Source organism: Phaenicophaeus curvirostris, chromosome 1 (genome assembly GCF_032191515.1).
Source record: "Phaenicophaeus curvirostris isolate KB17595 chromosome 1, BPBGC_Pcur_1.0, whole genome shotgun sequence".
NCBI lineage: Eukaryota > Metazoa > Chordata > Aves > Cuculiformes > Cuculidae > Phaenicophaeus > Phaenicophaeus curvirostris.
Window position 1 is genome coordinate 22,264,666 of NC_091392.1, and position 144,179 is coordinate 22,408,844.

A 144,179-nucleotide genomic window follows, 5' to 3' on the forward strand; every position below is an offset into this window, starting at 1 on the left:
AACTGGTACCAGTTGTACACCAGATAGTAAGATCAATGATACCTTTAACAGGACTGAAGTTGAACATTTGTGATTTTGAATTTTAGCTCGAATTCTCTGCATTTTGGGGACAATATTTGTAATACAGTAACTGAGGCTGCCGATGTATCACTTCCAAAGATTGCTGAGATTTCATTAAATACTGTTTTATCGGTATTCTGCACAGTAAAAGTGCTAATAGATAAATGAGGCAAAACCCACAGAAGTAGAAAGAAAGAAGATAAAAGAGAGTGCAATAAGCATGAAAACATTTCCTAAGTCTGTGCTGCAAATTCTGTCTCAGTCTCTGATGTATTCCTTTTCTCAGCTCACCCTAGGGCAACTGGAATTTATACTAGCTCTGTAATCTACAGTCCTGTGCATTTTCCTGCACCTATCTGACACAGAAATGTTAAATCAGGTATTTTCTGTTTAGCCAGAAGTAAGAATTTGAGGAATTAATGCCAAAAAAAGCACAGAACAAATAATACAGAAAAAAATGACTGCATTTGTATCTAGTATTAATTTTCCAGTATTATACTCTAATTGTCTAGATAGCATTTAAATATGCAAGTATTGTAAGATGCCTTAAAATAAAAACAATAAAGCCACCCACAGAAATACAGCTTAGTGTTAGAATAAAATTAAAGAGAATACTTCAGGCCAAATTATCTCTATGAGAATGAGAGCTCATGACTTCTGAAGCAAATGGAAACTCAGCTTCCAGAATGAAAGTCGTTTGAGAGTCACAATTGTCAAGACTTACTTCTATGTAACATGTGTAGGTGAAAATATTGCTCTGACAGGGACAGTGCATACTAAGACATAAAGGAACTGTATAAAATTGTAAAAACAATCTGCAAAACAGCTTAGAGACAAGAATGCAGTATAGTAAAACCCCAATTAGTCAACTATAATTTACTGACAGTGTCTGTTCTACAAAATAGAAGTATTACGTCTCAGCCTGCACTGTGTATATGAAGATTTTTTATTTGTCTCTGTCTCCTATAGATATTAGCTGTTAAAAAAATTCTGAGATCTTTAGTCTTAGTATTGCAAAGACACAATCAGTCAATGCATAACCATTTTGCTGAGAGTACTATCATCTCAGCTAACAGGGGAATAAATGGCTCTCCAGGACAATAGCTGCATCTAAGTAGTAAAAGAAAAAAAGATGAAATAAGAACAATAATTAAAATGGCTGGCTAGATAGATGGATGGATAGATTTTAAATGCTAAATGTTAATGGGATTACTTTTTTAAAATTCTATTATCAACTAATTTGTTCTATTCCATGTTATGTTTGGACAACAAAGTTTTTTATCTTGAAATATATATTTTAATTGCTTAAAACAATAACAATTAGTTCTGTTTAAATTCACAAGCAGTCTCTGTCTGCTGTTCATTGTCATATCATAATATTCTGAAAGGTAAAGAAATGAGAAGCTTGGCATAATATGTCCAGTTATTAATTTTTCAATTCTATGCAACTGTACTTGAACAGTCTTATTTCCTATCCATTGTAAAAAAGGAAAACTTTTACAGGACAATGTTATGAAAGTATTTCTCAGGTTTATAAATTCATTAATTAATCACCTTTTCCCTGAAACCACTCTGTAAAGCAATTTATTGGACTTTCTGTGACTGTCACATATGCTAAACTCAGCTGTCAGTGATGCTTTCACTACCTACTCTGATAACTGGGTTGTGTCACAACACACCTTCTTTCTCTAAAGAATGAAAGCATGTTAGTTAGACCTATGAAAGGGAGAGAAATCCTTACTTTAAAAGCACATATTTTTCTTTCTGACTGCGAACTTAACACAACATATGTGTGTGTGTATTCTTGTTAACCATGTTGCATACATGTCATCATTTTCTTAAAAATTATTGTTTAGCCATCAGTAAAAATATACAGGTATTTTGCTTTGTTTTGTTTTAAGGCTGCATTGCATGCATGTTAGTTCACTCATGATTCAATACCTCACTTTTTGAACTTGATGTATTCGTCTTTTTACACTAAAATCTCTGAAATGGTTAATATTTATGAATTTGCAATAAACTAGCTTGAAATGACACCTTAATAGGTTGTAATTGGCATGTACAAATGACTTCTGCAGGAGCTGAAAATTCTACAAGACTGAGATATTGATCATTAGCACAATGATCCATGTCACAAGCACCTCAGTTTATCATAATCTCATTTCCTTAATGACATAAGCAAGCATTTTAATTCAGGAGTCACTCCAATATATCAGCATGACATTGCATCTGAGTGCTACCAGAAAGAATATTACTTTATTGGATTAAAAGGTAAAATATTTTCAGCAAACACTATGAAAACAGTAGAGAACTGTATCATGATCCTGATAACATGGTTACTAAGTTAACCCGTAAGTTACCTGCCCTGTCCAAAGACTTCAGTAAATTTCCATGGTGATGTAACCCAAAGTTTGTGGCTTTTTTTTTATCTTGTTTACGTTTTCAGTCTGTAGAGAACTTAAAGTTGTATAAATTTGTGTACCTAAATGATTATAGTAAAGCTTTGTGTACCAGCTTTGTATATTTCGTGGGGAAAAAAAAAAAGAGCTGGGTGAAAACAAGCTATAGCTAAGCATCAAGAGCACTGAAGAAATAACAGCTACAGAAAGAAAAGTCCCTCACTCTGAGTTACTATACGTTTTCACTGTAATATGAGGTAAGTTGTACTGTGTTCAGATGCTGAGAAAAGAAGGGGAAATCAAACTCTGACAACATAGAGGAGCGTACATAGAGGTGTATGACAAGCATCCATCGTCCAAGAGATGTGAAACATTAGCCCTGCCAACAAGGAATACTCAGGCTGAAATAAGACAAGAGAGGTAAGAGATGGTATGATAGAATGAAAACAATTGTGAGCATGATAGGCATATCTGGGGTAAGAAAGACCTAAAGAGCAGATCAGATATAATTCTTTTCCTGTCAAAAAGAAGTGATCCTCTGAATACAGTCATTTTCAGGTAGGTGAATAGATTTTTCTCTCCTTCAAGCAAACTTTGCACTTAGGCTGGAAAGATGCCTGAGCAATGACTGTTTAATACTTAGAAACTGCAGTTTTAATAACAGAACTCAAACAATACATGTTTTCCTTGCTATTGATCTCTGCGCACTTGGATATTCAGACTTAGAGAGGATCCTCAGATGGTTGTCATCCAACGTTATTTTTATAATGTTGATGTTTTGCTAAAAGACCCTGTACAAAAGAAAACCAAGAACTTCTGTGGGTAATAATTTTTCAAAAACTTGTTAACCTGAAAGGAGACTTAGTTATTTCTCAAAATATATGAAAAATAAAGTGTAGTTCAAGTACATACTTTAAGTGCCTGGGAAAGACTTGGAGCACAATTCAAGTTGCAATTGTGTTATAAAATGAACATATAAATGAGACACTTCTATTTTCAATAATTTAAAGATTAAATATTTAAAGATTTGTCATTTTCTTTGTGTAGGTGATATTTATCTGATTTCATTAAATAGTATTTCACTTTACTGGAGGCTGGTTGATGTTGTGCCCATCTACAGGAAGGGTCGCAGGGAGGATCCAGGGAACTACAGGCCTGTCAGTCTGACCTCAGTGCCTGGAAAAGTCATGGAACATGTGACCTTGAGTGCTATCATGAAGCACAGGCAAGAGAACCGGGTGATCAGGCCATGTCAACACAGGATCATGAAAGGCAGGACTTGCCAAATTAATATGATCACTTCCTATGACAAAGTGACCCACCTACTGGTCGAGGGAAAGCCTGTGGATGTGGTCTTCCTGGACTTCAGTAAAGCCTTTGACACAGTTTCTTATAGCATTCTGCTCAGGAAACTGTCAGCCTCTGGACTGGAAAGGGACACACTCTCCTGGGTGGGAAACTGGTTGGATGGCTGGGCCCAGACAGTGGTGGGAAATGGTGTGAAATCCAGCTGGAGGCCAGTGACAAGTGGGGTTTCCCAGGGCTCAGGGCTGGGTCCAGCCCTGTTCAATGTCTTTATCAATGACCTGGATGAAGGCATTGAGTGCACCCTTAGCAAGTTTGCAGATGACACTAAGCTGGGTGGAAGTGTTGATCTGCTGGAGGGTAGGGAGGCTCTGCAAAGGGATCCGAACAAGCTGGACTACTGGGCAGAGTCCAATGGCATGGGGTTTAAAAAGGCCAAATGCTGGGTCCTGCACTTGGGGCAAAACAACCCTCTGCAGTGCTACAGACTGGAAGACTGGCTAGAAAGCTGCCTGGAGGAGAGGGACCTGGGGGTGTTGGTTGACAGTCGACTGAACATGAGGCAACAGTGTGCCCAGGTGGCCAAGAAGGCCAATGGCATCTTGGCTTGTATCAGAAACGGTGTGACCAGCAGGTCCAGGGAGGTCTGTACTCGGCACTGGTGAGACCGCACTTCGAATATTATGTTCAGTTCTGGGCTCCTCACCACAAGAAGGATGTTGAGGCTCTGAAGTGTGTCCAGAGAAGGGCAATGAAGTTGGTGAACGGGCTGGAGAACAAATCTTACAAGGAGCGGCTGAGAGAGCTGGGGTTGTTTAGCCTGGAGAAGAGGAGGCTGAGGGGAGACCTCATTGCTTTCTATAACTACCTGAAAGGAGGTTGTGGAGAGGAGGGTGCTGGCCTCTTCTCCCAAGTGACAGGGGACAGGACAAGAGGGAATGGACTCAAGCACCACCAGAGGATGTTCAGGCTTGATATCAGGAAAAAATTTTTCACAGAAAGGGTCATTTGGCACTGGAACAGGCTGCCCAGGGAGGTGGTTGAATCGCCATCCTTGGAGGTGTTTAAAAGACAGATGAATGGGATGTTGAGAAGCATGGTTTAGTGATTGATAGGAATAGCTGGACTCGATGATCTAGTGAGTCTTTTCCAACCTAGTGATTCTTTGATTCTGTGATTCTGTGAAATGTCAATTCGCATACCTTTTTCTCTAAGCATGTGAAAAACAGCAATTTATATTTGGCAGCATTGTTTTTCAACTTCCCATTCATTTCATCTCTACTTTTTAAATGCATTTGATACATTGTTTCTATCAAAGGCCAATTTTTAATTTCTTGAGGCAGGTATTGCTTACATCATTCTTCTTGCTCAGCACATTTAATAAAAATTTATCCAAAGGCTGTTGGAAATGGAGTACAAATCATAGAATCATAGAATCACCAGGTTGGAAGAGACCCACCGGATCATCAAGTCCAACCATTCCTATCAAACACTAAACCATGCCCCCCAGCACCTCGTCCACCCATGCCTTAAATACCTCCAGGGAAGGTGACTCAACCACTTCCCTGGGTAGCCTCTGCCAGTGCCCAATGACCCTTTCTGTGAGAAATTTTTTCCTAATGTCCAGTCTAAACCTCCCCTGGTGGAGCTTGAGGCCATTCCCTCTTGTCCTGTCCCCTGGCACTTGGGAGAAGAAGCCAGAACCCTCCTCTCTGCAACTTCCTTTTGGGTAGTTGTAGAGAGCAATGAGGTCTCCCCTCAGCCTCCTCTTCTCCAGGCTAAACAACCCCAGCTCCCTCAGCCGTTCCTCATAAGGCCTGTTCTCCAGCCCCTTCACCTGCTTTGTTGCTCTTCTCTGGACTCGCTCCAGAGCCTCAACATCCTTCTTGTGGTGAGGGGCCCAGAGAACAAAAGCAGTAGAGACTAAGTTACTGCAATGAAGTATTGAGGAAAAATGTTCCATTTTTAAAGCTTTTTTAGATCTTGGGAAACATAACAATTTCCTTTTATTCTACTAATGTTGGATGAACAGACATGAAACAAGTCATGGTCTAACAATTGAAGCATTTGTCTCCACAGTGCAAGGCAGATCAATGCATTCAGTGACAAGATTTTCATGCAAAGCAGAGGATGCCTCAAAACTGAAGGTCCAAAAGTTCAGCTTATATGTGGGAAGGTAGAGTTGGATATTGGCAAAAAGAAAATCCTATGACGTTGAGATAGGATTGTATGCTCAAAACTCAAAATCTACAGTATTATTCTGCTGGTGTGTGTGCATATTTTTGTTTCAAAAGTGAAGCAAAGGTCACTGTTTTCTTACAAATAAGCTTTATTCTATACATTTTTTCTAAATATAAATGTGTTTAAACCACTGCTCCACAGCCCAGTAAACCAAGGCACTCAGTAGTTCACCGCCCTCCCTGGTGGGTCTAAGCTATAGAAGTTAGTTCTTGCAGATTATAAAAATGTTCAGTTCACATCCTTTCATCCTTTCTGACTCAATGGATGTATTGATTTATCAAGAGTCTATAATTAACAGATAACAATCAGAGTACTATATACTTCCAAGAAAAACAATTAAAAAAAAATATAAACCAAAATACTGTACCCTTGAAATGTTGATACAAACCTGCAAATTTCTAAACATCCTTTGCTAAGCAATCCCTAGAAGTTCTTGTACTCGTATGCATCCACAAATACACAAACACACACTTTGGTCTGTGTTGCAGCTGACAGAAACCACCTGGCCTGTCCAGTGTGTTTCCTCCCTGAGGTCCCCAAGATTTCTATGGACGGCTTTACTTGCAACTTACTTACTTGCAACACTTATTTCACAGGAACAAGGCTTTAGAGCTAGCCCCAGCTCTCAGGATTATTATATATTTTATATTAATCACTGAGAGAGCAGAATAAAGAGAGTAGCAGCAAGAAAAATTATTGAGAGTGCATGCACTTAGAATGACTCTTGGGGTGAGCGTTTAGCCTGGACATTTCTGTAAAATAAAAACACATTGTTTCAACGGTCCTAACACAGAGGAAGGATTTGAATTTGAGTTTCCAACATCCTGGCTAGTCTCTCTAAGATTTGAGCTACTGAGGAAGAAAAGCTTACTTAATTCCTTGCAGAGCCAAATTTCATAGGCATACCCATAGAATGTCTGCACAGATTACTCCTCTCAGGGTGCACAGCAGTAGCACTTAGTGACTGCAATATGAAAAGGTACTGTTCCTGTGGAATTTATCTCCATCATGAATTAGACAGCATATGGAGTACTTTAACCGTTCAATGAAATTCTTCTTAAAATTAATTTTACAGTAGATATTAGGAGTTTTCTTTGTTTTCTGTTTTACAAATCTGGTCTTCAGCCTCTATGTCTCTTAGATCACTGTATTGAAAATGTCATGTATTTAGAAAATCTAAATAATTTTGAGTTCTGTTAGCACAGAACTCAAAAAAAAAACCTCAAAAAAGCAACATCCCTATGCTTTGGGCAGTTATTTCAAGGTAAAAACAAAGAAATTAATAAAATTTTAAGAACTGCTACATTTTTTCTATTAATTAACTATAGACCACTTGCTGAGACTGTAATTTGAGTGAATTGTACTTAAAAATGTTATAGCTATCTATTGCATTGCCTTGATTAGTATTATAACTGAGATAAGCAGTAATATTCTACATTGATATTTAATCATATTTGAGAGCTAAATTAGATAATTATTTTATTTAATTTGTCAGACTTTCTATCATGCAAGGTTATTTCACTTTGTTTAAATGGTAGTGCAGATTATCCTATGCTTGTCTGGATTTATTTTTTTCTGAAGTCAGCCATTGGTGAAACTGCCAGCTTTCAATGTGCATTTTCAATGTGTGTTGCTGTTTATTCTTAATAAGACTACTGAAATCATGAAATAACAGTAGCAGTATAAAACGATCTGAAATGAAATAAAAACCTTTTGCAAAGACAAATCATACTGTACTCACAAACTGCTTCTCCCATAAATTAAAAAATGTACTGAAGATCAAAGAATTGAAGTTTAACTGATGGTCCTCTCTATGCATCTATTTATCCTCTATGCTTTAGACCAACTGGCAGCACAGAGCTGAATTCACTCTATCTGGTTTTAGAAGTTAAGAGGCTAGTCAGCCTGCAAAAGAGGCAATCTAAAGGAGATTTAGGTCACCTTAAGTTTGAGGCATGTTGCCTCTTCCCCTTGATGACTAGACTCTTTGATCATTTGTTGCAGTTAACTGTCTACATTTAGATAAGGTGAATTTAGGCTAAAGAGCGCTCTTAGTAGTTATGGAATAACTAGTTATGAATACATCTTCCCTGGGAAATCTGCCTGCGGTTCTTCAAGAAGTAACATCAAATACTACATTGACTACGGAAGGTGTCCCTTTGAATTTTCCTTGGAAAGAACCTTTCCTGCCTTAGAGTCCTCTGTAGTCCAAAAAGTTATAAAATAAAATCACATGGTTAAAATCAATGGTTAATCAGTGCAAATACCTGGTTTAGACCACATAATGTTATTTGAATCCTTGCATCTTCTTTCTATTCTCTCTTGTAATTTCTGACAGAAAAAAAAATTAAATTGTTTTGAACCAGAACTGACCATCTCCTACAAACAATATCAAAAATTCATTGAGTTTTTTCTTCCTCCTTTTATAAATTTTTTCTGAGACTACTGGCTTTCGTAACTTTTCTTTCCTAATTTTCTATATATTTTCATATTTATTTCTGAACTCTTGTCATGATGATCAGTTCATATTTAGTGTTTGTTTGCTAAGCAAACATCAGTCTTTAAAATCTCTCCAGAATTATCAGGTCTTCTTAAAAAAAGAGGAAAACTACTCTTGTGACCACCAATAGGTTCAACCTCTTTTTGTGCAAAAATCCTGAAAGAGATTATATATATGCTTTTATATTATTCACATATTGCTAGAAATACGATCTTTCCTTTGGACTGCTTCTTCTGAGAACCAAGGGTAGATGTTTGTTTTGGTTTGGTTTGAAGTATTTTGTTTTTCTAAGATGCTATTAGGGACACAAACACCAAACGGATAAAATGAAAGGAAATCCAAAAAACATCCTCTAAAGACTTGCTAAAACCTATGTAGTAGGTTTCAAAAAATATTTTCTTTTTTATAGGTAAATAGGTGCTTCATATGGTTAAATTTCTCTATTGTCCCTTAAAGTCTAAATTATATACTATCCTAAAGTCAGAAAATATATAAATAAATGTGTTTTTCTAGTAAATAGAATTGCTATTTTGCATTTGTTGAATGGCTATTTTGTTTGCTTCTTTGTTTCTTTAAAGGAAACTAATCTACACAATTTATAAAGATTAAAATTCTCCTCAACAGACAAGATTTAGAGTTGATATCAGTCAATGCAGTCTAAAATGGTTTAGCCATTTGGACCTGGTGAAAGCATCCCCTTACAACAACATTAAGAAAATCTTCATTCTCTTACTCCATGCCTAAAATTCCCTCTAACAGCACTAAGGATATCACAAGTCTGCTGTACTTCTGGCTTACTCTTGACTGGCAAGAGTCTGAAACTGTATTTGGAGGCCAGTAAACATTTTTTATTTCCTCTTCAAAGAGGAGAAAATAAGAATGTCATACAGCATGGCCTATCCTTGGAAATTTTCTTTCCTGTCTACTTAAATCCTTTTATATTATTTAAAAGAGTACCCCTCATATGACTACACAATATAAGTGTTATAAAGTACAGTATTGTTAGGATGTTTTCTTTTGAGTTAATGACACATGTCTGCATAGTTGAGATAATAAAACTCTCCGTATTAGCAGCCAAATCAGTTTATGGCTGACAGTCTAGTATTATCTACTTTTTTTTCTTACCAAGTGGAACCATTTCTTCCAGGGCTGCAGCAATACTGTTCCTGTATGGGTAGTTAAGCAAACCTGCCTTTGTGCTATTAACATTATGCAAATTGGGTTAAAATTCTTAATGCAATGACATTTTGGCTATAAAATGTGCTGTAGAGGGGAAAAAAGTTGATAATGAAACAAACATATTCACAGAGAAGAGAGAGAAACAGCTAACTTCCAATTTATTTTTTGTGTACTTCTTAAGCGTTCTACATAAACTTCCAAACAGGCCTTTGAAGTCATGCATTAGTTTAATTACATTATAATAAGTTTCCATGTTGTTTTTGGTTTTCATTAATTTCTCATTGTCTTACACAAAGTTGAACTACACTGGCAGAATGCATTTTGCTTAGGGCTAGTCCTCCTCGCTCCCCACACTCACATCAAAATAATTTAGTTCAAAGGATGGTACTAAGTACTAAAGAATCCTTCCTTCCTTCCCCCTTCCCTTCTTCCTCTCCTTCCTCCCTCCCTCCCTTCCTTCCTTCCATGCTTGGCTGCAGGATTGAATGTGCCTGTTGTACCAGCAACCTGACTCCCTGCAGATCCTGCTGCAGCTCTGGCGCTGAGGGAGAGGTACACTTCCAAGGGTGCTAAGCCTGTATGAGTGTGTCACATGTCTCAGTCAAGTCTTTGTCTTCTGCTAGAAACAGAAAGACAAAGAGCTTCTCACAAAAATTTCCATCATTAGTCCTGTTAGTGATGTTTCCTAGACAAAGTGAGCTTTTCCAGTAGGATAATTTCTATGGAACAATTTTACCCCTATTAATTTAGGGCCTTGCACTCTCACTATAAAGCCGTGATTATGGAATAGTAGAACAAGTTAGGTGCAGTATTATCCTTGATGCTGACTGACTGGCTGTGTAGTGCAGGTTGGCCCTTTCTTAAAATTTATCAGACAAAAGCCATTAGGATTTTGCTCTACTTTTGAACTTCTTCCTCTTTAACAATATCCTGCCAGACTGGGCTGTTTAAAACTGGATGCTATCCCTCCAGCTACTGGCTCTTCTCCTGTTAATGCATCCCAGGAGGCTGTTGACTCTCCTTGCTGCTAGAGAACTGTTGGCTAATGCTCAACTTGCTGTCTGCCAGAGCCACAGAATCTTTCCTGCAGAGGTGCTCCCCAGCCCTCAGTCCTCTGTCTGTGTCATTGCAAGGTCTTCCTTCCCAGGCTCAGAGATATTAATTTGTCCTTGTAATTTGCTGGGAACCCGGTGTCCCATCCTTCCTGTCTAGGTCCCTCTGCCCTACCCTCTAGCATAGTGGCTCTTACCCTACTTTGGTGTCATCTGCAAATTTAATGAGGGTGCATTCCATCTACCCACCAATTATGAAGTTCTTAAATAAGACTGGTCCTGTGGGGTAGACCCCTGCATTACTCAGAGCGTAGTAGAGTTGAGCAAAACTCATGAACCTCTATTATCTAAGTCAAATCATCCAAACAGATGGATCATGTAACCTATCTGGTCCATCCATGCAGACTTTGAATGGGCCATCCTAACTTGGATACATATTGTAAGAGCCAGTGTTGAAAGACTTATAAAGCTGAGGTAAATTACATCTGCTTTCCCTTCAATCACAGTTCCTGTCAGGTGCAATTTACTGTTAGAAAAACTATGATTTTCCAAGACACTGAAATAAAACTGATCCACTTCTGTTTTTCCAGATTAGTTAGTTTGCCTTTTCTGAAGCTGGATGAAACGTTCCTTTCTTCAGTCAGCAGAGAACTAACCAGTCTCCACACCCATCTAATTAAAAAACTATAGAGTGGCTTTGCAAGGCTCTTCTTCAATTTTCTGTTTACTTGGATGCAGCCCATCAGATGCCATGTCAGTCCCATCAGATCCATGGAAATCTTGACACCAAAAGCGGAAATATCCTTCTCAATATTTTCTCAGAAATGTTAAATTTTATCATTTTTCTAGGTAACGATGCACGTAAGTACTGACCTGTGAAGCTTTGCCAGGGTTTTTTTTTTGCATTAAAGCTGGAAGCAAACCCCAAAATGAAGCATTATTCCAGGGCAGTCCCTTTTGTACTTCAGTTCCCTAACAGACTATATTAAGAGCCTGTGATCTGAAATTCATAGTTTATGTTCTATACTCACGTTCTGATATTTTCTCGTTCTTTGTTGTAGGTGTGGAAATACAGATAATTCTGTGTGTCAGGAGACAACCTATAGCATAAAAGGCTGAGTATTATGGAAATGACAGTTCTCAGTAAAATGATCAGATGCAGTAGGCAGCTTTGCAGAGAAAAAAGCTTCCAAAACTTTAGACTATTTCTGTTCCACGTTGGAATGCCCAGAAATGTTCTTTTGAGAATGGAATTTTGTCAAAAAGCACTGAGGTTTTTCATTCATCTCTTTTTCTCTATCTTTCTCATTAGAGGTGACCAGAGAGCCTTGAACTGCAGAAAACTTTCCTTTGAAAAATTCATTGAAACCAACCAGGAAACATTTTGTCTTCTATAAAACCACATTCAGTCACAGTTATTCCAGCCAGGTTTAATATAGTAATAATAATACAGAAAAGCTGCCTAGAACTTCTAGCGTAATGATGGAGCCCTTATTTATAGAAAGTGGAACTTCCTAGAACAACGAAAGAGATAGAAGTTATGATAGCAAGAAAAGTAGGTGAACTGAAACAAATAACTCTATATAAGATTTCTAAAGCTAGATAAAAAGAAAAAAAGTATTAATTGATTGGGTTTTTGTGTATTTTTTCTAGGGATAACATGGATAGGTTATTTCAACAAATCAGATTCTGGGCTGCAACCACAGGAGCATTACTAGCGAGAGATAAAGACGTGATCCTCCCACTCTACTCAGCATTTATCAGGCCTCACCTGGAGTACTGTGTCCAATCTGGGTCCTCACAATTCAAGAAAGATAAAGACAGACTGGAGAGGATGCAAAGGAAGGCCATGGTGCTGATCAAAGCTCAGGAGAACCTGCCCTATGAGGAAAGACTGAAGGAGTTAGGAGTTTTAATCTCCCTGAAGAAGAGAAGGCTTGGGGGTAGGTGTCGTCACACTATTCTAGTACTTAAAGAGCAGATACAAAGATGAGCCTCTCTTCACAAGGAGCCATGCAGAGAAGACAAGGACAATGGGTACAAATTGTACTGGGTGAGGTTTCATGTCAATGTAATAAAAATATGTTTTACAGTAAGAACAATCATTCATGGGAAAAACCTCTCTAGGGACATAGTAGAGACCCATCATTGGAGGTTTTACAGATACAATTGGACTGGGTATTAAATAATCTTATCTAGGCCCCCTTTCCCACAAAAGGCTGGACCAGATGATGTTCCAAAGAGCCTTTCAACCTGGGCTATTCTATGATTCTACCAATAACTTTATATAAGCTATGTTGCTTTTTCCCCTGAAATATTCCAAGTGTGAAGCTTTTTCAGCACTGAATATTTTTCTTTATTTTAAAAATTAAATAAAATTGAAAAGGTAAGGAAGAAAGACATTACAAATTTATTCATATAACTGATAATAGCATTTGAACCATTGGTGAACCTGTTGCATATTGATAGATCTGTACACAAAAATACTGGTACTCTTCGTGATTGCATGTGTAAAAGCTGTAGGAAAACTCACTTGAGAATCCTTATCACATGGCATAGCATCAAATTATGCTGATTGCATTGTGTTGGAATACAAGTTCATGCATTTGAATGCAATAAAAAAAACATGTTTTCTTTTCGTTTTGGGTCATCACAATTCAAGGAACACACAGACAGACTGGAGAAGATGCAAAGGATTATTTCCTATAGCCACAAAAGAAATCAAACACAGCCCATCTCCAGGGTAATGTTTTGTGAAGAATAATTTTGATATGGAGCTTTCTTGGTTTTGTGGATTCCTCCCCCTGCCTCCTGTTATAATCCTAGCAGAACATTACAGTGATTGGAAACAGTGTGTTTTGACAATATTCTCCTTGGATAATAAGCACACCAATCATACCGCGTCCAAGGAGCAGAAATGTTAGCTACTAGTATTCCAAGTTATATTCTTCCCTCCATGGAATATTGGTCTTTATCTCCAACAGATCAGAAAATGGATATAGGATACCCCATGATCACACCAGTTCCTAGAGAATGCAAAGCACTGCCACAGACTTAAGAAAACATCTGTAAAATATAGCCGAATTACTTTTACTATATCTTGCAGAAATTGTACTGGATATTTTACACATCTCCAAGCACATATTCTCTGGCCTAATTACTCCTGAATCAGTGTTAGCTCTTCCTCTTGGTAGAAATCCTAGAGAAATAGATTGTCCTGCTTGAATATGTAACATTACTGTTCACCTGTCGTTGGACCTGTGTATATTTAGAATGAGTTTCTTCTATTCCTGCTGTTTTCCTCTCAGTTGGGGATACATTAGTGAAGTAGTAGTAGCATTTCAACATAAATATAGAATTAAATAATGTTTTGAGAAATGGTTTTGGACACTTCAAAACTTTCAAAACACTAAGTAAAATACTACTGTAACCTAGGGTTATTTAAAGTAAGCAATCAGCATTTCTAACATGCCTTCACAGGTGATAAAATAAGCTGTCTAACTTATTCTGCTTGAATAAATCCCCTTTTTCTTTCACCATATTTCTGAAATCTCACTTTGACATAAATATGCTGTTTTATGTGTATAGCACTTCTTTGTCAGAGAGAGGCAGGAAGCAATACATTTTTTATGAAGTCTGAAATCTACCAGTAGAGATTGGCTATAAGGAGTGTGTAAAGGGAGAACTATGTACTGTGGCTATACTCCTTTCCCAGATATGATAACAAGACTTTGGTGCAGCTGCATGCAAGAAGCGAGGCGTGCTCTATCATAACTGTAGCATAATCCACTGTAACAGTTAGCCCCAGGTAATATGTTGTGTGTCAGAAGAAATTAGTATTAGATTTCTCAGCTGCCAGAACTGGATGTTAACCAATGTGCTTTGAAGAATTACTATAGATTATTGTGATGATTTACCGGCATAATAAGGAGGAACAACTGATACCTTAGAGAGCACATGGTTAAATTCCAATAATTACCCATTGGCTTAATGCTATTTAAATACAATGAAGTATATTTTTCATTTAGTTTACTTTTAGAATGATATGGAATTTCAGAAATTTTGTGAGTTTCCTCTATACTACTACAAAAAAAAAAAAAATCCCACAAACATCCAACACCACTATTGTCCGCCTTTGCACACCTGAAAAAAAAAAAGCAGGGAGAGACTAACCCCTGTGTCACTGAATTTATAATGTGTTGGTGAAATAACATGATAGGACTGATTTGAATAATAAGATTGCAAGGTTCATGGTGTGAGAAAAACTCTTGCTGTGAGTATTCTGCCTTAATATTTTCCATGAAAGATTTTGTTGCAAGAATCATTTCCAATCATAAAAAAGTAAAATGGCAGACTATATAGAGGCAAAAAGATTTTTCCATATATCTGTTACTAATTTAATGATAGACTGTGTATTTGACAAAAGTTTCTGAGTAGTACATGAAATTGTTAATGATTTATTTATGTGATTGTTCTTAATTTCTGGTTTATTTAATTGCCAATATGTTACTTGCATAGAGGAAAAGAGATCTATAAGATGAAAGCAGAAAACCCACTGTGTTTTAAAGGTCTTTGTGTAACTTAGTTTTCAGGAGAGTGTTGAAAGTGGTGGTTACATTTCCCACCCAAGGAATACCATCCTTTTAAATTATTAATTAATGTTTCAGTTGTTCAGTGTAAATGTTACACATTTTACCCATCAAGGAGTTATAAAAAGCCTTTGGTAGACATTAAATCAACTGTACTGTCTGGTCCTGAGTTTCAAAATAGGGGTTTTTTTGTCTTTATTTCTTTTACTCTGCAAGTGTCCAATACACAATAATGCCATACACATTCTGTGCTTTTCTTACAAATAGCCTTAAAATTTTAATGCCCTCCAAAAGCCATTAGAGGACTTTTTTATTAAGCAACATTTAAATAAAATATTAATTCTTATTCTGAGGATGTTTCAAGGGAAAATTTGGTCTCGAATCACTTCTACCTCTCTGAGATATAGTTTGTCAAAATCTAGAATAGACTGGTTCACAATTTCTAGACTGCAGACACATTAGAGAAGGGTGGGTGAGTGGATCAGATTTCAAGGTCAAATAAAAAGAAATAGTCTTAAAAACATGAAGAAAATCTTTCTCCCCTTCAAGGCATCCCCCCCTCATGCTTGTTCAAGAATGACCCTGTGTAGCCAGTGGTTTCTCTAGTAAGGTCAATGAGGCACCCTGTACCCTGCAAGGCCCGTCTTGTTCTCAATACAGGGTAAAATGTATCACAAGTATGTAGTCATGCTCAGTTTGTATGCAGAACTGGAGTACAACCTCAGCACTTATTCTTTGTTTATATCACAGCAGCTTTAAGGGACAATGCTGCTTACCTTATTTGAGGAAGGGGAAAAAATAACATTGAATGTAAGTTATGACATTATTGATTTGCTAGATAATTGATCCTGATGAAAAATGTTCAGTAAAAAAAAGAGTTGTTAAACAAATATTTCATTAGACATAGCTTTGTGAAACAACTGTACCTTTTTCTGAGTGATAGTACATAGATGAATAAGGTACTTAGTGCAACAAAATTTCCAAAATATCGTATATGTATAGCTGTGTTACGTGGAAAATCCCTTCCAAGAAAATTCAGTGTGAAGAAAGTTGGTGCAAGATCTACTTTTCACTGAACTGATAGAAAAGCATCTATTTGACTTGAGATTTGTAGTTCAAATGTCAGCTGATTGCTTGGGGAAATAAACAAGTAACTGATAACCTTTACTTAAGTTTAACACTTGCTTGATATAAAACCTTTCTCACTGTGTTCTGTACTCATCCACAGTGGTACATGCAGAGAACTTAAAATCAGGGAAGCCTAGATTAAAAAGAAAAGATGGTTAATGTAAGAAAGCTTATTAAATTGTGAGTTATAGTACAAGCAGGCATGACATTTGGAAAAGGTAGCAGAAAATGCACTAACATTTTATGGGAAAGAGGGTTATAAATAGAGAATTTTTGTAATTGTCTGATTATTAATCCTTTATATGAAGTAGCAAAAAATAGAAAACTATATGGATAAAACAATGATCAAGTCAGTGGCTTGACACCAGTGACAGGGTCAGAATACACACGGTATGCCCTTGCTCTCATGAGACTGCCTCCTTAATTACAATAATGTCTACTTTACCAAGCTCTAACAAGTCCAAATATAAAATGTGACTTTGCATTTGTATCTGACTTTGTATTTCAAATTAGCTATCTAATCTCACAAATTACCAATTTACTGTAATTTCCTGATGTGGAGGATACTGAGTCAGCCTGTCACTTTACAGACACCTTGAATACCTAAAATCATAGAATCATAGAATAACCAGGTTGGAAGAGACCCACCGGATCACTGAGTCCAACCATTCCTATCAAACACTAAACCATGCCCCTTAGGACCTCGTACACGCGTGCCTTAAATACCTCCAGGGAAGGTGACTCAACCACTTCCCTGGGCAGCCTGTTCCAGTGTCCAATGACCCTTTCTGTGAAAAATCTTTTCCTAATGTCCAGCCTAAACCTCCCCTGGCAGAGCTTGAGGCCATTCCCTCTTGTCCTGTCCCCTGGCACTTGGGAGAAGAGGCCAGCTCCCTCCTCTCTACAACCTCCTTTCAGGTAGTTGCAGAGAACAATGAGGTCTCCCCTCAGCCTCCTCTTCTCCAAGCTAAACAACCCCAGCTCTCTCAGCCGTTCCTCATAAGGCCTGTTCTCCAGCCCCTTCACCAGCTTTGTTGCTCTTGTCTGGACTTGCTCCAGAGCCTCAACATCCTTCTTGTGGTGAGGGGCCCAGAACTGAACACAGGATTCGAGGAGCGGTCTCACCAGTGCCGAGTACAGAGGGAGAATAACCTCCCTGGACCTGCTGGTTACACCGTTTCTGATACAAGCCAAGATGCCGTTGGCCTTCTTGGCCACCTGGGCACACTGCTGGCTCATATTCAGTCGGCTGTCAACCAACACCTCCAGGTCCCTCTCCTCCAGGCAGCTTTCTAGCCACTCTTCTCCTAGTCTGTAGCACTGCACAGGGTTGTTGTGCCCCAAGTGCAGGACCCGGCATTTGGCCTTGTTAAACCTCAGCCCATTGGTCTCAGCCCAGCGGTCCAGCCTGTTCAGATCCCTTTGCAGAGCCTCCCTACCCTCCAGCAGATCGACACTTCCACACAGCTTAGTGTCATCCGCAAACTTGCTCAGGGTGCACTCAATGCCGTCATCCAGGTCATTGATAAAGACATTGAACAGGGCTGGACCCAGCACTGAGCCCTGGGGAACCCCACTTGTCACTGGCCTCCAGCTGGATTTCACACCATTTCCCACCACTCTCTGGGCCCGGCCATCCAACCAGTTTTCCACCCAGGAGAGAGGGCGCCTGTCCAGGCCAGAGGCTGACAGTTTCTCAAGCAGAATGCTGTGAGAAACTGTGTCAAAGGCTTTACGGAAGTCCAGGAAGACCACATCCACAGCCTTTCCCTCATCCAGCAGCCCAGTCACTTTGTCATAGAAGGCGATCCGGTTAGTTTGGCAAGACCTGCCTTTTGTGAACCCTTGTTGACTGGGCCTGATCACCCGGTTCTCTTCCATGTGCTTCATGATAGCACTCAAGATCACCTGCTCCATGACTTTCCCTGGCACTGAGGTCAGACTGACAGGCCTGTAGTTCCCTGGGTCCTCCCTGCGACCCTTCTTTTAGATGGGCACAACATCAACCAGCCTCCAGTCCAGTGAAACTTCCCCAGTCTTCCAGGACTGTTAGCCCATGTGTAGCAGTTCTTGTTTGTTTGAAGAGAAAAAAATTATCAAAAACAATGGTGAGAAAAGTCAAATTCTGGCATCCACAAGTGTTCAACATCTGAAAAAAAGTTAATCCATCTGTCTAAAGAAAATGGAAACAATTCTTGGAACAATCGTTGTCATAGTTTGCTGTCAACTACGTCTAGGAAGACAATTACTAGGCACGTGCTAAGTTGCTGAACAGATGAATTTGCAGAAAATGCCTTACAGAAAAATTAATACGATTTAATTCTGAGCATAGTACAATTGGTAGTATTTTCTGCATAACTTTGTATCCATGAAAAATGCTGTGGGTATAATGAAGACCTACATACAATGGGTTTTGATATCATTAAAGCTTCACTCAGTTAAAATATTTCAAAGGTACTGCTTTCTAAATTGGGCTATAATAACCATGGCAAGTTCATTCCTTCTTTTCACAAAGGAATGAAGGATTCTATTTTCAATCACTGAGATGTTTTTCAAGAACTTTCTCTTTGACAAATTAAATTAAAGTTGGTATATACTGACACCGTTCATTTTTCCACTGGCACTTATTAGTATTTTTAAAGATATTGATTGTGATATCTACACAGAAATGCGAAGTAGGCAGAATTTAAACTTTCAATAAGTAGAAAAATAAATAAAATAGAAAGAAAAGTAACACTGATTCCCAGGTCAGGCTATAAGAAATTTGCTCAGCCCTTTGAAATTTTTGAAAATATTGGACTGGACAAGGCTGGAAGAAAGGCTTTGCTCTTTAGGTCAGCGAGGATGGGGAAGAACTATCTTTTCTTGTCTACCAGCAGGAAAACTTTGTATGTTAACAACCTGAGTAGTTAAAGACCAAAGGAGTTACTTTATTCCAGTGTGTTATCTTATCTTAGTAAAAAGTTAGCCTTTGAAATAGGATGCATTTGCTGTCTTCTGTTCACACTTGAATGCTCAGTTCACTACGTTTGAGCTGAGTGCAGGTTATTTTTGGATGTTGTATTTTTCTTGAAATGAATTGATTTCAAATGTAGTAACGTGATGAGCAGTGATTATAGTACTGTATATGAAGGGTTATAGGTTGAGTGAGCAAGCAAGATTGCTATTTACCACAGAGTTATGGACATCACTTACCTTTATGCTCTCAAGACTGGGACCATGTATTTTCAATATAATAAAGATTACAATCCACATTTTTTAGGAACTCAATAGTCAATGGAAAGATATAATATTTAACATTGAAATACTACAGTGTTATCTGTCATGACAACAGAAGAAAAGACTGGATTGCAAGATTTTGTAACTGATAAGTCTTGAAACAGAAATCTGGTTGGAAGTAGTTAGAGAGTAGTAAAAATAAAGCAGGAACACGTTTAAAGGCTAAGAACCTGGATATAAGAAGAGCAAAGATTTTGCTTGCTGTAGCCAAAAATATTAAACAACAGAGATTTGGAATAATTTTTTTTTAATTATAAGAAATTCAAAATTGAAATACAGACAGTACTTAACCAGGAGAGATTAAGAATTTTTTAAAAATAGTTTTTATCCTGGTATACAATCTTATTTTACTTATAGTATATATGTCATATGTTATATAACTTATGCTAGTCTCTGCTCTTATCTTAAAGTTCATCTGCTCTGCTCCATTGAGGAGTAAGTGTACAGGTATTAGAAAAAGTTCTCATATATTGGAATTATCATCAGCCTACACCTCCCTGAAACAGTATTTAGTGTCATGGACTGTAAAACTGAAAGGCCTTCTGGACCACTTATTTGGTTTTTATTCTTACTTTTAACACTATATTGCATAACTTCTCTTCTAAAGGACTGATTCTCTGTCTTAAAATAAATATATATTTTTTTCGTGCTGAAACACTGGTATATATCCTCTCTGCTTTAGTAATTAAAAGCCTTTTTCACTGCCCATGTTTATATATAATTAGTCATTCTATATACTTCTGCTCTTCTGCAGATATTTATTTTAAACTACATTTAATTATAATGCTAATATTTAAATATAAACATAATCCTCGTTTTACTTCTTAAGGTACATGCTGAAATCATGCTTATTTTTCCAGCATTCCTATTTCTTCTCATCATTCACTTTTGTAGATCAGGAAGATCCAAGTCTCCTATGTTGCAAAAAGCTCTTCATTGTCCATATCACTCAAAAAGAATGTATGCCTGCTTGAGTGAATGATTGTGATGACCAGGAAAACAGATAATGCCTCAGATGACATCTTATAATACTTTGTTCAAGAACAAAGACATTGACATTTCCTTATCTATATTGGAGATCCTTGTAGAACATCCTGTGTTTGTTAATTGCGTAATTACCACACTTTGGCAACAGATAAATATCTTCCAATGAGATTGTAGCTGCACATGCTTCTCCTTATTACTTTCCATCTCAAGGATTTCTCATCTTACAGTCTCTGGAACTAATACAAGGACAGGGGAAAAGTCTGAGTCAGTTCATTCCTAGCTTTTACTTATTAACAAATCTGCTCCCAGGAAAATGACAGTTGTCCTCCTAATTCCCTTGGCATTTGCCAGGGAACTGGGAGAGTGCTGAACTCTCTTCTGTTCTGAGGACAGACATGCATTTTTTAATTGCCTATTTGAACATTCATTTTACATGTAATAGAATTATCAAAGAATTGTGAAGGAAACAGGGAAAAAGTAATCATTGATGGATCTATCTAAACATGCATTCGCTGTACTGCTGAGTGCATAACAATGAGTAGGAAAGCTTGTCATGTATTTAACAAGGCTTCGTATACATCTATATTTGCAGGTTAGATTGTGAGAATTATAGTATCCTAATTTAAATTTAAAGTTTATAAAGTAAGTTTTATAAATTTGAATTAGTAACATAAAAAAATGATGAAACTTTATTTTAACTCTTCATAATTTTGGAGCAAGTGATCAATAGTTCAGTGATTCAGAAAAAAAATGTAGTTACAACATCCTTGGAGGGATAAAAATGACTACAAAGTGAAGTCAATAGACTTTTGCAGATTATTCAATTAGAATTTAATCATATGGTAGCATGGTTGGACTCGATGATCTGATGGGTCTCTTCCAACCTGGTTATTCTACGATTCTATGATTCTATGAATGACAAAGGCTAGCTGGGCTTTGATTTAACTAAACCTGTCCTGAATGTACAGCATTATAGAAGGCAATGGTTGATGAGAACCACTGTCTTTCTGTTCCTTTGCTTCATGGCAATGACAATAAACTTGTCTGCAAATCTGATTTAGAGCAAGTTTTTTGCTTCATTTGAGACAGCAGAGAGACCAAAAGGCATCATAATTGATCACAACTTAATTTAAGAAACCACAGTAACACTCACTAGTTGTGCAGAAAAATTTTTTGAAAGACAGAAAATACAGTAACAGTACAAACCTCTCACGGCAATATTTACGCAGAGCTGGTAATAAGAATCAGATTGACGTGGACAGAATTGGAAGCAGGGACAGATGGGGGACCAAATGCATTTCAGTAAAAGGAAATTCTGATCTCCTGATCATGAGCCTGGAAATGAGGCTGGGGAAACCTTATTTAGAACAGTTTAAAAAAGCCATTAAAAGAACGGAATTAAATTAAAATAAATTTGAAAACAGCACATCTGACTCCAGCTCTAAATCCACACTTACTGGATTTAATCCATATAACTGTATATGGAGGTGATTCCTCATTTTTGCTGTTTAGTGATGATCATGAAAATACATCTGTCTGGGTAATAATGACAACTCAAAAGGTATTTCTCAGCCTGGAGATAATTCTGATGCATTTAATAGCGTGCAAAGCTACCTTATGAAAGCCCTTGCTGAAGGAAAAAGGGAGGTATTAAAAACTTGTAACTTTCGGCCATTGCTTGCTCAGATTATAATTTAAAAAAGAAAATAAACAGCACAAAAAAAAGGTGTTGATTGATCACAGAATCATTGGACTAGAACAGATGCCTAAAGATTAACTAGTCCAACCAGTTTGCCATGGGCCCACACATCTTTCACTAGATCAGATCCTGTTCAACCTCCTCATTTCCAGTCATGGGGCACCCATAGCTTCTCTGGGCAACCTGTTCCAGTGTTTCACCACATTCATTGTAAAAGCTCAACATAAGCTGGCAAAATGCACTTGCAGCCAAGAAAGCTAACCATATCCTGGGTTGCACCAAACTAAGCGTAGCCAGCAAGTTGAGGGAGGTGATTCTGCCCCTCTACACTACTCTTGTAAGACTCTATCTGCTCCTTGTCCTGTTCCTACAGGCCTCAGTAGAAAGTCTCTCTCTGTCTTTCTTATAAGCACCCCTTAAGTACTGAAAAGACGAAATAAGGTCTCCCCAAAACCTTTTCTTCTCCAGGCTGAAAAACACTAACTATCCCAGCCTTTCCTTATTGGAGGTGTTCCAGATTATTTTTGAAGGCTTTCTTTGGACCTGTTCCTACAGACCAATGTCTTTCTTGTACTGGACACACTAAAGCTGGACTCAGTACTCCAGGTGGGATCTCCAAGAGCAGAACAGAGGGGAGAATCATTCCCTCAACCTGCTGGCCACAGTGGTTTTTTATGCAGCCTGGGATAGGATTGGCTTTCTAAGCTGCAAGCAGATGTTATCAGCTTGTATCCAATTTTTCATCCGCCAGGATCCCCAACTCCCTAATTTTTACCCATAAACTCTTAACTTGTTCATTGCTGTTTTTCGAGGCATCTCTGTGTAGTCAATTCATGTTTTTTACGTAGTAGGCATGCCCACACACCCCTTTCCTGTCCCTTCTGCACAGTTTATAGACAGATTGCAGTGCTCTAGTTGTGTGATTTCTCCCAGCACCTTTCAGTAATAGTGATTACATCATAGTTTCCTAGCCACACAGTGGCTTCCAGTTCCTCCTGTTTGTTACCCATGCTGCATGCATTGGTACAGAGGCCCTTCATCTGGGCCTTTGACCAAGTCACCTTTTTAAAGGAACACACACTAATTCCTTTGAGGCATTTCACAGGTGTTTCCCTGTTGGGGAAATATCAGCAAAATACTTGCTCTTATCTGTTGCTTGAAAGTCCATCCCTTTCCTTCACTAAATTTAGTTTAAATGTCTTCTTCTGAGTCGGCCAGCTTGTTGGTAAAGACCCTCTTTCCCCACTAAAACTTCCTATTTAATTTTTTGTACAATTTACAGATTTTTCAGAGAATTTTGTCAATGCTCAATCTAACCATTTCAGAAACATGACAGAATCAGTTGCACTCCTCTTAGAAAGGCTTAATCTTTCCAATAAAATCCTACACACTCAAGTAACACGTGCCAAGGGGAGGGGTGCATCTCTTTTTTACAATGAAAGACTGAGAAACCTCGGCCTGTTTAGCCTGGAGAAGTGAAGACTGAGGGGACCCTATCAATGCTTATCAATATCTAAAGGGTGGGTGTCAAGAGAATTGGGCAAAGCTCTTTTCAATGGTACCCAGTGACAGGACAAGGGACAATGAGCACACACTGGGGCACAGGAAGTTGCAGCTGGACGTGAGGAAAAAATTCTTTGCATTGAGGGTAATGAAACATTGGAACAGGGTGCCCAAAGAGATTGTGGAGTCTCCTTCTTTGGAGATATTCAAAATCGACCTGAAAAATTCCTGTCCATTCTGATGCAGGTGAACGTGCTGTAGCAGAAGGGTTGGACTAGATACCTCCGTAGACCCCTTCCAGTTTCATCCATTGTGTGATTTTGTGATGCCTAACCACACATTATGAGACAACCTGTATGGTTTTGTAGCCTCCTTTGTCACACCAAGACTTTTAATTTAATTAGAAAGTCACAAAATTTTTAAATTTAATTTCTTGCTTGGTTTTCAATCTGTCTTCTTCCATTTGCTTTAGATAAAAACCAAGAGCTTTATTTTCCCATTTTTGCTAATGTGTACTTTTTTCTTTATAGCATTTTCCCTGTTTTCTAATTTGACTGAAAGTATGCGTCTATTATCAAGAAATGCAGTTTGATAATGTCAGACGCAGTTTATCTCTTTCATGTAGCAGAAAAAATAACAAGTCACACTACCATGCCTTCAAAGTCACTGCATGTAGTGAGATGTTTAGCAGCATTAATTGACCCAGAAAGATAGCCATTACAGGGAAGCTATTTTTGCTATTCCACTTGAATCATTCAGGGATTGCTTTGGCCTCTTTCAGCAGCATTGATTGAAGGTACATTAAATCTACCTTAGGATATTCTGCAGTCCAGCAAACCAGAGGCACCAAAAGTGATTTGTTTAGATGTGCCTGAATTATATTTGTGCAGCAACGTGATTAAGATACAAAAACTGGTTTCAAGCTGTTTTGACTCCACAATTAACTTCTGTAATTGTATGTGTCCAGTTCAGACTCATCTCATTGGATGTTGTCTTCCATTGGCAGGTAAGATCGAACATCCTTTCCATTTGCCAGCTGCGGTCATTATTTACATAAAATAGACTAGGAGAATCTTATTCTTTAGTAACTATCGTTAAATAACAGACTAATTACTGCATACCTACTACAGAGCAAGGGAATGGTTAGATGTGGTCAGAAGCAGCCTATCTTTTTGAGCAGGCAGCTGTGTTTTCAATGCTATTAGTAACTTAATTATGCATTTATATTTTGTTAATGTATTGAACATAAAAGCAGTAATGATTTCTTCCAAAACAGCCTTTCGTATCCTTTGTTTTTAATTTTCTTCTAAGCCAATTATTGATTACTACAAGCAATTAGAAAGTTATAAAATCATTTAGAAAATTTATTTGGAACTTTTTTTGTTGTTAAGGAGGAAAGAGGAAATGCAATTACAAAACATCAAACATCACCTTTGCAGCTAACAGATACTATATACTACAGCTAGCAAGAAAAACAAGTCTATAAACTGATTATAAATTCTAATGACCTAATTCATATCTGAGTTATCTTTAGCCAAACCCCCTTCAGTCACATGTTATTTCTGAAGAACATGACTGTGTGAATTTTTTGTGACTAGTTCTTCTCAGCAGGAAGTTTAACCTGAAATTCATAGTGACCTGACACTGATGCAGTTGGTACATCAAACACACAGCCTTTAATTCTAAAAGTACGACTGTGGTAGTTATGAACAGTAAGTCAGAAAGGAATTCTTTTCTACTATGCTTTCTTCTTTTCTTCTATGTTTTCTTTCCCTCTGGCAGAAAAGCAATTGAAAATAATTAGAATGGTGAGGAATTCAGACTATATTTTCTAGAATTTTCTTAAAGAGCGATGACTATTTCACTAGCTTTATTTAAAAAATTATCTGTGAATGAGTGTGAATGATGGATAACACTATTTTTCCTATATTTTATAAAACAAATGTCCATCAAATAACACTTGCTCCTTTGGATTCTAGGTTGCTTCCTGTTTCTCTAGAGTAATTTCTATGTGAAAAAAATCCATAAATAGAAAATGTTGTCATATCCTTATCAAAATTGCAAGAGTTGACACACTAAAAAGTAATTAGTTGGCATCTACATGACCAGTAAAGACAAATAGTTGTCAGATAATGATCAAAATTTAACTTGAACACTGACCCCTAATGTTAAAGTAAAAACTGCAGCTGAGTGAACAAAAAAACCCAACACAAGATTTATTGTTCAGTAAGATTTATTTGTTCAGTAGACAAGACAAAGCAATGCATCTTATTTTTCTTTACAAAATTATTTTGATCCCTTTTATAAACGTTTGTAGGACTAGGCTCCCACTTCAAACTCCTTATTTAAAAACATTGACATCATATACACTAAACATCATATTTACATTATACTTCTTATATTAGCATACTTTAAACTTAATATTTCATATCTAAAACCAGTTTTATTTATAATGTTCTTATTTAGTGGTTTAGGTTTCTTTTTTTTTAAAAAATGTGAATAGATATTTTTCTAGAAACAAGTAAACTACTTTCTCAGTTAATCGTAATTTAAATCTGAAGCAGTTTTACACAACCCAAATGCATCACTCTGAAATCACAGTGGTACAATTTTAAAGTGTATTACATTTCATTTGATGTTTTTCAAGGATTTTGAGATTTTAATAATATATTCTTCACTACTGCACAGAAATAACAGATTTTCTCCACAATTAAAAGTAATAACAAACCAGAAAGTAAGTACAAATGGACATGTTTCCCATTGTTCAGATGTATGCATAGAGCAGGAATAGCGCTATAAGTTTGGATTCTTTTGTTAGTTATATTTTTCTCAACAGATTTATTTCATTACTTCATGTGTAAGCACAGATTACATAGCAGTTTCTTTTCCTACTCTTATGTAAGGGATTATGTTTTACCTTTATGTTTTTATTTAATTTAAGGGTAAAAATATATTTTACCCACTCTTCTTTTGCTTTCACAAGTAGCTTTCTGAAATGTGTGTCATACAGACAGATACTATTCATCTTTTCTCTCTTCCAAACAAAGAGAAATTTAGCTCTTAGTGGCTATATACCACAAGAAATATTTCACTAGGAATTCTTTGTATGGAAAATACTGATTAATGTGAGGAAAACTCTTTTATTTTCTAAGAATCTATCAACTCTGGTAAATTTACTGATGTAGGAATTAATCTTTGAGTGAATCAGAGTAACAAAATGTTGAGCATGTCAACATAGCTGCAAGGCCTTTCTGTATTTGACTGACACCTTGATGTGGAATGAAGAATTCTCACTTCCTTCTGAGTACCAGCAGAGGTAAACAAAAAGATAAAGAATTAAACACAACTTTAAAAAAAATATGAAAATAACCTAAGGATATGTAAAAATAAAAAATTTTATGGAACCAAAAAATCATCTTTGAACCCACAAATAAAAGTATTCTGAGTGTCTATACAATCAGAAGATAAGCAAAATGAAGGCTTGGTTTCCACCAATTTAGTGTCAACTTGCCAGTATGAGCAAACAAATAATCTTCATCTGAATAGACATGCAGTCACACTATGAAAACACACATCAGTAAGTTCAGTAATGGGAATTTTAAAAAATCAAGAAATTTTCAGTAGATTTTTTTTCAAAATATCAATTGACATTTTGAAAAATGTCAGTTTATCAAACCCAAAATAATTTGTCAGGGAACTGTGAATTTTCTATTTCAAATTTTTTCTTAAATTAGTTTTGACACCCTGGAACATCACATCTTATCTATTTGGTGAAGCGTGATATAGAAATAGTCTTGATTCCTGGTTATATGACTATTTAAAAATACGTTATTTTTAGTGACAATGAAAAAAAATAAATCAATTACTTTTATTTGAAATTAATAAAATACCTCTGAGGAAGTGGAAGAGGCTGATCTACAAAAAAGCAGAATTGAATCATTAATTGAATCATAATAAAAAAAATTTTACATGAGATGCAAGCCAGCTTTCATTTAGCCTGTGATGAACAAGATTCTGATTCTCAGAACTGCCACTTGATGTGATTGCAGTCCTAGCTTTGGATTAGACATGCAGAGTGGAGAATGAACACAATTTGTAATTCAATTAGTTGATTTATTTGTACATTGATATACTGATTTTTTTTTTTTTTTTAAAGAGGAGAATGAGTGAAGGTTACAGTTTGGTACATCAAATAAATCCATGAGCCTTTTAAATAATGAATGAGATGTACGCAGACAATCATTCTTTGTGTGGCTGCTTGACATGTTCTAATAATTACTTTTAAACACCTTTTCCATGTAGATCTGTGCAGCTCATATACATGTTTCCAGGACTTATGCTTACTATCATATGGATAAATCATTGCCACTGACAACAAGAGTAGGAGAAAAATAGCAATGAACTTCTCTGTCTTTGGCAGCAGCAGAGAATCCAAAAAAGAATCCAGAAATTGTATGGGAAAGCATTGGGAACAGCATATTAAAAACACTTTGTCATGCTCAGCTCTACAATGTTCAGGATTGTTAATTTCACTCTTCTGCTTATAAGAAATGAAGGGTGTGTTCATTTCCTATTTCAAATCCTCATGTTGAATTTTAAACCAAATAAAATGTTGACGTAGCACATATGAATATTTGTGCATCTTTATGTAAAAATTCCCATATTTTATTTACATTCAATCAGAGAAGTGTAACACCAGTCACCCAACAATGTTGAAAGCCAAGGCATACAATAGAAGAGCAAAACTTAGCATCAAAACTATAATGGAGGACAAGATATAAAGCCTCATCAAACGTTTTGTAAGATCCTTATGAACATCTATGGAGCGCCCACAAATCTACAAAAGCAATTCCAGAAGTCTAAGAGCAATAAAAAGCTAGGAGTAGACTTATTGTGGAATAGTGCAGCACCCCTACAAAACAGTTCTCAACACTTGAAAAAAAAAAAAATTCTGTTGTGGGTTAGATTCCCACCCAACTGTTCCCACCCAGGCAGCCACTCCTTCACTACCCTGTTGGGTGCAGGAAAGGAGACAGGAAGATCAGAAGTATGAAAGCTCATGGATAAAGATAAAGACAAAGACAGGGAGATTACTTACTGATTGCCATAATAGGCAAAGCAAACTTAGTTTGGGGAAAACTAGTTTAGTATATTGTCAATTAAAATACATACTGATTCGAGTGGTGAGAAATAAAAACATTAAAGCAACACATTTCCTCCCACGTTTACCCATCTCAACTATTCTTCTTCACTCCAGACTCCTCCACCTACCCTCCCCTTCTCCCCTAGAGTATTGCAGCAAGGGATTGTAGTGTAAAATCAGAGCATAGAGTCAGTACACAGCTGCAGCAGTTTGTCCTCCAAGAACTGCAGTAATTATCTGCTGTGGCACCTGGAGTGACTCTTCCTTTGCTGACCTTGGTGTTCCTCCTGGGCTTTATCACTCTTTTTGTTCCCTCCTTCTCTCTCCCTCTCTCTCTCTCTGCCGTGTTTTTTTCCCTTTCTCAAATATGCTTTTCCAGAGGCGCTTTCATGTTTGCTGAGGGGCTCAGCCATGCACTGCAGTGGGTCAGCTGGAGTCGACTGGAACCAGTTGTGTCCAGCACGGGACGGCCTTGACCCCTCCTCACAGAGGTCATCCTGCAGCCCCCCTTGCCAGCACCTGGGCACAAACATGCAATGCAATGTCTAATAATCAGATTGATTATCATTAATTAAAAACATGCCATACTGCAAATATACTATAATACACATCTATCCTAAAAATCACACTGACAGTCACATCTAATTCCCTGCAGAAAATTACAGAGAGCTCTGCTCTCAAGAACACTTCAACCTTGTTTTCTAAATAACGTTCTGTTGGGACAAGAGGAGCCACTTGCCCTATTGAAAACTCCTCAGTTGTAAATGGCTTGTAAATATGCCACAGAAGAAAAATTGTGGTTTTAAACCTTTAGATACAAACATTGTAGATATAATTTTTTCCAGGTTTACGAAAGTTTCAATGTCTTCAGCAGGGAGCTTCGTGATAAATCTTTCATAACTCCTGTCCATTGACATTCTCTGTCTAATCTGGTACAAGAATCTGCAGACAAGATGATCTATTGATTTTTCAGCAGAATCAGAGAGTTTTTCCAGAAATGCCACGCCGTCATGGTAATACTAAGGGCAAGTTTGTGTGGATTTTTTCAGGTAAAGCATATTATTTTTCAATTAAATTAACTTTTCTGTTAAGAAACTTTTCTTTTTGGTGGAAAATTAAAGTCTTTCATGAAACTAGAATGCTTCCAATCACAAAACAATTAAGTTGCAACTAAGCCTAAAATGATTATTTATGAAATAGTCTTATTGCTGGAATCACTAGAGTGCTGGTTATTTTGAGGCAGCACTGTAAATTCTCTCCCTTTTGGTTTTTACAAGGTAAATTTTAGCTAAATATTAACTGGTGTACACATGTGTATGATGCATTTGGACTGACATCAGTGCAAGGTGCAACTATCTCAAAGCTGTCCACCATATTTGAAAGCAGAGATGTTATTTTTGTTGCCCTGACATTTTGATTTCACTTACAAGGAGTTTAATAGCAATGTTTATTTAAATTTTTTACACCTTTGTGGTATCACCTGTTACTGTACTTGCCACAGTGTACCAGGGGACTATAAAAGGGAAACAACTATAGAATCAAAGAATAGTTCGGGTTGGAAGGGACCCTAAAGATAACCTAGCTCCAACCCCCCTGTGATGGGCAGGGACGCTATACTTCAGGTCATTATTGTTTTAGCATTATTTCAAATATGTCGTAATGATTTAAGACATAGTTTTTTGGCCACATGAAGATGAACTTATAAACCATGGTTTTTTTTTCTGATGGAGATGGATAAGTCATTTGCCTTTTTAAGGTTAATTCTCAACCTAAAAATATTTCCAATACAGATCTAAGAGTATCTTTTATTGAGAGGAAAAAAATGATGAAGTTTGATGCTATATTTTTCTTTATTTCCTAAGCATAACCAAAGTACAGTTTTATATAGGAAAAAGTGCCAAAATATATTCTTTATTAGAGACTATTTGTTGACTACTAGAGTAAAGGAGACAAATCGTTTTTAACCACACCTATAGAGTCTTACTGTGGAATCTAGAATGAGAGCATAGCAGACAAAAAGTAAATTTAATAGTCATCACAAATGTTTAGAAAAAATAGATGTTGTTGCAAACCCATGATCCATCCTTTCTTTTTTTGTTATTTCCTATTATGCCTGTAATCAGAAGTAATCAACTTGTTCAGCTGAAGAACACAACATACTACATAGCCAGGACTGTAATTTGTTTTCAATCAGTGGTTTTTAACTGCTGCTAATAAAGGATTGTTACTAAAATCATTCTGAGAAATGATGAGCACTCAACCAGGTTTTTTAATATTCATGGATAATGTTGTAATTACAATTATAGAGACTAGTACTCCCCTTTTATTCTACAGAGAGAACGACGACATGGATTGTACCAGTTATGATTGTTTAAAACTCTGAAACATCTTAGTGAGGGACTCAGAAATTGTGCTTTCAGTAGGTTTATCTATGACCTGAATTATCTGACACCCCAGCTGAAACCTCGTTGAAATGCTATGAAGCCCCCACTGATTAATGCCAACAGCAACAATTCTGCAGGGCTTTGTGTGATATGGACATGTAATACAGTCACTCATGTTTTAAGATTACTAAGTCATTACAAAATTAGTTAACAGTAGCATTTTAAGTGACAGAGTATTCTAAGTAGGTAGCTGGAGAGAGCAGCATTGGGATAAATTCGCTAAAATGTACATGTTTACATCTGAGTTAGTCATCCAAGCTTCAACAGAAAGAAAAGTAAATCCTTCTTCAAGGTGGTTATTCTCACCAAGATGAAAGAGGTTCAGTAAATTATGCCCTAAAGTTACCTATTTGTTTCAATTGATTGTAGTTAGATAGAGTGTCTTCAATTAAGTGAGATGACCTTTACTATTGCTATCCCATATCCTGTTACAGTTCAACACTTTTCCAGCAAAACTGATTTATTTATTTATTTTCACTGCTTAGAAATGTCACACATTTTGTGAGTGCTCCTGATGGGGAGGAACCACTGCTGGGCAGAGTCAAATGGCATGAGGTTTAACAAGGCCAAATGCCGGGTCCTGCACTTGGGGCAAAACAAACCTATGCAGTGCTACAGACTAGGAGAAGTCTGGGGGTGTTGGTTGACAGACGACTGAACATGAGCCAGCAGTGTGCCCAGGTGGCCAAGAAGGCCAATGGCATCTTGGCTTGTATCAGAAACAGTGTGACCAGCAGGTCCAGGGAGGTTATTCTCCCTCTGTACTCGGCACTGGTGATACTGCACCTTGAATCCTGTGTTCAGTTCTGGGCCCATCACCACAAGAAGGATGTTGAGGCTCTGGAGCAAGTCCAGAGAAGAGCAACGCAGCTGTTGAAGGGACTGGAGAACAAATCTTACAAGGAGCGGCTGAGAGAGCTGGGGTTGTTTAGCCTGGAGAAGAGGAGGCTGAGGGGAGACCTCATTGCTCTCTACAACTACCTGAAAGGAGGTTGTAGAGAGGAGGATGCTGGCCTCTTCTCCCAGGTGACAGGGGACAGGACAAGAGGGAATGGCCTCAAGCTCCGCCAGGGGAGATTTAGGCTGGACATTAGGAAAAAAATCTTCACAGAAAGGGTCATTGGGCACTGGAACAGGCTGCCCAGGGAGGTGGTTGAGTCAGCTTCCCTGGAGGTGTTTAAGGCATGGGTGGACGAGGTGCTAAGGGGCATGGTTTAGTGTTTGATAGGAATGGTTGGACTTAATGATCCGGTGGGTCTCTTCCAACCTGGTTATTCTATGATTCTATGAAATGGCAAAGAGCTCAATGCAGGATCTCTTTTAGTCTTCAAAGCTTGGAACTGCAGGGGAGTTCAGCACATAAAGGCTGGTTACCACCTCTCCAAAGGAGTGACAACTTGGCCTGCAGAGCCTCAGCAGGAGCTGGGGGGTAGTTGTCTATGCCCCTTACCTGATAAGCAGTGCTTTTTATCATTGTCATAAAATAAGTACCTGGTTCATTGTCCCTGCAAGACTTCTGTCTGTGCTTTCCCAGTGTGATAAGCAATAGTTACCAGTGGTTCCTGCATGTTTGTCTGAGGTATTGTATGTAGCATTATACTACAAATAAAATGCAGCAGTATGAAAAATCATATTATTCAGCTGTAGTTACTGATGGACCCTGTTGAGACTGATAGGTTTCTCTCTCTTTTTAGTTAAGTTTAATGTGCTTTCTATCAACTGTAGTCAACAGCCAGTTTGTACAGGAAATCAATTGAGGTCTAGAAGAGGTAGGAAAAGGTAGTCAACAGAGCACATTGCGCTCGTATATCCAGGAAGCAATCATTTTGTATCTTCCTGGTTTTTGGCAAAGGTAAGATCAATGCATGTGACTCATCAGTGTTTTAATCTAATTTGTATCTGTATCATCCTAATGAAACTGAGTAATTTACAACAGTGCAGAACTGGAGCATTGCTGTAATGAATCACCCTCATTACAGTAACCCGTTAAGAATCAGCTCATTGTTATACCAGCCAGTGGACAAATGCAAACTAAAAAGGAAGTTTCTGCATTAAAAGAAGTAAAAGGATGCATCTGTGTTAATTAATCATTGATTTTATCTTTTTTTTTTTTAAGATCTAATTAGTACTTCGTCTGAAGAGGCAACAATTTCGTCATGAAAAATGTACAGCAGTTTGGGAGAGATATCTGTCTTAGAATATTTGTTCTCTTCTAATTTCATATTTATTAATTGGTTCATTATGAAATAAAATAATGTGCTAGAGATGATCACTTGTCCCTTATCATTATGAATAGAGCTCGGTTTACTCTCAAGTTGGACCTTTCTTCTCTACTCTCCATTTGACTGCAGGAGAAACACTCAAACTCTAAAGTCACTGAGATGGGAAGCCATGAAGTCTGGGCCATCTTGGTAGCTTCAGATAAAATATTCATCCAAGTCACTTTAAAGTTTGAAGCTGAATTTATAAGTAAAAGTAAAGTTTTTCGGGAAATGTTTGTGTCATAAATATCTAAAGAAATGCAATGCACATGTAGAAAGCAATGAAATTAATTTTAGCAGAGCAGATAGTGATGTTACTGCCTTTGACATCATACATAAGCAAAGAGTCTGTTGCTCAGTTCCTTACAGAACTCAGTTCTTTTGACAATGTGCATAATGCATTGTCTGTCCCCTTCTCAAATATATATTTTATTTAGCATTATCTACTATGCAAGTTCTGTGTATTATGCAAGTACCATATAATACTGTCTTTTGAATGGAGTATTTCGGTTTAATTATGTCAGCTTATTTTCAGTTTTTTCTTATTATTCATTCTTGCTTTGCTTTCATGCATTATTAATCTCGATTTTTAATACTGATCTTTGACTCATCTCAGACTATCAACGTTTAATTCTTCTGCCAAATTGTGAAAAGATTCGATGACTAGGTAACATGCTGTGATGTTCTTATTCAAAAGACAGATTAAAGGTCAGCTTGTTTGCCTTTTGGCCAAGTGGAAATGCCATAAAAATAAACAAATTTTTGGCTAATGGATAGTGCCTTCATCTCTAAACTTAAAATATCATTGCTTTCATTGTAATTTTTTTTTCCTTTTTTTCAATTTTCCATTACTTGAAAGGGAAGAAATATTTAAATATTATAGATAGAAATATTGTTCCTAAGCATTTTCTAATGACATAGTATTTTTTAATACGAATGTATGAATTTTAAGTGTGAATGTTAGAGAGTGCTAAGAAGCATCATTATATGTATTATATACATTTGTCATATATAATATCATATATATTTATAAAATCGCACATAACCAATCATTGCCAACACTTGTCATAAATGACCGGTTATAATGAATAGCTTTGGGTCTAAAATCTTTAAGTTAGGTTACTGTAATTGTGACAAAGATGTTTTAACAGACTTATTTTAAATTAATTAAAACCCCTGCCTTCTAATCATATTGCTGCTATATTTATGTTTGATTTTCGTCATTGGGGATAGTTAAGAAATTGAGGCAAGATTTTCCTCTTTCTTTTCTACATTTATTCAAAAAACCCAAAAGACTTTATAGTAAGAAACAAAATAAAGACCCACAGCTGTTTCTGATTTGAGGCACATCACCAGGTGCCTAGCAGGTACAGGTAAAGAAGAAACACCAGAAAGGATTTTAATCAAAGCAGTGTGTGTAGGCATTTACCACTGTGTTCTTCATTGATTGTTTCAAATATTTGTCTCAGATCAGCAAAGGATTGCAAGGTGCACATCACTTAACAAAAACTCTGAGGTAGGTATCCAACTCTATTTCCCAAGTCTCAGACCATTTCTTACTGCTAGAAGCTGCTGAATCCAGAAGCCCAATAAATGTGGAGTTATGGCTGGTCCATGTTCGCAGGAGTGAGGCTGAGCATGCATTCTCAGCAAGCGCACACATCCACACACAATATGTAACATATACCCTGCCAGCCACACAGGGTAGGCACTCAGCCTATCTGGTCACTGAATCATAGAATCATAGAATCACCAGGTTGGAAGAGACCCACCAGATCATCGAGTCTAATCATTCCTATCAAACAGCAAACCATGTCCCTCAGCACCTCGTCCACCCGTGCCTTAAACACCTCCAGGGAAGGTGACTCAACCACCTCCCTGGGCAGCCTGTTCCAGTGCCCAATGACCCTTCCCCTGAAAAATTTTTTCCTAATGTCCAGCCTAAATCTCCCCTGGTGGAGCTTGAGGCCATTTCCTTTTGTCCTGTCTCCTGTCACTTGGGAGAAGAGGCCAGCACCCTCCTCTCCACAACCTCCTTTCAGGTAGTTGTAGAGAGCAATGAGGTCTCCCCTCAGCCTCCTCTTCTCCAGGCTAAACAACCCCAGCTCTCTCAGCCGCTCCTTGTAAGATTTGTTCTCCAGTCCCTTCAACAGCTGCGTTGCTCTTCTCTGGACTCGCTCCAGAGCCTCAACATCCTTCTTGTGGTGATGGGCCCAGAACTGAACACAGGATTCAAGGTGCAGTATCACCAGTGCCGAGTACAGAGGCAGAATAACCTCCCTGGACCTGCTGGTCACACCGTTTCTGATACAAGCCAAGATGCCATTGGCCTTCTTGGCCACCTGGGCACACTGCTGGCTCATGTTCAGTCGCTGTCAACCAACACCCCCAGGTCCCTCTCCTCCAGGCAGCTTTCTAGCCACTCTTCTCCTAGTCTGTAGCACTGCACAGGGTTGTTGTGCCCCAAGTGCAGGACCCGGCATTTGGCCTTGTTAAACCTCATGCCATTGGACTCAGCCCAGCGGTCCAGGTCCTGCTGGACCTGTCCCCTGTCTCATGCACAGATACATACATACAAGTAACTGTTTCTAAAGCTGATCCCAACCTCTGGCCTTACTAGTAGCCAACTCCCAGACTATGTGGTCCCTCCAGGAACTGGCTTGAACCTCCAAGTGCCTCCAGTAGCCAGCTCGACTCTTCCTGTATCTCCAGTATCCTATTCAGACTTACAGCTGCTTCCAAACTTGGCTCTCAAGCGTTTTGTACTACTTGAAGGCTAGTCTGGCCTCATGTTTGCTAGCTGTTACATGATGATATGCACATCCACGTGGTAGGGACACAGTTCAGTCTCTCCAGGTGCTGACATCCCATACCCATGGGCCCCTGTGTCCTACTCAAGTTGTGAGTACTGAGACCTCTATGTGCAAACATGCACACAGAATAGCAAGTCGCTTACCCAAGAAAATAGAAATAGAGTTTAAACAGGACAAACAACAGAACAAGGAGCAAGGAAATGTGATACAGGTACATTGTCTAGCAACCTGTTCACACATGACCTAGTACTTTACCCCCCACCCCCCCCCATCCCCCCATCCCTTTTTTTCTCTCTATTTGCCACCCTTTCTCTATTTGCCTCCTGTAAAAGTCCTGACCTCCCCCCTCAGTCTCCTGTTAGCTCACATTTCTGAATGGCTCAGGCCATGAGCTGAGATTCCTCTGGGATCACCTGGGGAGGAGCCAGCTCAAGGTTATTTTGCTCTGATGAGGTTGTTGGGGTTCCTCTGCCTGTCATTGTTTGTCTAGGCTCCTTTGGATTCATGCAGATGGGCATTAAAACATGGATCCTGACACTCAGACTTTCTATTTGCAGAGGGGCAGTAGAAACAGAACTTGTTGAGTCACCCTGTCTGCAGGATATCAGGATTTTTTTTCAGGGATTTATTTGTGTAGTCATAATCCTATGTGGTGTTTGCTTACACCTTCTGTTTGCTTACAGAAGACACATGGTCTTCCTTGACCTTGATATAAACTGCAAGCTGCTGCAAAGACTTATTCTTTCACTACTTTATCTTGCAGCTACTTGTAGGGGCATAGATGCGCATCTGTATCTACAAACCTATTGTGCATATAGACATATATTTATACAAATTTCATTATTTTAGTAGTAAATGATTATGATAGTTGAGCAAATACATATTTCCATATAATTTACAGTATTAACATGCTATAATGTCCTACTATGCTATTAAGCCATTAAATAATGTTAAAATAATAATACAACATAAATGAAAAGTAACAATTCAGTTCAACTACAATACAAAGGGATCTGAACAGGCTGGACCACTGGGCAGAGTCCAAGGGCATGAGGTTTAGCAAGGCCAAATGCCAGGTCCTGCACTAGGGACAAAACAACCCTATGCAGTGCTACAGACTAGGAGAAGTCTGTCTAGAAAGCTGCCTGGAGGAGAGAGACCTTGGGGAGCTGGTTGACAGCGACTGAACATGAGCCAGCAGTGTGCCCAGGTGGCCAAGAAGGCCAATGGCATCTTGGCTTGTATCAGAAACGGTGTGACCAGCAGGTCCAGGGAGGTTATTCTCCCTCTGTACTAGGCACTGGTGAGACTGCACCTTGAATACTGTGTTCAGTTCTGGGCCCCTCACCACAAGAAGGATGTTGAGGCTCTGGAGCGAGTCAAGAGAAGAGTGACGAAGCTGGTGAAGGGGCTGGAGAACAGGTCTTATGAGGAACAGCTGAGAGAGCTGGGGTTGTTTAGCCTGGAGAAGAGGAGGCTGAGGGGAGATCTCATTGCTCTCTACAACTACCTGAAAGGAGGTTGTGGAGAGGAAGGAGCTGGCCTGTTCTCCCAGGTGACAGGGGACAGGACAAGAGGGAATGGCCTCAAGATCCGCCAGGGGAGGTTCAGGCTGGACATTAGGAAAATATTTTTCATGGGAAGGGTCATTGGGCACTGGAACAGGCTGCCCAGGGAGGTGGTTGAGTCACCTTCCCTGGAGGTGTTTAAGGCACGGGTGGACGAGGTGCTGAGGGGCATGGTTTAGTGTTTGATAGGAACGGTTGGACTTGATGATCTGGTGGGTCTCTTCCAACCTGGTGATTCTATGATTCTATGAAAATCATATTTTATTATTACCCTTGGACAGGAGAAAAGTAAATTTTGAAGTATTAAATTTTTCCATGAATTGAAAATCTTTAGTGTTAACATGCTCCACTTTCTGATAGTATGCATAACTTAGAAACACTTCAGAGTTTTCATCAGTAAGAAGAAGTGAGTTAAATATGTGATGGAAGCCACCTCTGTAGTGATTAATCCACAACAGTCTTTCACTCTTGTTAGGGTTTTTCCACAAATTTTGAAAATTATTCAATATTATTCACTAGTAGTCCCGTAATATGTTGTCAGAATGGTATTTTGCATCTAAATTTTTAACATGGTGTTAATTGAAAACTGAGTTTCCATACTGGTTGTGTCAGCCTCATGGGAAAGTGGGAAGTATAATTTCATTTTCAGCAAGAAAGATGACAGGGAACAGTTTTACTCTGGTCTGTTCCATTAGCTTATCTAAAGAGCTAATTTTAGTGGCACAGTGACTCAGGATTTCCATTTCTTGGTTAAGAAATGGGTGTGGCTTGTTGTTTACTAGTTGAATCATTCTTTGGAGAGGCTGGCTTTTTTACACAAGCTCACTAAGTACCAAAGGGTTGACCTAACATCTAGGAACTTTCATCGTTCTACATTGCCTTTTGTCATAAAATAACTGACAATTAAACATTAAAAAATCCTTCCACATTCTTCATATCTTTTTTCTATAGGAAGAACTAATCATTATGGACCTGCATGACAGAAGGGGAATGATTAACAGATAGTACGAGAATTACTAGAACAGTTAGAAGCATCAGTGTAACATCCATTCTTGCTCGGTTATGTAAATTGGGTGTCACCCACTATTGAATAAAGCCTGAGCCAAGCAGTGACAATTTGGAGGATCATATCCATAATCTATGACTGGGGCATTATCACTGAGCTAAGAGATATTGAATTTACTCCCAATCAAATGGCCAATGGTGACTCGTTCTTTCTCTAAGTGAAGAAGAAATAGATTCGTGTATAAAATGACATATCTCCAAAGTTTCTCTTTCCCAGTGGACATAACAAGATAATAGAATCAAGAAGCCTTACACATGTTCCCCAATGATTTGCAGAAGGAAGACATTTTACCAGAAGAACATTTGAATGCTTGCCAAAAAAGTCAGCAGCTTTTTGTTTTGACATCCTTCACAAAGTATGATAAGCAATGTCTTTAAAGGATTTTATCAACATGTGTCTGCATCAAATGCATTAACTACAGTAATAAAATAAAACAAGCACACAGCACAAAGCATAAACCAGGCATTTACAGATTTTTAAATACTAATAAATAAAACTAGTTTTGCATTAGTGTCCAATTAGCTGAAAAAGTATGCATAATATAAAATTTGAATCTGAGCATTAATTAGAACTGAATCTAATCACTTAAGATGAAAGACATTATTGTGGCCATCATGATTTATTTACATGTTCTAATGGCCACACAGAGTAAAACAGTAATTTAATTGCAATAGCAGCTATGCCTGTAAAAGATATCAGAAATTACAGTTGTCTGCATTTATAAGACCTAGTATGATGCATCTTATTGTACTTGTTAGGAACATGGACACAGTTTAATTTCTATGGGTATCATGAAGGAAAGTTGTAGTCTTCAGGAGTCACTATGTTTGTTTACTGCATAATTTCTGAAAAGATTTGTAAATTTTATTACTCATCTGAACTTCTCCTGAGCCCTACTTGTCGAGTGAAGACTGACAGGATCTTTACAGTGTTAGTTTTGGTAAAATATTATTATCTTCATATCACATTATTATCCTGATGGTAATATTATTAGCATTAAAATACAACCAGTGGAAATGTTTTCCACAGCAGGGAAAATATACCTAAAAGAACTTCTTTGTCAAATCATACTAACAATGTAATTCTCAAAAGGTTATATAATAACTGTAAATAGTCCAGAAAACAGATTTTGTATGATTTCGTGTTGACCACGTGAGATCTTTCCCGTTCCTTCATTCCTGAAATTTTAAATGGAGACTTGAAGAGAAAAAACAATATGGAGGCAATGCTACAACTGAGAAAAATCTTAAACTACTAAAGCTTCCTTTTTAAAAGGAGACCTTTTCTGCTTTACAATCATCTCTCCCTAGATACACATAAAAGGCATGGTCACAGGGTGAGCAACAGTGAAGTCCATTTTATAGGCTACTCTTCCAGAGTACTGTTTTACTACTTGGTCAATAAGATAATCAAAATACACTTTGTATACTTCAAAATACAATGACTGAATCAAACAATTTATTTAGAAGATCATTCGTTCAAATAAGTTTGTAGAACACCAAAAGTAGATAATAAGAATTCTGCTCCTCCTACAGGATATGGAGGAACATGGCTTTATCTGTACCATGGAGAAGAAACACCTTTATTTTGTAAATTAAAAAGTTTTATTTTAAAGGGTGAAAAAAAGCTAATCTGTGATTAATTAGGACTGTTTTAAAATGCTGCATATGTCAGAGCGCTTATCTGTTGCAGCGTGGATATGTTTTCTTTGAGAAGTGAGGAAGAACTGGGTAACATTTTGTTACGTCTATAATGTACTGTGCATCTGGGGAGTTGTTTTGAAGCAACAATATTGTTGTTGCCTAAAACACTGCAGTGAAAACACTGCACAAAACATGAACTGCACCCAAGCAATGATGAGAATCACATACGTAAACACAAATAGCCCAAGAGGAAAAGAACAGGCAGCACAATGGTTTTCAAAAGAACTTTAACTGGCTTCCTAAGGAATTCCAAATATATTCTAACATGAACTTCCCTCCCAGGCGCTTTGTTTTACCTCTGCATGTATTAGCTGTATATTACCAAGGAGTTCTCCTTAAAAGGTGGAGCTACTGGGTGACATGAGACTCTTTGCTAGCTGGATTGAACGAGGGGATTAGCAAGCAGTGCTGGAAATGAGCAACGTTCTTAGATTTCTGATTTTAAGGTCAACTTTCTTGCAGATAATCAAATCCTAAATCAGACTTAGATTCCAAATATTAACGTTTCTTCCTGGTCAAAAAGGACAGATGAATGTTGGAGTTTTTTTCTCTCTTTCTTTTTTCTTTTAAGAACAGCTGAGATGTTCATTGTTATATGAGGGTTATACGAAGCCATTAAATATCCTATTGTAGAAAATGAAAACCTGTGCCCATATATTGCTGTATTTAAGATATATAAATTTTAAACACATTTTTAATTCTGATTTCTCTGGGCAAATAGAACCTCGTCTGTTCTTCTTGTTCTCCTTTTCTTAGGTATAGTAAAAGATAGATGAAGATCAGAGTTTAGGTTTATTTTAGTTTCTGTAACAGCTTTCTGAAAAGTTGTACAGTAGAAACTGTGACTTGCTGTTCAAGTAGTTAGCTTATTTTCCATTTATTATCATAATTATGCAAGCCACCTAGTACAGAGTTAGCATTTGCATGAAAAGTTGACAGTGTGGAAGTCAGAAATCTTGCTTTTATACTTGTGGAGGAAGGAGCAAAAAAAAGGAGGCAGACATACATTTGTTCAAGATGACACCATCATTTCTTTTTGAGCTCCATTCACTGGGGAACCACAGTAGTATGACACTGCTATAGTAGCAGCTGATTAAAGTGTGTTTCCTCTTCTCCCCTCTGCCTCCGATTCCTGTTGCAAATGAATTATGCTTGTGAGGGTGGAGATTCAGATTTGAATCAAGATCTTTGTTTGCATATATTTGAATCTTCAGTCAAATGGCCTATTATGTTTTTATTACTAAAATGCTCTTGTAAGTTATACAACCCTTATTTATTTTTCCATAAATGCTTTCCCAGATCGGGGCAGGGAATCCACCCAGGTAGAAGGGAGATGTTGCTTTAAGCATAATACAAATAAGCCAAGAGCTTGCTTCTTAAGTCTCTCTGGGTTGAAAGTATCTATTACTGTGGCAAAGGTTTTCTAGATCAAGATATTTCAGGTGAAGTAGGAACCATACAGAATGATTTACTGCCGTGTGAAAAGTCAGTTTTTGGATCTCAGCCTCTCTGCTGTGAGTTCCTTTGAGAGATGAAGGGAAAATGTGTTTCTAAACCTATTTTGCCTACTGAAAGAAAACAAAATCTGCAGCATCATAATCAGCACAGCTTTGTGTTCAACAATGGTGAGGCCTGCAGTTTATCAGCTCTGCTCACATGAATAAGTATCACTTCAGTAAATGGGAATTCTTATAAAGGCAATCTGCAAGTCTGGAAATAAATCAAGCAGCTAAAGAGGTATTAAAAATGTGCAAGGATGGCAGAAGGATACAAGCAGTTTAGAATACATTTAGCTGGTATATAAAAGAACAGATCTTGAAGCTGGCATGGTTTTAATGTAATGAATGCTACAAGCATCCCTCATACCATGATCTCAGTGATACAGACAGGGAGATTTAAAAAATGGTGTTGAAAATAAAAAACTTTAGGGTTTTTTATTTGTTTTTTTAAGTCTGCTGTTGTCATTTATGAGATGGCAGGTAAGCACAGGGAGTTATTAAAAAAAAGTAAGACTTTTGTCCTTTTGAAATGGAGCCTAGTTTTGACAGCAGTTGCAAAATAAGAAATGTAATTTTTTTACAGGTATAAGCAGTAAAATTAAAACCCCAAAATAAAATCAGTGAGTTCCTGTGAATTCCAGTGAAAACATACTAAAGGGTATTTAATAATAATGTATGGTATGAGTACCAAAACTGCACCATTTTTACACACACAGCTATTGGTATATATACTTTTTACTGTATTTAATGTTATCATTTCTTGCTTGCTTAGGAAAACAAAGAGCTAATCAAAGGAGTTATTGGTCCTTTGTTCCCAGGATGTTTTTACAGTTCAACTGGAAAGGAGTATAAATTTTGAAGAAGAGGGGGAATTTATTTTCACGTAAAAGTACATCCCTTTGGGAACTGTGATCAGATTTTAAGACTGGAGCAGACCCCAGAGCACTGCATGGAGGGGGTCTTTTCAAACTTTGATGGTGGAAATCTCCCAACTAACTAAAGATATTACAGAATGCTAGAATGAAAGGTAGTTAACACAAGTTATTGTTTAGTCTTGATTTTTCCACAGTTGATAATGTCATATACTGCTCCATGTTGAACCATAAAAAAAAACCCCAAAAAAACACCCAAAACAAAACACAATTCTCATTATAATACACACCTGACAGCATTGTTAAATGTCATAGAGGAATAAAAATAGGTTAGTAAGTAAAATAAATTCTCAGTGCAGCTGTACAGCCTTTGACAGTTAAACCAGTACTATATTCTCCAAATTAACATCTAGAAAAAGACTTTTACTTGAAGTAAGCACAAATGAGGTTTAGCTTTAGTCAAATATCTCAGATTTTTCTGGAGGTTTAGCTGTGATCTACACCGGTAGTCCATGCCTAAGAAAATCATAGAAGTGGTATCAAAACAGAAATGCAAAAAAATCCACTGCAGTTTAAATAGTTGAGCCTCTCACTGTGTGAGCAGTGAATGTTGTTCATTTTGATCTTAGTGAGGCTTTTGACACCATCTTCCATATCATCATCGTGGACAAGCTGATGTAAAGACTAGGGAATTGAAAAGTGGGGTTGACTGAAAACTGAGGAATAGCCAGGTTTTAGAGGTCTGTGATCAGTGGCCAAAGTCCAGTGTGAGGTCAGTCACTAGTTGCATAACCAGGGGTCTATAGTGGGTCCAATACAGTTTAACAGCTCTGTTAATGACTTGGATGATGGGACATGGTGCACCTTCAGCAATTTTTGCAAATTATATGGAAAACTGGAAGGAGCGATTAATACATTAGAAGTTCCAGAGGGACCTCAACAAGCTGGAGAAATAGTATAACAGGAAGTTCAGCAAGTCAAAAAGCCAAGTCCTGCACATGGGGAGAAGTAATCCCAAGCACTAGTACAGGTTGGAACTGTAAAGTAGCTCTGCAGCAAAGGACCTGTGAGTCCTGGTAAAAAACAGGTTGAACATGAGGCAAACTGATGCTGTTGAGGCAAAGAAAGCCAACAGTTTTCTCAGGTATACTGTTTGCCAGCCATTCGAAGGAGATGACACTTTCCATCCACTCAGTACTGATAAGGCCACACCTAGAGTAAGAGACCTAGTGCTGCGCTCCCCAGTACAAGAAAGAAATGCATATACTGGAGAGTCATGAATAAGAGATTGGAGCATCTGAGATGCATGAAGGGAGTAAGAGCTCTGGGATTGTTCAATATGGTAAACAGGAGTCTCAGGATGAGCTTATCCATGTGTATAAGCATATGATGGCAGATATTAAAAAAGGCAGAGCCAGCCTCTTCTCAGTGGCAGCCAGTGACAGGACAGTAGGCAATGGGCACAATCTGAGACATAGGAAATTCCTTTTAAAAAGTAATGAAAAAATACATCTGAGGATGGTTGAATACTGGAAGAGTTTGTCCAAAGAAGTTCCTGAGTCTGCATCTTGGAAGCTGTTCAAAACCTGATCTGACAGCTTTAGCTGGCCTTGTTTTAAACAGGCTGTTGAAGCTGATAATCTCCAGAGGTCCCAGCTGACCTCAGCTTTTCCATGCATTTGTGTCCATTGTCAGAGGAATCCTTTCTTCTAGCACACTTTTTTCCTGTGACCAACATTCCTTTGAATATGCTTTCCAATTCGTACAAGCCAGTAGGGGTTTTTTTTGCAGTTATTATGGATTGTTTTTCAACCACAATGGCTCAGTCTCCACCACGACTTTTGAAGAATAATAAACACCTTAAAATTGTCCTGCAGAAGGGGTGGATGAGTACTTCCTTCTGGTATTACCAATAAGTCTTTTCTAGAAGTTGGAAACATCACTCTTCTACACCTGTGTGGGAGAGCTAGGGATAACAGAAGTACCTGCAGTCTCAGAAGTGCAGAGGCTGTTCTTTCACTTGACACTGGGAAAAATCACATTGACTAGCACGATAAAGAGGTGAGATTTCTCACTGTTGCGGTCATACAGGCAAATTTCAGAAACAGCAATTTCTAGATGTTCTCTAAGAAATCAGTTCAGATAAGGTTTTCAGAGAGCAAGTTCCAGATAGGTGGTGGAAATCAGTGAACATTGATAAGTGAAGAATCAAGAGCCTGAAGAGATGCTGAGATGTACTTAGGAAGTACTACTCTAAGGTAAATGGACTTATATGAAAGGATGTAAAGTTTTCTGTTCCTACAACCATTAAATAAAATCAAACCTGAAGAAAATATATGATCCATTTCAGAATGTTATGCTACTTTAAATTACTTTTCTCTTTGGTTCTTGTGCTTGGGAAAGCAAACTAAATTCCCTCATAAAAAGCAAATTACAAAAAAAAAGCAACTTAAACACCTTTACTCTTTTAGATCATTTAGTTTCTCCGTGAATGGACAGCAGTTGAATAATGTCTACTGATGTGCATATTATCCTGCAATAAAGCCAATCACAAAGGAAATCAAGTTATAAATCATAAATGAGTTACAAACCTACTCTAAAAGCATGTTCCTGGATTTTTTTATTTTTTTTATGCATGGACAAATAGGGTGGTTATCAGGTGTTTCTGGCTCACGTATGCATTATTTCAGCTTTAGTATGCCTGCCTGACAGAAAAAGAAATATATGTTAATACAGACTAAATCTCCTGAATAAATTGTTGTTGCATTCAAAGATTGATAGACTCCATTAGAGTGCTACAGTATTTTTACTTTCAAAATATTTCTTCTTTCTATTATAAAGCAGAGTTATCACAAACCCCCCAAAAGTCCTGCAGAAAAAAAGATCAGTCTCCAGTTGGTGGAATTCTATGCAATAACCACAGCATCTTACTAACTTTTGCCCATTACAAACTGAAGTTATGTTTATCCCACCTCTGACATTTTGTCATATTCCATGTTTTTAAACTTCTTTTTAAAATGTCGCTTAGCGTAGCACAAGATAAATTATTATCATCGTGTTTTAAAAATACTATAAAATAATCCATTGTTGAAAATTTAAACTACTAAAACAGTAGGGAAAAAAGAAGTTTTCCTTTATAATGGAAAATATTTAATTGTTCTATGCAACTTTGAAAAAATTATTGGATTCTATCACACTCCATTGTTATGTCCGGGACCTTTACATTAACTGAGAAAATAAGGGGATTCAGAACTTTAGGCAGAATAAGTACAAACAAAACTTGTCAACAATATGTGTAACCTGAGTGGCTGCTTCAGGAATTTAATGAACTATTGAGATGATCATTAGTTCCTTTAGCTTATAAATTATGTTAAAGATAAAATTGAAAGACCTTATGCTATCTTCTTGAGGGACTGACAGAGAAAAGAAATTTGCTGATGGAATTCCTTACACAATACAGAGTTTTGATTCAGTGGACATTAACAAGTGGCTGATAAAAGATGATACAAGCAGTCAGATGCATATGACAAAAAACTATATAAATAAGTGGCTAGACATCTATTTGGCCTACATTTTCTTCCTTTTCCCCTTTGTTGTGTTTTGAGTTAAAGCAGGATCAATTTCTCACTTCAGCTAAGTCTCATTAAGTGACTTCATTTTCTGAAAGCTAACTGCATGTTTTTCAGACTGTTTCTCTCTAGAATGGATAACATGGGACATTGGTATGCAGAAAGGCCAATGCTTATAATTATTCCTATAGTAACCAAGGCCATCCTTGAGCCAGCAAAAAAGACCACACCTGCAGGAAGGAGAGGGTAGAACAGGTGACCCCAAAGTGACCAACAGAGTATTCCATTCCATTCCATTCCATTCCATTCCATTCCATTCCATATATGTATATATATGTGTCATAGCCCACAAGAGTTTCACTCTCTTCTGCAATGGATGATGCCTAGTAAGGACCTCATCTTTCTGTTTGCTCCTGATCCTGGATCCATGCATTTCTGACACCAGCTCACTCATAGCCATGGACCCATTCCTTCGTGTCTGCTGTACAGTATTTACATATAGTGACATATAGTCATTGAGGGGTGGGATGGGATGGGAGAGCAATCTCATATATTTGCATATATATTTTTTTTTATTATTATTATTTCATTAAAACTGTAGCTTTAGTTTCCAACCCACAAGTTTTTTTTTCCTCTCATTTTCCTTTCCCCTTTCCCTAGGTGGGGGATCTGGGAGCCCAACTGCTCAGTTTTAGCTGCTGAAATTGTTCCTGGCCGGGGCTAAACCACAATACCCTTTAAGCTGAATTAAGACATGTAATGGAGATATCCTGTTATTTATGTGGGCTGCTTGTCTTGTGTGATGTAGGATGAGTATAAATAAAATATGTCTCTTTCATTTCTCCCCCTATCATTTTGGTTCAGTTAGGGGTTGTTGAAGTAACATGTTTGTGCCACCAAAAGAACTGAAATGTTCAGTCCAAAAAGGCAGTTTCAGAAGTGCAGCTGTTCTTTATTATCTTTCATCTATTGTCTTACCTCTTCCAATTCCCAAAGTTCGTACTCTTCTTCCATTGCATCCACAGTTTCCCTCTTGTAACTAAAGGCTCTGCCAAGTCCCATGATCATATTAAACGTCAGCAACAGCATACACGAGGTATGTGATATTATACTGTTAAAAGATTAAACAGTTGCCTATGTTTATACATTCTGTTCTACTTGGGCTCTTCTTCCCCATGGCTTTATATGCTTATTGATGTCTTTGTACAACTATTTGTATTTCCTTCTCTCAGAGAAGAGATATTAGTGATGCCAGTTACGATTTTGATCATTCATAATAGAGAGGGTGGATCATATCAACAACCTTATAATACTATTTTTGTCAGAATAGCTCTGGAGGTCTAAGTAGCAGGTCCCAGGAACCCTACTTCTTCCCAGCTGTGTTGTTCTCCCTGCAAAACATAAATCCCCCTGGGAGACCTCATTTCATACTGTAGATAACATTGTAAGTTTGTGCCAAGGCTTTCACTTTCTCCTCAGTCATCTTTGGATGCTGCAGTCTTTAAGCTGTACAAATACCCTCTTTACTTCTCTGTTTCTTGGGACATAGTACAACAAGGAGATTAGCGCACAGAGGAGTGGCAGGAACAGACAGAGGAGACATACCCTAAATTTTCACCAATATTCAGGAAAGCCTGTACTCCACTGAGTAAGATGACATCTAAGGAATATCCTCTTCTCCTCTCCACAGCTGCTTCTGGCCATCAGGGAATGGCATGTCAGCCTCTTGCAGGCTCCTTTCCAGCAGTCACTCAGCTGCCACTTCCCCTGCTCCCTAATGAACATCTTTCTCAGTTTCTACAGTAGCCAATTCAGCCTCATCCCTGAACAGCTGAGGGAAAGTCACAACAGGGAAAAGCTGAAGCCAGATGCTGCTGGCACCAAGGCCATCCAGGCAACAGAACATGGAGAAAGATGGAAAATACTATCTTGGTTTATGGCAGCTGCTACTTGCTGGCATGCACTCTAGCAGGACCAGGGCATGTTGTACAATCCATGATGACTCTGGGAAACTAAGCCAAACTAGTCCTTTTACAGCTGTTAACACTGTTGATTTTTTTTTTTTTTTTAGTCTGTGAATAAAGGCAAAATACATTGGCTTTACTCCACTACCCTAATCTACATTTCACTATCATCTGGGAACAAAAATCTGATCCTTTTACAATGAAAAAACAGGTAAGCATTTTTCAATGAACTCCCAACCCTACCACATCCCCATTCCCATATTCTAACTTGTTTGTTGCATTTATTCCAAGTATTGTGCTAAGCGTCTTAAAACCTTCCCCTTGAACAGGGCTGGCCTATAAAGCTCTCATGTTTTTGTTAGAGCTGAGTGTTCTAACCTGAAAATTGTTATTGGAGGTTGTTATACCCCGGAAGTTTCTGAGTTACCCTTATATGTTGTTTTCATACACTTTTGTACATCTCTGTGGGACTGAAAAATATTTCAATGTAATCACTTGGTCAAAATGGATAACAATTTCAAACGCAAAGTTAAACCTTGTTTTTATGTACAGCTATTCAATATTAATTCAGCAAACAATGTTAAATAATGTAAAAGAAATACAGAAGAGCAGAGAACATAACCATCCTATTCTTTTGATTAAGCGATCAGTGATTTAGAATGTCTTATTTGAGATAATAATAGTAAATGGGGAAATTCACATACAAAGTCTAAACTTGAAATATATGATATGCTACATTAGTTTTTGCTATTCAGTGCCTGTAATGGTTAAATCCTGTAGTTCATGTTCCAAACTGCCATTCTTTGATTTTATGAGTCTGAAAGAGAATGGTGCTGAGCATAAATAAAACAGATTGAAATCCTGTTAGAACCACAATTTTTCTCTTACCCTTTGATACCTTCTTCTACATGAAATTTAACTTAATGACTTACGGCTAAGCTTCAAAAAAATGCAAATGCCTCCACATCTAAACTGGGAATTTCCACAAATGATAATAAATGGCCATAAATATCCTTGCTTCACTTAAAGTCTATGAGCTACTTTGGATAAGCACTGTTATAGTGATGCATTTCCTGTCTGTGCTCTCACGAACTGGAAGAAAGGAGAGAAAATACAACAAACAAACAAGTAAGGATCTGGCTGATGTTAAGAAAAAAAATATAATACTTGCCAACACATATATGTGAAAAAATAATAAACAAATGGGTGTTCTACTGCCGCACATTAAGTACGCTTCTCTGAAAATAAAATGTATTGCAGTATTTTAACATGCAGTACATTATTTTTAGAAAATGCTGAATTGTGCATGAGCTTACTGTCGCATGAAGTCTTAGCTGAAAAGTTCTGTTCCACAAAGGCTGCTGTCCTGGATACTAAAAAGCTCAAGAGAGACTGTGAGGCAATAGTCAACTGTAGCATATGTGGTGAGAGGCTCCTGTGTACGGGAGCAGCTCTGAGGAGCCCTGTTTGACATCTCCATCAATGACTGAAGGAAGAAGTAAATGGAATATTAATGAACTAGCAAACAACATTGAATTAGAAGGAATTTTGAATACTAATGAAGAGTGAAAGTCACACAACAGAAATGTAGAAGTTTTGTGTGTTGTGGATTCTGCTGGATCTGAGGCAAAATGTGACTCACTGGGTCTTGGTATTTGCTGCAAAAAAAGTTGTCCAGAGAAAGACTAAGAGAAGCCAAAAATCCTACAAGAAGATCTAGAAAAAGCAAGAGGTATGGAATAAAACAGTGCAAAATACATGAGAGGTAAACTATTTATGGAGAAAATCACAAAAGGTATGATATGCCCTGAACAACTTGTGTGGGAGAAGCCTGGATTGAATACGGCAGGGGGGTGAAAAGTGAAATAACCTCTAGTTTTACACTAATACATTGTGCCCTTTCCCTCTCCCTCTTGACTATTATCCATCAGGTGAAGCAGCGAGCACTGAATGTTAAAGTGTCTGCCATGAAACATAAATAGATAATAACTAGATTTCCTGCATTGTTGTTTATGGATAGAACAGGAGGATGGAGGACTATAAAGGGATGGCCACATAATGGTAATGCAAGAGACCTTAGATATCTACATCATATAGGAGTAAGAACTACACCAGCAGGAACTTAAATCAGAAAAATATATTGACTCTGAGTCATCAATGTAGTCACTGCAATTTAGCACACTGGCTTCTTTTCTCCATGCCCCAGCTAAATACAGCAAGGGCAACTACCATCTGATTTATTCAGGGCTTAATCAATTCCTGTAAAGTCAGAAGGAGTCATCGGCTTCCGTGATCTTTGGCAGAAGAAATCTAATGAAGTCACAGGCAGAGGAAACTGAGGCTCCAGACAAAATTTTTTCACCCGTTGATTACTGTGCAACCTCCACTTGTACTCAACTAATTTCTCTCAGGCTTGTTCTGAGGGGTGTTTCACATGTATTAGCCAGCACACTGTGTCTTTGCATGGCAATATCATAATCTCAACTCCTTTATCATTCTGTTAGATGTGAAGTTTTCTTCTTCCAAAATGATTACACTAAGGCAGCTGAGAAATGAATCAGTTTTAATTATGTGGTAATTTTGGCCATATCCATACTAATCACTCCTCATTACTTTTAATATAATAAGTTTTGGCATTTGTAATAACTTAATTTTATAAAAGACAATATATTATAAGAACAAATTCCTAGAATCATATTTTTCTCTCAATGCCTAATTTAGTTTCTCATCTCCAGCTTAACATTTCTTCTCAAAACTTTTCCATTAAAGAAAGAATAACTCCTGCAAACTGCATCCCAATTGCGAGTAAAATTGAAACAATTTAGAGCACTTGATGCTTACAGGTTCTAAATACAAAGAATAGGATACTAATAAGATAGAAAATGGTCTGAGGATCTCAATTAATCATGTCTGAGCAAAAAGTGTGAAACTTGGCCTTTACAGTGATGACCACTCTGATGCTGGTAAAAGCAATTATTGTTGCATCTCCCAAAGGAACATAAACATCTTTCTCCTGAACATCCTCAAAAAAAGCCTACTAATCATGCAGCTGAGCTTTTTGCATTCTCCCTCAAGAAGACTTAGACATTCAGATAAATCACTTGGCTCTGTAGAAGAGAGAATTCCGCTCACCTATGTACGGTTTCATAGTTTATGGTTTAATACATATGTGGCTGATTCATGGTTTGCTAGTTTATCAGGAAAGTAAAATAAATTTTCTGGGGTTTCCAACATGAGATGTTTTAACATGAGGGAATTGCAATGACACACAAAGACAGCTAAAAAATTAGAGGAATTCTAAATGATACAGAGAAGAGCTGAAATAAAGCTCAGTGGATTTTTGGCTGAGCATACTCTATCTTATAAAAAAGTACATTTTTTGAAAACTCTGACTTTTGTGCAGTGCAGGAAAGCATTGACTTTTCAACACAGGAAAGAAAATACAAAAACTGATTTTACACAGTAAACAATCAACATGACTTCTCTGAGACTACTTTCCAGGAAGGCAGTCAGCTAAGAAAATCCTACACCCTTAGAAGGTGTCTCCCAAATCTTGCAGCTAAAGAATAATTCTGGCCCTGTTTTAAGTCAAGCAGAAATAGCTACAATCTGCAGGATATCAAACAGACCAAATCACTCTCACCAAGGCCATTATTCTTAAAGAAAGGTCTATTTATTATTTTTTTTAAAAAAACTCCTTCCAAGGAAAAAATGTCAAGTTTATTATTTTATTTTCCTGATTAATGACGTAAATAATGTTTTAGTGGCTTAGGAAAGTAAATAAGATTTCTTACTGCCTCCTTTGGCTCTAAATTTTTAAATATTTTCAAATTAAGCTGCTAATTTAATATCATTGATTTTTTTTTACTTTAAACAAAATAAGAAATGCAATGAAGGAGCAAATAACAAAATTAATACACAATCCTTTTATTTTGGCTCTAAATTTTCAGCTGAGCTTTCATGAGCTAATGGATTTTTAGCTGAATTTTGCAAAACACTTAGATTTTTATTGAGCAGAAAATCTGTTTCAGAGAAAAGCCATTGTCTAGGGTAAGACTAATGTTTCAGACTGTGAGAACCAAATCACACTAACTAGGTCAAATTTAATTCTTCTATGCAAAAAATTCACCTGCAAATTTATCATTGCTGAAATCTAAGTATATCCATTTAATGATAAATATCCTTCTTCTATGGTAGTGAACCTAGAAAAGAATACTTTTATAATATCAAATTATTCCATTCACTGAAAACCCAGCTCATAGTGCATTGAATTTCAAAGTACTAACATACAAATGAATGTACTTGTCTGTTTTATTTTATAAACATGTTCCAACTATTTAAATCAGCAAAATGATAAGCTGTAAATTTACCCTACAAAAAAGATGATAAGTCCCTAAACAAATAAAAAATTAACTTTTTTGTTTTTGCTTTTGGGAGAATTAAAAACTTCATATTCTTTGGAGGCCATCCAAAATTCTAGAACAAGATTAATCATGTTCAAGTTATAAAGAAATAAAGCTTTATTGTTATTGAAAATTATGTGGATACAATAATAATAGTAAAAGTAGGAAGAAAAGAAACAGTGGACTTTAATTTTATTCTTTCTTAAACTTAATCTGTTGAAGAAAGAAAATACAGTAGATTTTTCTTGGAATAATAATAATTCTCTACTTTCAAACAAGTCCAATTTTAGATGTTTTGAGTGGCAGATTTATAATTTCAATTTCTAAACCAATTTCCTTTCAATTTTGAATAATATGAAATACATCAAAAAAAGTAAAGACTTTCTCTAAGACCACATTGGATTAAAATGCAGCATTTGTCAAAAAATGGATCATCAACGAACAACAGACAGCCAGAGCTTACATGTAAAAAAAAAAAGGAATAACAAATCCTGTGCTCTGTGGTTTAAACCAGTCTCTAGTCAATAGATCCAAAGGCTTATGCCTTTCAGCACGATCTGATAATAACTGTTGTCACTATCAAAATTAGTATTCTGAACTAGAAAGATTTGGGATTTTATCCTTACTGTAGCCCCTGGGGTTTATTTTTTCAGTTCCATGTGCATGTATGTTTTTCCCTCTGCAGCCAAGACCTTTGCACATAGATACTAAATGAGATAATTCTTTTCAAAACAGTCAATTATTCCCACAAAGAGAGATTCAGAGCTCTGTGAAGAGAATGAATCTATAATATATATCACATCACTGTCATTTGTTCATAAAATATCTATACTTATTCAGAGTTTCAGAGCTTCTGCCTATCTTCCATGATGACAGGTGAATGGAGGGTTGGTGACAGAAAGGAAAGTGATTAGTATGGACTAGTGCTTATTGTGTCATTATCCTTCACTAATGCTGCTTCTCACAGAATCACAGAATCACTAGGTTCGAAAAGACCCACTGGGTGATCGACTTCAACCATTCCTATTGATCACTAAACCATGCCCCTCGGCGCCTCATCCAACTGTCTTTTATACATCTCCAGGGATGGTGACTCAACCACCTCCCTGGGCAGTCTGTTCCAGTGCACAATGAGTCTTTACATGAAATATTTTTTTCTGATGTTCAGCCTGAACTTCCCCTGGCAGAGCTTGAGGCGAGTCCAGAGAAGAGTGACGAATCTGGTGAAGGGGGCTGGAGAACAGGCCTTATGAGGAATAGCTGAGGGAGCCTGGAGAAGAGGAGGCTGAGGGGAGACCTTATTGCTCTCTACTACTACCTGAAAGGAATTTGTAGAGAGGAGGTAGCTGACCTATTCTTCCAAGTGACAGGAGGCAGGACAAGGGTGAATTGTCTCAAGCTTCATCAGGGGAGGTTCAGACTGGATATCAGAAAAAAAAATTCACAGAAAGGCTTATCGGGCACTGGAACAAGCTGCCCAGGGAGGTGGTTGAGTCACCATTCCTGGAGGTGTTTAAAAGATGGGTAGACGAGGTGCTCAGGGACATGGTTTAGTAGCAGATTTAGTGGAATGGTTCAACTCGACGATCCAGGAGGTCTTTTCCAACGTAGTGATTCTATGATTCTATGATTCCATGAACAATATCCATTCAAGTTTTAGGGGACTAGCTGAAAAGCCATGCTGAAGCTTTTCCTCAATGTGAGAACAAGTGCTGTTCCTTATACTACACAGGAAATAAGCCACATTCCTGTGGCACTCTCCATTCTCTTTCTCCATCTCAGAACAGATATATGAGCACCTGAAGACAATACCCATGGAAACAACATAAGGCAAGATCATTTATTTTATCTTTGATTTTTTATTTTTTTTTTAATCTACTTGGATTTTTAACTTTTATTTAGATACAGTGATATTTTAAAATTATGTGGTAGGTTTGTTTTCTTTCAGAAAGAAATACTTTGAGGCTTACAAATGTGCTACACTATTGTAAAGGAGTAAGGTTTTTTAATACCCTACACATAAAAATGAATTTAAGATTCCGTTTCAGAAAGTTTATTCAAACTCATATATTTACTCTTCTAAATCAACTTCTAACCAAAGTACTTTTTTTTTGGTGTTTAGAAGAAAATCAGTTAAGTATTTAGAGGACAAATATTCAAAGTCCATAGAAGTAGAATGTCTTTTGTTACAGTGAAGCTGAGCAGAAATATTTTCCACGTGAAGTCTCAGATTGCTTCTTTACAAAGTACTTTTTACTTCAATTCCTAAAGAACGGTCCAGCAGAAAAAAAAATAAAAAAAATCTGCTAACCCTGGTAGGCCTTAGGCATTCCTCAAGCCAAATAGTCTGGACAGAGGAGATTAAAAATGGTTTGTTATTAGAAAGTTCACATGGAACAAGAATTGCTGAAATAAAAGTTGCCCAAAGCACTATTGAGCTTTAACGCTTTGTGTGTGCATGCCACCTAAGACAAGATTAAAAATCCTGAGACTAACTTTTAGAGAACCAGTACAGACTGCCTACTGCAGCAGACCTTGGGTTCAAAGCCAGGATTACAAGCTGGGTAAACAGCTCTGTCTTGTGCCATGTTAATATAGCTATTAGTAATTCACGCAAATGGTAAACCCTATTTCATATATACACCTAGACAAGATATAATCAAATCTTTAGTATATCATAAATAAACTACTAATGACAAACAATGTCTCACAGGATAGGCAAAATATTATCTAACTGAAATGCCTATACTTTAAATCTCTGCATTTGAACTAGCTACCTGATGCTGTCTTTCTAGTCAGATGTAGACAAATATGCTGCAATTATCCCAGATTATTTTAGAAGTCTTCTTTAGAATGAAATGAATCACTACCCTGAAGTGCAAAGTGCCCATTCCTTTCTTTTTGTCAGGGATACCTGCAGGGTTCACATCCTCATAGGATATACCTGTATGTAGTTCAATGACTCTCACCTACAATATCTAGCAGCTGAGAAGAGGCAGACAGTAGGAGAGAATACATAAAAGTAATAAAATATAGGTCTTGACATATTTTTGTCCCTGGAGATAACCATGTATTTCAGGAATACTTTTTGACTGACACATTTTGCTTTCTTTCCTGAGGCAGTATAAAATCAAAGGAATCTGCACCAAAATTTATTTATGGTGCAATCTGACATAATTATCTTTCTGAGTGGTATTTGTATATTCATTTGCAAGTTCAATGCCTAACCCAACCTAGCCATTTTGATGTCCTTTTTAATCAAAGGAAAAAAAAATAGGTGCATTTGGAAAACTCCTACAAATTATGAGACATGCTTCCAAATGTTTCTGTTGTCTGTAGAGATCTTAGTCAAATAACTCACATTAGACTATCAATTTAATTGTCCTTCTCTTTTTTAAACTATTCATATATATTCTCTTTTCTAATTTTTTTTTTTATTTTGGACTGTGCAATTTCCTTAAGCACAAAGACTGACAGAGAGAGTGACAGCTTTACTTATTTATAGCATTCCTTCAAGAGCTTTGCAAGTTCTTGAAAACCTCTTATTTAAATATGTGGACATTATGATTTACCTGTAAAATTTTGTTTCTGTTGTTGGTAATCCTGTTGTTCCTTTAGAACAGTATATTACCAACTGAGAAATGAAAAAAGAGGACCTGATCATTCACACTCCAGTGTTCAGGGACCTAGGAAACATGTGGAGAGCTCTGATTATGCTTTTATCAATTTTTTTTTAATGCTGATCAAGACCTATGCTTAAAGATAAAAAAGTACAAAAGGATTTCAAGACCTTAAGCAGAGGGGATGAAAAGATTTATTACTCTGCCTATTTGCATCAAATTTATTTCCCACCCAAGAACTCTGAAGAGCAAAGGAAATTAAATATATATTAAAAGAGTGTATTGAAGCTATCATCTTAAACTTCTTACAAGAATATCGGTGATTCAGTCTCTAGCAGTAACACATCTAATGGCTAAAATATCTGAGGTGATCTATTTAGGACATCATGCAAGATCTTTACAAATTACTATTCATGCCATAAGGCACAACAACAAAGAAATCAGCTCTGCTGCTTCCTTACATTAATTTTGAATAAAAGTACATTATTTAGAAGAAGGCAGTTAGAAACAGCATGATTCTGTTTTAGAACATTATGCATATGAGAAACAACAGAGAGGATTGGAAAGTTTATATCAAAATTGTTTTCTCGAAAGATATGCCAACTATTAGACAAATCGATTTATTCTAATAGAAATTCATTTGACTAAACCCATCAGATTAAATACTGTAAAAATGTCAAAATATTCTGCCTTGTTATTTAGGTAATGAAATGTTTCTGTGTGATAGAGAGATAATTAAGAACTTTAGGAATACAGAGTTATTATGGCTTATTTTAAATGCTTACTTTAGAACAAGATGAGGGAAGCCTCAGAGAAGCCTACTTTTACCCATTGATTACAAAAGCAAGGTAAATGAAAAAGTCAGATGCATGCCTTTATAGCTGGCTACGTAAATCACTCTTTTATTATGGGGACACTATTGTTGTGTGTGTGTTACTTGAGGTAGCATCCAAACATAACTTTGTCTTCAAAAAAATCAAAACCTTGAAGCACTCCAATGATAAAAGTTAAAAACTGAAAACTGAAAAATATAGAATTGGTCATTTTCACGTTGTTCTAATTCTTAATTCTGCTTGTACAGAAAGAACTCAGATATATTAGGGGGATATTTTTAGTATCTTGTCAAACCTGTACCTTATATTTCAGTTTCTATACTTTGGACAAATCTTACCCTTCAGTCATATCTGAAAATTCCTCTAGACAGTCCTATGTATTTCTTCTAATGCATTTCCATTGCTCACTGAAAACAACAAGTAAAATAGAGTCTGATGTTATTTGCATGTGCATTAACAGTTCTTGAGAGTATGAAACCATTAATTAATGCCCAATTGTGGGAAATATAAACTGGAAATTTTGAAAAGCAGCTGTAGAATCCTTGCATGAACTAGTCAATGTAGATTCACAAAAGCATTTATATCAAAAAAAATCTCCAAGTGAAAGTACAAAGGCAGTAAGTTAAGAGAGTGATTGCAACCGAAAGCCCCAGCAAGAGTGTATTCAAGAAAGCAGTTTGCAAATGTTAAACTGTATATCAACATCAATTAGTCTCCTTATTCCAATTTATCTAGGACCACTTGGTGGACCTCTTGATCTTAAATATTTGTCTCATAACTTTTCATTTAATATCATCTGCATGCTTTATTAACATTTTCATATCACTTCTAGTCTATCAATGAGCATACTAAATGGAGGTCAGAACTCTGGCCTCTAGAGTCAGTACAAGACACCTCCCATCTACCTATTTAATTGTTAATTTTTATTACTCTTTATTACAGTGTTTTAGTTAGGTTTCAGTTCATTGACTGTGTTCTCTGCAGGATAATTTATATGAATTTTTTAAGCAAAATGTGATAGAGCCTGTCTTTCTTTTATCATGTGCATTTATATCCATGAAAGCTCTTTTAAGATCAATATATACTAGGGAATGAAATCTAACTCAGTGTGTCAAACTGTTCATCAATTAAATAAAATAATACAAGTATATGTTATAAATAATAACAGAATTAAAATTATTCATAAAGTAGGATGCCTAATTCCTCTGAGTTCATTGCTTTCCAGGTATTGGTCCTGCATATACTGAGTTTATTCAGGCTGAATTAACCTCCATAGAAATGAAAGTGCTAAGTACCATACATTATTGAGCTTTCCATATTTAATGATTTTTCTTTTGGATTTTAATGTAGGAAATCACTCAGTCATGTGTGAAATAAAAGAACCATCCAAGAAATTAAAGAACCATCCAATCACCCTAACTAAAATTAAGATTCCCTCTTACAAGTATTAAGTTACACTTATGGGTTGAAATCCTGATTTTCACCTGAAGTAAATCAGTGTGGCTTCATTTATTTCATTAGAACTAGGTTAGTTCACTTCATCTAACAACCTGCCAGCTTAGTCGTTTACTAAGAATATAAGCTAGACCTAAGAGGTTCTATTTTAAGAATCCTTCCATTCTTCTTTTGCAAAAAAAATGATGGATTTTTTCATACTTTTCAAAATTTTCGTTAGTTTTTTGATTCTTTGAATTATGGATTTTTTCATTTTTTTTATGTCTTGCAAATACAGTGTCATGAATTAAATGTTTACTTGCAAAAAGCCACCCCATTTTCATAGCATTATCTTAGAGTGTTTTTCTTAACACTCTGCATGTCATTTAGGCCAAAATAGAGATCTTTGATGTGGATAGAACATCATAAAAGATACTGAAAAAATGATATAAAAATAGTCTGGATTAGACTGATGTCTAATAAGATGCACCTGTCTCCTGCTAAGTGAGACTATGATTTAACTTGTTAATACATACAAGGTTCAAGAAATTAATGCTTGAGATGACAAAGTAATGCTGACATTTAATGACATTTATTTATTTATTTATTTGAATAAATCAACCTACTTCATAGTTTTATCAAATTGTCTGGCCTAGACATCTCATAATGCCCTCATATAGCTTGACTAGAGCATATTTACATCACTAACAGGAAGAAAACCTGCTCAGACTAATAACTTCATGACCACCATTTGTAACCACTCAAAGCATGGGATCAAATCAAGAAGTGAATTATAAATGGGATATTTCTTAAGTAACAACAGAATTAAGGAGTCAAAAATGCTATAATGTGATAAATGTTTCATAGAACCACAGAATCACAATCTGGTTTGGCTCAGAAGGGGCTCTTAAACATCATCTAGTTCAACTACCCTGCCGTGGGTAGGCATTTCTTCTTCTAGGTTACATTGCTCAGAGACCCATTCAAACAAACCTTTGAACTCTGCCAGGAATGGTGCATCCACAACTTCTTTGGGAAACCTATTTCAGTGTTTCACCAGTCTTACTGAAAATAATATCTTCTTTATGTCCAATCTAAACCCTTCTCTTTCTGTCTAAAACTGTTACTCCTGTTTGGCTGAATCCCATTTCTGATGGACATGTGTGGGAAGATTGAAAGACTATTGAAAGACAAAAGGTCTTCTGGAACTTCCTACAGTGTTAGTATCATGCATCTGACTGTTTTTTAGGGAAATCAACACTTTCCTCCTGCATCCTTTTTGATATGTGTGGAAGAGTAGGTATTTTATTCTAGATGTCTTCTCATTGAAGGGTGACATTCATTTTACTGATCACAGAGCTTCCTTTGTCCTTATTGAATTCTGAGGAGGTTATTGGCTGTTTGAGTAAACTATTTAGGACACAAGCATTAGTAATTTGTTCTCACTACAGACTACAGAAGGGTAGAGGGCTTGACAAACTGCCAAGCAATGGAGAATCAAACACCTTTCCTTTCAATATATAAAGTTCTTTTCTTTTTTTCTCCTCCTTCTCCTAGGGATCTTCAGATCATTGGTCCCAGACCAATGCAGCAATTTGTAGAAAATGGTTAAAAGTTATTTAGAAAAAAAACATTTCCAAATTCTCCCTTGTGTTCTTAAAAGAGAAACATATGGTTACATTTACACAAGCATTGAGAACATTAATCCAAAATCTAGAACGTCAGGAGAAAGTAAGTAAATCATAGGGAATTGGTTTGATTTATTCTGTGCTGAGAAGTGAACAACAAACTTCACAGAACTAGAACTAACTCAGACAGAAGAGTTTCTTTGGTATATGAAGCTGATGGATGCTGATCACTTTGTATGTTATGATTTATATACAGCTAGTATACATATATTTTGAAAGTTGAATTTACATTGTCGAAAAATAATCTTAAACTATTGTATCTGTGAATGGAAATGAAATAAGATCACAATTTAAGAAGAAGAAGAAGCCGATGAGCTCTTCTATAAACAGCTGGGGACAGTCTCTAGATCGATGCCTCTTGTCCTTGTGGGAGACTTCAATCTTCCAGATGTCTGCTTGAAGTACTATACAGCAGAAAGGAAGCAGTCCAGGAGGTTCCTGGAGTGCGTGGAAGACAACATCCTCGCACGACTGGTGAGCAAACCAACAAGGGAAGGTACCCTCCTGGTCCTACTGTTTGTGAACAGAGAAGGCCTTGTGGAGGATGTGGTGGTAGGAGGACACCTGGAACAAAGTGATCATAAGATGATAGGGTTTTCAGTTCTAGGTGAGATGAAGAGGGGGGTTAGGACAGTCACATTAAATTTGCCGTTTTACTCTTCGTACATATTTTAAAAGCACCTAGACAAACCACCTTTTTGCACATGAGAGGAAGAAAGGAGATACTTCCGAAGCTCAATTTTGACATCAAATACTTATCCTGCCTTTTATGCATTGCCATATTTTACACCTGATTTTTTTCTCAGTTTGCATGACAACAAGCATTTGTGCATATGTAATTCCATGGCACATTTAACCATCAATAAGGCTTATTTTGATCTGTTTACAGAGATGTGATATTGCTGTAAGAGTACTGAAGGCACTGTGGAATACTTTACGTGAAAATTGTGCTTCAGAAGCCATGAAAACTTCTCACTGGCATCCAGTAGATTTTATGAGTCCTTGCAAATCAGCAGCAGGACTGTTAACAGATCATGATGAAGTGAGAAACATATTGTATAATACAATTACTTTATGTTAAAACAATGATACAGTTAATTTTAATAATGAAACACGATACACCGAGTGCATTAACTTTTGTGGGCTATTGAATATGGAGCTGATGAAAACAAATCAAGGATATGTAATTCTGCTGTATGCTAACTTCTGCATAGCATATAGGGAAGTGTGAAAATAAAGGCTTTCAATTGCAGCATCAATATTGCTTCCAGAAAGGCTGTGAAGAGTAAAAGAGCCATTCAGTCAATCTGTTTTAATCATATTAACAAAAATACTGACTTCATTCTGAAGTTCTTGAAAAACTTTTATAGTTATTACAAATAACTATTCTTTTTTTTTTTTCTTGTACTGGTAAAGTATATACTGTTAACAAGGGCATGTGCTCAAAAGGAGGACTTCACAGTAAATCAGGCTGATATTATGACTAAAACCTTCTTAAGCTGAAGTTTATGGCATCAATTCTCTTGAAGCAGTCTAAAGCCTAGTAAAATGACTCATTGGTTTGAAATAACCCCTTCGGAAATACCAACTTATCTATCACATTTTGGTTTTAATAACCAAGTACAACATTTATGTACCAAATCAGATAAATTAATGTTTTTAAAAGCATATCATGGAACTAAAACTACACCTGCCATTATAGCTAAATGACCAAGCCTTGCAGATCTTTAAAGGTAATTTTTTAAAATCTGTGACCTCATGTCTTCCCTTTATTCAGGACTGAAAAAGGTGTGAGCACTGGGAAATGAATGTTCCCTTGTTCTGTAACAACTCATCCATGTCTCGAGTTATCAGAATGTACATGTGTTTTTTATGTTATACACTCTCTTCAACTTAACCTACTTGTTGATTTTAAGACACCTTGCTTCTTCTCATTTAACTTACAACCGTGGAATCTGAACACACTCTATTTTGAATACATTTAGCATGCTTTCCTGAGCAAAGCAGAGAAATGACATAATAGCATTTTATAATGCAGGGAAACTCAGCTGAGAGAGAACGGTTAAGGAAGGACTTTTAGCACAGCTTTTCCAAGCAGAAGTGACTTGTATGATTCAATAAACATCTTTTCACTGCAATCCTCCTAGCTCCTTTTTCAGGGATTGTTATGGACAAACCTACTTAATTCCCTCTGCACCCACCACTGGAGAGACATGCATCTAATGTGGGAAGGAAGCAGATAGAATTGTAGATATTTGACTGTATCATACAATTTTGTAAATATACTATCATCAAGGCCACCTATACCTGAAAAAGCATATGCTGGTTAACTTCTCCCTTCACCTTCTGAGGGGTACAGGTCCCTCCTCACTGTTACTCTACCATACCATCTTTTTTCTTCATGAACTAAACTGCATTTCTCCTCTTCCCATCTTTTACACCCATTGTTAGAGCTATTGCTTGGATCAATGAGTGAAGCGGCAGAGTTTTGAATGTGTCAGAACCCAGAACCCAGTTTGAAGTGGCTGCATCATATAGTGCCTTATTGAATAGGAAGGTAAACAGGTTCATGGATACTTAGGTCCATAGGAATAAAAAGCCAGTGGCACAGTTCAGCACAGAACAGACCTCTTGCTCAAGTCTAAATGTATTAGCTATGTTGCCCTGCCAGTAGCATGACACTCCTTTCCAATTAAAAAGTCCTGAATTTCAGTTTATTACCTTGAATGCAGTAAAGCATTGATACGGCTAAGCTGCAACGGTAGTTGAGGTGTCAAAATCCGTATGCTACAGTCAGAAGGATTACTCTGGAAATGCTTTTTCCCCTGATGTGTCTGGCTCCTGGAAATACAGAAGCAATTTTATGGGCTAAGAAGATCACAGAATCACGGAATCACAAAATCACTAGGTTGGAAAAGACGCACAGGATCATCAAGTCCAACCATTCCTATCAATCACTAAACCATGCCCCTAAGCCCCCTCACCAGCTTCGTTGCTCTTCTTTGGACTTGCTCCAGAGCATCAACATCCTTCTTGTGGTGAGGGGCCCAGAAGTGAACACAGTATTCAAGGTGCAAAAATAAGATGTCTATATGATGGTGACATAACAGCTAAACTGAGATTTTCAGGGTTACATCTTCTGATTTAAGCACTTAATATCCCTCTAAATGTCAATTCATTGGCTTGAATTGTTGTTTTGTTTTGTTTTGTTTTCTTTTGTTTTAAATCTGGTCCTAGGAGACATTATAATGTACTGCTTGTAAGGAAATTAGTGTAATTATTGTTGCTAATTTTCCCTGACATAAGCCAGTTGCAGAACATCAAAGACAACAAACAAGTGAAAAAGTTGGAAAAAAAAAAAAAGAGACAAATGAGGATGTCACTGCATCAATCTTGTTTGCAGCCAACTGAGCTTCACAAAGACAGGAAAACTAATTGTAGTATTTGTCTTACGTGACCCATGTATTCATCTGGATCCCAAATAAGAACCTGTAATTTGCTGCTTCATCTGGTCCTGACTTTTTGTGAAATGATTATATATTCCCGACCCTTCCTGAAAAATCTTAATTGTGCGATAATTAGAGGGATAAATGTTAATTATCAATGCTGTGTGTTGTCCTCATTTCCTGCTTCCCCTCCTCTTCTGGTTTAATTATTTCATTGCCCATTTTGGCACTATTTCACTATGAAAAAACCCAAACACACCTTTCTAAAATAAAACATATATTTATCCTGCTTTAGTAAAGTTATACTATCAATTCAAAATGTAGTCAGCTTGAAAATGACATGCTGTTGTGTTCATATTTGTTAGCTTTTGAAGTACTACAGTCATAGTTTTCTATTTTGCTTTTCTTACTTCTGTGGCAGAACCCTGAGCTTGAGTGTATTCCCACACTCAATACACCAAGTCTAGCTCAGCCATCAGTATGTACCAGCAGATGTAGCCAGTTGTAAGACTGGCATAAACGATCTACCTTAATGAAACATCCATGCCATTGTTGCAACTGAATCCTTGCAAGTCGAGATGTTAATATGCAGTACTTGCAAGAAATGAATAGATAAGAATAACATGGATATTGAAAGAGATAGACATTTTAGTGGTAGTATATGTTTCACCAGACATTGGTGACAAATCCTGTTGTTAAACGAGGAGTGAAATGTTCAGCAAAAAGTATGTTGTATGCATGTTTGCCTCAGTCACTACAGAATCATAAAATGCTCATTAAGATTTTGCGATTACTAGCCCTCTGACAGCATTGTAAAACCCTTTGTTTCATGTTTTAATGAAGTTAATTAGCAATGTGATTGTACAGTAAGAGTGGTTGTGAGCTCTGTTTTCAAAATTAAGCCATACCAGAGAAAAAGGCTCAATAAAAGTTCCAGCTAGGTTGGGGAGACTATGACTTTTCGCAAAAAAAACATGGAAGACCTGACAGGCATCAAGGAACAGTTTTCTAAACCACACCTCATCAGTAAGTGATGTGAGCATTCTGAAGAAAATGAACTGGTAGCGTTAAAACCAAATTTATTTATTTGAAGTCTGAATTCACATGCTTGTCTGGGTTCTAAAATGAAGTCTCTCACACTGACTCCTGTCCAGCAAATCCTTTTATGCTGCTTCATAGCTGTCAAATGTCTTCTAAGGCCCAGTGCTCTCCAGCATCAGTGTTTTATCCTTTCCAGAATATCAGCTATGTGAGCTGAGGCAGAGCACCACCTAAACTCCTATTTATCAGTGGCTCACTTGGCTCACTTTTTCCTACCTGAGACTCTGGTATAAACAAGATACTTTCCTTCATGCCATTGTAATCTATATATAGTGGTGACAAGCGCTTCCCTATATATGTAATCTTAACAGGGGTGAGGCAACACAGTAGCGGTGATATTTGCCCACTCCTACTGCTTTGTATCTGGGATTAACGTCTAACTTCATTTTTTATGCTGGAAAAGAACATACACATACTGCTAGGATTTCTGAACCAGTGACTTAAAAACCATAACTATTTTTGAACATGCTTTCTACCACCCCTCTGCTGTTAGTGACCGGACAGCATCTTGTAGGAGAGGTTTGCTGTGTGTTACCTTGTTGAATGTAGGGGAAATTTGACAACTCAGAAACTGTGTTAAAGCATCAGTTCACTATCTAAATGTCAGAACTGTCTGTATTCTAATCGTGAAGAAGATGTCTTGAATGCTCCCATGCCCTGCAGGTAATAATTAATAAATAACTTGCAACATTAATCTTGTAATTGACATTGGTCATTATAACTTGGTGTATACACTAAGCATCATTTTATTGAGTAAAGTTTATATGAGAAAGAAACACAAAAGAAAAATCTGATGCATAGATGTATGAGACCTTGAAATAATAGATAAACAAATTCATCATCTCTATCCTGATACACATATAATGCACTTCCTCTGTGGTGTTAAAATTTGTTTAAACTCCACAGAGTTCTGTGATTTTGCATTGAGGTTAGCCTTATGTATAATCTCATATGTTTGCTTGCAATCATCTCAGTGGCACAAGCCAGCTTTCTGTATCCTGTCAAAGAACCCCTCATTAACCTCTCCTCATTGTAGACTGACATGATGCATGACATAATGTAACTACTGAGATGATATGATGAAGTGTTTGAATCTATTTCACAGTTCAAGATAAAAATGCTGACTGATCTCAATTAGGCATGTCTAGAGATAGTTTGTTCAATTTTACACTGATGTCAAGGAACTCATGACCATGTATAAACAACTGTTTTGATGAGGCAAAGCTAGTGGCATAGCTTGGGCCATTTAATCACCAAGGACTCTATATCAGACAAATGTATCAATACACTCAAATCCTGCAAGTATGTGTGCTTGGGCTTTTCCATTGGCTTCCATGTGTGGAACAGAGAGTGATAATGATGAACCAATTTCTGAGGAAAGAAGTATTCAGTCAGAAGTATTTAAAAACAAATACACATGCATTGAGCAGAATTAACAAATATTTAGTGAACTATTTATGGAATTTTCCTAGAAAACTGTGAAAATATTCTTCCTTGGTGGCAGGTAGTGTCTAGGTTTGAAATTACACAGTCTATTTTATTTCTAGTTTTGTCCTATTCTAATCCTGTAATACTTTAAAATAATATCCGTATTGTGCCTTTGCATTATGTAAACTTGAATTTAAACACATATCTTATACAATCTTCAACTTCTCTGTAGTTCTTCTTCTTCCTTGTCCTTTGGCACCTTTTATTCAGCTTTCCAACTGAGCATTTTTCTGTCTCCTTTACTGACAAATCCTGACTTCTCTGCCCTTGTCAAATGAAACCAGTATTTTTCCTCCATTTCTTCATGCCCTTTTCCTTTATTGTTCCTCTTCTTCCACTGCAGATGGACAGTTTTATAGTTCCTCAATTAGAGACTATCTGTAAAAAGTAGGTAAAGCACATTTTAAGAGTGCATAGCAAAATACACTACCACTTAAATTTGTAAATGGTTCTGAGATATTTCAGAGACAAAGGATTGCTGATGAACTGAAAACAAAGTACTTTTGTCATAAAATTGTAAAAACTTTTCCCCTGTCACTCTGAAATCTTAAAAATAACAGTTCCATAAGTAGGTACAATTTCACATGTATATGAATGTGTATTTTAACTAGCATTAATGAAGACGAAACTCCAAATCTCAGTATGAAATGATGAACGAAAAAGAGTGACTACAAGTTATGGTTTTAAGACTAGAAGCAGATGGACAGCCATCTGCTGTATATGCCAGGTATATGTCACATTGTTCATTGCAACACATTTTCTACCAGCATTTATTTTGGAAACAGCATAGATGACACTCTAATAATATTTGGAATATTTCACAAGATATGCAAGCAAAGACGTCACTTGATTGTAAGGACAAAAACATCCTTCACAAGTTTTCATAGAGATCTTAGTCTTTCTGTCCTAAATATCTCAGGACATCTAAGAGTAGACATCCTTATTTTCTTCTCACTTACCTTGATGTCTACTCTGCACATAATTAATTTATGAAGTTCTTCAGGGATATTGTCTAAACCATAGTTTCAAAGCTTGAAGGAAAAAATTAAGAGAAGCTGCTTCTATGCATCTTCCCAGTAGCGTTTCCTGATCTGACCAGCTGAATCAACTGTCTTAGTTATATAAAATATATCTTTTGTTTTGCTCTAAACTCTTTAGTCTAGATATGACAGAATAAATGGGTTCTATATGCTGCTTACTCAGGAGGGTAAAGTAGAAGTGGGAAATCAAAAGCCAGAGAACTGACAAACTGAGGTGAACTAGGATCTAAGGGTAAGAATTTGCCACTTGTGGTTGTCATGTTCCCTGCTAAAGAGAGGCAGAGGGAGATAGAGAAAGGATGCACCATGCATTACATTTTTTGTTATCTATAAGTTGATGTATCTGAAGTCTTCAGTTTGACATGTTTTATGCATTAAGAAGTCATTAACTTTGTTATGGAATTAAACCTACTGGGAAGCACAGCTCTGGTAAAACAAATTCTATATATGCCCAGATGATTATAGTATGCACTGGAAAGCCAAAGCAGCACAGATAATTATGAGGGAGGCTTACCTGAAGGCACTGCTGAACGAGACCTGAGCTACATCTGCCCTCCTGCAATGGTTAAGCCGTACACTGGAAAAAATCAGAGATAAGTTAACCGCACTGCATCCTGGTAAAACATTTTGGGCAGGGCATTAGAAGGCACTGCTGCCCCAGGCAACCACTGCTATTAGACTTCAGACAGGGCGCAAGTAAAACAGATTAAGTATATGTGATCAGCAAGGTTATTGGTAGGTGCTGCTGACAATTTAACTTGAAAAAAGAGTAGTATAAACAGCACTAGTTCTTCAGTGGGGACACATCCACAGAGATCCATCAGCCTGCAGCAGGCTGAGGACACCAGTCCCAGAGTGTGAATGTTGTACATGGCAGTGAGACCCCCATCACAGCTCAGACACTGAAATGATTGGATGCTGGCCCATTCTCAAACCTCCTGGTGAAGGGTTCAACCCAAATCCATGGCAGGAGTCTTAACTGGTGTACGTCCATAACTGGTATGTGTGTGTGTAGTAGGACACATCTCCAGACAGAAATCAATACCCACCTACTACACATATCTCCCTTAGAAAATTAACATTACATTTTATGTCACTAACTTGACTGATTTTTCTCTGGCAATTAGCCTTATACCACTCCCACCCTATCAAAGACAAGCCTAAATAATAACAACTTGCCACTGATAAATACAATTTTTGTTGTTGTTGTTTTTTAAAATGTCCTTCAATTCTTATCTGGAAAGGAAGGAGGACAAAGAAAAGATAATCCAGATGGAGTTTTTAATGCACTGCCATCCTGACTGAAAGCTCAGTGCTGGAAACAGAGCCAGCACTCTCTCTTATGACTTAACACTCAGTGTCATATCCCACACATTTCCATACAGTAGAGAGGGCACAGGAATTAGTGAAGCTTCTACAAAATCTGTTCAGTAAAATTCCATAAAAATATTTCACTCATCTTCAGTGACAGAAGTTGCTTTGAAGTGGAAGGGTGACTCAGCTTTCAGGCTTAATTTGTTTTAGTTCCCCTGGATTCCTAAAGCTTCAGAGATGAGTCTTGACATTTGGGTGTTTACAGAGATACATGGATACATATGTCTTTCTTGTTCTGAGCCTCCAGATGTTGGCTCTTGCTAGCCACAGCTTGGGGAGTGGGTGTGGTACATGCAGGGTACAATAAATTGAGGAGAAAGAATTTTTTTTTTCCCCAAAAATGTGCACATAAGAGCAACAAAATCATGAAAAAGTTCAAAAAAAATCCAAATTAAACAAGCAGTTGGACTTCAGACAAAATATTAAGAAATACTCACTTCAGGTAGAAGCTCTGCATTACAGTCATAATATTATGTCAAATATATTCTTTTCCTGTATTCATGAAACAAGAATTTTCTCACTGTTATGCAAGCCTCAGTGATTGAAAAAATTATTAACCATTCCAGATATGAGAAGACAGCATTGGTGCAGCCAAGATATGGAGAGATATTGATACCCACAGAAGAAGAAAGAAAATCTGAGAATATTTCTATGATGCACACAGAGAAAGGGACTGACATGTCTGTACTCTTTCTAGAACTGAAAGCAAATAGTTTGGTGCTGTATTTGAGCTTATCTGTGGGTGCTGTATTGTGCTAGTAGAGACTTTTTTCTTGTAGGACTGCACAATGATCTCAATACAGAATTAGTTCAGCTAAAACAGAGCTTGAACAGTTCTTAATTTCTTGGTATAAGCATATCCTCAGAAACATTACTGAAACAGGAAAGAAGTTATTTCACAGAACAAATTTATAATGTAACAGGCATAATTGTTATATGCAATCTTTTTTACCATATTATAAAACTGCATGAAGGAAAGACATAAAGCAGCATTTAGAGGATACAACATGGCACTTATGACAATACTTCACACATTTCCGCCTATACAGTTTTTTTGTAATCTATGACCAGTTTAGTTCTATAACACCCAAAAGACATAATTAAATATTACCTCCAGACTTAAAATCTCTGACCAGTCAGTAATTAAAGGGTAGACATCCCTTCCATCCTGTAGGCAGAGTGGTCTTTGGTTATAGTAATAGAGGATTCTTTCATTTCTCTGCACCACTTACCTGACACTCTAGAAAAGGTAGATTTATTCATATTTCTTCCACCTTGACCGAAACTCTGACCCCATGGATCCCACTCTCTGCTCTCTTTCTCCTCCTTGACTCTACGGGTTGACTAAATTTGTCTTGATCTATGGTGTCATAAATGCAGTTACAGTCCTTATTGCAGGTCCAGGTTTCTCTGCCCTGATTTAAGAAGGAAATATGAGTGTTAGTGACTCCATGATAGGAGAGAGACGGACACTACAGTAGGCAGTTCATCCTGCCTAAAATAATAAACACACTCAATAAGTACTGAAACAGGACCTCAGATGAATACATTTCCAGCTTAGGCACTGAAATTTCATGTCTAAAATTAAATTTGATCAATTTCAGCCTTAAAGTGAAGATGTCAAAAGTCTAAAAGAAAAATTATTTTGGAGCTAAAGGAAAGACCCCAGCTAAAACAACCTGAAGGCTGAACCTTATATTCTAAGGGAAAATTTACAGTTTTAAAACTTTTTTTGGTGGTATATTGGAAAAACAAAAAAAATAAGACTACCTCTTCTAATTTAATTACATGCAAATAATTATCTAATTTTTTTCAGTCCAGGTTCCCATGTTCACATTTTTTTCTCCTTCTTCAGCTGCACTACAAGCAGCTAATGTCCATACTATGTTTTATATTATTTGTTGAATTATCAAATTGAGATAATAAACTCTCTGGGATACAAGCTTTTTTATTTTATGTTTTAGGAAGCAGATGGTGGACCTATCAGATTGTCACTTCCTCCAAGTCACTGATGATGTCTCTACAATGAGGACCATTTAAAGTGTAAATTTGCTGCTTACGGGAGGTGGTACCTTTACTGCGACTGTGTGGCATTTTCCATTTGTATATTGTGGAAAAAAACCAAACAGACAATGGCATCTCAGAAAGTGATATTTAACTTTTTTTTTATTATTTTTTTAAGGGTGCCCACTGAAAGAGCAATCATGTAGAATCCAAATTAAAATTGTACAAGTAAGAGTATTCAGTTTATTTGAAGCTCATTTTCTTGCTACTGATCACCCTGGCACATGATATGCAGTCTATATACCTTATGTCTAGTCTCATTTAACAAGTGATTAACGTTGTTGATAATTTTATTTGTAAATTTTTTCAGAACTATACCACTGTCATCTACAAGTCCCGTGAACAAGTCGAATAAATGCAACATGATGCTGAAACTGTGAAAGTAATTATCAACACTTTGATCTTACCCCATTACACTGTAACATATTAGCGTATTAAATCTAAACTTAAATTAGATGTCAATATAACTCCAAATCTAATCATCATGAGGGCTTCATCTGATTTCATTGATAGCATTCTACTGCTGTTTCTGATTAACATAAACAAATTAAATTCAGCTTTCAGAAAACATTCTTATCATTTAGATTATAGAGAAAAGCCATAAAAATTTTAATCTAATAACATTGACTTCCAAAACAAAACCTACTATTGTTTGAAATCTAAATATTAAAAAAATGTTTATGATGCCTTGCATATGTATAATATGATGTAGACATATTTTGAATACACTGTTGCTCTTATCCTTCACTTTATTACTGACTGAGACAAAATTTGTAGCATGAATATATATTTGACTTGACTTAAGCAAACATTTTTATTTGCTTATGTATGTATTTGTTGGGGCTTTTTAAATTGCAAAACAATTTGGTTTTATGATCAGCTTTCAAATCAGCTGCTGTAGGAAGGAATCAAAAATGTATCACAAGATGTACCCCATTTAAACATCTAATAAATGTGTAAAGAGGGAAGGTTTCAAAACATGTACTTTAAAATTCTCTTCCATTCTCTTCCATACTTTAATATTCTCTTGCATTCTCCATTCGGTATGTCTGACAGGAACTTGAATGCTGTTTGCTACTTGTTATGGTTATTATAGTTCATCCTATTGTTAGGAACAACAACAACAACAATAACAAAATAAACAAAAAAAAAAAACCACATGAAAACCCAAACACAGGCTGTAAGAATAGAATAGTTGAAGGAAAAACATTACTCCCTTTCATATCTCGATCTTGAAAATATGTTTGGATAAATTATCTTTAAAAAGACAAATTACAAGACAGTGGTGATGGTGGGGAAATTTCGAAGAAACATATGTTTATATGCACTTAATTTCAATTCCTCAGTAGTTAGTTCTATAAGTAAGGAGACCTTGAGTAATTTTCCTTGCTAAGATTACAATTTAGCACACTACTCTGCTTTAATATGCAAGAAACCAAAGTCCAGTGATGTAATTCTGTAGTAATGAAAGAAATCTCATGGTTGTGAAAGTTTCCATTAGGGCTGGAGGAGCTGGAGGAGCTGGAGGAGCTGGAGGAGCTGGAGGAGCTGAAGGGAGCAGCCAAGATAGTTTTTTGGAGGGAAGACATCCATGTGTGATTATAGTTTCTGCTACCAAAATGCTGTTTGGAGATAGTAGAAACTTTAAACACACCTCAACAGTTACGTGAAAGTATCATCCCCAAGGTAGAGCAAAATAAAATGTAAACCACCTGAAGTAGTATTTAAGCATGAAGTCCTATTAACTGAATTAGGGTCGTTCAACTGTGGATAAGATCTACCATCTGCCTTCTGGAAAGTTAAAAAACAGTAATTCTGCAATGTACTCAAAACCAATTCTGTCGTCAGTTCTCAGTTACTTAGATTTACAACAACCATGTATGATCAGATTTCTTACTCAGCTTGCCCAGATATCGCTAGTAGGATACATAACATAAAAAAAAAAGTAAATATCAACAATGTAGGCATGTTGACCTAAGAAGTTTACTAAGGAGTCTACTTGATGTTAATATATTCAGTCTCTTTTTTAATGTTTGGCTTTCTAAACATCCTGTGGTCCTAAACATCCTGTGGTAATGAATATACAGTGCAGATATATGCATCTGAACTAGCTAACCAGGCTCTTGTAACATAAGTTAGGATGCAATTTACCTCAGTTTGAACCAGATTTCTAAAAGACATTCCTATTTTTCTCCACAGGTAGTGGAGGATGGTAAAGGAAGCCTAGGAGATATCCATAAATTCAGGGTTATTTTGTGAGATCCTGATACATCTCAGTTGGCAAAACATACTTCTGAGGTTCCTGTCACCATGTGATAGAGGAGGACTGCAGTGCTGAGAAGTTCATCAAGATGGGATTAGATGAAACTATCCTGCATGAAAATCTGTCACCCCTTTCTGATCTTTTGGTTTCCACAGCAGACTACAACAATCCATGAATTAATTAGGAAAAAAATTCCAGATAATAAAACAAACAAAATCAAACCCCCTCACTTAAATATTCTTTCCCCTTTTCTGACAGCTTGTGACCTAATTATTTCCCTTGATGCCCTCATTCCCTGAATAGGGAGTTACAACATATATATATTGTAATTGGTTTTAAATAGAGTGACCAGAACTGCATGCCATTATGTTAGTTGTAAGTGCTTCAAGGTTTTATGCAGTAAAATAAAACAAGCTGTTTTGTTTCAATTTCTTTTCTAGTACTTTGAAATATCTCCACCATTTTCAACTGTTAACATTCAGAGAACAGATGTTTTCAGGGAGACATTCTCAGTGGCTGAAAGTCCTTGTTCCCATGAGATAAGAGTTAATTTAGAGTATGTAGTTAATGTTGGCTTTCCCTCCTGTTCATTATTTTGCATTGCTGACAGTATTAGGCCCATCATTTTATTGCTAGTCATTCTGTATTAGAAATTTAAGGTGTGACTGTCCTGAACATTTTATATCATCTACAGATTCTTTACAATCCACTGCTATTTTCAAACTTATTAAGGAGAACAGGAAGAAAACTACTTTAAGAAAACCCTGACTTTCCTTGCAGCTGTTAAATAGCAATCAATTCACTGACAATAATAATTTTGAAAGAAACCAACCATTCTACCTCTTCATTGCTGTTTTACGAAGTTCCTGCAAGCCTTGCTGCACAGACACTTTTTATGGTCTGTTTTTCCTTCCTCTCCAAAAGAGAATATTATTTCTCTGCAGGTCAAAGACTGTCCATACGAGAACTGATTCAACACGTGACATATATTTAGCCTGACTTCAATCCTGTATTTCTATATCTCAAGAATTCTTGGAGGGATTTGACTGTATTTGGACTCTTGTAAGGAGTTGTCTACAGCCCAGTGAGGTAATATAACATTACTCCCTGTATACATTTTTTTTACCTGCTTCTTTATCTTAGCATGCACAGCTCCATTAAACATATTCTAGGGTTTCCAAATCAGTGTTGCTTTAGTACTGACTTGACTTTCTTTTTCCTACATCATAGGTAAATTTCAAGAGCATTTTTATTCCTAAATTCTAATATTAATATTCATGGAAAGTGATAACTTAATGCCTGTTTACATGTACTTCTTTCTACTGGTACTAGTGAGGTAGATAAACCCAAATTAAAGTGCATGCTTTTTCCCCAAAAGTGATAGAACACATAAAAACTCTGTATTCTCTACCTTAAATAAAACATACTATAAAGTATCAGTTTCAATATATTTTGAGTTTATATTAGAAAAAGTCTTCACTAGCTTTGAAGAGAATCCAATAGCAAAATGGCCTGTCCTGCAGGAAGTTTGCAATACAATGCTTTCTGTGAGTCGATAAAGTCATACCAAGAAAGAGAGTGTTTTTTTATTAGATATGTTTATATTCCCAGGGGATCGAAGATTTTAGATGATTTTCATTCAGAGATTTAGGAGATTCTGGAATGTCCTAGACATCTAAATTAAGAGATTATATGAGTCATTAAGGGATGGTACACCTGTTTTAAATCATGTGAATCATCAAATTAATAATAATAAGGCATGCAGAAGGAAATTTTTTTAAAAAAATCTACATTCTGTATTTGAAAAAGCCATTATGTACTCTCACCATGTCAAAATCATTAAATACCCATCCTAAAAAGGATATTGGACAGCACTTACTAAGTGAAAATATTTTTAAATCAGTAGACTTGGAGAACTTCTACCTAAGTCCACAAAATATGTATTTTTAAAAACTGGGGTTTTTTTAGAAGTTGATATATATCACTAAAAAATCGCTTCTACTCTTATTCTCTTTATGGCCGAAGAGACATTTGAGACTATTCTGGGACACTTCAGATCTTAAGGCCTTCTTTGCCAGGCACCTTTCTTTAACATCTCAAAATATCCTGATATGTTCCTTCATGCAGCCCGTGTTGCAGAATGTATCACTCTCTTTCTGAGGCTGCTTCTTGAAATCCTGACTATTATTCACCTTCCTAGATATATCACATGTATTCTAATAAGTTGACTTCTATTTCATCCCAGATTGACATGAGTCAATCACGATTCATTTCCTGTTTCTTTATCAAGTAAGGAAAAATACAATAAATAATTCCACTGCTGGAATTTAATGTTATGATTTTACTTCCTGTTATCTTCAAACTGCCTTACAGAAGGCTGCTGACTCATGGGATTTTCTCATATTCATCTACAGGAGCTAATCCTCCCCTAACCTTAATCATATCTTCTTACACCTACTAGGTGTCAGACCTCTCCCTTTCCAAGACTCCCGTCTTCTCTTTCAGACTCCTTCCTAGCTTCCCTGCTTCCTTCAGATATTTATTTTGACATGGTAGCTTTAGTGACCCTGTCTTCTTTCCTCCCATAACATATTTTTTCAATTCCTTTTTCAAATCTGATCATTCTTACCAACTCCACCTGCATTTTTCTGGTGGACCTTTAAAAAATCATGGAGGAAATATCTTTTCATTCCAAATGTGAATTTAACACCTTGTTTTCCCATGAAGAATCTTGTTTATGTGCCTGTACATTCAGACATTCTGAAAGGCATACAAGAGAGAGAGCAAGAAATATGAAAATGGAGATGTGAGGTAAAATAAAATTAATTTTTTTGTATTTGAATTACAGACACAAAGACTACTTAGACCAGTTAGGTCCTTGCTCATAATCAGAATATCACACTTTTAATATGTTACCTAAAGAGATGATCATTCCTACTGAGTATTTATGCTTTTAATGCATAGAAAATTCTCTTCAAATAAATGAAAAATGCTTCAGGGATATTTTGGTCTGTTTCTGCAGATAATAGCTGACATATAATTGCTGTGCCAGATGGTATCACTGGTGTAAATTTACAAGGAGTTGAGAAATATCCCAAGGAATTCAAGACAGCACATTATTAGAATATAAACTGCATAAATGAAGTAAGCACACAACTTCTGGGTCTCAAAAAACCTTCTGTTCTTCATACTGTCACATTTAAAATTTGGTAATCAAACAAGATTATATTTTTGCTTCAAGATCATTATTGTTATTGCTATGGTAATGCAAAACATAAGAGAATTTTAACCACTGAAAAAGGAAGTTTTTTCAAGTGCTTTCATGCATAAATGGACTGGGCTTTCTGGGCGTATGTAATGTGCAATATTCTTCAATTGCTCACATATGCCAAACAGTGGCAATAAGCTATTCAGTTAGGAAAAACCCATACTTTCTTTCAAACGGTGTATAAAACAACTAGAAATGGGTTTAGTTTGGAAGTCTGGCAAGAAAAAGACAACTTTTCAATACAGCCTTCACAGGATAATCATTGAAGAGAGACTTGTAGAGCAACAGATGTTCCAGAGATGATGAAGAGAACGTTTTATCAAGCCAGAAAGAATAAAAATCAAAGGATCCTGGGGAGGCCAAGCCTACCTCCTTTCACTCCTGAAGGGGAATTCAAAGGGGAATTGAATCTTATATTAGGTGAACAATAGTTCATACTTGATTTAAGTTATTTTGTTTGAGGTCAATTCATTCAATTGTCATTGAGCACAGTTGAGTATGCAATATTTTGTAGAGAGTTCAGAGGATGGGTTAGGTATTATATTTTCTTCTTTCTATATTCTACAAATATACTCTCATGTGTCTAGATCTGAATCCTTTCCCTTGGTAGATCTGACAGAAAAGAATCTGCTCTTACAAAAAACATTAGTAAGATAAACTCTACTCAGCTGCCAACGGATTTTTCTTAGAATTGCATGGCAACATATTTCCCAGTGTCACAAACACTTTCTGCGTTCTAAGCCCTGGAGTGAGCACATCAAATCAATAATTGCTTAAACATATGCTTAATTAGGCTAAAAAGCATAAGCATTTTGAAGCTGCTACATGAATTCTTCAAATAATGGCTTAGTGATTTTTTTTTTTGAGCATTACCTCCCTCCTGTCTCTCCCCTACATTGTTTTCTGAAGCACAAAAAATGTTTATCTTAACATTAAGCCATGCATCTGAGTCTAAACAGATGAATTATTTGAATTGCAGCATATTTTTCTTGTAGTAAGCATGGCGGCAGTGGGGTGGAGGGAGTGGGGAAGGGAAGTTCTGTGCTTATAGAACACCTGATATAACAGTAGATGAAAACTGCTGCGTTATGTCTTTCAAGTCCATCACAGTAAGTTGTGAAAGAGATTAAAAGAATGTATAGGGATTATCTGCTGACCACTTCATCCACTACAAGAAAAAGCCATCAAATGAACTCACCACATTCTGCATAGGAACAGGAAATGGGAATGTGGATCCTCACAGAAGGATTTTCATGGACTGGTTCTGATCTGATTTCAGAATATTTCAGGCATTTCAGACACTACGGAAAAAATTATTAAAAAAAAAGAAAATACAGTTATTCGTATCTACCAATATATACCAGAATTTGCCTAAAAGAAATCACCATAGAAACACTATTTCTAAAACATGATCTGAATTACTTTGGTTGACTGTTGTTTCTTCTTTTGCCCCAGGGTCTGAAAATCATAGAAACTAATCTGAGTTTCTCTCTAACTTTGTATTATTTTTTAATGTAAGGGAGATTTCAGCTTCTCGTAACTTGCTTCACTATGTCACTTCAGATTTTCTCTAGGGTATATGTCTTATTCAAGGAGGTTCTAAGAGTAACAATTTGATATTTTTTTCTTTCAGCTCCTGTTGTTTTAAGATTGCTACTTTCATTTACTTGGTCCTATGTTGTGATCTAAAGTTTATGGCTACCATAGCTTTATTGGCCAGACTATCAGTAAGCAGGAAGATGCTAGGGAATATTGACTGGAATAAACTGCATACTACCTATCAGCTTGAAATAATTCTCATTGTTTTAGAAAAATTTATAATTTCTAAATTGTGTCCATCATACCATGTTTTTGGAGTCAAATATGAAGTACAAGCAACTTATGATCTTACTTTTACTCTCTTAGCCTAGTTTGCGGTCTGCCCTAGATGCTGGATGTTCTACACTGTTCCTTTGCAGATCATTCCTCAAGTAATTGTGTCACATCTAGTAACAAAATACACTTATATTGTTAAAGTAAATTGTCGATTCTTCCAATTGCTCTGTATATGTAATATATATTAATGTCTTCATGCTTGTCCTTGAACTTAGAAATATGTGTGTTGATAAGAATGAAGTTGTATAATAACCCAGGCTCAGATGGAGATCCTAGAAGTAGGGACATCCATTATTGATATTCATATCATTATGTTGGATCTGCTTTGAATCTGGACCTAATTTGAGCAGGGATTTACCCAGATGGCCTCCAGAGCTCTCTTCCAATTTAAAATAGTCTGTGATTCTACGTTGTCTTTATAAATCTTCTGGACAAGCATATCATTAATCAGTATTGTAACTAAAGTGTCATAGAAGGTATAAGTTGTCTTCTGCTATTCATGGTAGAGATATGAAAGTGGAAATAAAAGCCTCCAGCAAAAAACTCTTGATAACAATAAATATCAAAACAGTCAACAGCCTGAATCTTGTAAGCTTTTCAGGACATTACATGGACTTTTTTCCTCCTTTTAAAAGCTTTTTCATCAGGCGTAAAATGGTTCTGGTTGGGTCTTGTGAATAGGGTTACTCACTTGATTCTTCATGTTAAAACCTTTGAGAAAAAGTCTAGCCTGGTATTTTTTTGAGTCGGAGGAACCAAATTGTAATAGCTCTCAAGAAACTGTAGAGTGTCTTTGAAGAAGATTTAGCAATAATTTATAATCATAATTGACATTCCTCTCTCCACTGCCTCAATGAAGTGGAACACAAGGAATTTCACAGGATGTGGAGCATCTTAAACCAGGAGATTCAATTAATGCAACACCACACTAATTGGAATGGGGCAATTTTTAAATTATTTTTTTTTATCTGAAAATGCCAATTCAACAAGCGGGAAACATTTTTAGAAACTTATCAGTTTTTGAAGAAATCTTATTTGAGAATGGGAAATCCTTTCTTCTGAAACAAGTAAAATTTAAAAAATAGATGTATCTCTTTATTCTTTCCTTTTTATACAAACTTAGTTTTTTTAAAATCTTCTAGTAAACCCTAGATGTCTGTTTGAACATGACTTCAGTTGTGGTTGTAGGATGAATTAAAATGAAAACTTTCTCTGTTAACCAAAGCAAATTTTACCTAATTTCTGCTCATAAAGACTATATAGAAAACTGTCAGATGTGACTGTCACGCAATTGACCCGTTCATCCAGAAACAAGTCCAAAAGTTAATTTCTTTTTCCTCTTGCTAAGATGCAAAAGCTGAATTTTATCTCCCTCAGACCTAGCTGTCTCTTGTCCTGAGAGACATCAGGCTTGGCTTGCACTTGCACGTGCACACAAACAGCACACATGCTGCAGAAGCAATGACAATATATTCATTAGGATTTTTTGTAATATAGTAACAATGTTTGAGCTAAACACTGTAACATTTATCAGTCAAATATTTTGTTTTAACCAAAATGAAAGAGAGACGGAAACCACATTAGAACCTTTTTAAGCTTCTAAGAATATGTTTTTCCTTAACTTCAGATATCTGGGTTGGGTTGTTTTTATTATTATCTGAAGTATTAATTGCCCTACTGCTGATTAGTCATGGCATCTCTTTTGCTGTCAGCCTTTCTATATACAATGAATTAGAAACACCTTGACAACAAACCTAGGAGGAATCTCTTTCTCCTTCCTGTTTGATGAAAAGGTCTAATCATTGCTTTCATGTCTTGCAAAATTATCACTCAGCTCCTGCAGCCGGGAGCGGGTCTTTGCCATTTCTTTAAGATGACATCAGACCACACATTTTTCTGAGGAATGGCAAATCTCAGAGTGGTGGAAATAGGTAAAGTAGTTATTGCTTGAAGCTTTCAAATTTGTATTGAACAGAGAAATAATTTCATATTTAATACTTTCTATACTGAAACCCTTTTCAGATAAGGACTGAGTCTGAACAAGTAACCGATTATAATTTGGACATCGCTTCTTTAGCTAAATATGAGAAGAAAGGTTAAGTGAGTTACTTCATATGTAAAACTACTGATATGCTAAAGGTTTTGAAAACAATGTTTCTGTCTCCAGTGTTTCATACATGAAATAACAGAATTAAGGTGAAGATAAATTTTGGTTTTCACTATTTATTTTTCATCCAGTAAGACTGTGGATGAGAAGGAACATCATCAAAATAATTAAAATAGAAAGAAATCAATGGGAAGCCCTTAATGTTAATTATTTTATAAAATAGCATTGGATGTGTGGTACAGAAGATCTTTAATGATTTAAAGGATATGTTATCTGTAAATTTTGTAAAGCTGTCACGTTAATAATGAAGTGGATTTTTACCTGATGAATATGTAAATATGAATATGTAAAAATAATATTTTTTTTATGAGGTAAATCACTATTTTACCTCTTTACCTCAAGAACTGAAGGTAATCATGTGTTTAATCAATATTACCAAAAGCTACCCTATAAATGTGTTAGTAATGACATGCCTGACAATTTTCTGGTATCCCTTGCACTGCATGCAATTTTCTGTTCATAGTTAGTTTTGTCTGTATCATAATCCTGTTTCAGCTGTTTCTCTCTCCTATTCTCTCATCTCTTCTGGTATTACCTTCTTTTCCAGAAGAGAGTTATTTCTTTTTTTCTTTTCTTTTTTCCCCCTCCCCTGATAGTTTCTTCTTGAGAAAAATGAGGTAAGGCACAAGAAAGGGGAAAGAGAAATTATAGTAGTACTAAAGAATAAGAATTATTAATAAAATATTATTTACAGACTAAGACATGATAATTTTGTCACTCGTTTATGTTTATGAACATTGATACAATGCAGAGGCAGTCAAAATTCCTGCAGAAAACTTTAGGGAGGATCTGTGAGCAGTGTAAAAAGGAGAGATAATCTGGCACAATACAGTTTTAGGAGAAGATCTTTAGAACTGAAACACTTAAAGAGCAACAGGAGATAAGTCTGAGCAGAGACTAACCTAGTTTCAAAAGTCTAAAAATTAATCATGAGAGAGCGACCCTTAAGCAATCTGTAGAAGCAAAGAAGGAAAATAGGCATTTCCAGACAGCAGCTCGTCTGCCTAAGCACCTATTCCAAGATAACAATAGCTTATTTCCTGTTTGTATCTTCTGTTAAATTCTTGGTGAATTACAATAGACCCTAGCTGAGGAGCAGAATTCTGAAGTTTTAGACATCTAAGTTACAGGAGGTGAATCCTTCTGTATGCCTCAATCAATGAATAGAAGCAGAATGAACTTACCTAAACTTGTCAGCCAGTTGCTCACCCATCACATTGTGTGTTTATCTGCATGCATGGTGGATGTTTTGTTTGGGAGAATACTGTGAGAAACAAAGTATCAAAGGCTTTAACTAAATCCAGAAAGATTACATCAATTACAGAGTTTTTCTTTTTAATTATGCTTTTAAACTTGGGAAGTGGTTGAAAAAATGAGACATTTTTACACTTATAAATATTGCCATGTATGACTAACACTGTACTCAAGGAAAAAAAGTCTCCATTGTGTTTAAGACAGTATATAACCTTAAAGAACATAGGATGGGAAATATGATACCTCACAAGGGAAAGACAACAAAATTTCTCCCTCTCTGCACTTGGATAAAACTGAAATTGATATTGCAGGTGGCAAGTTCCTTTACAAAATGCCAGCGCTTATGTCATTTCAGCATCAAACATTATATTTCATTGTCTTCATGATGTAACAGTGATCACCACTGAAACTAGAGGAGCCGAGGAAGTCATAACTTGTTCAGAAAAACAATTTCCAACTTGATTTGGCCTCTGACCCTAATGTAAAAATTAAGTCTTCAGAATAATGTGTAATATAAGTGTGGTGGATTGACCTCGGCTGGCTGGCAAATGTTCGCTGAGCTGCTCTATCACTCCTCCTCCTCAGCAGGACAGGAGGAGAAAATGCAATTGAAAAGTTAATGAGTCAAGAAAAGAACAGAGAGATTACTCCCTAGTTCTCACCATGGACAAACCAGAATTGATTTGTGAAAATTAATTAAATTTATTGCCAATTAATGAGAGGCTGCTAGAGTCATGCATGAAATGGAGAAGAGTTTCTCCATCGCTTCTGTCAAAAAGTCTGTCCTCAATTTTTTTACATTTTTTGTATGTAATTTTATTTCACTATTCCATTCCCCATGGATTACCATGTAGTTATATTCCTTTTCTGTCACCAAGTCATAGAATCATAGAATCATCGAATCATAGAACCATAGAATCATAGAATCATAGAATAGTCTGGGTTGGAAGGAAGCTTAAAGATTATCTAGTTCCAACCCCTGTGTCATGAGCAGGGACATCCCACTAGGTCAGACTGCCCAAGGCCCCATCCCACCTGGCCTTGAACACCTCCAGGGATGGGGCATCCACAGCTTCCCTGGGCAACCTGTTTCAGAGCCTCACCACTCTTCATTGCCATGAAATTCCTCCTTATGCCTACTCTAAATCTGCCCCTCTCCAGTTTACACCCATTGCCCCTAGTACTACTACAAGCCTTTGTAAAAAGTCCCCCTTCAGGTACTGGAAGGTTGCTATAAGGTTAAAATGTAAGAAGTCTTAAAAGCTTGCCTTTTGATGTTTCCATTTACTTAAAACATACAAAGGAATTTTTGTTTCCTATGGAGCGCTTGCCAAACTTTCAATGTATCAGTTAAATACAAACATGACTATATGTAGAAGTTTTATCATATGACTTTATAATTTATTTTATACAAGTTAAAAAAGGCAGGAAGTAAGCAAGACATCTTAAGTAATATATAAAATAACACAAATTTAAGTGGATGCCAATACTGGAAAATAGAAGTTTTTAAATTTAAAAGAATTCAGAGTGCAGAAATAAATTAAATACTGCCATTATGTACACCAGAAACACTTTCTACATATTAACAAATACATTCATATGTCTATCAGCTCCTAATTATCTTTAAGAAAGTAATGAGAGGACACAGAGAATCCTGGAGAGACGATTGTGATCAGTGAGTTGCGATAATTGAGATGGTATTAAGACAAGGCTTCCTGAAATTACTCATTAGGAACCTGTATTTGCAAAGCAAGTTCTTCCAAAATTTCAGCAAATAAATGGAAGTCCTTGATAATTTGTGAAATATTAGACATTGACATAAATCTGATTTGAGGAGTAAAGACACTTAATAATTCCTTCAATATTAGAAGCATTTCCAATATAAGTAGACTTTTTTATGGTATATATTGATTAAATTATAATAATGTTTCTCATTACATAATTTTTCATTGTCTTCAGCTCTCCAAGAAATTTAAACAGATTAAGAAATTAATATACAATGCAAATCTTATAAATATTGTACAATGAATCTGAATCTCAGTCAAGAAGAGAAGCTTTCATAAAATCTGTGCTTTCATATCATTATATAACAGCTCCAAAATGCTCAGTCAAAATCTTGAATAAGAGAAACAAGGAAATAAATGTGAGTTAAAATTATTTTTATACTTTCTTCAAAATGAAACCTCTTACCTACCTAAAAGCACTGTTCTTTTTGGTTGGTGTCTGGTGGGTGTAAGGAGGTTGTTTAAAAAGTTAACTTAACCTTGAATATAAATGAATAATTTAAAAATCTTCCTTTGATGTTTTAATACAAATCTGTTGGAAAGAAAAATAGAATTTCAGTTTAAAAGGCTGATGGTATGAATTTGACCATTTGTTGTAAAAGCTGACAATTATTGACGGGTATTGAATAGTAGCTAGTTCTTCAAAAATAGAGAGATAAACTTTTCTGAAACAGTCTGCATTATTTCCTAGAGAATTAAACAATTTGTTTCATGTTTTTAACAAATCTTTGGAATTGAGCTTCTGAGGACATCGTTTATAAAGTTCTATAAGTTCCTAAGGCATCCACAGGAAATAATTAGCTTTGAAAAAATCCGTATGAGATTCCTGCAGAACTATAATTTATCACACTTTTATTGCTTTTTATATTTTTTAAATAAAGTACGTGTTCTATTGCAGTCTTTTATGAGTATAGAAATAAAACATTTAGTGAAATGGCTGTTCTGGAATACATTTTCTGAATCATTTGATATTTGAAGTTTTCCTTCCTCCTAGACTTTTTAATCCATAATTCTGTTGCTTCTGTTAAAAGATGCAAAAAGCAATGAAGGGGTTTTTTTTCCCCCCCTATCTTAATATATAATTATTTTTCTTCTTTTCAGATTTTTTTTACCTTATTTTAAAGGAGAGTTCTGAATAAAGACTGGCCACAAAGAGTATTTGGCTACTGAGCAAAGGCCAAAGAGGGAAATAGACCATTGTTGTAGGTAATGATTCCTTCAGATCAGAGTTATCTTATAAGGAGATGGATTTTAAGCATCTGAGTATGCTAATTTTTTTATAATACTAATAAAAGATCCTAAATTACTTATTTGTACTAAATTTAATTTTTAACCAACTGAAGTTAAATGACATAACACATAGTAAATGAGATATTTAAAGTGGTGTATAGAAAAGACAAAAAACAATGAGAGAACATAAAAGGATCTTTACTGGAACATTCTAGTGTTCTTTCAAATTATGTTATTGGTGGATACCTAAGAAGGGAGGCTGCTTTTTTATTTGAGGGACAGACAAATTGTGGAATGCTGCAATTCTAGCAGGAAATAGGGTTATAATTAAAACAATATTATAAATCAAACAAGTATTTGGGGGAAAAGGTTTCAGATCAGTAACAGGAAATGCAAATTTCTCCTAATCTTGTAGAAATAATCAATAGACTGAAGATATAGAATGACGAGCCAGTCTGTGTTATGCATAAAACCACCTAAAGAACATGACTTATGAACTTATCAAGAGTCAGTGCCACAACACAACCTTGAGAAAGGTCCCTTTAAGACATATAAACAGAACAATTTCTGTAAGACTTTTGCAGTCATACTTCTTTGCTGCTTGAATTGATAAAGTCTCCAGATTCCAGGTTTTTTAAGCCTAGTAACCCAAGGCATTTAAAGTAACTGAAGAAAGTCCAGGGAAAGTAGGGATAGTGAAAGCCTGGCATATGAGGAAATATTCAGATAATTCATTTTGCTTAAAATGGAGAACAAAAATCTCAGGGGTGATCTTATAATAAACAACAAATTTGCAAAATGTAGTTTTGTGGTATGAACAGAGAAAGCAAAATTCCTGTCATTGTCAATGGGAAGAATAGAAAGGTAACTGGCAAGGAGAACTATTAAAGCAATAGAGATTTGTACCAAATTTATCAAAGAAAAAACTGTGTAGCACTAGGACACACTGATTTGGGTATTAAAAAAAAGATATTTCCATCATCACAGATTTTCAAGAACAAATTGAGCAAATTAAAGTGTTTCTTTGGTTTGTACATTGTCAGTAAACCACCAGGCCTCCTGTTGTCCCTGCCAGGTCTGCACACATTAGCTGCTTCCCTCTGCTTTGTAGGTGTCACCAACAGTTACGGGAGGAAACTTGTTCATTGTGGTGGGAACTATCTTACACCAAGCCCTGGTTAAAAGTCATGAGAGAGATTCACAGCTGCAATAAATTAAAATACTTCCCCTTGAGCAACCAAACCTAAAGTCTTCTCTGATGAAAGACTATGTTACACAAATAAGACTGAAGTCAAAATGAATGTGCTGAAATTTGGGGTAGTTTTGGTCTAATGAAGACCCAGCTAACAAGTCCCTGTTCTACATGTATGCTTGTTCCCATACTATTTCTTGCCTGAAGTGAAAGAAAGGGTTATATTTAACAAAAAAAAATATTATTTTAAATGATTACATTTAGAATATCTATAAATAATTATGCTTCCTAATTAGACAAACCTTTTTCCTCCCACCCTTTCTATAAAAAAAGAAAAAGTCATAGTACACTTTTACTCATTTCTTTTATGCATATTTCTTTCTTTTATTTTTCTACACCTATGGCATATGTGTGGCATCAAACAATATGGTAACAGTACGGGTCTTCAAAATAATGCAAAAACTAAACCTAGCACCATGTAGAAGCTAGTAGAAAGATTCTAGCTTTGCATTACCATAGTTGAAATAAGAATTTCTTTCATCATATGTGTTTTTCCCAAGTATGCGAATATGATTTTGACCATAAACTAAAACTGGAGACAAAATCTGAGCAATGTGGAAGAAGTGTTAATTTTATTTTATTTTAAGTCCTAACAGAGCCAAGAAGTCGCATAGCTAAAAAACATTCAAATATCTTGCTGTTTTTATAGCAAAACAATTAAACTTTATTTAGGAATGTTTCCTCTCCCCTCACCCTAAGGCACTCGGGGATAAAGAGAATCTGAAAACCTGGTTCTGCCTGTTCTGTTGTAAAGACTTCACAACTGTTGTTTATTATTTATTTTTTTTTTGTCTGAAACTCTAGAATTCAAATGAGCACAAGGAATATCACAAAATGCCAGATTCTCGTTCCTGAGTAGAAGTGTTAAAAATTTTATTGGGTTTGAACATCTAGGTTTCGGTAGTGGGAGGAGCTACAGAGGTGGCTTCTGTGAGAAGCTGTAGTAGCTCCCTCACATGCTCTAGAACCAATGCTAGCCTGCTCCTTTGCTGGCCAAGGCTGAGTGAACAAGTGATGGTGGTAGTGTCTCTGTGACTACATATTTAAGAAGAGGAAAAAAATGGAATGACAGCTGGAAGAGAGGAGTGGGAATTATGAGAGAAACAACTATGCAAGACACCATGGGCACCCCAACAGAGTACATATCCACTTGCAGCCTGTGGAGACCTGCACCCTGGAGCAGGTGGATGTGTTTAATGAGGCTCTGACCACATGGGAGGACCATGGCTGGAGCACGCTTCTGGCTGGACCAGTGAATCCATGGAGAAAGGAGCCCACGTTGGAGCAGATTTGCTGGCAGGACATGTGATCCTGTGGAGGATCCACATTGGAGCAACTGTTCCTGAAGGACTACACCCCATGGAAAGACAAGGACCCACACAGGAGCAGTTCATGAAGAACTGCAGCATTTGGGAAGGACTCACATCGTAGAAGTTCATGGAGGACTGTCTCTTGCAGGCAGGAACCTGTGCAGAAGCAGAGGAAGGGTGTGGGAAGGAAGGAATGGCAGCGGAAACATGTGATGAACTGACTGTAACCCCCATTCCCCATCCTCCTGTGCCACTCAGGGGGAGGAGACAGAGAAATCAGGAATGAAGTTAACCACTGGAAAAAGAGAGGGGTGAAGGGAAGATCTTGTAAGATTTGATTTTACATCTCATTATGCTCCTTTGATTTGATTGGTAATAAATTAAATTAAATTCCCCAATTTGAGGCTGGTTTGCATGTGACAGTAACTGGTGAGTGATTTCTTCCTGTCCTTATCTCAACCCAGGAGCCATTCCACTGTACTTTCCTCTCTCTGTTCAGATGAGGATGGGGAGTGATCGAATAGCTCAGTGGTCACCTGGCAATCAGCCAGGGTCAACCCATCAAATGTTTATTTTGTTCTAAGTGAATTGTATTCAGAGGGGCCTGGTCTCCTGCTGAGTTTTTTAATTTCTCAGGGGGTCTGCATACTTTGCGGTGATAAAGAAGGGAGAAGATGTTAGATTTAGAAGCCCAGAAAGTATTTTAGCTTCTGGAATAGGATAATGGAAAAAGTTGGTCTAGCTACAGAAAATTAATTTCTTTCCACTCCAGGTCTGTGATTAAAATTTAGAACAAATGCTGTATTTCTTACAAGTATTAAGTGGGAAAATCTTGGTATATTTATCTACAATTTTCTTACAATAATAATCTCCTGAACATTATTTTAATGTTTTCCATTAAATGGAATGCAATAGGAATATATTTTAGCTCTTTTTTTCTCCCTTACAATATGTGATTTCAGTAATGAATATCAGATTATTGAATACAAAGATATAAAGTATCAGTTACCTTCAGTTAAAAGCTACTATCAGCTGAAAGAAGACTTCTATATCAACCGAACAATGTAGTTCTTTTCTCCTCATTTTCCCAAGGAATCTTTTTACACGGTGAAGACAGTAGACTTTTGTGTCATGTACGGTGTCCTGAGATTTATTTGAACATTACTATCTTTATTATGCTTTCCTACTCTTGTTTTTCATTTTTGACAGTATCATCTTCTCTGCTTTTTCACCATCTTTGTAGCTATCCTTGAGAGACAATTAGTAAAATCTAATTATTTCTTGATTCTCCTTCATTAGATTAGTTTCATTGTTCTTTCATTTATCAGTTCCTCTCTCCTTAGCATTTGCAGCATTTATGTGAGAAATTTCACAACCATGAATAGTGATTATCAAAATTCATGTTTGTACCTGCCTTTTGTGGTAACTGAAATATTTTTTCTTTCCAAAACACATTCAATTTCAGAACATATAAAATATAATATAAAATAAAACCAAGGGTATTTTTTTAATTAATCTGTCTCCATCATGTTTTTAACTGTCTCCAGGTCAGTCAACAATGACTTATTCTCAAATATCCACTACTTTACTACCCTGGGGTTTTAAAATTGTGTTCAGATTCCAGGAATATACTGGTCACCTGCTTCAATATCTCTGAAACTTATGTCTCAAGGTTTCTGTTAAAATTGAATCATCACTACAATATTTTTGGTGTCTCTTTCCATTTAATATGACCTCTACTGTTTATAACATTCCTTAGTATTGATCCTTTTGTCTTTTCAGTGTAACACATGGTAACTTTGGTTAAATATGTTTTCATTATCATGTCCTGCAAATAATATTTATTTTGACCATATTCCTTCATGATGAGCTTATTTCTTCAATTCTCTTTCATGGAATATACCCAAAGACTGCCTAGGCAATTACATTTAGAGAAAATAATGCTAGTAAGGCATCTAATTCTAAAAATTTAATGGAGAAAAAGGCATGATCATTCAGGAAATATACACTCCTATTTAAATCACAGAATGGCCTGAGTTGAAATGGACCTTAAAGATCATTTAATTCAGCACACACCTTCCCTGCTTCTCCCCCTCCTAACCCCGCTGCCATGTGCAGGGACACCTCCTACTAGGTCAGGCTGCCCAAGGTACCATCCAACCTGACCTTGAACACCTCCAGGGATAGAGGATCCACAACTTTCCTGGGCAACCTGTTCCGGTGCCTTACCACCCTCATTGTGAAGAAATTCTTCCTAACATCTAGTCTAAATCTGCTCTTTCCCAATTAATAGCCATACCCCCTTGTCCTGTCACTACATGCCTTTTTACAAAGTCCCTCCCCAGCTTTCTTGTACACCCCCTTCAGATTCTGGAAGGTTGCTACAAGATCTTCTCAGAGCCTTCTCCAAACTGGACAACCCCAACTTTCTCAGCCTGTCCTTATATGGAAGGTGTTCCAGCCCTCTGATCGTATTTGTAGCCCTCGTCTGTATCTATTCCAACAGTTCCATATTCTTCTCTAAAATCTGAAACTCTTCTTATGTTGAGGATTCCAGAAATGGACACAATACTCCATGTGGGGTGTCACAAAAGAGGAATAGAGGGGCAGAATCACCTCCCTTGTCCTACAGGCTACACTTCTTTTGGTGCAGCCCAGGATATGGTTGGCCTTCTGGGCTGCGAGCCTGCATTGCAAGTCCGTGTTGAGCTTCTCATCAATCAGCATCCCGAAGTCCTTCTCTGCAGGGCTGCTCTCAATCACATCATTCCCTATTCTGTAACAAAATCACAGATTGCCCTGACCCTGATGTAGGACCTTGCGCTTGGCCTTTTTGAACCTCATGAGGTTCACACAGGCCCACTTTTCCAGCTTGTCCAGGTCCCTCTGGATGACATCCTTCTGACTGTAGCAAGGTAATTATTTGGACCCATTTTTATCCTTGTGTTAGAAGTAAGCCCTTTGTGAACACTGTCAGATGAATAATTAATAAGGTCAATGACTTTCAGAGCGAAGACTGGAATTCTAAGTTTCCTTGCAGTCTGTACTTTTTGCTGTAGATAACAGGGTATATGATATTATTATCTGTTAACATAGTAAATCAATATGAATCAGAGAAAAATATCAGTAAGAAATAAAAAATGGTTAATACTAGACTAATAATTCCCTAGTGATTTCTGGGACTGGAAAAGAAGTGCTATTCTCTGGAGGTAGAGTCTTGGAACACATTATTTGCTGCTCTTATCATTGATTTTGGCAGGTTAAAAAGTCAACTTTGATTAAATTTATAACAACAAATGAATCACAGCATGTGAAGCTCACTAGCACACACACATAAATCCACATATGCAACATAAGACAGATCCACACTGCAAGTGATCTGGAGATATCAAAGTAATAATTAATTATTTCAGAAAATGTAATACACCACTATTGCTTGTTCAATCCTAATCTTGAAAGAGGCAAGAAAGATATAACAGAATTAATGAAGAAGAGTTGAAAAGATAGTAAGTTAAAATAAAAAAAGACTCTGTCAACAATAACAAATAAAAGATAGTTTGCAACATGACATGAGAGATGACAGTGATATTGGAAACACATTTTTAATCTGAATGTGTATCTTCCATTAACCCATGAGATATTATTGCATTTCATACAGCCTTGCTGGAAGATTATCTGAAAAATTATATGAGATAGTCTTTTCTTTAGTACAAATTCTAAAACTAAACCAAACCAACCCAAAATAAAAAAAATATATCAAAGAAAAGACAAAGTCATGTAAGGAAGGGAATATCAGACTAAATACAACTTATTTATAATACAGGAGAGAAAAAAAGCACTAGAGGTTTAATTATCAATCTGGTTTACCATTCTGTCTTAAGTACAGAATCACAGAATCACAGAATAACCAGGTTGGAAGAGACCCACCAGATCATCGAGTCCAACCATTACTATCAAACACTAAACCATATCCCTCAGCACCTCATCCACCCGTGCCTTAAACACCTCCAGGGAAGGGGACTCAACCACCTCCCTGGGCAGCCTCTGCCAGTGCCCAATGACCCTTTCTGTAAAGAATTTTTTCCTAACGTCCAGCCTAAACCTCCCCTGGTGGAGCTTGAGGCCATTCCCTCTTGTCCTGTCCCCTGTCACTTGGAAGAAGAGGCCAGCACCCTCCTCTCTACAACCTCTTTTCAGGTAGTTATAGGGAGCAATGAGGTCTCCCCTCAGCCTCCTCTTCTCCAGGCTAAACAACCCCAGCTCTCTTAGCCGCTCCTCGTAAGACTTGTTCTCCAGCCCCCTCACCAGCTTTGTTGCTCTTCTCTGGACTCTCTCCAGAGCCTCAACATCCTTCTTGTGGTGAGGGGCCCAGAACCGAACACAGGATTCGAGGAGCGGTCTCATCAGTGCCGAGTACAGAGGGAGAATAACCTCCCTGGACCTGCTGGTCACGCCGTTTCTGATACAAGCCAAGATGCCATTGGCCTTCTTGGCCACCTGGGCACACTACTGGCTCATGTTCAGTCACTGTCAACCAACACCCCCAGGTCCCTCTCCTCCAGGCAGCTTTCTAGACAGACTTCTCCTAGTCTGTAGCACTGCATAGGGTTGTTGAGCCCCAAGTGCAGGACCCGGCATTTGACCTTATTAAACCTCATGCCCTTGGACTCTGCCCAGCGGTCCAGCCTGTTCAGATCCCTTTGCAGAGCCTCCCTACCCTCCAGCAGATCGACACTTCCACCCAGCTTAGTGTCATCCGCAAACTTGTTAAGGGTGCACTCGATGCCTTCATCCAGGTCATTGATGAAGACATTGAACAGGGCTGGACCCAGCCCTGAGCCCTGGGGAACCCCACTTGTCACTGGCCTCCAGCTGGATTTCACACCATTTCCCACCACTCTCTGGGCCCGGCCATCCAACCAGTTTTCCACCCAGGAGAGTGTGCGCCTGTCCAGGCCAGAGGCTGACAGTTTCTCAAGCAGAATGCTGTGAGAAACTGTGTCAAAGGCTTTACTGAAGTCCAGGAAGACCACATTTCAGAGGCCTTCTCAACCTTTAGCAGTAAAAAGAATCCTTTTTTCATCCTTACTGTATAATATACTGTATAACACTCTACTGGTCATTATGCCCTTGTCTAACACTTTCTTCCTCCTAACAATCTTTCTTGTATTACCTTTCTTTGCTATTTTTTGCACTTTTTTACAGGCAGTAAAATTTTATTTGGAATCCATTTTTTTTACTTCTACTGATGTTTTTCTTGAAATGTAAGTCCTTTTGTTTCGGACGTTCATAGATGTCATCTCTTTCATCTGCTTTCTCATTTTGGTACCTCTTGTGTCTTTTGATAGCACAGTTGACACTACCAAAATTTCAAATGGTTTGATAATGGGATTCAGTTGCATATTGGAACAACGATCAAAGTACTTGTGATCTATGCTACATCAGCATCTAGCCATGTTCTTTGTTTGTAAAAACTGAGTTCCCATCCTGGTTTTTTACATTGATGCTATCAATGTGATGCAAGTGAGGCTGATCCAAAAAGCTCCTAATCTACTTTCTCTTGCTATGCTATTAAAATACATTGATTTCAAGGACAAACTTGAAATGAATGAGTTCATTGATCGTTCTCAAATTATGTGTCTCTATTCTATTCTGGTCAATAACCTATTTTGCCATGCTAGCATCGTAATCTGTAAAACATGTGTTTTTAACACAGCTTGAGTTAGTTTTTTCTGCTGCACTTAACATTCTTCAATGTCATCAGTCCTGACTGTAGTGCATTTACACAAATGGGTGATCTTGAGGTAGGTTGAAACAAAAAGCAATAGCTGCATATTTTTCTGTCAAAAAGAGTTCAGATCACAGCTTCCCTGCAACAGTGTTTGTCTTTTTTGATATGAGAACTTCTTTCCTGAAGATCAGGTAGTCAGAGCCTTGAAGAGGAGTCTACAAGTCCATGCTTTTTTTGACCACTACAACAATGGTGTACAGTTAATGCAGAAGTAATTGTACAGAAATTTAGTTTAGATCAGTAAGGAGTCTATGGTTACTAGGCTGTCAATGTAGTTTTCATTCACAATGCTGGAGAACAATGAGATCTGACTATAGAAATTTGACTCCTTTAAATGACACAAAGGAATACATTACTGTGAGTGGGGTTTTGGCATTACCGATTGTTTCTGACATGGCTTATTACTCTCCATATTCAAATGAGTTCACTGACCAAAATTTTTACTAATTACACCTATTCATCACACTTCAGTAGCCCAACAAGTTTTAAACTCAATTGAAACAAGATTTTGCTTATAGAAAAGAAAAATCATAGAATCATAGCATGGTTTTGGTTGTAAATGATCTTAAATATCATATAGTTCCAACCCCACTGCCATAGTCAGGGACACCTTCTGTTAAATCAGTTTGCTTATATGCTCATCCAACCTGGCTTTGGGGCATCCACAGCTTCTCTGGGCAATCTGTTCCAGTGCCTCATCAAGTGTCACAGTAAAAACCTTTTTCCTAGTATCTTATCTAAATCTACCCAACTTAAAACTAGTACCCATCATCCTGTCACTGTGGTCCCTGATGAAAAGTCCATCCCCAGCTTTCCTCTAGGCCCTGTTTAAGTACTGGAAGGCTACTACAAAGTGTCATGGGAGCCTTCTTTTCTCTAGGCTGAACAAGCCCAACTCTGTCAGCCTGTCCTCATATCCTCCAGCCCCCTGAACATATTCTTGACCTTTTTCTGGACTCACTCTAACAGATCCATGTCCTTCCTGTGCTGAGGACTCCAGAACAGAACACAGTACCCCAGATGAGTTCTCACGGGAACGGAGTATGTGGGGACAATCAACTCCCTTGTCTTGCTGATCACATTTCTGTTGATGAGGCCCATGATGCAATTAGCTTTCTTGGCTGCAGGTGCACATTGCCAGATTTGCTACCTCTGCATCCTCACTTTCCTTTTATTTAGAATCAAGAAAATAGTTCTTGACCAATTCACTTTTTATAATATTCCCACAAATATTTTTTCCTGTATTTACTCTGAGCATAAAACAATTCATCTTTAACTTACAGTATATCATCCTGCTTATAGATGACAGATGATAATTTCTTTCCCATTCTAACATGTGTGGTTGTAATTAAGCAACATGAACATAAACTTCAAATTAAATTGATGTGATAGGCACACCTATCTAGTTGCACCTGAACTAATTTAACTGCTGAAGGAGGGATGATTTGAAATACTTATTTTCAGGGCTGACAATGACAATGACAATTCCATAAAATTGGAATAGCTTATATTGAAGGACTGATTATTTAGCAATAGGATTGTACATGTGGAAATAAAGACTTGTCCTGTTCAGTAATCAGTGAATACAGCATTGAAGAATCTGAAGGTAACAGATTATTCCACACATCTGACTTTTTAGGAACGTAACACTAGTAGATATCTATTTGGCCCCTAAATCCAAACATCTCCTATGCTAGTTAGATGTGTAAGTTGGTTTATGAATGTATTTAGTTAGGAAGGTTAATAGATCTTAGACAAACATCCTAGTTAATGTGGTATTTATAAGCAAAACCTAAAAATTCAGATACTTCTTGGGGAACACTTCATGTTAAATTTATACCTCTTAGACTGCTGCTTACTTTTTAAACTACTGCTGGCTGTGATAAAACCAGTGGAGGTGGCAACCACCACTTTTCTTTCCTAATTTAATTAGTTGTATTTGCACACATGCATGTAAATATTTGGAGACAATCCATGTCTGAATTTGTATGGTTTCTCTAAGTCCAATCAGCTTAAACAGTATAATTTTTTTTTCATTTAATCTAATTTATGAGAAGAAAGAAATTGAGTCAAACAATTAATCACACTCTGATTAGTGGATTTGGATGATAGGGAGCATTATGAGTTTTGTTTTGAATAATTATTCCTTATGTGATTGATCTCCAAATGGAAAAAGTTTTATCGACTGACAAGAATATTTTATGAATCTTGAGACACTACTTAGCCCATTATTTCTCAGTACTTATCTTCAATTTGTGTATGTATGTTGTTTTAAGTAATTTTTGTCTGTCTGAGCACAAAGTTTTTCAAAGGTAATCAATCCTTTTTTCCCCAGACACTGAAAAAAGGCATGTTAAAGAAATATTACCATTATTCTTGATCTTGAGAGTTTGACTTGATATTTCCATCGTGAATTAATATCCAAAGTACTGGAGAATGGAATATATGGTTATGGTTTTTACTTACTTCTTAATATTTAACATACAGTCCATTTTACCAGCTTTCTGCATGCATAATAACAAGGCTATTTTCTCCTAAAGGCATAATATATTATAAACTTTCTCCTTCTCTCATTTTTTTTCTTTTTCTCTTACTGTAAATCATTCTTTTGAGTAAGCACACAGACTTACTTGCCAGAAGTCGTATGGATCTATCTAGATCAGTTTGAACTTCAGTGGTATTGATTGATGTCAGTAGTTTGGTTTCAAGGTCTAGTCAGTGATGTGGCATTACATTAGAAACACTGAACAAGTGTCCAGCTGTTCCTGGAAGTATTTCTGAAAACAGGAAGAACCTAAATGTACCTGAAATTCCCTGCCTTTATTTATTGTAATGGGATGGCTTGGCAAAGCTGCAATCACTTTTAAAATGTTGCAGAATATTGAGGTAGAGGAAAAGTGAATTTCCATTGTTCACAAGGCTGAACTCATTTAGCCTGAATACAAAGGTAGTAGCCATGTGATCCTTGCAAAGTTGTAAACTGAAGACAAAATTAGTTATTGCCACATAGGCAGTACTCTGTCTTCAGGATCTGTCACAATTCTTTTTCACTGGAATAGTTCAGTGTGAATTACTTCTTTGCTTTCAATCCATGTATTGTTACTCCAGATTAGAATCATTGTGTAATTCCAGAGAAACCTTAAAGTGTCTCTAGGCTAAATGCTTGCTCAAACCAATGTCAGCTATGAGTTCAGAGAGGTTACTCAGGGCTGCATAATGGCCAGGCCTTGAAAACTCTGGAGGATGGAAAGATGGCACAAATCCTCTGGAAAATCTATGCCACTGCCAGACTGTCCTAACAGGGAAAATTATTCCCCTAACATCAGACTGAATGCACCTTCTTTCATGCCTATTGTCTCTCACATTTCCACTGCTCCCGACCCCTTGATGACCTCCCCATAGGGAAGGCAGCTTTCTGGGCTCCTCTCTAAGCTGAACAAACCCAGTTCCTTCAACCTCTCTTAACAGGTGAAAGTATTCTGGCCCCTGACTGTCTTGTCTTGGTGACCCTACACTGAATTTGTTCCTGTTTATCAATGTCTTCCTTATAGGGGCAGGGGAGTGCAAAAATCAGGATGTAGTTTAACAGATGCTGCTTAGAGAGGTCAGTTCCCTTTGACCTACTAGCTGCGCTACTATTAATACAGCTCAGGACTAACCTTCCTTGCTACCAGATGAAGGATGGATGCAGGCATGCTGTCTGCTGGCTCATTCCCAGCTTGCCGTCAACCAAGGATCTCCTGGACCTTTTCTGCAAATCTACTGCCCAGCCAGTCAGTTCCCAACTTGTATTTTTTCAAGGGATTGCTCCAAATTGCTCAAAGTCATGGTACAGACTGAAGAGCTTCACAAGTTCTGTATGTATTTAGTCAGTATTTCTCTACCGGGCATACAAAATAGTTATGAAGGACACGAGATCAATACTCAGCTGGCTGTTGACAGTGGAATAAATGATGCAATATAAGGCACCGGCTAACAAAACTGAATAAGAAAGCAAGATTTTATAGTGAAAAAGTATGAGACTTCTCATAAGAAGTCAGTAGCTTGATGAGAAAGTAGATGATGTAACTGTCTTTTCTTAAGCTCCACCAACAGCTCACAGTAAAAGGGGCGCATTCTTTGGTTTCTTCAAATACAAAATATGCAAAGGTCTGTGAAAATATTCAGGGAGTTATTCACTCACATGGCTTTTGTCTATTGCTTTTTATATGCAGCTGCTCATTCTTATGAAGTTTGCATAAGTTCAATGTCATGTGTCAGTCACACAAACCAATATTGTTAACTGGTGTCACTAATGTAGAAACATATTCTCTATTCAGACTGTTCCCGAATAGGCACTCTATCCATCAAATTATGATCTATGAAGTTACAACTATCAAATTTAAAATTTCAGTTAAAAAGGCAATAATTGCACCTGATGAGAAAGACAACCATGGATAAAAGCAAAAATCACCAAGGTCGTAAACATCTACAAACATTACCATCGGACATGGAAGTTGAATGAAAAAGGAGTTAAATGGTTTTGAATATAAAAATTAACAGATTGACAGGATTATTTCTTCCACTAGTACACTAGAAACCAAGTCATTCAGGTTATATTCTTTACAATGCTAAAAATAGAATAAAAAGAGGAATACATTTCTGTTAGAGGTAGATAGACAGTAATCACAGCATACTACATGTTATTTGCATATTGAAAGTGCAGCAGTGTTCCACATAGTTAACTGCTCAAAGTTGTTAAACTAATTGTTACAATAATAAATGCCATATATGTGATTATCTGGTTAAAAAAAAAAAAAGTGAAATTTTGCTGCCTTCCAAAACACAAATGCAAGCGAGGAATATTTAGAAAGCTAGAACAATACACCAGTAAATCCCAGAACCATTTAGGTTGGAAAAGGCCTTTAAGATTATCATGTCATTTAATAAATAACTCCAGTGATGGTGACTCCACTGCTTCACTGGGCAGCCTGTTTCAATGCTTGATAACCTTTTTATTGAAGATTTTTTTCCTAATATCTGATCTAAACCTTCCCTGGTGCAACTTGAGGCCATTTCCTCTCATCCTATCACTTGTTACTTGGAAGAAAAGACGAACACCCACCTCACTAGAACCTTGTTTTAGGTAGCTGTAGAGAAGACAAGTCTCCCCTCAGATTCCTTTTCACCAGACTAAACAACTCCTACTTTCTCAGCTGCTCTTCATAAGAATTGTACTCTAGACCCTTCATCAGCCTTATTGCCCTTCTGTGATCACACTTCAGCACCTCAATGTCCTTCTTATGGCGAAAGGCCCAAAAAATGAACACATTATTCAATGTGCGGCATCAACAGTGCTGATAGAGGGAAACGATCACTTCCCTGGACCTGCTGGCCACACCACTTGACAGAAGCCAGGATGCTATTGACTTTCTTGACTGCTGGGCACACTGCTGGCTAATATTGATCCAGCTGTCAACCAATACCTCTATGTCCTTTTTTCACCAGGCTGCTTTCCAGTCGTTCATCCCCAAGCCTGTAGTGTTAGAGGAACTGACACTTAGCCTTGAACACCATATAGCTGGCCTTTGACCATCGATCCAGCCTGTCCAGATGCCACTGCAAAGCCTTCTTTCCCTCAAGTAGATCAACACTCCTGCACAACTTCATGTCATCTGTACCCTTAGGGAGGATGCACTCATTCCCTTTGTCCAGATCATTGACAAAAATATTAAGTAGAACCAGCCCCCATCTCTAAGCCTCAGGGAACACTGCTTGTGACCAGCCGCCAATTGGATTTAACTCTATTCCCCATAACTCTTTGGGCCTGATCATCCAGACAGAAGTCTGAGAAAAATAGAAAAACTACTGGCTTTATCACAGATGGTCCTTGTTTCAGATGATTTTGTGATTCTAGTAATCCGTGTAATCTTGTAGTATTTCTTTTCTTTTTCTGTAAAAATGGAAATCATAGGTCCATCTTGTCTATTCAGATATTGATACTCAGAGTGTTACAGGGTTTGTTCTAGATCACATTTTAATAATGTGTCTAATAATATGACTAGTGATATTGTTAGTATAATATGTGCAATGGCATATTCATTATTAATAATCATCATTCTCAGCATTTCTTAGAAAAGAAAAGAATTCTGTATAACCTCTGAGAAGTAAGCAGTTAAGGCATACAGCTTGGTAAACTCCATACAATTACATTTAAGGGAGATAAAACAAGATAAAGAGGAACATGTTCCAGGGATTCTGATATAAGCTTTCCTTGCCATAAGACATGCACTGCCATGTGGTAAAGCTACTTGTGTAGCAATTATGAAAGCAAACCAGATGACCTATGGATGGATAGAATAATTCCACATAAATCTGTATTGTACTGAATAATGCATATCTATGACATTAAAATGCTGGTTTAAGTTTGCTGGTCTGGAATTAGCCCTCTGCATAAAATTTGCTTTCAGTTCCTATGTACCTTATATAGTTATGTCAAGTTTGAATTCCTGCCTCATACTCATGATTTCAGGTTTCATTACAGGGATTCCATTTCTGCTCTGTTGAATAATCAACACTAAGAAAAACTGAGAGAAAAGATTTTGTACAAGAGAAAGAAAAGATGTGAATGTGAAACTAACATGCTTTGAAGTGTTGAGGTTGGGAAAGCTGCTGAAATAATCCCTAAATTCTTTAAGCCACAATAAAACTTGTGTTTTCTATGACATAGGATTTTTATGCTTTTCCAGGTTTAAAATATTCAATCTTTTTTCTTATTACAATACAGAAAGAAAGAAAGAAAGTGGTAGTGCCCAAATTATGAGTGCATCATCACTCCATTCATCTCAAAGTTCTTTTATAAATGCTCTAGACTTGATCAGATCAAACTGATATCATCTGAGCGCTTGACTTCCACAGTTAGTGCTGGAACAGAATGACAACGCGGACAGATTGTGATAAAGCAAAGCAAGTATTTTGACTATTTTATGGTCTTCCATCATCACAACATTGGAGTTCCTCAACATTTTGATGTGTATATTAAAGCTATACTGCTTTGTTGTTGAGTAAAATTGATTATGTACAAATTATTAGCTAGAAAACAGAGATCAAAACATAAGGTGTTTGCTGCTGCCATACCAAATACCTACAACAGAGAGGTGAATTGGAGTTCTTAAAATGAACTAGTAAGTATCATCATCATTATACTATCTTTTTTGTTGTAAATGTTGATAAGATGGATTAGCTACTTTTCTGGAGAGAGGGCAATAGCTGCAACAGTACACGCCTTGCAGTTCTCAGATCACTGTCTTTATGATCCGTCTTCCTGTTTAATGAGTTATATTCTGGGGATGAATTACAAACTTAGAGGATATCAGTACTGTACCTCAGTGGGTAGACCTGAAAGTGCCCTTAATAAAAACATGATTGATCATTTGGATCACACTGTTCCTCTACATGTATGACAGACTAGATCCTCTCCGTAATGTGTTTCATCCAGAAAGTTCTTATCATGATAAACAGCTACTTCATGGCAGCCAGATAAATCTGACAGATAATATTAAGTGAGCATAAGTGTTGGCGAGGTTTTGTGATATTCACACTTCTTTCTGGCTACCTCTGTAGGTGAGTGGTACAAAAATCATTCATTTCCAAAGAACATTGTGTTTGTCCAGGCATTCTGTTGACGTGAATTCAGGCTGTGAAAAGCTAACACGTAATCAGACTTCAGCAGGATGTATTTCATTTTAAAGGTTTGGAAAAGAATACTGCCCTTGAGAGGAAAACATTGGAACATAGAAAGGTTAACTGCATTGTTAACAGAAGGGATACCTCCTACCTACTGAATGCACACTTAGAAGTAGCATTCACTTACTCCATCCTACATCTAGCCAGCTATGCCAAGAAGCAGCATTCCTGTTGCATGCTGTTAGGTAGTTTGACATGATTCCTAAGAAAATGCTAGCACTCTCATAGTATTATTGTACAGCCTCCTGTATTTCAGCATATTAGTGTGATCCTCCTTGCCACTACATGAATTCAGGTTGGGCAGCCAAGAAGAGAAAGTACATACTCTGGATATCCCAGCACTGCTAGGGACAAAGGACAAAGAAAGAAGGTGGAAATTTATATAAACAGCAAAGACAGTAGAGACTGACAGATATATTTGAGTGCAAACATGCTTAATACTCTTTTCTACAGTGTTGATGGTGGTAGCTGTGCAGTCCTGGAATTGCAGGGGTGTAATAAAAATCTGTAGAACAAAGAACAGGTTGAGGAAGAGTTGGCACTGTGATACGTCTACTCACTTCCAGAAGGTTCTGCTACTACCAAAGCTGAAATGTTAAATTTAACAGGAAATCTGAGGTTATGGAGTCTCTGTGAGCAGCTGCCTCTATTATATATTTTTCTTTTTGCCAGACTGAACAGATAGCGAGGAAAATTTCTGTCTAATAATTTATCTCAGTAAATTTTTCCATAATTGTGTTTCTCATACAGAGAGCTAATTCATCAATTTTGTTTTGAAGGAGCAAATGTTAGTAAAGATTCCTATCATAATAGCTACACTTGATTTTTCTGTGTGTTCTGCTATCGTAATAATGCAATTGCAAAATGCTAAGATCTGGATAATTTTATAATGAAGAAGAAATCCCATTAGGCATACTTTCCCATCTGTAGTTCTTTTAGAAATGTCTATTTTGCAAGAAAACCACTTATAAAGTATGCTTGATGTTGTTAACAACTGACTAAAGCAGTAAGGCAAGAAAGCAAAGTGAGGAAGTGAAATCAAACTGTGCAAAAAATGTTATACCTTTCTTCAGCTGCCTTTAGCATAGAGAAAGAACTGAAACTGGATTTCATGGATTCAAATTTTCTAGTTATTTATCTATATCTACAGCTGCTCTTCTGTCTGCCTATAACAGCCAGAATTTGTTGTGTTTAATTTCCCATTCAGTTATTGATTCAAATGATGAAGCTATTTCAGTTTTGTTAATTTAAATGCATACACTTTCTCTGAATTTATAAACAGAGGAAGTTTTTTAAACAAATAAATGCTTATGATTTAAATATAATGTTCTTTAATTTGTTATCTTGCATTTTTTTAGTTTTGTGAAACTAAGGAACTTTTATTCAGAACTGGTGCAAATAGAGGGGCTTTTTATTCAAATTAATTTAACCAAGTCTAGCTACCAAATGAGCTAACTAGGAATTACAATCTGGAATTTACTAATGACCCACAGTCAATCAGAATGGTTTGTGTGCCACTCAAAATGCATAATTTCAGTGAAATTTAGTGAAATCAAGAGTGATTTTAAATTTGTATTTATTTTAAAATATTAAAGAAAAGCAAAAGGCAAAAGGCTTGAAGAAATATTACACATATTAAAAAAAACTACAGAAAGTATTATGAAGTAACATCCTTTCTAAATAATGAATGATATTTTAACTTTGTCTACTAATGCTAACATTGGGGGAAAAAAGAAATAAAATATATGTTTGTCTAAATAAATACAAACATAAATGTATAATGCACAAATTCAGTCAACTCAGTTAAAGTAAAATTACACATCCTACTTTCTTTGCCCTCAGTATCAGAAAGCAATATTTTCCTTCCCGTTGTGATGTGATGCCCCGCCATGTCTCTTTGAAGAAATACTGAATGCCCCAATATACTTTTTCTAATGCTCAAAGAGTTCTTTCTTGAAAATGTAGAACATCTGTATTGACAATAAATGTGAGCCCCATTTGAATTTTGGAATATGTGACTGTCTTTCCAATATTAATTTCTTACAGTTCTATTTAAAAAAATTGTATTTTTTTCTCCATTGACATGAAAATGTGTCTACAGACAAGTGAAACCAATGGCTCTACAAGAACTAATGAAAACAGTATGGGAATGGGTCAAAACACACAAATAGTCTGCTCAGGTTTGGAACAGGATCATGTGATGTGGTTGCCTGAAATAGGATAGGTATAGACTTTAAGGTCTTAGGATGATTTTCCAGCCTTTGTTGCTAGGGTGTCTAGTTCATTTATATTCATGCTAGTACTATCATCAATGGGCTTAACGGAAACCAGTAGACCCACTTTCCAAAGTATTATTCTACTCCCTGCAGGTTATTTATTGAAGGCACCTACAACTGGTTGGCTGAATAACTCTTTTGACTCCATTGGCTGTGTTGGTGCTATATTGACTCTAATGGCTCACTTGGCTCCCATACCGACACCTACGTATTAACACATAGATATCAGTGTTTTGAGATGGAACTTAAATTTCAGCCTTAATGACACAGAGTGATCTCGCCATGAAAGAGCCATGGGACAGACTGTGCAAATCTCTAGGGCAACATGTTTAACAACTTGGCAATTCTGTTTAGGATTAGGGTACAATGCCAGTGTAAATCGTAATTACAGAACATACAGAACTATTCTGAGCTAGCTAGATATGACTGCAGGAGCTCTGTTACTGAAGCAGTGAAAATCTTGACTACTCTCCTGGCTTGACCTGAGCAGTCTGTCTGAAATTTAGTTTCACAGATATCTTACTTCACATAAGAGAAGGAAAAAAAAAGGACAGATGAGGGGAGACAGAAAGTGTCCATTTTACTCTGTTACCAGCTGACTCAGATGAATCCAGTTTTTCACTAGAAGTACTAGAAATATAGTAGGTGTATCTTTGCCAATTTTGACAAGATATTTCTTTTTATTTCTTTTCAGAACTGATTTGCTTCTGCTACTTTTGGCTAGAAGTTGTTTAAGATCATTTCAAACTGTATATTGGAGCAGTGTCGAGATAATTCTATTGCTAATCAGAAAATATTCCTGTTTTTTAACATTATTTTGAGTTCTCTTTCCTATTTTTTATTACTAATCTTCTCTCTGCTATTGTCAACTAAATTGGGATATATATTCCTCCTACATTTCATCCCACGCACATAAATACGGTTGACCCAACTTACTAAGGCTTTAAAAAAATATTTTATTTAAGTTATTTCTTTAAGTGATTGTAATGATGATAACAAGAACATTTGCCTAATTTTGACTATTCTCATAGCAACAACAAAACAACTCATCTATGTGACCCCTCTGTGGTAATGTTCAGTCCATTGAATACCAGCATGGAATGTATTCTCCTGAAGTTGCTATTTCTTTGTGGTTTTATTTATTCCTGAGACCTTATTAGTTTGTTTGTTGTAATGTACAATAATTTTTATATATTTGAATGTATTTGATGTTCAGAGAAACATTATTTTCAGACTTAAACTGACTGAAAACACTTTTTCTACTGCTATGTTCTTTAATAGATATGATTAATTGTTTTCTGTAGTCAAAATTGTCTGATAACACTGTAACAATGTTATTATTAATATTCTAAGATAAGTTACTTGAAAACTAAAATAATAATTCTTTTACAGAGTAGCTTAAGCAAAAATACATAGTACTGCATATACTGCATTTATATCTGCTTTTCTCAATGGCACCAGCTTTCCATTGATCTATTGGACCTTGCAGATCCAGAGAATCAACATTTTTTAAAAAATACCAAAATCAGTACAGCAGAACTTGTTCTTTTCTAACCTAATCTGTTTCTACTCCATGTGTTTGAAGGAACTTACTGTTCCATTTCTACCTTAAGCTAAGTTGCCTGCATTTATTAGATCATAAATTCTTTAGATCATAAATTCTTTATTTCTTGATCTAACAACAATGGAATTGATCATATATTTGTTCAAGCTGAGTACGTATTCTTGAGCACATTCTTATCATTAACTATAAATGCTGATTACACAGTAAAATACATATCCAAAAAGTGGGTGATCCAGTCCAATTAGGAATTTCATTTATTTGCTATCAGTAAACTTTTACTAAGAGCAATCACTATAAGTAGTTAGTTCTATTAATATCTTTTCATTTTCCAGCCAGACTGCATTGATGAAGTATGCTTGGGCATAAAGTATTTAGAATGGGAAAAATCCAGTTATGAGGGACTACAGAAGCCTATCTTCTTGTTAACATATATAACTACTGAAGCATTTAATTTGTCTTCCATTGTTTGGACTGGCTTCACAAATACTCAATATAGATTAAGATCTTAATTCTTTTCCTCAGAGCATTTGATAACCTGACTCTCACTTAATGTCTTCAAAGAACAGACATAAGACAAGAATTTTACTTCTCTAGTGATATGAAATCAAGCAGCAAAGGAAATTTAATCTATTAAGCCAATAGGATTTAAGAGTTGGTCCAAGAGCGTGAGAAAGGGAAAATGGACCATTAGAAACAACATTACCTTCTGCTCCTGGAAAAAAAAAAAAAAAATAGTCAATGGGATCATAGGACAATTCAGGTTGGAAAAGACATCAGAAGACTTCTAGTCCAACCTCCTATTCAAAATAGGGTTATCTATGAGATCAGTCCAGATTTCTCAAGGTTTGATTCAATTCTTGAAAACCTCCAAGAATGGAGAGACTGCACCATTTCTCTGGACAGCCTGTTGCACTGTCTGAATGTCTTTATCAGGAAGAAATTTCTCCATATAGTAGTCTCAACCTCTGTTATCTCAATTTATGTTTATTGTCTCCCATCCTTCTTCCATGACTCACTGTGAAGATGCTGGCTCCAACTTCTCAATTAACTTCGCATAGGTTCTGGTAGGCTACTGTTTGGTCCATCAGAAGCCATCTCTACTCTAGGCTGAATATGCTCAACTTCCTCAGCTTCCCCTCACAGGGCAAGTACTTCAGCCCCAAAACATCCTTGTGGCCCTTTACTGAACTTGCTCCCATTTATAACAGAATCACAGAATCATAAAATGGTTCAGGTTGAAAAGGTGATTCAAAACTCACCTGGTACCAGTCCCCTGCTGTAGGCAGAGGCATCTTCCACTAGATTAGGTTCCTAAAATTCCCAACTAACCTGACCTCGAAGAATTCCAGTGATGGGACACCCACTGCTTCTCTGGACAACCTGTTCTAGTATCTCATCATCCTCACAGTAAGGAAATTCTTCCTTATATCCAATGTAAACCTATAGTTTAAAATTGTTATGGCTTATCCTGGTAAAAGTCTTGCTCTTTCTTTCATACAAGATCCTTTTAAGTACTGGAAGACAAAAACATACTTTCCCCCAAACCTTCTTTTCTCCAGGCTAAACAGTTCCTTGTCTCTCAGCATTTCTTTACAGGAGAATGTCTGTCTTTCACTGGGGAGCCCAAAACTGTATGCAATACTCATACTGTGGACATCTGGCATTTGCTTAGCAGGGGGGTAATTACTTCTGTCTATTCAGCTTAGCTTTTTCTTGTATTCTCTGAACAAGTTTTTTCACCCAATGGCACTAATGTGTTTCCTCTGACTCTGTGCACTTCATCTCCTAAACTTTCTCATGTAGGGATAAATGCATTTTGTCTTCTACTTTTTAAACTAAGGATCTGGTAACATGCTCTGTGGTTACTTTGGAAATATGCACAAACTAATTGACCATATTCTAAAATATTATCCGTCTAATTGATAGTACTCCATTCTCAGCAGACCCTAGATCACACTCAAAGGTGATATCACCACTTTCAACAAATTTACCAAAACCAGATGCACATAGCTGCTGAAAGAACAGAAGAAGAATGTAACAAGATAAATAACAGGGAACACAAATAAGAAATCCCATCTGTATGAGCTTTAGTTCCAGAAAAGTACATAATTCACCTTGCCAGCACAAGGGAAAAAGCCTATTTTGATCTCCTCGTTCATTGTCAGAGCTGATCATGAGATACATCTTATTCTTACTGAGAAAATCACTAAGACATGTGTAAAGCTACTGTTAAGACATAAGATCTCTTACCTTTTTGTTACTATATAATGTATGGATAGCATAGATCTTGTCAAAAGCTGTGTTTCTGCATCAGATGAAATAGCAGGATATCTAAACCAACTGCAACCTTGCTTTTCTTCAGTGTCTCCACCAAGTGCATCATAGATAAATAGCACATTCATCTATATAGGGAAAAGGGGAGGCTGGAAACAACTTTTTTTCCTGGGAAAAAAAGTGAGCTGCCAAATAATCAATTTTCACTTCATTAGGTTGGAAAAGACATTTGAAATAATCATGCCCCATAGTACCTGCCCACTACTGAATCATATCCCTAAGCAAAAGCTTCAGATTCTGTTGTAAATAAATAGTGTGTCCTGCTACACTATTTTTGGTTTGGCATATGTAAATAAACAACTCTTATATTTGTTGATCATACCAAAAAGTTGTTTTAAGTTGTATGAAATTCCTTAAAAAAAAATGCTCCCTTTTGACACATAGAACATTTATTTGAATAATAAACAATTGTTTATCACTAATAACAAAATACTTTGTTTCACTCTAGAATTTCAGAATGACTAAATCAATTTGGGGCATAATCACCAAAGAAAGCAGTAAGGAAATGAGAAAAGTACTCATTAATTCTGTAGAAGGTAATGAGTACTTTTCTCATTTCCTTACTGCTTTCTTGGGATATGCCAAATTGTTTAGTCATTTCCGAAATTCAGAGTGAAAACAAATATTTAATAATGACATGATGATCAACATGATCAACAAAGACCAGATTCTGTGAAGAAACATAAGAGAGAGATTGACTTACTCAGTCACGTAAGATGTTGAGTAAGTCGAGTAAGAAGCAGCTGATGAGCTCTTCTATAAACAACTGGAAGAAGTCTCAACATTGCTACCTCTTGTCCTTGTGGGAGACTTCAATCTCCCAGATGTCTGCTGGAAGTACAATACAACAGAAAGGAAGCAGTCTAGGAGGCTCCTGGAGTCCGTGGAAGACAACTTCCTCACACAACTGGTGAGTGAACTGACAAGGGGAGGTGCCCTCCTGGACCTGCTGTTTGTGAGCAGAGAAGGTCTTGTGGGGGATGTGACGGTTGGAGGACGCCTGGGACAAAGTGATCATAAGTTGGTAGAATTTTCAGTTGTAGGTAATGTGAGGAGGGGGATTAGCAGAACAGTCACATTAAACTTCCAGAGGGCAGACTGTTCAGAAGGCTGGTCAGCAAAGTCCCATGGGAGACACTCCTTAAGGGCAAGGGAGCCCATGAGGGATGGGTGTTCTTCAAAAAGGAAATCCTAGCAGCTCAGGAGTAAGCCATCCCCATGTTCCAGAAAAGGAACTGGCAGGGGAAAAAAAAACATCTTGATTGAGCAGTGAAATCTTGAGGGACATCAAAAAGAAGAGGAACGTCTATGAGCTTTGGAAGAAGGGACGGGTGTCTTGGGTGCACTAGAGAGAGGAAGTGAGATTGTGCAGAATAAAAATCAGGAGGGCTAAGGCTCAACTAGAACTGATTGGCCAAGTTTGTGAAAGATAACAAAAAAATCTCTCTATAAATACATTAACAATAAAAGGAGGACCAGGGAGAATAGTCAGTCCCTATTGGATGCAAAGGGAACAACTGTGACAAAGGATGAGGACAAGGCTGAGGTACTTAATGCCTTCTTTGCCTCAGTCATTAATAGCAAGGAAAGTTGTTCCCTGTGTGTACACACCCAGGAGTTAGAAGAGCAGAATGAGGCTCCCATGATCCATGAGGTGCTGGTTAGAGACTTGCTTGCCCACCTAGTCACACATAAGTCTATGGGGCCGAAAGGGAGCCATCCAAGAGTATTGAAGGAGTTGGTGCATGTGCTTGCCAAACCCCTTTCCATCTTCTTCCAACAGTCCTGGAAGACTGGGGAAGTCCCACTGGACTGGAGGCTGGCAGATGTTGTGCCCATCTACAAGAAGGGTCGCAGGGAGGATCCAGGGAATTACAGGCCTGTCAGCCTGACCTCAGTGCCAGGGAAAGTCGTGGAGCAGGTGATCTTGAGTGCTATCATGAAGCACATGGAAGAGAACCGGGTGATCAGGCCCAGTCAACACAGGTTCAGAAAAAGCAGGTCTTGCAGAACTAACCTGATCACCTTCTATGACAACGCGACTCGGCTGCTGGATGAGGGAAAGGCTGTGGATGTGGTCTTCCTGGACTTCAGTAAAGCCTTTGACACAGTTTCTCACAGCATTCTGCTTGAGAAACTGTCAGCCTCTGGGCTGGACAGGCGCACACTCTCCTGGGTGGAAAACTGGTTGGATGGCCGGGCCCAGAGAGTGGTGGGAAATGGTGTGAAATCCAGCTGGAGGCCAGTGACAAGTGGGGTTCCCCAGGGCTCAGTGCTGGGTCCAGCCCTGTTCAATGTCTTTATCAATGACCTGGATGAAGGCATCGAGTGCACCCTTAGCAAGTTTGCGGATGACACTAAGCTGGGTGGAAGTGTCGATCTGCTGGAGGGTAGGGAGGCTCTGCAAAGGGATCTGAACAGGCTGGACTGCTGGGCTGAGACCAATGGGATGAGGTCTAACAAGGCCAAATGCCGGGTCCTGCACTTGGGACAAAACAACCTAATTTATAAACAATTTTGTGGCTTTACATTTGGAACATAGGGCGTTGAATCTAATTGGATTCCTGCTTTGCTGTTCATATTATCTATTAGAAGCAAAACACATATTATATAAATATGCCTACATTTATGAATCTAAGTACTGCAGAGAGTTCTACATTTTCCTCCTATTGTTGACTGACAGAAGGATGTTGTACTGTTCTAGTTCTTAGAACTCTTTCCTCTAAGTTTCTGTTTAGCACAATGTCCTGGGTTTGGCTGGAATAGAGTTAATCTTTTTCACAGCAGCTGGCATGGGAATATATTTTATTATCTCTTTTTTCTTTTATACATCTATGAAGCGAACTTATGGTGGGTCTCATATATGGAAAACTTGGCTGTAGAAGCCTTCATGTAGGTTCAGTGAACCTTATGCTGTATGATAAAGTGTGGTTTTGGCTGAGATAATTTTCTTCTTAGCGCTGGTATGGGACTATGTCTTGGATTTATGCTGAAATCAGTGTTGATAACACAGGGTTGTTTTCATTATTGCTGAGTGCTGCTTACACAGAGTCAAGGCATTTTCTGCTTCTCAGTGAGCAGGCTCGGGATGCCCCGGAAGCTGGGAGGGGACACAGCTGGGACAGCTGACCTCAGCTGACCAAAGGGGCATTTCACACCATATAAAGTCAAGCTGAACATAAGACTGGCAGCAGTAGGGTAGAAGGGGCAGCAGCCACTGTTCTTGGACTGTCTGGTCATCAGTCAGTGGAAAGTAAACAACTGCAATCGTATGGAACAATTACACTGTGCATCACTTGTTTTGCACATGTTGTTGTTGCAGCTGTTATTATTAATAATATTATTATGCCTCCCTGTCACATCCTATTAAACTTTTTTTTATCTCAACCCATGAGTTTTTCCAGGTTTTATTCTTTCTCGCATGCCACGGGGTGGGAGGGTGAGCAAATTTCACGATATTTGTTTTTTTTCATTCCGTTTGAGGATAATATTAATACTAGCTAATGCTGCTGTTTAGAATTTCTATATTCTTGGTACCTGGATTTGGAAAGAACATTCGTTTGGGTAGGCTAGAAGGGTCAAAGTTTTTTTCAGTTTCTTTGATAAGTTTTCCATTGCAGATAATGCAGTAATTTCCCTTGCAATTTATGATATTTTTGTTTTGCTCGAAAGAATATATATACCAACTGAAGCTTGCACAATCACAGTTCAATCACATTTCCATTTGCCTACTGGAAATAACTTGACTGATATAGCCTGGTATTGCATCTGCCTTTTTAGAAAATCTTCTTTGCCAAATTGCCTTTATAATTGCAATCTTACCATTGCGCCTTTCATGGTAAGACAGAAGAATCAGCATCACATTATTCTTCTTTAAAAACACCTAATGAAAAATTGTTACTTTGTAACACTTCTGTCCATTTACAAAAATGTATAAAGTTCTGTGCATGTATGTGTATATAAAATACATATAATGTCTGTGAATATATTTACAGGAGAAAAATAACTAACATTAGTATTCAATTTTACTTCCACAGTGTAGACAGGTTGCCAGATTCTTATTTATATTACAGAATATAAAGCTGATGCCAATGACAAAGATTAAGAGATTTCAATTTATTCTGATTCCATAATCCAGTTTTAGAAATGTAGTAGGATGTGCGTAATTATGTCTATGTACTTTGTTCCATAGTATTATCCAATACCAAATAATTTTGTAAAAAGTATTATATAGCAATGTATAAAACAGAAAGGCTCACCATGTATGTACGATTTATTGTTTTTGAAAGCATCAGAGACTGTACTATAGCACATATGGAGCCCTGAAGGGCAAAGAAGGCCAGGAAAGCTGAGCATTCTTCAAGAAGGAAAACATAAAAGCCCAGGAGCAGGCATCCCTATGAGCTGAAAGATGAGCTGGTGGGGAAGAAGATTGTCCTGGCTGAACAGAGAGCTTTCGCTGGAACTCAGGAGGAAAAAAAAGAGAGTTTATGATCTTTGGAAGAAGGGGCAGGGAACTTAGGAGGACTACAAAAATGCTGTGAGGTTATGCTTGGAGAAAATTAGAAGGGTCAACATATAGCTAGAACTTAATCTGGCTGCTACCACAAAAGGCAATAAAAAATTACTCTCTACATATATTAGGAGCAAAAGGAGGGCTAAGCAGAAACTCCATCCTTTATGGGATTTAGAGGGAAACATAGTGACAAAGATGAGGAAAAGACTAAAGTACTTAATGCCTTCTTTGCCTCAATTTTTAATATTAAGTCTGATTGTTCTCTTCGTAGCCAGGCCCTGAGCTGGAACCACAAAATCATGGAATCATAGAATTAGCTGGTTAGAGATGACCTTTGAGATCATTGAGTCCAACTGTACCTGCCTACTACTAAACCATACCCCAAAACACTTAATCTACCCATCTTTTAAATACCTTCAGAGATGGTGACTCAACCACCTCCCTGGTCAGCCTATTCCAGTGCTCAATAACCGTTTTGGTGAAGCAGTTTTTCCTGATGTCTAACCTGAAGCTTCCCTGTGGCAACTTGAGGTCATTTCCTCTCATCCTATCACCTATCACTTGGGAGAAGAGACCAGCACCCGTCTCACTGCAACCTCCATTTAGGTAGTTATAGACAGTGATAAGATCTCCCCTCAGACTTCTTTCTCCAGGCTAAACAACCCTGTTTCCTTCAGCTGCTCCTCATAAGACTTGTTCTCCAGCCCCCTCACAAGCTTTGTGGCTCTTCTCTGGACCTGTTACAGGACCTCAATGTCTTTCTTGTAGTGAGGTGCCCAAAACCGAATACAGTATTCAAGATGTGGCCTCACCGATGCTGAATACAGAGTCACAATTACTTCTTTGGTCCTGCTGTGCACACTGTTTCTGATACAGGCCAAGATGCGCTTGGCCACCTGGGCACACTACTGACTCATGTTCAGCTGGCTGTCAACCAACACCCCCAGGTCCTTCTTTGCCAGACAGCTTTCCAGCCCCTTCTTTGCTAGACAGCTTTCCAGCCCCATAGTGCTGCAGGACATGGTTTTGTCCCAAGTAGAGGACTCAGCACTGGGTCTTCTTCAACCTCAACCTGTTAATCACAGCCCATACATTCTGTTCACATCCCTCTGTAAAGACTCTCTACCCTCAAGCAGATCAACATTTCTTCCAAGCTTAGTGCAATCTGCAGGCTTACTAAGGGTACACCCATTCCCCTCATCCAGATCTTTGATAAAGATATTGAACAAAACTAGATACAACTGTAAGCCCTGGAGAACACCACTCGGGACCAGCCTCCAACTGAATTTAACTCCTTTTTCCACCACTCTTTGGGACCAGCCATCTAGCCAGTTTTTAACCCAGCAGAGGGTATGGCTGTCCAGGCCAATGGCAGCCAGTTTCTCAAGCAGAACCTGTGAGAAATGGTGCCAAAGGCTTTACTAAAGTCAAGGTAGACTAAATTCACAGCCTTTCCCTTGTCCGTCAAGCGGGTCACCTTGGCAGAGCATGGAACACCTGGACACACAGAGGTAAGATGAGAGAGAAGTCTCTAAACAGTAATCAAAGATGTTTATAGGTATTCTCCATGGCCAAAGGACTGTGATATGAAAGACACATTTGGATTTGGAACCGGCATATTTTTAGAAAGAAAGATACTATCTGTATATAACATCCGCTTTTTTTTGGAGTTTAGTCTCAGCCTTCAGTACCAAGTACATTTGTTCCCCACTAGAAAATTCCTTTAATCAAAAATGACTGGCTTTGAACAAAACCAGTTTGCCCTGGAAATGTCATAAGAAAACTTAAGTAAACAGCTACATTGTTTTCCATATGCTCTTTTTTTGTTCATTCAATAAGCAATCACATTAGATAAGAAAGCAAGTGATCTTAATGATCACAGCCACAATATCAGTTTGTCCCTTCTCAAGTACCTCTTACATCCCCTCTTTCTTTCTGAGTTCAATATTCACTTTTCTCTTATATCCCAAAAGCTATCAAAGACCTGTGAAGCATTTCAACATAGTCCAAGTTTTGATTATCTGGACTGAAATGGCATTTGCGTAAGTTTTAGAAGCTGATTTTGGCCTCCTTCATGACACAGAAATCCATTTACTAATCCTTCCTAAAATATCACTTCCAATAGATCTTCTTTAAACAACTATTCAAAATTAATAAGAAATGCCATCTTGCTTTTTTCCTGAAGAATCACGATTCCTTCTTTCTAACATCTACCCTTACTTGTATATTTAATACCTTATCATCGTGATTTAATCACAACTGACAACTAAGCACCCCACAGCCTTTCACTCAATCCCCCTCCGCAGTGACATAGGGGAGAGAATCAGAAATGTAAAAGTGTAAACTTGTGGGTTTAGATAAAAACAGTTTAATGGCTAAAGCAAAATTTGTGCATGCAAGCAAAACAAACCAATGAATTCATTGCCTACTTCCCAACAGCCGGAAAGTGTTCAGCCATCTCCAGGAAAGCAGGACGACATCACAGGTAACCGTTATTTGGGAAGGTAAATGCCATAACTTCAAATGTTCCCCTCTTTCGTCTTCTTCCCCCAATTTTATATGCTGAATGTAATGTCATTTAGTATGGATTACCTCTCTGGTCAGCTGGGGTTGCCTGTCTCAGCTGTGTCCCCTCACAGATTCCTGAGTACCCCCAACCCGCTCACTGGTGGGATGAGTTGAAAAGATGAAAATGCCTTGACCCAGTGCACACAGTGCTCAGCAATAATGAAAACAACCCTGTGTTATCAACACTGATTTCAGCACAAATCCAAAACATAGTCCCATATCAGCTCTAAGAAAAAAATTATCTCAGCCAAAAGCAGTACACTTTGCCACACTCCATAAGGTTCACTGAACATAGTTTAAGGTTTCTACAGCAAAGATTTCAATATATGAGACACACCATAAGTTCATTTCACAGATGCATAAAGAAGAAAGAACTAATAAAATATTCAGGGCACAATTCATCTACTTTAGATTGAAATTACTCATTTCTCAATTACTTTAAAGGTGTCTATTTCTCTCTTTCTATATTATGGCTATCTAGACAAGTACATAACTTGTAGAATAAAAGCGCCAACTGTAATACTTCTGAGATCTATGATATGATATCATGAAATAAAATAGAATAACATTAAATATTGATAAAAACTCTGCATGTGTTGCTGCTCTCTGTTATTTTGGATTAGACAGCAATAGTGAGTCCAGAGAAGAGCAATGAAGCTGGTGAAGGGGCTGGAGAACAGGCCTTATGAGGAATGTCTGAGAGAGCTGGGGTTGTTTTGCCTGGAGAAGAGGAGGCTGAGGGGAGACCTCATTGCTCCCTATAACTACCTGAAAGGAGGTTGTAGAGAGGAGGGTGCTGGCCTCTTCTCCCAAGTGCCAGGGGACAGGACAAGAGGGAATGGCCTCAAGCTCCACCAGGGGAGGTTTAGGCTGGACATTAGGAAAAAGGGTCATTGGGCACTGGAACAGGCTGCCCAGGGAGGTGGTTGATTCACCTTCCCTGGAGGTGTTTAAGGCATGGGTGGACGAGGTGCTGGGGGGCATGGTTTAGTGTTTGATAGGAATGGTTGGACTCGATGATCCGGTGGGTCTCTTCCAACCTGGTTGTTCTGTGATTCTGTGATTCTGTGATTTTATTCCTCTGGCATGAGATCCAAATTCTAAGCAGTCTCTGCCATATCCAGTTGAAAGTCAGACTTTAATAAAGTCAATAGCAAAACTTGCCAGATTGCCTATATAATTATGGAATGGCAATGTATGACTTAATCTTTCAAAGCATCTTTTCTAATTATAGGACAGAAGCCGGCATTTCAATTAGTGTGCCCTATGTAGCAAAGCATGGCTAGCTGATTTTAATTGCTTTTTTATTTTTTTCCCTTATGAGACTGATTCTAGTAAAAACTGTTCCTAATTCAAAGAAATAAACTCTCATTTGTTTCAGCTTTTGACTGCTGCTTCTTACAGGGATTCCTTTTGCTCCTAAATGCAATCTTCTATTTATCATCTCACAGGATTTTGTGTTTTGTCATATATTTTATGTCTCCTGTCCCTTTTTTTCATATGTGAATGACACATAGGTCTGATGAACATTTTCTAAAAATTTTCTGAAGGGCAACATTCCGATATTTTTACCTGCCTCCTTTAATGTAGTTGTCTTTTATTCACTGCAGTTTGTCCTTGAGGGAATTCAAAACAGGAGGTAATGTGTGGGTGTTATTTGGCCCTCCACATTCTAAAATGTCCTTGCAAAGAGCACAAAGCCATTATTAATTTTGCTGTTCTGTAGAAATATAATGGATCAGTCAGGCTGTATGTAGCACCTGCTCACTGGAGCATTATAAAAACTTGTGATCCATCTTGAGACAATTTACTAAAGCAAAAAGTTGTGTCTCTGCCTGAATCTTTAAGGATTCATTCCTCCACTTAACCTCAACTTTCTAATAAGGAAAAAAAAACCGATTTGTTTGTCTCCTATTTCAACGCATCTACATGAATTAGTAATATATTCTGCTTACATAGAAACAGTGTTTCCTTTTAAGAAACACTTATAGTATGAAACATGTATACTACTTGTTATATCATCGTTATATTATTTTGTTCGTACATACCAAGGAAATAAAACAAGGGATAAAACTGTCAGATCCTGCTTGACACTACAATAGTGTAATAAGCTAGCTTGGAATTCTGTTTCAGGTAGGATTTGTCCTTTTGGAACCCAATCTCTTCCTGCAACTGCAGAACAGGAAAAAAATAACCATTATTGCTGAAATCTTTATTTAGTACATTTTTCACTGCATTCTATCTACCCTGCTATAATGCATTCATCAGTCCAATTCTAATTGTTTCAAGAAATAAGTGATAACTTGTCTTCAATATTTTGCTGATGACTATTAGCTTTGCCTGTGAACTCAATCTTGCATTATTCATTTAAGACATTACTGTGAAGTCAAAAGAATATCTCTGTAAATAAGGCAAACTATATTTTGACCACTCTTTCCCTGCCTGCTTCCCTTTTGGACCTTCATGTCAGTAGAACCACATTATTTCTTCTGAATTCTGAGATGAAATTAATCAAACAAACTAGCAAGTAGTACTGAAATGAGACACAGATGTTTAACAATTACTATTTCTTTTAATTTGGTAGAAGTAGACTACTTTTTTGTTGTTTTGCTGTGAAGTAGTTAGGAATAGGTATGGACAGGTAGTGGTTTAAACCATGTAAGAATCAGTTTGGCAAAACTGTTTCTGTGGCCTTCAAACAACTAAAATCAATATAATGGATTAAGTTATCAGAATCAGACATGCTGCATGTGAATTCACAAATTACATTTGTGATAAGAGAAAGACATGACAGATTGCAAGGTGGTTAAAGAAAGAGAGAAATTGCCTGACAGTGCAGTCTTAACTATTTGTTGTTGTTGCTTTTGTATAAGATATATATAATTGGGGTTTTTTTCAGTAAGTTCAGAGACATTTTACTGTACATCTCATAGCAACATTTCAGGTCCTATATTGAAGTCAAACTGTCCGAAATAGGTTTTCCTGTGCTACATAAATTCAGTTTATTTTTTACCAAATATCAGAATGCAGCATGAAATTTTCATCCTTCGGGAACAAACAACACAGTCATAAAAAGATGTTTTAAAACCATGTGTCCATTCTGTCTTTAGCCTGCTGTTTACTGCTGTTTAGAGAAGAACATCTAAGTAGATTTCCATGTGCACAGATTCACAGATTTTGTTTGTTAGATCATTATAAATTATAAAATATGCGTGCTGGCAGGAAGCACTCTGCTAGAATGTCTTCAAGTGCAAGACCACTATATGTTTTTTATGCAAAACTGTGTGCTAACATATGTCCTTTAAAGTACAGCAAATGACAGTCATGTTATCATAGCAGACCAGTTGTATCTGTGGTCAAGATACAAAGAAATGTACTGCAATTCATAGCTCTCCAAGTGAAGCACTTTTTAAAATGATGCAACCATGTATAGTAAACACAAAGGATGAAGTAGAAAAGCATGGAATTAATTTAGTACTTAGAAAATTTATAAAGTAATTACTCTTTACAGTCATGCCTATCAGAGGAAAATTAGCAGAAATAATCAGCTTGCACAGACAAGTTCAAAAGCTGTGAAATAATAATGCCTTAGTGTGTGAGGGAAGTAAGATATTACTGGTATGTACAATGCACGTGGTATTGATTGGCAAAAAAAATGAAACTAAAAACATCTAGTAGACTATTCAGGAGACTGGGTGCCTATAAATTTTTCTAGACGTGAGCAAATCATTTTGCGATTGACAATACATTTCATTCTAAGCAAAAGAACACCACAAAATTGAAGTACAGTCTAATTTGACACAGCCTATCAATTCCTAAATAAAAAAAAAGTTAAACATATTTTATTGCAAATGGAAGGAAGTTCTTCCCATTTTTGCACTAGCTAACAGAAGGATACAACAATATTGTTCTGGTATTGATTCTTTTATTAGAAATTTCATTGGTATGTCCAGAATTATTCTGACTGGCTTATGTAGACATTTAATAAGACTCATTCTTTAAAAACTGTAAGTGCCAGTAAAGCAGCAGTACACTAACTTCATAGATTAGATTTTCCATTCAAGAGCTGAACAACTGCAACTGTTTGATAGGTTCTCTTCTTTTAAAGAAACTGCTGGTAGGAACTCCAATTGTGTTCTGCTTTTGACCAAACCCATCTTTTACAGGCTTTCAAAAAAAAGGCAAAACAAGAAAAAGAAAAGTTTATATAGGAACAAAAATAAATGTTTACAAACTTAAGTTTCTGCTAAAGGTCTTCTGAGATTATAATTTCATCTCTCATTCATTTTTTTCTAAAGTAATGTAGAGCTGTCTTTCCACGACAATTTTTCTCTTCTTTCTTTTCTTTTTTTTTCATTTTTAACAAAAAGAGAAGAATTGTGTAATGGTAGTGCATGTCTTACTTCCATAAAACTAAGCAAGAACAGTACATTTTAAATTTACTCCTCTGTGAAAAAAATCCTATTAAAATATATGGGTTTGGAACTTACAAACATAAAATAAAAATGCCATTTTACTGATGTTACATGACATAGATAATTAAATATCTTAAATATGCTAATGTCATGCACCTTATTTCTGTATAATCTAAAAATAATCATCAATTATAACTGTGAGGTATATATAAAAATTTGTGTGATCTGTGATGCTATACTATCTTTTATACAGAAGCTTTTATGACTTATTTTTCCTTAACATGACTTTCTCCATTTATAGTAGCATAAGTGAGGACTGAACCCATTGCAGTGTGCTGTGATTTACAAGCAGAAAAATCTGAAAAAATGCAGTCTCTGAAAACCATCAAGAACATGTATATGTACTTCTTACATAACCTGTGGATGTGGATTATTTTCATGAAGACAAAAATGGTTTTGTTTTTCTTTTCTTCAAGAAATTAGACCATAACATCTGAGTAGCTTGATAAGTAAGGAAAAACATAGCAACTGTACAGTAACTGAAAGGGGCTACAAGAAAGCTGGGGAGGGACTGTTCACAAAGTTTTGTGGTGACAGGACGAGGGGGAATGGGTATAAATTGGAGAGGGGCAGATTTAGGCTAGACATAAGGAAGAATTTCTTCACCATGAGAGTGGTGAGACACTGGAACAGGTTGTTCAGGGAAGTTGTGGCTGCTCCATCCCTGGAGATGTTCAAGGCCAGGCTGGATGGGGCCTTGGGAAGCCTGGTCTAGTGGGAGGTGTCCCTGCCTGTAGCAAGGGGGTTAGAATTAGATGATCTTTAAGGTCCCTTCCAATCCAAACTATTCTATGGTTCTATGATTCTATGAATTATACATCTTTTAGAATCTAGAACTTCTAAATATTTAGGGCTTTTTTATTCATTAATCAGTAACTTACAGAAAGAGTTTAAATAATAACTTTGAATGGATAAAAAACTTAGTTATTAACAGCAAGATGAAAAAATATGTAGCCACATACTGAAGAAATTATCTCAATGCAGATACTTTACTTTGAATTTAATGTAGTATAATTTTTATTACTCTCTTCTCCCTTCATAAGCTTTTTAATTGATCTGAATCTTCTTCACAAGTGTCCAGTAATATAGAAATCACTGCTTTTAAACTTATCAACTAATGCTGTCACATTTATCTGTTGCTACATTAAATGAAGAGGAATTATCTGTACCACAGCTGGAACTAGATGATCACTATATACATGGCAACATACTTAATTTTGTGTTATGACATGTAGGTTGATCTTGTTTAGTTACATCATCTTAAAAAGTAAAAGGAATGGACTTTATCACTTCTAGGAGATCATCATTATGTGAAGCAATAAAGACCCACATACTCAGAACTGTACAGTCAAGCTTATCACTTCAGTTTATTTGCATGTGGTTTACATTATTTTACTTGGATGTTGTTAATGGAAGTGAAGCGTTACTAAAATTCCCTTGAAAGTCATCTTTGAAATCATAGGAGTTGTGAAACGGAGAATACAAAGATGAAGAAATGTGTGGGGAAATAAAGTAGTCTGGGGCCCATTTTATTTCATGGCTACATATTTTGCTGTAGGAAGTACTTCTCACAGCCAAAAGGGACTGTAGCATCTTGGTATTCATTAAAACTAAAATTAAAACACAACTTCATTTCTATCCTGCCTTGCTATAACCTTGAAAGCAGAAGCAGCACCTGTAACCAATGGAAGGTAGCAGAGTGTAACCAAATGGCTTCCTGAGACAAAGAAAATTTTAAATTACACCTCTGAAAGCCATGAACTTCCCCATTTATCTCACTGAGGGCTTTACAAACTCCATGTTCGCTTACATACAGATCATGTGATTTTTCATAATACTGTAGAATACTATATTTCACTGTAGCCAGTCACCTAGCATTTTGTTTTCCTTTTGGGGGAAATTTGGGAGACTCTGTTCAGCAGTGTGTTAACCTGTACGTTTCCCAGAAGTGAGAGTTAATCAGTTAATTCTGATAATACAGCCTTTTAGTGAATTCCAGTTTGCCCACTCATATGATGTCAAGAATTTCCTTCACTCTTAAATGCTCAAGGAAACTCTTAAAATGCTCAAGGAATGAAGCAGTCACCAAATTTCACCCAGGAAGCTTTACTACTACCCAGAGAGCAATCCTGAGCCCTCAGCCCACAGTCATATGGAACTCTTTCGAACAGAACAGTTGAAAACCTACTGCCTAGTGTAAATTCATTATGAGGTCCATCAGTGACCATGAAGACCCTCTCCTCTCCTCTCCTCTCCTCTCCTCTCCTCTCCTCTCCTCTCCTCTCCTCTCCTCTCCTCTCCTCTCCTCTCCTCTCCTCTCCTCTCCTCTCCTCTCCTCTCCTCTCCTCTCCTCTCCTCTCCTCTCCTCTCCTCTCCTCTCCTCTCCTCTCCTCTCCTCTCCTCTCCTCTCCTCTCCTCTCCTCTCCTCTCCTCTCCTCTCCTCTCCTCTCCTCTCCTCTCCCCTCCTCTCCCCTCCTCTCCCCTCCTCTCCCCTCCTCTCCCCTCCTCTCCCCTCCTCTCCCCTCCCCTCCCCTCCCCTCCCCTCCCCTCCCCTCCCCTCCCCTCCCCTCCCCTCCCCTCCCCTCCCCTCCCCTCCCCTCCCCTCCCCTCCCCTCCCCTCCCCTCCCCTCCCCTCCCCTCCCCTCCCCTCCCCTCCCCTCCCCTCCCCTCCCCTCCCCTCCCCTCCCCTCCTCTCCCCTCCTCCCCTCCCCTCCCCTCCCCTCCCCTCCCCTCCCCTCCCCTCCCCTCCCTCTCCCTCTCCATTCTTCTCCTCCTCCTTCTCCTCCTCCTTCTCCTCCTCCTTCTCCTTCTCCTTCTCCTCCTCCTTCTCCTCCTCCTTCTCCTTCTCCTTCTCCATCTCCTTCTCCTTCTCCTTCTCCTTCTCCTTCTCCTTCTCCTTCTCCTTCTCCTTCTCCTCAGAAAATTATTAAAAAAATATGGGCACAACATATAGATCAGATACCCAATGGGAAACTTACAAAAACTTATTTATACTTCAGCTGAAAGTGAAAACCACATTCCACTTTGTGATAAAGAGTTGTGTTGAGAGCTCTGTGGAAATCTTCATGCACCACGTCCTGAGGACTTGAACAGATCACTGCTCTTGCTGCCAGACATTCTTGTGGAGTACTCTGGGTGCTCAAAATAAAACATGTGATACCTACTAGCAAGGCAAGACCATTTACCTTGGATGAGTCATAAGCTTATATTAAATTTTAGTACCTTTCTTATGATCTGGTCTGTGATAGTGCAAATCCATCAAAACTCTGCTTTTTCAGCAACCCAGACCTGCATCAATTGCCTTAAAGAGAGGTTCTGTAGAACAGAACGCTTTTGTGCCAAAATAATGCAGTTTCAGCTTGCAAGGAAAACTTTAATATGACTATGGGATAAAAAATGTGTCTCAACTGTATGCAAGTACTTCCTACTTTTATATGAAGTCTGCCTTTCTTGGAACAGATGTGGGGAATATAAGTTGCTGATAATCCTTTCTGCTTCAAGACAGCCTGAGATGTTCTCTTCTGTCTCTGAAGTATGACCTGTCCCAGAACCTCAAGCTTTGCCTTTTTCTGGTAGTTATTGAAAACTGACTACAGATTTCAAGATACTATCAGCACACCCTTAAATAACACTTGCATCACAAATATAGTGTTTTAAGTGTTTCTGTGAAATTAGTCTTCATGTTGATCTAAGACAGAACGACTTTAACAGTAGTATGTGTAGGAAACATAATATTCTTAAAACAAACAAACAAACTTATTTGTTTTTCTCTGTTTCACCAAATAATGTCCTGAAGATATCTTTTCAAGGAAAAGTAAATATTTTCATTTAAAAGTATGGAATTTTTTTCTATAATAACACACTTCTTGGACAGAAGACAACACATATTTTAGTAAGAGATATTAAGTTACAGTTATGTTTCCCAAACGGTTGTGATTGTTTTCCTTTACAGCAGGTTTTCCTGAACTACTAGTTTTAAGCTACATCATCTATAAAACAACACTTTGAAATACAGACTGCAAATTACAAGAAGAATTTTAAAACCTTCATTCTTTTACTCTTCTATAACTTAATTTTAAAAAGTTCTTTCTTTTAGGGCAGGGATTTTTTTTTTTATTTTGTTAACTTGTTTCAAAGGAAGTCATTAAGTTTAACATAACAAACACTGAATCTAAAAAATAGTGATAATAAATGATTGACCAATCTTATTGGTGTCCTTCATTAGATTCAACTGTTTGTGTTTTGCTGATCCTAGTTCCTTCCTTGCAATTGTTCAGTGTAATGCACAGTTCATCATTCTTTACTTGTGACATTTTTACCTCATGTGGCATGATGCACTGACTGCTACTTAGATATTTAAATTATTTCCTGATGACTTATCAATGTAATTTATTAAATTTTGAAAATACAAAAATATAAATACAAAATAAGAGAATCCAAGTAAACAATACTATTAAGAAAGAAGAAAGACAAATATTCAATTACCAGGCAAAACAGCATCCATATCACCCATATCAGTCTTCCAGGGGTCATTTTTCTGTAAATATCCTTAGCCTTTTAGCTCCCTAATGCTAAGTCAACCATCACTATAGGCAAAGATTCTGTTTAAGAAAATGTAATCTGTCTGTGTTCTGCAGCTGCAATTGATGTGGAAGTATTAACATTTCAGCCTGGGCCAGAAAACTGCCAAGGTTTAATAAAAAAAAATAAATGTTGGCCATTGTATATAAAAATAGTGGATATTTCCTGAGGTGGCAATAAGTAGTGGCACCTGATACCCTAGTCCTTTCTCTTATTTTTAAAGAAAACTCCTAATATAAAAATTTCTTTATTTTTCCCCCATATTTTCATGGCCCATTTCTTTTCATTTTCATATCACATCTTCCTATTATCAGAGTTACTGTATTCAAATAAGGTCTTTAAATGCATTAAGAGATTTTCTGAAAGGATAACAGTCCAATTTCAAATGAATATAGAAATGAATTTAAATGGACTTAGACAATTCAGATTAGAATGCAATTTACAGCAAATTAAATGTAAATTTTAACAGAGTTTTCCAGCCAAAATAACCTACAGTAAAAATGGTAGCAAGGAAATATGTGGGTTTTGAAAATATAAACAAACATGTCTAAATTCATTTCCAAGGTGATAATGGTTCTAAAGTTTTTTAAAAAGCAATTATAACAGAAGCAGTGTTCAAGAAATATCATTTCTAAGTGCTGCAATACAGATGTCCTGCACAGAAGTAATAAATTCAAAAAACTGGTAGTCATCTTGATTGGGATTTAGTAGATATTAAGAATAGATCCCTGCATAGTCACAAAATATCACATTGAAGGTGATCTTACAAAGCATCCCTCTTTTCCACAGACTCATTTGTCTCTCATTTCAACACAGGATTTTATTTTCTGGAAAGCAGAAATAAGAATAAATTTGAAAGAAATTATATATTGATATTCTTTTTTTTACCATAATTGCTAATGGAGAAATATGTACAAATGTGTCTACTTTATGGCCACTGTACAGCGAAATAACATTATCTCAAACAAATAAATGTGGGCAAGTTTCTCAGGACTGTGCTAGGATTGTTGTGGAGTAGCATATCTTGGTAAGCAGTGTAATTTGAGGAAAGGCTTACGTGACATATAAAAATATGGGGTTTTATTGTCTCATACTGATAACAATATGGGCAAACTCATGTTCCTAGATCCATTTTATATTCCATTTTCCGATATTTCTTTATATATATGTGCGTATATATATGAAATATCTAATTAGTAATCATCTAGAAGGACAAGGATACTGCAGGTTGCAGTGATTCTTTGAAAAATCCCATCTTAGGGTCTTGTTGTTCTGAAAATTATCATCAAATTAGCCAGCAAGTACTACCAGAAGCCTGTCAGCCACCTACAGGAAAAAACATAGGTCTCAGCCAGCTGCTAGAGAGATCTGCAGGTGTGTATTTGTGTGAGAGGGATCTGCTAGCAAGTCCTGAACCTCATTAGCTGGCAGCCTCATTAGCATTATGTTTGCATCATTCATGTTTTTGAGTGCTCTGTGTGTGGTTCTGTAGCCCATGTTGGTTTGTTGATCAAGAGAGACTGCATAGTGCAGGCTGGCATGTGTGACCATGTGTGTGTATGTGTATGGGATGACATGCTTAGCTTCACTCCCAGCTGTTCCTGGGAACAGAAAATGGCCTCAGCCTCATATCAGGCAGCCTGGGGAAGGAGAAATCCCTTGGGTATTGGAGGCTGTCAAATTTAGCTCCATTGGATTGGCAAAGAGAACTTCCCTGAGTACTGGAATGAACTATAAGCATCTTCCCCTAATAACATGCACACCTATAGCTTTTTTATTTCATAATTAAATATTGTGTATCAATGATGTTAGTTATTCTCATAACCAAGAATCCTATTCTGTGCATTTCTTTTTGGAGATTTTGTTCTCTAAAAGTAAATAAATATTTATGGTGAATTCACTCATTTGAACACAGGAAAACCAGTGTATCTGAAGGTTATTCCAAATTGCTTTAACACCAGGCTAATAACAATATCCTCAAATCTTTAAAAGTGAAAAACTGATATATAGATTGGTGCTAGAACTCTGTCCATCTCACAGCTGCTGATATTTCTTTCTCTGGCTTCTTATTGATTTTCTACTGAAGTCCAAGAACATTTTCAACTAAACGCAAAAGAATTGCAAGAAGAAATACTTACAGAACATAGATACAGTGGGTATAGATACAGCGGGTCTATTTGGGGTCTGTTAACCAAGTAAAATCAGCTACAAATTTTCTGTTAGAATATCACAAATCATGGTTTTACTAATGATATTTATATAAATAATCAAATAAATTTGGTTTAGCTCAGAAGAAATTAAGAGAGAAAGCAGTCGCTGTGCAAAGACTTCAGTATTCTCTCTGCATGAAGGACCAAGTGTAGGAGTCTGAATGGCTTAAGAAATTGAAACAAATGTTCAGCTCCAGCATTTGCTCAGGTTTGTTTACACAAAAGGATAGTAAAAACTTTTCACTTGGATTGCTAAAAATGTTTAAAATGTCTAATGCGTGAAACTATAGTTGTTAGCACACATTGAAAAAAAAAGAGGCTAGATATAGACATCTGGTCGATTAGATTGCTCTCACATCCAAGTCCAGTAGAACAAGGCTACAGGCATGAAAAGAAAAGCTCAGAGAGAGCAGACCTGACATGCTTCAGCCTTGAGGTCTCACAGACTCTGAGTATAGAGCCTATGGTCTGTTACAAGCAACGATAATACACTTCAGGGCCTTGGGGTTGCAATTTCTGGTACAACATTATATTAAAAATTGAAGTAAAGAAGTGTTAATTAAATTTAAATAACTACAGGAAATTTTCCAAGTCAAAATTTAGCTGCTACTTTTGAATTTTTTCTTTATGTTCCTGCTTTTGTACAAATTATTTATCTTCTCCAAATTAATACACAGAAGTGCAACTGCTTGTACTTGACCATAGCCTATGTCTCTACAGTCTTCATAGATGTTTTTTCAATCAGACTATCACAATATATCCAGAAAGAATGTATTCTTATTATGTGAAAATATGGCAAAGCAATGGCACATCCAATCAGAGAGACATATATTTTTTGGACAGAATTTTTTTTTTAAATGCTTTAATATTATTATGAATATTTACTAGCGCACTGGAACTAATCATAGAAACAAATTAGAAACACTAGACAGTATTTAGGGGAAAAGAAAAATCTTTGTTATTTCGTATCTTAGACTAATTCTCAGGTTAGAACGGACCTCTGTGCAAAGCACACAGAAAACAAGGTATTCTCCACTCTGGAGCTGCATGTGACTCATCTAAAAATTAGTGCGTCAAATTCCAATGTAACAGGCAACAGGCCCCTCCTCTGTAATCAGATTTCCTTATGCTACAGAGACCTGCAATTTATTATGATTATGCTATTGCCTTTAATTCCTAATTAATATTTAGAGTAACATTTATTTCAATTCAGTAATAGTTGTCTATTAGCTAATTTGTTTGTAGTTGCAGGCCATCTGTTGTAGTGTGGGAGCTTCCCTTCTGTATTTAATAATTTACAGGCAAGCCGACTTTCATTTACCTTTAATCTCGTACCTTTCCATTCTTTGCTTTGGATCATAAAATCTGAAATAAAACTAAGTGATTAAGGTAAAGCTTTACTTTCTTACAGAGTAAATACATAGTTCTATAATATTCAAATAAAAAGAATAATTTACATAGGAAATTCAACCTCCGTGTTATTTTTCATATTATTAAATTATAAGTACTTTCTTTGCATTGTACAATTTACTGCCAATATTGCAATCTACATTACATGACCTCCATGGGCTTTTATAGCTTTACTAACTATTTTAATAATAATATTTCAAAATAATTAAACAGGAATAGCTTAATTTCTTGATGAAGAACTCCTTTTTGAAATTTTGGAGTCACTGCCAGTAATACATCTTTACGTTATTGTTGTACTTTAAATCCAGCCAGCAACTAAGCATCTGATTAGATACCCATGGGAGTACAAAATTCACTATCAGATGCCTTGCTTCTTTCACATAAAAGAAATTCAGGTGCATGGCTGGGCAGAAATTAACAAATACTGTGAATAGGTGCTGGTCCAAAAGATCAAGTAGTCAAGACCTTAGGGGTGTGCTAGAATGTGCATAGGTGCATTCTAAGGAAGGAAATGTTCCTGTATTCTTGAACGGGATCAATCACTACTGATGAGTTCCTTTCTCTCTCTCTCTGAACTATAAAGGTAATTCTAGGTAAATAAAAGTAAATAAAGATGCCATCCTAATTAAACATCTAAAGTGAGATGGAAGTAATTTTGTCCTAAAATGGTTCTTTATTTGTTTCTCATTATCTCTTGGCTTTGTTCATTTAAAACGTCCAATGTTAATTGATCCCTGAGGGGTAATTTAAATGCTGAGGACTGGATCTTAGTATCTTAAATACTGCTGTTCACGATTGTTCCTAGATTTAATTTGAGGCTCCTGGACATTGCTGTTAGGCAAATGTAGAATTATGATGAAAACTGTGACTCAAGGATTTGGTCAGTCATTACAATAACAGCACATGAAACTCGAAATGACCAGTAAACCGGATCACTCTGGCTAGCAGATCTTCTGCCTGCATCCATGGAGCAATAAGATCTTCTTCCAGTATAGAATTTTGCTCTCTATTTTGAATATTTACATGTTTCCATTAGGCAGTATTTTTTAAGGAAAGTTTGGAGAAGTTCAGAATACATGTTTTCCTGAAGCTGTATTCTCTTATTTTTTGTCTGTTTAACACTGGATCACTCATGGTCCCTTCAAAGTGAATACAGCGGAACAAAACCATCTACAAGAAAGGAAAAAAAACAAAACTGCATTTCCTTTTTCTCAGACTCATTAAAATGTTTAATCAACTGCATCTTTTCTCAACTTTCAAGGTAGAATAAAATCTCTTTTTAATTAGATACCTCACCTTTATCTTTATGTTTGTGTGTATCTTCGAATTATTTAATAGGATAAATTACTTGGCATTTGTATTTTACCTCATTTTAATTTAAGGATACTCTATGATATTTTATTTGTGCAGCTTAACTATTCTGTGTTTTATGTGATGCACTTTGATCATTAGTAAAGGCTAGGCATCACAGAAACAAAATTTCTTGTTATTAATACCTTTCCTTGCACATTACAGTGGCACTGCATAGGCTTCAGAAGGTGATGGCAAAGAAACCTCACCTTCAAGAAGATATCACAACAAGAATGAGGATGAAAACACGGTGTGAGTTTCTGCTCACATCATCCACTGATCTTGTAACTGTTTCTCAGTTGCTGCTGCAGACTTGATTTTGAGTTAATGCACTAGTGGTTTTTCTAGTCAATGGAAAGTTGTAATTGATTTTGAGCTCTCCAAAGAAAGGTCTCCATCAAATATAAAGCACACTAGAAACATTTACAGGTTTCTGTCTCTTCCTATTCACTAGAGTCTCATGAAGTGGCACAGAGTTCTGCACTGAGCCCCAGTAGACAAGAATAGCTTATTGGCCTAAATGTGAGCTTTCTGTTATTCGTCTCCACTAAATGAAGAAAGTACTCTGTCCATGGGCAAGCCCAGCTGGTGAATGGCAGCAACCCTTAAGTCCTGTGTGACTAGAAGGGCTACTTCAGTATCATCTAAACTACAAATGAAAGTTCACTGTCTACAGTGATGATGACTATCTACAGTGATGAGACAAACAATGACAAGATGCACCAAGATATTACAGCATGATAAGAGACAGAAAAGGTTTCATGATTCACTTAGACAAGGAACTTGACAGAATGAGCAAAACCATGAACACTGTAGACAAGATATATTCTGGCATCAAGTTTTCTTATCATATTGCATCCAGTAAAGCTTACAGACAAGGTTCTTAAATTTGCTTACAGGAAGCAATACTTTATTATACTTCTTATTACTAAGTTTCAGAAATTGTTTCCAAAACCAACCATTGAAGTAAAATTTAAACAAGGGTAAAATAAATGGATGTTTATGCAAATCATAAAAACACCAACAGTGACATTTGATAGAAGACCATGCAATATGTTTGCACAGATGTACAAGATATTATCATTTGATATTATGTGAGAGGGTTAAACTTTGATTTATTCAGAACGGGCATTGGAAATATGACAGTACAAAGAAAGGTCAGGCTCTCTTTCCACTGTACTTCATACTGAGATGTAATTGCTATGCCTGTTAATCTCATGGGGGGAAACAGAGAGTTACCCCAAGCCCTGTGCAATAGTCATGCCACATAGCTTTACTTGGTCATTATCTACTTCCTCTGTGCCATTACATAAGTGTTTTATCTGTATCAGTGGCTTTCCCTATCACATAAGTTAGTTCTATTACAGTTAAACTTTCCATTAATTTAATACTTTGTTTTACCTGCATTTAAATTTCTTCTATAACTACTTTATATTGCTGATGAATTATTTACCTTTAGGTTGTTGAGCATAAGGCAACATTATTTGGAAAATATTGGGAATTATTATTGCAGTTATAATAATTATTCAAGAAAGGATTTTTTTGTTTGTTTTACTTTGTTCAGTCATTCTCTGAGATAGGTTGAAAACTTATAAATACAGCAACTCTCTTTTGTACTTATTGTGAATTCCATATACTCAACCCTTCAGCACTGAAATCAACAGGGAAGTTTCCCACAGACTTCACAGAGTAATATGGTCATGCCCTCTAAATGCTGTGCATTTTCATTATCCGTAAAGCACAAATTTAAGCACTTGTATGAGCCTTAAAAATTAACTAAATTTTAGCTCAATGTTCAAACTGTCTTTGAAAAGATTAAAGATAAATTTGTGAAAAGCAGTATTCAAAGTCAGAAATAAATCTTCCATTTTATTTGAGTCTTTCCAGAACAGGTATATTTCAAAGTATTAATTAATTTTTCTGTGGGGCTCACATGAAATTTAACATCATCTGGTAGTAACTATCAGCTAGATACTTGCCAAATCTTTGTATTCTGAGGATCACTATACTATGAGTAACTATATGCACTACTAAGCCCCGCTTCTCATTTAATTGAAGTCTCTGATATTTTCAAACTATGTTTATATCCATGCTAGCATTTACAGCCACAACCTTTACCAAAAACAGAGGACGTGGGGGAAAATCGGTTACTGATTTTTCATTGCTTTTCATCCCCTCAGGGAACAAAACCTCCTTCTGATTAGCCCATTATCTTAACTTACTTCTGCTTTAGGGGTAGTTCTTTTCTTGCCTTACTAGCACAGCAAAGCCCCTTAGTGAGTTCTTCCTTACTGGTCCTCTGAGCCTCAGCAATACTTCCTGTGTAGCTGTCAGGAGAAAGAAGTGATGACAATTTTTTAATGCTCTGTGTCAATAGGATAAACAGCATGCTCATCTTGAAAGCTTTATCAGATTAACCCTGGTGTAGCAGCTTCAATAAGATATATTAATGTCTCTGCATGATCTGCTGTACCTACAAAACACTAAGTTATCTCATTTATTTTTCTATTTCCATCCAAATGCATTTTGATTAGTACAGAGACAGAAATCAGATGTGAGAACAAATGACACTATGCCTGTTCCCAATACTATTTTTCCATAGAAAAATTAGACAGTAATTAAAAATAAATAGATCAGCTAAAGTAGTAATTAAGCCTCAGATCAAGGAAGCCTTACGCACAGAGAGATCATTTTGGATTAATCAGCAATATCATGCATAAAAGACTTTTCAGAATTGTGTTATTGCTTCTGTTAATGGGTATATAAATAAAGATGTCACATTATTAAATTCTATGGGATAGAGCTTCAGCTGGTGTAAATAGTGAGGATGATAGTGAATTCATTTCCATTGATTTACACAAGAAACTATTCTGACCTGATGTGCCTCAAAGCTTTAATGAAAATAAAACTTCCACATAAAACTTCTGCAGTGATAATTTTTTGTATACTTTAATTTCACCAAGTTTGGACATTACTTATTAGTCTCTAAGTATCTAGCCTAAATAGTCAAAGTGTCTGATTAGAACCTGGCCTAACACAGTGTTTGGTCATGTAGGTACATAGTATAAGCAAGCCTTTAACCATAGTCAGCAGAGAAATAGGCATCATCTGTCCCTGCCTGTGTTAAGATTTAACAAATCTATTCAATACTGATTTCCTTCCCCTCAATTAGGCCCACACTAGAAGCCTAATTTTTGACACCTCAAATTGTATTGCATAAATATTTTTAATGTGGCAAAATATTAACACCATACTTCTTACATATGTTGTACTTTATATGACACATGAATCTTCACATACTTAACCACTGATGTGTATGTGCAGTTGTACATTGCTGAAGGCTGATATTCAGTAGATTTCAAGGTAACTATTAGAGAAAATGCAAATGTATTCAAGGAAGAACAATGTTTATGAACACTTCAGTACCTGAATAAAAAATCTGTCATGTTCCTATTATTTTTGCTTCTTATGCTCCTTACATTCAGCATACTGAGAGACCAATCTCTATACATTAGTGATTTTAAATGTGTGACTATGTTGGCACCCAAATATTGAGTTGTTAAAAATCATTTACACAGTAACTCAGATTATCTGCATTTTTTTCTTACATCACTGTTACCTCTTCAGAGGCCTCTTCTAGCACATAAAATCAACATTTCCACAGATTGACAATGAAATTTATGTCCTGTGATGTAGCTTTTATTAAAGGAGAAAATAATCTCTTTCAACTAACAGAAAGCTTGAGATTCTGTTTTATGATTAGATATAATCCTGCTTTTCCTACTACCTTAGGCATACTGAGGATTCAAATAGCAATACTGACTGAAAAGGCAGTTGCCCATGCAATGGTTCTATGTGCAATGAAGGATACAGCCATTAAGTCTCTTCGTTAAGTCACAGTTTTGTGTCATAGGGACAGCTTAAGAATGCTATAAGAAGCATTTTTTTATAAACTGAAATAAGATTAGGAATTTATAATACAGCATTGATCAGCAGATACTGTGCAATCTTTGAAGAATGATCTCTGTCTCCTTGAAGCATCCTTTGCACATGTTGTTTGCTGAAGGAGAAAGAGCATCCATAGTCTTTAAGCACGGCAAAGTTTTTTTCTCAGTCTCCATTGCTGCTTGAATTTTATGGAGGTGAGAAAACTTATGGGTCAACTACTTTTTCATCTTCTTTTAAGGATTGTAGAAAATTGCTCTTGCAATTTTCTTTGATCAAAAAAATTGAATTATTCTTTTTGTTAATTAGAGATAAGCCAAAGATATTGTAACGTTTTCTTTTCAACAATTTCTCTAAGAACTTCTTACTTCCCTTGACCTCTTGTTGAAAACTAAGGAAGTTCTAACAAAGTTGAGGTCTACTTTTTTCCCCAAAGATCTTTATAAAATACCCTTCATTCCTTGTGCATCTTTCAGCAGTTGTGTAGTCATATTGGTCAAATGCAGAGGAAATCCATATCCTGTTATTAACCTAGCTCCTTTTCCTTTATACCTGACTGTAGGTATAGAGGTATATCTAGGCTTACCATGTTGGCTTATAAAACTTGAATTTATATATAGATATCTGAAAAAAAGGAAATACTATCATGATGCTAGAAATGGGTTTCTATCACTTCACCGTTTGAACAGCCCAAATATTGATGTAATTGCTAATTACAAAAAATATTCTAAACTTATGTTTCATATCTGCCAGATTTCCATTTGGATGTTTCTTCATGCCTTTTAGAGAAAATACAGATACCATTGATGGATATATGCAGCAAGTTTATATTGAAGGGCATTAGAAGGGTTCCCTTACTCATGTCTTCCTGCACTTCCAAGTCCTATACTAGGGTCACAACAAACCCGTGCAATGCTACAGGCTACGGGAAGAGTGGCTGGAAGGCTACCTGGCAGAGAGGGACCTAGACTGTTGGTTGACAGACAGCTGAATGTGAGCCAGCAGCATACTAAGGTGACCAAGAAGGCCAACAGCATCCTAGCTTGTATCAGAAACAATGTGGTGAACAGGACTAGGGAAGTGATTGCCCTCCTGGACTCAGTATTGGTGAGGCTGCATCTCAAATACTGTGTTCAGTTTTGGGCCCCTCACTGCAAGAAAGACATTGAGATGCTGGATTGTGTGCAAAGAAAGGCGACAAAGCTAGTGAAAAGCACAGGTCTTATGAGGAGCAGCTGAGGGAACTGGGGTTGTTTAGCCTGGAGAAAAGGGGTATGAGGGGAAGCCTTATTGCTCTCTACAGTTACCTGAAAGGAGATTGTAGCAAGGTGGGCATTGGTCTCTTCTGCCAATTAACGAATGGGAGGATGAAAGGAAATGGCCTCAGATTGCACCAGAGGAAGTTTAGACTGGTTATTAGGAAAATATTCTTCATGAAAAGATTGTCAAGTATCAGAAAAGGCTGCCCCAGGAAAGTGGTTGAGTCACTCTTTCTGGTATCTAGAAGATATGTAGATGTTGCCCTTAGGGACATTGTTTAGTGGTGGAGTTGGTAGTGATATATTTATGCCTGGATTTGATTATCTTAAGGGTCTTTTGAAACTTAAATGATTCTATGATTCTATGATTAATTGTTCCTCATTTTGCTTTTCCAGAGTCAAGTAAAAGATGAAAGGATGTTCCAAGTAGAGCATCTACGTAATAATGCAACAAACAGCTAAGTAGCCATATATAATCTTTCCCACATTCTCCATAGGCAAGATAGAAGTAATTTTAAACAATATCTGGATTAAATAATTCTCATGTTGAACACTCTGCCTTAGGATCAAAAGAAAATTACTTACTCCCTATGCTGGCCAGAGTATTCCATAATCCTAGGAACACTGTAAATTCAAAACATCAATTATCAAGTTACAGGTTTTCCATGAAACTTCATGCTGCTAATCATTACATAATAGATGTCTTACTGTGTAGCAGGGATTCACAATCAGAATATATACAACCAAAGAAGGTATGCAGAAAAATTCAGATGTCTGTCAAGAGACACAGGTGTTGCGTTGACATAAATAAACAGTCCTGGTCTTTGCCTCCAGTACTGCGTATAATCCTTTATATTGTTCATTGGAACCTGGCATGCTTCCAGGCTGTGCCAATTAGCACTCCCCCAAACACTGCTCAGACACAATACAGAGACTGTTTCCAGCAGACAGCATAATCAACGCCATTCTTAGCAAATTGTATATTACTGTACATTTTTCTCAAGGTCAATGAATAGACCCAAGCCCATTTTGTTTACAAACGCAGTCATAGCATAGCACAGTACAACAGCCAACACAGTGAGTAGTTTGGTATCTAGATCAATTAGAAAGGAGCACTGAGAGAGGGAGAAATTTGCCTAACTGCAGTTCCCACTGAAGTAAATTTTGGGACAGAGTTTGTCAGCCAAAAAAATCCATATTAATTCAAAACTTTGTTATAATATTTTTCTTACTAGAGACTATTTTAATTTTCTAATTCCTGGGAGCACTGCTCACAAAGACACCTTAAAATAAATGCCATATAATGAGGTAACATTTTGGTACTTGATTGATCAAGCAATCTTTCAGGAGAAAAGAGTTAGAAACATCACTTTCAAAGTAAAAGGAGAAAGCTAAATTTATAGTTACCTTTATGCAAAGTCATATACAGTTTTCTGCTTGTATAGCTTTATGCATATTATATATATAAGAATTATTTTCCTCCTTAAAGATGATAGAATTTTAAAGTTTGATTTCTGACATCTTTCTTATATTGTTTGTTGCAACAGCTGTCAGATCATTGGGAAAAAATATACTGAGGAAAAAAGGAAGTGAGATTCTGAGACAGATATTACACAGGTGAATTCCTAATGGCATTCTCCAAAGGGAAGTACATTATCAAGGTTTGAGATATGAAAATTCTATCACGAATTTCCACACATAAAGAAAATGGCTATATTCAGATCTCTTTTTTCACATTTTATTTCTTCCTGAAACCTGATCCAAACACTTTTTTCCCATAGTCTATGGAGCAATTTGTCACCATTTTGAAGTCGTCAGTATCTCAACATGTCCTCTGTTGTTTATCTAAGAAATGTCAAATTCCAAGTATATTTCTCTTTGAGTAGAGCACAAACTTAGGTGGCAACATCCTCTTCCTACAGTGAATTTTAAGTACCTAAAGGACTCCTCTTTTGGGGATAATAAACTGTCTTGTAAATTAATTCCACCCTTTCACAAAGGGTTCTAGCTGAGTTCTATTTAGACTCTTAGAACAAAGCATAGGTATCAGATCACCACTGAATTAAATTTGCTTCTTTCTATTACTTTCAGAGGACATCAAATTGCACTCTGAATAGTGGTGAATATGCCTTGTAATTGTCACCTTGTATTTTTTCTCTCTTACACTACATCATAGCATTGCATTTCATCCTTCCTTTTGAAGAGCTCATGAGACAACAGTTTTACAGTAACAAATAACAGGAATTATCCGTTTGATTAATGAAGATAAACAAGCTTTATTCTAAGCATGGTTCTCACAAACACTATTAGATTTTAACCAGATACTGTGGTATCTATTTGTTCTGTGGTTCGGTGAATCACATTCTACATGATGTACTTCTGTCTGCACAAATGACAACTCAGGCCACCTCCACTTTGTTAGTGGTAATATAATTGCATAGGAGAGCTAAAAAATCAAGGTGGCTTTTGTACTATGAATACAAAACATGTAATTTTAAACTCCTCAACCATTCTGCATTATGTCACTATATTCAGTAACACTGTGGAGCACAATAGGGGGTACTCATGAAAGATAATGGATGTGATACTGTTTTGACAAGGCTGATTTTCTTTCTGTTCTTGACAAATTGTAAGTCATACAAAGAGTATATTTTTATACATTCAGAGTATTTTTCAAACTTAAGAGTTTGATGTAAGGCTTTCAAAGTCTGAGACAACAAAGTTAACAAATCTTAGAACCAGATAAACAACTTTAAGGAACAATATTTCATAGAAGAAAGTCATTTACATATAGAGATATAATGACATATTTCCAGTAGAATGTCCATTTTAATTAATTATGTGAAGAAATATATATATGATTTATTTCCTTTTTACTCTGGTGACTTGAAAAAATATTCTAAATTATTCATTTGCATATTCTAGACAGATAGGCAGATGTATATATGTACACACTGATATATGTATATACACACGCATACATTATTTAGTATATTATGTAATATATACCTGAAAATTAAAGTATAAAGTCATATTCAAATGGCATTACATTAATTGACATTACTTTAAATGAATAGAAGACAAAATAATAAAACTTATCTTGGGAGGGATGTCTAGAGGTCACCTAATCCAGCACCCTGGTCAGAGCAATGCCAGTTGGATAAGATTGCTCAGGGCCATGTTCAGCCAAGGCTGGATTATGCCCTGGGACACAGATTTCATAACCTCTCCAGGTAACCTGTTGAAATATTTGATCACCTTCACTGTAGAAACATTTTCCCACATGGGACTGCAGAAGAGGAGATTAAGAATAACTCTGCAAGTAGGTAGAAATGTACTGCTACACTTGCATATACTGAATAAACAGCTTGAGACAATTTTAAAATGTACCACAAATGTTTTTAATTTATATTTTAAAAGTAACAGGGAAAAAAGTCTTTAAAAAATATTCAGTCAAAGAGAACTTAAATGCTTCAACAATGAAGAAGATAGATGGCATGGTAAATCTGAAAATATTTTCCTTAACAGAAATGTCACATAGCCCATAAGAAAGTACAATGTAATAAATACATTTTCTGGTCACAATCTAGGCAAGCAAATGGGTGGAAAGCCTGAAATAAGAACTTGTTCTGAGTTACAAAACAAAATCTCTTCTGAGAAGAAGAGGCTGAAAGATAAATCTCACCAGAAACTTGAGATCTAAGAAAAAAAAAATCCCTTAGCTTATAAAATTTCTTTGAAAATGTACTAGTTCCTCACACCTTCTCAGATACTTTAACCAGAGTGCTCAGGAAGTAATGCATAGTTCAGGTTACATATTCATCCTGGGTGTGCAACGTTCTTTGCAAAACACCTAGGTTTTGAGCCATCATATTTTATCTTTGAAAAAGTCATGATCATTTAGATTCATCCATCAAATCTGAGCATATCTAGCACCTTCAATGAAAGCAGAGATATGTTATGAGCCTGTAACTGTGACTATAATTCCAAAGTGAGTGAGTTTACCGAAGCCATTCCTTCCATTAATTCTGACTGTAGTAACTCAATGTGATACAGAACACTACAAAACTAGAAAACATGTATTTCCTCCTGAAAACTCCTAACTACTTCATGAATATGGTTTGACTTTTCTTTCCATTTCTTCAGTGTGTCATATGGGAAGACAGAGGCATCATTACTAAGCTACTGAAAGGCACAACTTTTGCAGATGTTTGACATTTCTCTATTTAGACAATGATCCATGCAGAACTACTGTTCAGGTACTGGGGAGCTTCCAGAGACACTTCGTAAGTGATGGATCTTAGTACTGAGATGACATTTGAACCTCCACAGCCCTTAGACTCAGAGCTGTCATTCTGCCCACCTGCAATGCCTTTTCTTAGCTAAATTACTTGATCCCAGAGTGCAAACCCTAGACTGACCACAGTACTTGAGAAATGCATCAGTAAATGCACTGACAAATAGACAAAAATATCAGTATACTCATCCTACATGATTTTCCCTTTTCATTGTTGTGGAATTTAGACTTAATTTTAATCCTGTAATTGCAAAATTATACCTTCTCTTCAAAGGAAGCCTGTGCACCAGGAATGATCTAAGGTTGCCCACCATTTCATATATTCTATTTTAATGATATTTTTCCCTTGGAGTAAGGAGCTGGCCACTCAGTAAATGGTGCCACTGTGTTTATGTCAAGTTTAGGCAGATAACACTGTTAAATGTGGAACTGGCTGGCTGACAAGACATCTGGCACATCCAAAACTGCAACAGTTTCCTTTACAGTAAGTGGGACACAGCAAAAAGCACTGTGCATTGCTAAGGAGGCCAAATGGTCTGTCTGCCTTAAAATACCACGCCGAGTATTTTGGCATGTTTGTGCATGTGTGTGGCTTAATATACTGTAACATATGGGCACCTTTTTCATGCATCTCTTTCACGTTTAATATGATTTAACCTTCTCCCTCTGTATGCATCTCCTTCTCACTGACATTTTATTTAAAAAGTGTCATGGAATGTACCAGTCTTCCTGTGTACAAGTCTATGCCTTCTATTGATCCCCGCTAAATGTTGCTATTTATCAGCTGAAGTAATTCTAACATTAAATGTAACTCTTGTAACTCTCTGTGTGAGCCAATACTATTCAAATAAGAGACCTTCTTGTATATATACAATTTAAGTCTCAGATATGAAGTCTGAATCTGAATCTGTCTGTCATCCTTATCCAGACAGAACAAGAGGTGCTCTGATATGCTCGTGTATGTATATAAACTGGAGCAACACAAGCCCCCAGCAGAACACCCACCCGTTATCTTCAGATTTTGATCCTGTATCAGTCATGCTTCATGGGCATGCATATTGCTTTAGTCCTTCTCTTCAGCAGCATTTAAATCATCAGAAGAAATGTCTTGGCTACAAGAATTCACAGATATTTTCTCGCTTTGGGAAGACAGAAAAAGGAACAGAATGGTCTGAAAGGAGTTTCTGAAGGGAACATCCAAAAGAGGCATGGCTATGCCCAGAACAACTAATCTGTTCTTCTTATGCATAGCATAAAAGATCAGAAGTGCAACATGAACAAGTGATACAGCAAGGCTTTCCTTTTTCTTTGCCACATATTTCTACAGCCTAGGTCAGGCAGGTTTTACATACTTGTATTTCACTGCACTGGTGGTTGAGGACATATTTACAAACCTCAAAATGTTAGAAACTGCTCTCATTGAAGAGAACATTTGAAAGCAATGAAGGTTTTTTTTAGAAATACCCCCTAACATTTGGTTTATTAAGTAATTTTTAAATCACATATTTTTTTTAAATCTGAACATTTAGGTGTGTTGTGCTTGAGGGAGAGTCCTTTTATTATAAAAATAAACAATAGGAGAGATTTTTCACCAAAAATCAAGATGGGAAAATTTAAGCCTGAAACACTGCAGCTTCTTTTTAATTCATTTCATATTGCACTCTCATCCATATCTGAATAATATTGTTTTGCCATTCTCTCTTCTTTCTACTTCATTTTTCATCCTGGCTTTGTTTATTTGTTTGTATTCCAGTTGATTTTTTTCTTCTTTCTGCTTCATTATCCATAGCACTCTTAAGTGCAGCATAAAAGGCAGGATTTCAGTCTAATTTTCAAACCCATTGTGGGAAAGTAATTAAGCAAAATATGTTTCTGCATTCCTAACAGTATAACTCCACAAACATTGACAACACTGATATTGGAATGCGACACTTATGTGTAATGGGAGAAAGTAAATCTTATCGCAAAACCCTTGTGTTTATGACATGAAACTTGTAAAGTCAGACCTTAAGGGCAAGCCAAGCTTCAAATAACAAAAACAGAATTGATCAATACAGCAGCTACACTCCCTCGGAAAGTTTCCTTTACCTTCTGACTTTATAGTTTGAGAGGGTAGCCCAGATAAGTGCTTCTAGAAGCAGGAAAACAATGTGCCTAGCTGTAACAGAGTCCAGCATTTCCACAAGAATGTTACATTTTTATTGAGAGTGTACAGGACATTACATGTTTGCTTGTTCATTCCTTCTTATTGTGAAAATTATTCAACAATATATTAAAAAGAAAGGAAATCAAACAAAAAGTTTCTAGAGTTAGATGTGTAAAGGGCATTCTGTGTCATAAAGTTCTAGCTTTCTTCTATCTTGCGTAACCAAATAATATAATCCTATTCTACAAACTCATATCAGATTCCTTTTCAAGACTGGTAATGTTCATCTCCCCTAATTCTTTTGGAAAGTCACATTCCTCCAAAAGCTGGATATTTTCTTCTGCTTTTCAGTTCATAATTATTCCTGGTTCCTACTTGCACATCTATTCATGTGTCAACATATTTTTAGACCATATACCTTCTTCGCTTTCCTGAAGTTCCCCTACCTGATGTATTTATACAGAGAAATCCTCTTTATTGTCAATTGTTTTTTTATTAATCTAAACAAGCCATGATCTTTTACTCTTCTTTTGCTTTAATGCTGGTACTGCTGGTGGTTTTGATAGCCTTACCAAGAAGATTTTCTTTTTCAAATGAAACTGAAACACCAAAATCCAAACAAAGAGGTCAAATTTATTGATCACTTATCTAGAATGTATTTGGAAAGCAGTTTAGATGCCAATTGGCTCTATTATTAGCAAAGTAAAATTGGACCATCACAATAATTTCTCTCTATATGTCTGCATATTATTTACATTTGTATATACATATATATTATTCGTAGATATGTGCACAATTACATATACATAGATATATGAATGTTTAAATATACATAGCTATACATATATGTATGTGTATACATAGCTACACACATACATATAAACTCTCTTGTATCATATTCATGTTGTAATCCATGAGGAATGACTAGCAAGAAAATTTCAAAAACATCAGTGCCCTGTCAGTGCTGTGTACACCTTCATAGCAAGGGTCAAAGTAAAAAAAAATCATGTTGCACCTTCTCAAGGATGCTTTCTTCCAAGAAAGAGAATTTTTTTTTTTTAAATGAAGATGGATCCTAGGGACAGTAAACCCTTGGAACATTATTCAGGGTATTATTACAGTTCTCACATGAGGGTATCCAATACAGTTACAAAGCTAAAGGTCCTTAAGCTGTTAACAAGTCTTACATTTTACCTTAAATAATAAAGAATGAGAGCCTCGAGCATGTAATTACAGTGAAATGTTAGGCATGTTTTACTGTAGAGTTTTACTGTTGTCTATGGTAACTGTTACTCTCTTAAAAGTATTTGTAGTAGTCTGGGATCAAAAAATTTCATCAAGACTTTTATAAGCATCCAAGAATTTAGAGAATGTGTGTGAAATTCTCCTAGTTAACAGATTATGTTTGAAAGCATATATAATGTTATGCATATTAGCATGCATTTATATTTGTCTATGCTAATACATAGACTTGCTGGGTATATTTTGGACAAATAATAACTGAACTTAATGTCACATCCTGCTGTATTAACAACAGTCATTTTTATAAGTGTGTGACATACAGTTATTTGAGAAGTAGGTAGATGAAAGATTTTTAATTTGTGGCCTTTTGGAAAAGTACTTGTGTTTTTTTCATAGAATATTTTGACCTCCGACTGCTGATTGACTTCTTCCTCATACAAGTATATCATTTCTCTACAAAAATTCTGTGTAAATATATATTCACAGTAATCCTTTGATGGTTGATCTAATGTGGGAAAAAAAAAGAGCTATTCAGACATTCATACAAATATTTCTGGAAAGACTTCCACCAAAACTATTATTTAATCATGTTGATAGAATCTCTTCTATTCAAGAACATTTTCTGGAATTCAATTTAATTCACATAAATTGGAAGATGATATCAAGAATTATGCAGAGGAATTAGGCTGACTGTATTTATTGCAATACTGACATTCCATGAGTGTAATCAAGTATCAGCCAAGTAGGTCCATGGACACTCCAATATCTATATAGATACTCTGTATTTTCTACCAGAGAAATTAGCCTGTTTGTTCATACCATTGTAACACTGCTTGTCTTATTTCTGGTGTAGGTTTTCAAGAGTTCTTTTGTAAATAACAGGGAGAAGACAAGCATTTATACCACATGGCACAGAAGAAGTGTATTATTTATCTAAGCTAATATTTCCTACGCTTTCTATGCTTTCTTTGCATGGTATAGCATATTAATTTGTGTAACATTACAGTATGCAGTTCCTCTAGTGCTAAAGGTCACATTTTTAAAAGTTGAGAATATGCATTGCAAAATCTTTTTACAAAGAGCAGCTGGCCTTCAGAATAGATTAAAGTTGATGAAGCCAACAGCAGCAGAAGCACACTTGCTGGTGTGGTCCTGCTACCAATCATAAAATTCTATGTCCAAAACAGACTGTGCAAAGGCTGCACCTAACTTGTCTATTCATACACCTATTCCAGAGAGACATGTAAACCTCTGACCAGAAAATTCTCCTTTGCTTTTGGAAAAAAAAAGAAAGCTGTAGAAAAACTCCCTAGAAAGCTTGTTGGCTGAGTATAGCAGGAGGGAAGCCCACATTTATTCAGTTCTGCCCTCATTACTGCATTCACTGGAAATTATTATAGTTGACTGCAGGGGACAAAAGGATCATTTGTCCAGCCAAGAAAAGAAATTAAGAACTGAAAAGCCCAAAATGATTATGTGAGAAGATTAACCAGCTCAAAAATAAGACAGAAAAATTTACTAGGACTGAAAGAGACAAAACAAATCACAAATGAATAGAGAAAATAGGGGGTTTCTGTACCATTTCCTACTTATAAGACCAAATCCTTTGTAGCACCTATTATGAACTTGCATGTATATTTTGTTATAATTCTCCATATGCTTTATATTAGTTCATGTTAACCTTTACATGCACCGTTCGGCACTCCATTAAAAAAGTCATTTACAAAATAGATATTGTTTGTGCCACTTTCCAATGAGCTGAAATGCCTGAAGCACTGCACTCCACTTCGTAGATATATAACAGTGTTTTTTAATTTTTACCTGAAATAGATAACACAAAGACTTAAAATGCCATTGGGATCAATCTTTTGTTGAAATGTTCTTTTAAAATACAACCATTTAAGAAGAGCCTTGCTAAACAAAGTCAAGGATTTCTGAAAAAATTACGATATTAAATTATGAAAGCTATCTTTGGATTCTTTTATGGATCTTGGTGAAACCAAGTCATTTCAGAGTTAAAATTGAAATAAATTTTAAAATGTCATAGTACTATACATTCTTGCTAAGCTTGAAGTGTCCTTGGCTCTTAGAAACACATATTTCTACAGGTGATAAGTAGGAAAGAGTGTCTTGAGGGAACAAAGTGGATAATAACATGTTTTTAAAAGGAAGTATTCATGTACTTAAGCTTACACATACAAATGCAAGGTATTTGTGCAATAAATAACCCAAATGAACTATAACTAACAATTGCTGTGAGCTGTAAAAACCAGATTCAGATGCTGTATGACTACCGATTCAGAATCTTTAGATTCTGCTTCTGGGGTCAGTTCCATCAGTGACAGCAGATGAGCTAAATGACAGATGGCCTGAGCTAGGGATCATAACTGAGCCCTGATGAGAAAGTTTAACTAAAATTTTTTTTAAGGAGATATCATACAGATGAAATAGAGGAAAGAAAAAGAAGAGAAGTGTTGCTAAGTTACTCTGGAGGCTAAACTGGCAGTTTTTCTTTGCAACAAACACAGTGTTATTGCAAAAATACCTCTTTCATGAATCCTATGGTCTGTTGAAATTGTTTGTGTTTCCCTCTTTGTATGACCTATATATCACTGCTGCTGAACACCACTTAGCCTCTCTATGTCAGATAAAAGGCTATGCCTCCATGCCCACAGGATGACCTAGTGCTCTGCCCTCCCAGACTGGACTAACCACCCTGCACCCTCAGTACTTCTGTACCCATGGTTGCTCATTATTAATTGTAATTGCATAT